Source organism: Melanerpes formicivorus, unplaced genomic scaffold (genome assembly GCF_026170545.1).
Source record: "Melanerpes formicivorus ecotype bairdi unplaced genomic scaffold, bMelFor1.0.p_v2 SCAF_546, whole genome shotgun sequence".
Classification (NCBI taxonomy): domain Eukaryota; kingdom Metazoa; phylum Chordata; class Aves; order Piciformes; family Picidae; genus Melanerpes; species Melanerpes formicivorus.
The window spans coordinates 1-118,701 of NW_027142898.1; the positions used below are offsets into that span (position 1 = coordinate 1).

The following is a 118,701-nucleotide window of genomic DNA, read 5'->3' on the forward strand; positions in this document are numbered from 1 at the left end:
GTCTGCTGACCCGGCTTTAAATACCCCCCCGGGGTGGGCCCCCCCCAGGGGGACGGGGGAGGGATGGAGGGGGCCATCCCCTGGGGCGTGGAGATGTGGGGGGGTATGGAGGGTGCGGGACTGGCAGCCCTGGGGTTGAGGGGGGACCCGGGGAGTTTGGGGGGGGGGATCTATGGGGCTGTGATGATTGGAGGGCTCGGGGGGGGGGCAGCTATAGGCGCTGGGGGCTTTGGAGGGCTGGGTGGATTGGGGCGGGGGGGGGCTGTGAGGCTGTGGTTGGTGGAGGGCGTGGGGTTGGGGGGACCTGTGGGGAGGAAATGGAGGTGGGGGAAGGGGGGCTGTGTGGTTGGGGAGATTGGGGGGGGGGCCTGCTCTATGGGGCTGTGGAATTTGAGGGGGGGAGCTGTAGGTGCCGGTGGCCTGGGGGAGGCTGCGAGGGGCTGCGGCTGTTTGCCAGGTTGAGGCTGGGGGCTCAGGGGGAAGGAAATCAGGGGGGCGGAGAGGGGGGGGTGTCTGGTAATGGTGGGGGGTCTGGGAGGGGATGCTTGGGGAGTCTGGGGGCGCTGCGGGGCTGGGGCCATGGGAGGGGAACCCGCGCCCGGCGCGGAACCTGCGGGGGAGCCCTCTCCAAGCCACGCCCCCTCTCCAGGCCACGCCCCCTCACCAAAGCCGCGCCCCACCTCGGCTCCGCCCATTCGCAATCCCCACCCTGCCGCCAAGCCCCGCCCACCGCGGACCCGCGCGCGCTGACGTCACCCACGAGCGCAGCGCGGCCCCGGCCCGTTCCGCCCCGCCCCTCCCTCCCCACGTGGGAGCTCACGCGCCCGCCCGCCTCTATTATGTAAGGGTACCGGGGAGGGGCAGCCCTCCCATTGGTTCTCCAGGGGGGTGACGTGCAGCAGGACGCCGTAGCCCATTGGCGCCTCCTGAGGGGGCGTGGCCTGCGGGAGGCGTGTTCCGGCACCCCCCCTCATCGCGGGCCTCGTGACCCCGCCGAGAGCCACCGCCCACCAGGGGAGCGCTGTCCCGCTCCGCCTCAGCGCTGTCGCCACATGGGGGGGCGTGGCCCCAGCCCCCACCCTCCCGGCCAATGAGAGCGGAGCTGCGCCCTCATTGGGTAGCGCCGCCGGCAACGTCGGCCAACGGGAGCGAGGGAGGCGTGGCGAGGCGCGAAGCCACCGCCCCCCTGCCGGGGAGCCTCCACCAATAGGCGCCCGAGGGGGGCGGAGCCCAGCGGGAGGCACGTGCGGCCGCGCACGTGTCCGCGTGGGGCCGCCGCAGCTGGGGCGGAACCGGCGCCGGGACGGGAACGGGGACGGCGGGCACCGGGACAGAGACACCGGCACCGGGACAGCGACACCGAGACCCTGACCGAGGCACGGGGACAGGGATCGTGAGATCGCCACGGAGACGGGAACAGCGGCACCGGCACTGAGGCACCGGCACCGGGACAGGAGCAGCGGCACCGGGGAGCAGCGGCACCGGCATCAGGTCAGGAGCACCGGTACCGGGACGGAGGCACCGGGACCCGGACAGCGGAACCGGCACCGCCGCGGGCGCGGCCGGGAGGAGGTGGGGACCCGAGGGGCTGGTGGGACCCGAGGGGCTGCCGCGGTGTTGTGGGGGTCTCGGTCCTGGGTGGGGGTGTCCCCGGTTCCCAGCTCGGGGGGGGGGGGGAGGAGGGAGGGGGGCTCCTGGTCCTAGTTCTGGGGGTCCCAATGCTGGGGATGGGACTTCACCATCTCGTGGGGAGGGGCCCCAGGTGTCAGCTCGGGGGTCCCAGCTCTGGGGGGGGGGGACCCCCAAGGGGGGCAGGCCAACGGTGCTGCAAGTGAGGAGTCCCGGGGTGGGGTCCCCGTGCCAGGGTGGGTGTGTCCTAGCACTGGGCCGGGGGAGGGTCTGAGCGCTGAAGGGATGCCTGCACCCCAAAGGAGGAGGGCAGGGGGGGACACACACACACAACACAAGAGGGAACGCAGCAATTGCCTTATTTTCGTTACTGCCGATTTTTGCCCAATTTCCCCACATTTTCCCTCTTTCCCCTCCCAGGCAACTTCATCCAGGCAGCACCCCGGGAGCTGAACCCAAGGGAGAGGCCTTCCCCCCCCCCCCGACACACACACCCCCCGCCATGGAAGCCCCTACTCACTCCTGCGCCTGTGGCTCCCCTGCCTCCAGCCTGGGGGGTCCCTCCCCCAGCGAAGCTGAGGCCGCTGGACCCCTCCCAGCTCCTCCCAAACCTGGGCGGAGCCACAAGCGGCCAGGGGGCCCGGAGCAAGCAGCCCCCCCCGGTGGCCTCCTCACCCTATGGGGGCAAACGGCCTCGGAAGGGAGAAGGGGGGGACGCCCCCCCCCAGCGACGGCGATCATCTCTTTGCCCAAAAAGTGAGTTTCTGGCAGCAAAACTGGGGAGCACCTCCAATTCTGGGAGGGATGAAGGGAGGGGGGCAGCGTTTGGCTCCCTAAAAACGCCTCTCTGCCTCAGTTTCCCTTCCTGAAACGGGGTTGGATGAGGTAAAAAGGGGGCGGGGGGGGGAGGGAGCGCACCCAAGGCCCCCTTCCCATCACCATCCTCCTCTTCCTCTTCAGTGCCAGGAGCTGAGGGTCTTCATCCATCCCCTGGCCGAGCTGCTGGAGGGGCTGAAGCGGGGGCGGTATGACAGAGGTGGGTTCCCCCCATCCCCTCCCCAACCCTTCCTCTTTTCCCTCTCCCCCTTCCCCTCCCCAAATTCTGCCACCTGTACCCTCCTCCCGCTCCCCCCCACCCCCCCCCCCCCAAGATGGACTCAGAGGTTTTGGGGTCCCCCAGGGCTGAGCAGCTTCCAGCAGAGCGTGGCCATGGACCGGATCCAGCGGATCATCGGGGTCCTGCAGAAACCCGAAATGGGGTGAGTGACCCCCCCAGAAGTTCCCGGGGGGCGGGGGAGGAGGGGGGCAGCAAAAGGACACCCCCACACCACCACCACCACTGTGGGGGGCTGCTCCCCACCCAGCCGTGGGGGTGACAGGTCCCTTTGTGTCTCTCCCCTCCCTTCCCACAGCGCCCGGTACCTGGGGACGCTGCTGCAGGTGGAAGGGATGCTGAGGGTTTGGTTCCCCCACGTCAACCCCAACCCCGCCCGGGACGCGGCTCCCCTCTCCGCCCTCCGCCGCCGGCCCCCCGCCGGCCCCCCCCGGCGCCCCCCGCTGCCGCCGCCCGCCGGAGGACCCTCCCAGCTCCACCCCGCAAGGGGCAGCGCCGGAGGCATCGGGGACATCGCGGCCCGGGTGCCAGCGGCCTGCCCAAAGTGGGACCCCCGCCTCGCCCCCCCCGCCGGATGTGTGACGCCCCCCCCCGACCCGGGGGGGGGGGCGGCGGGGAGGTCTCTCCTGGATTTCTTCAGTTTTGCCTTTTGATTTGGTGTTTTTTTGCCGTGGATTTGGGGTTTTTTTAATGATGGACAGTGAGACCTGCAGGCAGGGCCCCCCTGGAGGGGGGGAGGGGGTATATCCCGAGACCCCCCCGCCCCAAAGAGCCCGAAAATCCCGCTGGGGGCGACGTGCCTTTGCCAGAGCAGAGCCTCCTCCCCGTGGGGGGAGGGGAGGTGTGTGGGGGGGGGTCGCGCCTTGGTGCACTGTTGGAGCAGGAAGGCAGGGAGGGTAGGGGGCTGCCCTCCCTCCACACACGCCGGGCTTGTGCCTTCCCCCTGCGTGGTGTATTTTGGTGGGTCAGGGTCGTTTGTGCGCCCCCACCTCTGTGCCCCCCCCCCCCCCGAGCTGGGGCTGCGCCATGGTTTGGCCCTGCTGGAAGCAATAAACGCCGCGGGAGCGGCCGGGGGCCACCCGTTACCGATGTCCTCTCTCTTCCAGGGGGTGAGGGATGGGGGTGGGGTGGGGATCTCGGCCCTTGGGAAGGGGGAGGGGGCGGTCAGAGCCGCCTCACCCTGTACCTGGCACCACTCTCCACATCAGGACCCCTGTGTGCCCCCTCCCCGGGGTCTCCTGTCGTGTCCCCCCCCGCTATGGGATGGGTTGATTTGGGGTGGGGGTAACCCCAGCACGTTCCCCTGCCCTACCCTGCCACGTTCCATCCTTAATCTTTGACCCCTGGCCCCCATCCTCGCCTTGACCTTTGACTCCTTGACCTGACCCCTGCCCCTGTACCCCACATCCCAGCCCTGCCCCGTGCTCCAGAGGTCACTCCCCACCTCCTGGCCCGCAGCCCAGCCCTGCCCCCCCCCCCCCGCCCCCCCTACACCCTGTGACCTCCACCCAAACCCCGCCCCCCCGAGCCCCTAAACCCCGCCCCCTGCCCCACATCCCCGCTCGGACCCCACGCCCGGTGACCTCTCCCCGAAACGCCGATCCCGGAGCTCTGTCCCCGGCTCCCCCAACCCCGCCCCCGGGGTGGCTAAGCCCCGCCCCGCGCCCCTAGCCCCGCCCCCGGGAGCGCTCAGCCCCGCCCCCCACGCCGCCGGCACTCACGTCCGGTTCCGGGGCGGTGAGAGCAGCAGCGCCCACCGCCACCGGGACGGGGAGACCGGGACCGGCTTTGCTGGGGGCTCCGGGGTCTCTCTGGGGGTCCGTGAGGAGCAGGAGGGGTGAGGCCGTACCGGGTCCGGTGATGAGGGAGGGGCGGGGGAGGCCCGGGAGGGGAGGGTTGAAAGGATCCTACTGGGACCCTCGGTGGGCTTGGGGAGGTTGGGGGGTCCCGTGGGATAGAGGGAACGAATCGGTCACAGCGGGGACGCGGGGCCCGGAGAGCTATCCCGCCCCAACCGCCCCGGTCCTGTCCGGCAGCCATGGCGAAACACCTCCGGTTCGTGGGCCGCACCGTCATGGTGCAGAACGGCAACGTGGAGGCAGCCTACAGCGCGCTCAACAGGTGAGGGGGTCCGGGAGGGGCTTGGGGTGGGCTCAGCACCCCGCAGTGATGAGGATCGGGCCCCACGGATTGCGGTCAGGGGGTCGCTGAAGTGGGGTCAAACCCCCACCCCCCACCCCGGAGCTGGGGTCAGACCCTGGCAGCTGGGGGTGAGAGCTTCACAGAGTGGGTTTGGAACCTCCTGAACCGGGATCAGAACTCTGTTGGTCAGGCTGAGGACCCTGAGGATTGGGGTCAGAATGCCCTGAATTGGGGGGGGGGGGGTCAAAGGGCCTGAAGAGTTGTGTTTGGGAGACTGAAGTGGGGTCAGACCCACACCAACTGGGGTCAAGATGCACGTTTTGAGTCACAGCCTCCCAGGCTGGATCCCAGTTCCCCTCAGCTGCTCCTCACCAACCCAGCTCTCCAGACCCTTCATCAGCTTTGCTGCCCTTCCCTGGACCTGATCCAGCCCTTCAGTGTCCTTGGGAGTGAGGAGCCCAAAGCTTGAACTTAAGATCCAAAGTGTGTCCTTACCAGTGTCCAGTCCAGGAGGACAATCCCTGCCCTTGTCTTGCCTGGTGGCTGATCCAGGCCAGGATGCTGGTGGCCTTCTTGGCCATCTGGGCACATCCTGGCTCATTCTTCAGCCACCATTCACCAACCCTCGGGTCCTTCCCCAGTGGGCAACTTCGAGCCTGGAGCCTTCATGGGGTCGTTGTGAGGATATTAAGCACTCCCAAGAAACGCCAGCAGGCAACACCCCGAGCTGGTGGTGCTGTCAGAGGCCACGGGAGTCGGTCAAGCTCCATTGTGAGGGCTTGCTTCACACCTGCAGCCTCTAAAGTGGGTGCCAGGGCTCTCGGGGGGGGGGCACTTCTCTCCTCAGTTCTCCCTGATGGATTTAGTTCAGCAGAAAGCCAGGCAGAAGCACGGGGAGGAACAACGTGGGCAGGGGTGTGAGTGGGGAGCTGGAGGGTTGGTGGGTGATGATGGCTCCTTGCAGAGGAGATGACATCCCTGTGCTGTGGCCTGCTGAAACCACCTTTATTCCACCTTAACACATCCCTTTGAGGGCACTCAACGCGAGAAACTTCTTGACTGTGAGGCTGCTTGAGCCCTGGCACAGGCTCCCCCAGAGAGGCTGCGGAGTCTCCACCTCTGGGGGCTTTCAAGACCCATCCGGAGGTGTTGCTGGGGGGAAGTCGGGGCGCAGTAGCTGATCCTGGCATGCACCGAGTTGTGTCTGGGGGGTGGGGGTGGAGCTCAGTCTACAGGTGAAGGTGAGGTCTGGAGCTTCTCACCCTGCCTCTTCTCCCTCCTTCAGGATCCTGACTCACGACGGGCTGGTGGACACCGTGCGCCGGGGCCGCTACTACGAGAAGCCCTGCCGGCGGCGCCAGCGCTTAGCCTACGAAGCCTGCCGGCGCGTCTACAACAGCGAGATGGCCCGGAAGATCAACTTCCTGGCGCGCTGCTCCCGCCCGGACCCTTGGCTGGGCTGCTAGGCGGGGAAGGGAAGGGAAGGTCCCCTCAATAAAGGCCCCGATCTCATCGGACTGCGTTGTGGTTACTCGGGGCCCGGCAGGCGGGCGGGCGGGCGGGGAGCGGCCCCGCGGCGGCGGGCGCGGGAAAGCGGGCAGGGGGCGTGGCTTGCCCGGCGTCCTTGCGGCAGGCGGATGGCCCGGCCCCGCCCCCCCACCCAATCCCCTTCCTTCCCGGCATCCCCCGCGCGGCGCGCGCGCGTGCGCCCCGCCGGCGGTTTCCGCTTCCGCCCCGACGTGCCGTCGCCGTCAGGGCCGCTGCAGCCGCCGGGGGTCGGGGCCTGCCGGGGCCGCGCCCCTGTTCCGGTGAGGGTTGCGGGGTGTTAGCGGGCGGAGCAAGAGGGCTGGTGTGGGGGGGCAGCCGGGATGCGGCCGAAGGCAGAGGTTCGGGGGTGGGGGGGGAAGGCTTAACGGGAAGGCCGCGGCTGAGGCGACCCTGAGCGTCACGGTGCGTCCGCGGCCAGGCCTCGCCGAGGCGGGCCGCGCCGGGGCTCTGCCCGTAGCTGTGGGGCTGGCAGAGATGAAGCGGGCCGGATGGAGCCGGCACCTCCGGTGTAGCGATGTGGAGCTGGGGGCCGCAGGGGAGGCGAGCGGGCTGTGCCGGGTACCGAGGCTCGCTCTCCCTTCGGCGGCGGCGGCGGCCGCGTCCTTGCGCTGCGCTCTGGCCTCTTGCCGGAGCCGGCGCCTCCGTGAGGGTCCTGCCTTCAGGACCGGGCTTGTTTTACGCGGGGGAGCTTGAACTTCTAGGGTTGGTTTGCATCCCCGAGGGAAGCGCTTCGGCGCCGCGGCAGCATCGCCCTCGGGTCCTCCCCCTGTGGGCAAGTCACGGAGCGACGACGGTTAGCGCCCGTGGCCAGGGAGGTAAAAACCTCCAGCGGGTTTTATTACCTCACCGCCTTCCCTGCTGATGCCTCGGGGGTGCTGCTGGGAGCCCGTTCCCTCCGGACACTGGCTCCCGTTAGCCCGGGCGGTGAAACTGTCCTGCTCCTCAGTCAGCCCTGGGAGAGGTTAGAGAAGCTGAAGAGAAGTAGGGTGGAAACCGAGGGTTAATTAGGCAAGTTGGGGTGGTTAATTGTGCCCAAATATTGATGCCTAACCGGAGTAATTAATTATTCCTCTTACCCTGGCTTTGTCCTGAAGTGTTTATGCTGCAAAGTCAGAGCTCGGGGGGGGGAAATTCTGTAAGGTTCACAGCTCAGGGGGTGAAGTTTTGTAAGGTTCACAGCTCAGGGGGTGAAGTTCTGTAAGGTTCACAGCTCGGGGGGTGAAGTTCTGTAAGGTTCACAGCTCAGGGGGTGAAGTTCTGTAAGGTTCACAGCTCGGGGGGTGAAGTTCTGTAAGGTTCACAGCTCGGGGGGTGAAGTTCTGTAAGGTTCACAGCTCGGGGGGGGGAATTCTGTAAGGTTCACAGCTCAGGGGGTGAAGTTCTGTAAGGTTCACAGCTCAGGAGGTGAAATTCTGTAAGGTTCACAGCTCAGGGGGTGAAGTTCTGTAAGGTTCACAGCTCAGGGGGTGAAGTTCTGTAAGGTTCACAGCTCAGGAGGTGAAGTTCTGTAAGGTTCACAGCTCAGGAGGTGAAGTTCTGTAAGGTTCACAGCTCAGGGGGTGAAGTTCTGTAAGGTTCACAGCTCGGGGGGGAATTCTGTAAGGTTCACAGCTCGGGGGGGGAAATTCTGTAAGGTTCACAGCTCAGGGGGTGAAGTTCTGTAAGGTTCACAGCTCAGGGGGTGAAGTTCTGTAAGGTTCACAGCTCAGGGGGTGAAGTTCTGTAAGGTTCACAGCTCAGGGGGGGAAGTTCTGTAAGGTTCACAGCTCAGGGGGGGAAGTTCTGTAAGGTTCACAGCTCAGGGGGGAGATTCTGTAAGGTTCACAGCTCGGGGGGGGAAATTCTGTAAGGTTCACAGCTCAGGGGGTGAAGTTCTGTAAGGTTCACAGCTCGGGGGGGGGGAATTCTGTAAGGTTCACAGCTCGGGGGGGGAAATTCTGTAAGGTTCACAGCTCAGGGGGTGAAGTTCTGTAAGGTTCACAGCTCAGGGGGGGAAGTTCTGTAAGGTTCACAGCTCAGGGGGGGAAGTTCTGTAAGGTTCACAGCTCAGGGGGGGAAATTCTGTAAGGTTCAGGCTGTATTTGGGACTCAATTTGAACAGACCTCGAGGAGAACTGCTGTAAGGAGTCGAAACTTGTGGAGATTTTGGGCTGCAGAGAAGAGGCAAGCTCTGCAAAGGAAGCCTGAGCTGCTTGTTGAGGCTTTTAACCTGTGGGTTTACCTCTTCTGACTGCTTTTTGGAGCTCACATGGCCTCCTGCTTGTTTTGAAGCAGCCCCATGCCACCACCCCCCGGTGGGGAAGTGGTGCTGGGGTCAAACATGTTGCCTTAAGAAGATTTTTTTCCTCCCTCTTCCCAGCTCAAGGAGCTTTCCAAAGGAGATTAAGAACCTGGCCATGTGATTGAACCTTGCTGCTCCTTGCATCCTGTGGCTGGTGGTGCAAGAGCCGCTCAGGATGAGCAGCCAGGAGGATTTGCCTGGGCAAGTGAAGCCTTTGGGGTTCACCTCTGCTGCTTGGTGGATTGGTTTCAGCAGGGAAAAGAGAGGCAGCTGGGTGAAGCAGAAGTGTGCTCAAAGCAGTTTGTGACCCTCAGAGGAAGGAGATGAAGGCTGAGGGAGGTTTTTTGGGGGGGGTGAAGGGTTGTTAATGCTGTGCTGCCAGGACTGAACCCATCGAGCTCAGGCTTGGGGATCTCGAGGTGAGTTGGCCTTGGGTTGGCCCAAACAGCCCCAAAAGGGACTGAGAGGAGTTCTGGGAGGAGTTGAAGCTCCAAGTGACACCCTGAGGCCTGAAGGAGTCCCCCAAGGCATGAAAGGACACCCTGAGACCAAAGCTTCTTGCCCCATTCGTGGTGTGAGAGCGGAGCCTGCTGGGGAGCTCCCCGAACGGTGCTCACTGGGTGGATCCTTCCCTTCCCCACCAGGGAATGCTGCTGGGATGTAGGAAGTTCAGGGTTTCCTTCCACAGGGATGCTGCTGCTGAGGCCCTGGAATTGTAGATTGGCCACAGCAACTCCAGGCAGTGCTACAGGCTGGGGGCAGAGTGGCTGGAGAGCAGCCAGGCAGAAAGGGAACTGGGGGGAGTGGTTGAGAGTAGGCTGAACAGGAGCCAGGAGGGGGCCAAGGAGGTCTGCATCAGGCAGAGTGTGGCCAGCAGGAGCAGGGAGCTCATCCTGCCCTGTGCTCAGCACTGCTGAGGCCACACCTGGAGTCCTGTGTCCAGCTCTGGGCTCCTCAGTTTAAGAAGGACATTGAGAGAGTTGAAGGTGTCCAGAGAAGGGCAACAGAGCTGGGGAGGGGTCTGGGGCACAGCCCTGTGAGGAGAGGCTGAGGGAGCTGGGGTTGCTTAGCCTGGAGAGGAGGAGGCTCAGGGGAGACCTTCTTGCTCTCTGCAACTCCCTGCAGGGAGGTTGCAGCCAGGGGGGGGTTGGGCTCTTCTCCCAGGCACCAGAACAAGAGGACACAACCTCAAGCTGTGGCAGGGGAGGTTTAGGCTGGAGGTGAGGAGAAAGTTCTTCCCAGCAAGAAGAATTGGCCCTTGGGCTGTGCTGCCCAGGGGGGTGGTGGAGTCCCTGTGCCTGGAGGGGTTCAGAGAAGGCTTGGATGTGGCCCTTGGAGCCAGGGTTTGGCTGGCAGGAGGTGCTGGGTGCTAGGTTGGACTTGATGATCTCTGAGGTCTTTTCCATCCTGGTTGGACTTGATGGTCCCTGAAGTCTTTTCCAGCCTGGTTGGACTGGATGATCCCTGAGCTCTTTTCCAGCCTGGTTGGTTCTGTGATGGTTGTGGCTTTACAACCAGAGAGCAAAAGCCACTTCCAGCAGCCGGCTTCGGAAGGAGAGCGGCGTGACGCCGAGCTGGGGGTCGTCTCCTGCTCGATTTTTATCAGCTTGTGGCTTTCTTTTCTGGCTTTTTTTGGTTTTGCAGGTACCAAGGCCCAGCCACACTTTGAGCTCAGCTCCTGGCAAAGATGTCCCTCTCCAAGAGGGAGCTGGATGAGCTGAAGCCATGGATCGAGAAGACGGTGAAGCGAGTCCTGGGCTTCTCGGAGCCCACCGTGGTCACCGCCGCCCTGAACTGCGTGGGGAAGGGCATGGACAAGAAGAAAGCAGCTGGTAGGTTCCACAGAGAAGGGGCTCAGAGCCCTTGGGGGAACAAATTATTGCCCAGAAATCCCCTCCAAGGCTGTTGGAATGGTTGATGGCAGGCTGAACAAAGCCAGCGGTGTGCCCGGGGCGGGGCTGAGAAAGGCCAAGGGCAGTCTGGCCTGCAGCAGGCAGAGTGTGGCCAGCAGGAGCAGGGAGCTCATCCTGCCCTGTGCTCAGCACTGCTGAGGCCACAGCTTGAGTGCTGTGGCCAGTTCTGGGCTCCTCAGTTTAAGAAGGACATTGAGAGAGTTGAAGGTGTCCAGAGAAGGGCAACAAAGCTGGGGAGGGGTCTGGAGCACAGCCCTGGGAGGAGAGGCTGAGGGAGCTGGGGTTGCTTAGCCTGGAGAGGAGGAGGCTCAGGGGAGACCTTCTTGCTCTCTGCAACTCCCTGCAGGGAGGTTGTAGCCAGGTGGGGGTTGGTCTTTTCTCTCAGGCACCCAGCACCAGAACAAGAGGCCACAGCCTCAAGCTGTGCCAGGGGAGGTTTAGGCTGGAGGTGAGGAGAAAGTTCTTCCCAGCAAGAGAGATTGGCCCTGGGGATGTGCTGCCCAGGGAGGTGGTGGAGTCCCCATCACTGGAAGTGTTTAAGAAGAGCCTGGATGAGGCCCTTCGTGCCATGGTTGAGTTGATTGGGTGGTGCTGGAGGGGGAGAGGTTGGGCTTGATGATCTCTGAGGTCTTTTCCAGCCTGGTTCATTCTATTCCAAACCAGGTTTCAACTCACTCCCTCTGTTGCTGGTTGTGGTTTGGTTGCTGCTGGGGGTGGAAGGGGGGAAAGGGAAGGGGGCAAATGTCACCCTGGGAGCTGTGCCATGTGGTTTGTGTTGAGGTGGTTTGATAAAGAGCAAACCAAACCTCCCCCAAGCTGGAAGCTCTGGAGCTTGCATGCAGGGGGCACACACACACCCCCCACCCAGAGGTGACTTGGGGAGTCCAGGCAAGTCCACAATCAGAAGCTTTGGGATGTGTTACAGAACCTGAGGAGGTAAAAATGACTTCCAGGCTCCTTTTTCTGAGGTGATCATTTATCCCCTGGCTGCTTTTGTTTGGTTGGGGTTTTTTTCTGTGGGTCACCACTGATGTCCAGAGTCTGGGCTCCATCCAGGGTTTAAAGCTCCCAGCAGAGGGATCTGCACATCCTGCACTATGGCTCAGAGGGTTGTGAGCAGCAGTTCAGGGTCTAGTTGGAGGCCTGGTGCCTGTGGTGTTCCCCAGGGCTGAGGACTGAGTCCAGTCTCTCCCAGCAATGGTTTGGCTAAAGGGACAGAGTCATTGTGTGGCTGTGCTGCCATCCAGCCAAGGCCTGGCCAGGCTGGAGAGCTGGGGAGGGGAACCTCAAGAGGTTCAACCAGGGTGAGTTGAGGGTCCTGCCTTTGAGGGAAGCAACCTCCTGCAGGGGAGGAAGTGACCTGCTGGGAAGCAGCTCCTCAGAGAAGGGCCTGGGGGTGCTGGGGGATAGCAAGGTGCCCAGGAGCCAGCAAGGTGCCCTCATGGCCAGGGAGGCCTCAAAGGTCTGCTGGGGGCAGTCAGAAGAATGTGGAGGATCTTCTGCCCTTCTGTTCTGCCCTGGAAAAGCCACCTCAGGAGTGCTGGGGCCAGGGCTGGGTTTCCCAGTTGTAAAGACACTGGGAGCTACTGGAGAGGGTCCAGGGGAGGCTGGGAAGCTGCTGAGGGGCCTGGAGCAGCTCTGTGAGGAGCAAAGGCTGAGAGCCTGGAGAGGAGCAGCCCTCCAGGGGGGATCTGATCAATGCTCAGCAAGAGCTAAAGGGGCTGTGGGGAGCAAGAGGATAGGGCTGGGATCTTCTTAGTGGTGCTCAGGGATGGGACAAGGGGCATGGGGCACAAACAACCCCAGGAGGTTCCATCTGAGCATGAGGAGAGAGCTGTTTGGTGTGAGGCTGCTGGAGGCCTGGAGCAGGCTGCCCAGAGAGGTTGTGGAGTCTCCTTGTGTGGAGAGCTTCCAACCCTCTCTGGGCAAGCTGCTGTGGATGCCCTGCTGGAGCAGGGGGCTTTGGGGGGAGGTGCTCTCCAGAGCTCCCATCTCACCTCACCATGCTGGGATCCCAGAAGCCTCCAGAGCCCAGGTTGCAGCCCCTGCTGTGTTGGCAAGGTTGAATCCACTCAGAGTCAGGGTGCTGGAGCTTTGCAGGGGTGTCTCTGAATTAACTCTGCTCTTCAGCATGAGCCAGCAGTGTGCACTTGGCAGCCCTGAGAGCCAATCCCATCCTGGGCTGCAGCAAGAGAAGCAGAGCCAGCAGGGAGAGGGAGGAGATTCTGCCCCTCTGCTCCACCCTGGTGAGGTCTGGAGCCTCTGTTCCAGGAAGGATCTGGAGGTGCTGGAAGGTGTCCAGAGCAGGGCTAGGAGGAGGAGCAGAGGGCTGGAGCTGCTCTGCTGTGAGGACAGCCTGAGAGAGTTGGGGTGGTGCAGGCTGGAGAGGAGAAGGCTCCAGGGAGAGCTCATTGTGGCCTCCCAGGATCTGCAGGGGGCTGCAAGGAAGCTGGGGAGGGCAGGAGCAGGGAAGTCCTTGTGCCCTGGACTCTGCACTGGTTGAGTCCTGTGTTCAGTTCTGGGCTCCTCAGTTTAGGAAGGACATTGAGAGACTTGAAGGTGTCCAGAGAAGGGCAACAAAGCTGGGGAGAGGCCTTAAGCACAGCCCTATGAGGAGAGGCTGAGGGAGCTGGGGTTGCTTAGCCTGGAGAAGAGGAGGCTCAGGGGAGACCTCATTGCTCTCTCCAACTCCCTGCAGGGAGGTTGTAGCCAGGTGGGGGTTGGGCTCTTCTCCCAGGCACCCAGCACCAGACCAAGAGGACACAGTCTCAAGCTGTGCCAGGGGAAGTTTAGGCTGGAGGTGAGGAGAAAGTTCTTCCCAGAGAGAGTTGTTAGCCCTTGGGATGTGCTGCCCAGGGAGGTGGTGGAGGAGGTGTTCAAGAGGGGATTGGATGTGGCCCTTGGTGCCATGGTCTGGCCCTGAGGTCTGTGGTGCCAGCTTGGACTCGATGATCCTCGAGGTCTCTTCCAACCTTAGTGATGCTGTGAGACTGTGACTGGGGGAGAATGGAGCCAAACCAGAAGTGGGGAGTTTCAGCTTGGGTGTGAGGAAGAAGTTCTTCCCCATGAGGGTGGTGAGAGCCTGGCCCAGGCTGCCCAGGGGGGGTGGTGGAAGCTTCATCCCTGGCGGTGTTGAAGGCCAGGCGGGAGGTGGCTGTGAGCAACCCGCTCCGGTGTGAGGGGTGGGTTGGAGCTGTCTGAGCCTTCCCACCCTGACAGCTGCCTGATTGTGTGATCCCCCCAGACCACCTCAAGCCCTTCCTGGACGACTCCACGCTGCGCTTCGTGGACAAGCTCTTCGAGGCGGTGGAGGAAGGCCGCAGCTCCAGGCACTCCAAATCCAACAGCGACCGCAGCCGCAAGCGAGAGCTCAAGGTGATTATTGAGCATTCCTTGCTTTTGCTCTCTTTGGTTTGCTTTGCTTTTGCTCTGCTTTGGTGTTTTGGTTTGTTTTGGTGTTTGTTTCAACCCCCTCCCCCCCAACCCCGTGGTTTGGTGGCCCTGGAGGCAGCACTGGAGGCTCTGCCACACTTTCCTCTTCCGGAGAGGTGCATCTCCTACCGCCTTCAAGTTCAAGAGAAAAGACTTCTCTCCATGATGAAGTGTGTGAGCCTTGGGCTTTTCTGCTTCCCTCCCCTTTAAGGCAGTGTCCTGTTTGCTGGAAACTTGGGCTTTTGATTTCCTTCATGATCTTGCCAGCAGAGTCACCTCACAGGGCTCCATCTCTCCTCGTACAGCAGCCCAGCTCCTGCCAGCTTCTCATCGCTCTTCCTCGCCCGGTCACAGCACGTCTCGCTCTGCCAGCCCACTGCTCTGGGCTCTGTGCTGGGTGATCCACTGGGGCTTCATCCTCTTTTTTTTAATCCCCATCCTCACTCAGCAGAGGCTGGGTTTTGACACCTCCTCTTGTAGCAGGAGGTTAGTTACCTCATGGCCTCTCTTCATCCTGCTCCCCCTTCACGCAGGGAGTTCCCTTTCGCTCCTGAGGTTCCTGGTCCGTCTCAGTCTGGGTCAGTTTTAGTCAGCTCTCAACCTCAGTGAGCCAGAATGATCCTGGTCAGGGTTTGGATCACTTCCAGTGTGTTGGGAGCCAGCTGCCTCCATGATTTTCTGTGGAGAAACTCAGTGTCTTCCTGAAGCTTTACCCAGAGCCACAGAGAGTCTCCTGTAGGTCTGGCGTGACCCAGAGTGCTGCACTTGAAACAGCTTCCTGCAGAGCTGGCACAGCCACAGCCTGGCTGAGCTGCCACTGGGCTGGTAGAGAGTGAGGGTTTGGTGAGGGCTGGGGCATCCTCACTGCTGCCTTCAGCTCCTATTGCTTCTGAGCTCTTTGAGGAGGTGACAGAGAGGAAGGGACATCCTCAGTCCCTTGGTGGTGGCAGGATTGCAGGGGGCAGGGTGACTCTTGCAGCCCCAGCAGCGTGCATGGATCCCACCTCTTGCCCAAGTGGAGTTCAGTTCGTGCCCTCTTTGTGCCTCATCCTCTGCTCTTCCTCTTGGCCATGGCTGCAGGACAGTGGGAGGGGAGGGAGCAGAGGGGACCCCTGGCAGGGCAGAGCAGGGATGGGGCTGGCTCTGCCCTCGGTGGTTGTTCTCCAGCGAAGCATCCTCTGGGGCATCTCACGTGGCTGCAGATGGCTGATGGTCTTAACCCAACAGTAGGAAGGGGAAGCAGCAAAGCAGATGATCCTCTTCTCATCCTCCTAGCCATGGGGGCAGGCATCCTGTCTGCCCAACCAGCAGGCTCTTCTCTCCAGAGTTACCTTTCTTGGAGGCCTCATCAAGATCTAGACCTGTCCTGACCCTGCTGTGACCCGAGCCGCTCTAGCGAGGCTGTCACATCCCAGTTATCCTCACAGCCAGCCAGCCAGACCCACCCCCTGCCCCCCCAGTGCAGGTGCTTGAGGTGATTCTCTACTTCCCCACCTAGCACCCAGCAGTGGGTTAGCCCCCCAGCTGCCTCTTGCTGCTGGTGTGGGCCGCCTGCAGCACCCTGCCTGGGCCTCCGGCTTCTCTCCTCGGTTGACTCTCGTGGGGTAGGTCGTTGCTTGGGAAGTTTCAGGAGGTGAAACGGAATGGTTTGCACACTTTATACTATGGGCAAGTCCTTTCTCTTGAACTTGTAGGTTTTCCAAGGAGTACCTGTGGATGAGGAAGTGTCCTTGTAGGATATGAGCCCGGTATAGTGAAGAAGGGATTGCAACTAACGCTTACGACCGGTGTGTATCGTTTTCTTTTCCAATAACACCTTGACACACTCACACTCAACACAAGAGTGGCATGGACAGACTCAGCTGACCACCCCCTCCTCCCCCCCCCCCCCCAAAAAAAAAAACACCCAACACACCCCCAGGTGAAATCCACAACCTCACAAGATGGATCAGAGCTCCACATAAAAGCCCCACCTCGTCTTCGCTCTTCCTGACCCTCCTGCTGCGCGGGGTCCGTCGGCGCGGTTGGTGCTGGGCTGAGCTGAGCTGAGCTGAGCAGCTTGGTTTGAGAGCAGTCTTTGGATCCCAGCTGGAGGGCTGAGGCAGTGCTTGCTGCAGGGCTGTCCTGACCCCCACCCCCTTAGGTCTGGGATATGGTAGGGCCAGCGCAGCTCAGCATCATAGAACCGTGGAGTGGTTTGGGTTGGATCCTGGGGTCCAACCCCTGCCCCAGCACTGCCAGGGCACCACCAAAGCCTGGCACTCCAGCACCGCATCTCCACAACTTTCAGACCCCTCTAGGGGTGGAGGCTCCACCACTGCCCAGGCCAGGCCTTGACAACCCTCAAGGGGCAGAAATTGTTCCTCCTGTCCAACACAAACCTCCCCTGGGGCAGCTCGTGGCCGTTTCCTCTTGTCTTATCGTTTGTTCCTGGGGAGAAGAGACCAGCCCCAACCTGGCTCCAGCCTCCTCTCAGGGAGTTGCAGACAGCCAGAAGACTTCCCCTTGGCCTCCTTTTCTCCAGGCTGAACACCCCCAGCTCTCTCAGCTGTTCCTCCTAGGGCTTGTTCTCCAGCTTACTTTGCCACACTCTCTGAGCTTGGTGGAAGACCTGGAAGCCATTGTGGCCCAGTCAGGCCAGCTCGGGGCAGGCTTTCTCCATCTCTCCAGCTTAGGCTTAGGGAGACCTTAAACCACCTCAGTGCCAAAAAAAAAAACCCACCTGTGGGAGCTGTGGTGGCTTTCACACAGGCATGTCCCTGTGGTGTCTCCTGTCTTTCACCCTCTTGGCTGATCAGCAGCGATGCTTCTCTGGTGGGCATGGGTTTCATGTGGGATTGGCAGGGAAGGAGCCTGCAAGTGCTGCTCTGCAACCTCTTGGAAGCCACCAAACCTGATGGTTTGTTGTTTTTTCACCTAAACCCCATGGGCTGTGGAGGAGAGCACTGTGGTTTTAACCCACATTTTCTCTCTCTCTCTCTCTCTTTTCCACCAGGATGTGTTTGGGGATGACTCTGAGGTGTCCAAGGAGTCCTCCGGCGTCAAGAAGCGGCGGATACCGCGGTTTGAGGAGGTGGAGGATGAGCCAGAGGTCATTCCAGGCCCCCCTTCAGAGAGCCCTGGGATGCTCACCAAGCTGCAGGTCAGTCTAAGCAGGCTGGGCCCCAGACATCTGGATCCCAGCACGTGTCACAAGCTGAGCAGGCAAATGGCTGAGGTGCTCCTGAGACTCTCCTGCCCGCTGCAGCCGTTGCCTGTGTTGCTTTCCCTGCTGTTTGTGCCCTGGGCTGGTGATGGTGCAAGGGGTTTGAGTGGGAGGGGTTTGGAGCTTTGCTTGGAGTGGACTTCAAGGTCTTGGTGGAGGGTGGCTGTGCTGTGAGGTTCCCTCTCTGCAGCTGGAGGTTGTTGTTTAAGGGTGGTTGCACACAACTCTCTTCTCAGTAAGCCTGCTCAGGTGCACTTGCAGCTGTAAAAAGGCTGCTGAGGGACCCCTTCAGCAGAAGGGAAGCAAAATTCACTGGCCAGGGAATAACACTTGGCTGTCCTCTCCTCTTCCCTTCCCACAGATCAAGCAGATGATGGAAGCAGCCACCCGGCAGATTGAGGAGAGGAAAAAGCAGCTCAGCTTCATCAGTCCCCCAGCACCACAGGTACCTGCTGGCAGCAGTGGGGCAGAGTCTCTGCTCCCTGCTTACAGAATCCTCCAATCCCAGCATGGGGAGGGTGGGAAGAGGGACTTCTGGAGATCATCTCCTCCAAACCCTCCTGCTCCAGCAGGGCACCCCCAGCAGCTTGCCCAGGAGCGCAATGGCCAGGGCGGGTTAGAAGCTCTGCAGAGGAGGAGACTCCACAACCTCTCTGGGCAGCCTGCTCCAGGCCTCCAGAGCTCTCACACCAAACAACTTTCTCCTCATGCTCAGATGGAACCTCCTGGGGTCATTTGTGCCCCTTGCCCTGTCCCTGGGCACCACTGAGCAGAGTCTGGCCCCAGCTTCTTGCCCCCTTTAGCTCTTGCTGAGCTTTAATCAGATCCCCACTGGGGCTGCTCTGCCCTAGAGCTCTCAGCCTGTGCTCCTCACAGAGCTGCTCCAGGCCCCTCAGCAGCTTCCCAGCCTCCCCTGGATTCTCTCCAGTAGCTCCCAGGCCCTCTGCACCTGAGAAACCCAGCCCTGGCCCCAGCTCTCCAGATGAGGCCTCCCCAGAGCAGAGCAGCGGGGCAGCAAATCCTCCCTCGCCCTACTGCCTGCCTCCAGCAGCCCCCTGGGGCATTCCTTGGCCAGAAGGGCACATTCTGGCTGCAGGGCACCTCGCTGTCCCCCCTGTGCCACTTCTGGGGGTGCTGGGAGAGAAAGGTAACACACCTCCTGCTCTGCCCACAGCCCAAGATCTCCTCCTCCTCGCAGTCGGAGCGGCTGCCCATCGGCAACACCATCCAGCCCTCGCAGGCGGCCACCTTCATGAACGACGCCATCGAGAAGGCCAGGAAGGCCGCGGAGCTGCAGGCCCGCATCCAGGCCCAGCTGGCCCTCAAGCCAGGGCTGATTGGCAATGCCAACATGGTGGGGCTGGCCAACCTGCACGCCATGGGCATCGCGCCGCCGTGAGTACCCAAAGCACAGCTCCCACACTGAGAGGGACCTGGGGGTGCTGATTGACGGCCGCCCGAACAGGAGCCAGCGGTGCGCCCAGGGGGCCAAGAAGGCCAAGGGTGTCCTGGCCTGAGTTAGGAAGAGTGTGGCCAGCAGGAGCAGGGAAGTCATTGTGCCCCTGGACTCTGCATTGGTTAGGCCACACCTTGAGTCCTGTGTCCAGGTCTGGGCTCCTCAGTTTAAGAAGGACATCGAGAGACTTGAAGGTGTCCAGAGAAGGGCAACAAGGCTGGGGAGGGGTCTGGAGCACAGCCCTGGGAGGAGAGGCTGAGGGGAGCTGGGGTTGCTTAGCCTGGAAAAGAGGAGGCTCAGGGGAGACCTCATTGCTCTCTCCAACTCCCTGAAGGGAGTTTGTAGCCAGATGGGGGTTGGGCTCTTCTCCCAGGCACCCAGCACCAGAACAAGAGGACACAGCCTCAAGCTGTGCCAGGGGAGGGTTAGACTCAAGGTGAGGAGAAAGTTCTTCCCAGAGAGAGTTGTTAGCCCTTGGGATGTGCTGCCCAGGGAGGTGGTGGAGTTGCCGTCCTTGGAGGGGTTCAAGAGGGGATTGGTTGTGGCACTTGGTGCCATGGTCTAGTCCTGAGGTCTGTGGTGACAGCTTGGACTCGATGATCTTTGAGGTCTCTTCCAACCTTAGTGATACTGTGACACTTGAAGGTGTCCAGAGAAGGGCAACAAAGCTGGGGAGGGGTCTGGGGCACAGCCCTGGGAGGAGAGGCTGAGGGAGCTGGGGTTGCTTAGCCTGGAAAAGAGGAGGCTCAGGGGTGACCTCATTGCTCTCTCCAACTCCCTGCAGGGAGGTTGTAGCCAGGTGGGGGTTGGGCTCTTCTCCCAGACAAGCATCATCAGGACAAGAGGATGCAGTCTCAAGCTGTGCCAGGGGAAGTTTAGGTTGGAGGTGAGGAGAAAGTTCTTCCCAGAGAGAGTTGTTGGCCATTGGGATGTGCTGCCCAGGGAGGTGGTGGAGTCCCCATCCCTGGAGGGGTTCAGGAGGGGATTGGTTGTGGCACTTGGTGCTATGGTCTAGTCCTGAGGTCTGTGGTGACAGCTTGGACTCAATGATCTTTGAGGTCTCTTCCAGCCTTAGTGATACTGTGACACTTGAAGGTGTCCAGAGAAGGGCAACAAAGCTGGGGAGGGGTCTGGGGCACAGGGCTGTGAGGAGAGGCTGAGGGAGCTGGGGTTTCTTAGCCTGGAAAAGAGGAGGTTCAGGGGTGACCTCATTGCTCTCTCCAACTCCCTGCAGGGAGGTTGTAGCCAGGTGGGGGTTGGGATCTTCTCCCAGGCAAGCAGCACCAGAACAAGAGGACACAGCCTCAAGCTGTGCCAGGGGAAGTTTAGGCTGGAGGTGAGGAGAAAGTTCTTCCCAGAGAGAGTCATTCATCATTGGGATGTGCTGCCCAGGGAGGTGGTGGAGTCCCCATCCCTGGAGGTGTTCAAGAGGGGATTGGATGTGGCACTTGGTGCCATGGTCTGGTCATGAGGTCTGTGGTGACAGCTTGGACTCTATGACCTTTGAGGTCTCTTCCAACCTTGGTGATGCTGTGAGACTGTGATACTGCTGCTGGCTCCCCAGCCCTCCAGAGCTGACAGCCAGATGCCAGTGGAAGGTCTGACCAAAGGCTTCTCCCCCATGCACAAGGAGGATGTGGAGCTGCAGGAGAGGGTCCAGGGGAGGCCACAAAGATGAGCAGAGGCTGAAGAGCCAACCCTGTAGGGACAGGCTGGGAGAGTTGGGGCTGTTCAGTGTGGTGAACCAGAGAAACCTCAGAGCAGCCTTATGGTAGCTGAAAGGGGGCCCAGGAGAGCTGGGGAGGGACTTGGAGTGACAGGGTGAGGGACAATGACTTGGAGCTGGGAGAGAGGAGATGGAGAGTGGAGGAAGAAATTCTTGAGAGCTGAGGAAGGACTTCTGAGAAGGGCTTGGAGTGACAGGGTGAGGGACAATGACTTGGAGATGGGAGAGAGGAGGAAGAAATTCTTGAGAGCTGAGGAGGGACTGCTGAGAAGGGCTTGGAGTGACAGGGTGAGGGACAATGGCTTGGAGATGGAGAGTGGAGAAAGAAATTCTTGAGAGCTGAGGAAGGACTTCTGAGAAGGGCTTGGAGTGACAGGGTGAGGGACAATGACTTGGAGATGGAGAGTGGAGGAAGAAATTCATGACAGTGGGGATGGGGGAGAGCCTGGAACAGGTTGCCCAGGGACGTTGTGGATGCCTCCTCCCTGGAGGTGTTCAGGGCCAGGCTGCTTGAGGCCTTGAGCAGCCTGGGCTGGTGGGAAGTGTCCCTGCCCATGGCAGGGGGCTTGGAACCAGCTGAGCTTTGAGCTCCCTTCCAACCCAACCCATTCTAGGGTGTAACGTTCAGAGGAGGCCTTTGCAGGTCACGGGCTGGTTGGGTGCTTACCCAACCTCAACTGGCCTTTGGGTGAATGCATGAAAAGCTGAGCAGAGCAACCATCTCCTCTCTGCTTTTGTTTCTTCTGCCCCAGGAAAGTGGAGCTGAAGGATCAGACAAAACCCACCCCCCTGATCCTGGACGAGCAAGGCCGAACCGTCGACGCCACCGGCAAGGAGATCGAGCTGACTCACCGCATGCCAACCTTGAAAGCCAACATCAGAGCTGTGAAGAGAGAGCAGTTCAAGCAGCAGCTGAAAGAGAAGCCCTCAGAGGACATGGAGTCCAACACCTACTTTGACCCCCGGGTCTCCATCAGCCCAGCCCAGCGGCAGAAGCGAACCTTCAAGTTCCACGAGAAAGGCAAATTCGAGAAGATTGCCCAGAGGCTGAGGACGAAGGTACCTGAGGCCTGGCCCTGCTGACTTGAGACAAGCCCTGTGAGGAGAGGCTGAGGGAGCTGGGGGTGCTTAGCCTGGAGAGGAGGAGGCTCAGGGGAGACCTTGCTCTCTGCAACTCCCTGCAGGGAGGTTGTAGCCAGGTGGGGGTTGGTCTCTTCTCCCAGGCACCCAGCACCAACAGACAGAGAGGACACAGTCTCAAGCTGTGCCAGGGGAGGTTTAGGCTGGAGGTGAGGAAGAAGTTCTTCCCAGCAAGAGAGATTGGCCCTTGGGATGTGCTGCCCAGGGAGGTGGTGGAGTCAGCATCGCTGGAGGTGTTTAGGAGGAGCCTGGATGAGGCCTTTGGTGCCATGGTTGAGTTGATCAGATGGTGCTGGGTGACAGGTTGGACTCCGTGATCTCTGAGGTCTTTTCCAACCTGGTCCTTTTCTATTCCTCTTCCACTCCTCTCCCTCTTCCACTCCTCTCCCTCTTCCACTCCTCTCCCTCTTCCACTCCTCTCCCTCTTCCACTCCTCTCCCTCTTCCACTCCTCTCCCTCTTCCACTCCTCTCCCTCTTCCACTCCTCTCCCTCTTCCACTCCTCTCCCTCTTCCACTCCTCTCCCTCTTCCACTCCTCTCCCTCTTCCACTCCTCTCCCTCTTCCACTCCTCTCCCTCTTCCACTCCTCTCCCTCTTCCACTCCTCTCCCTCTTCCACTCCTCTCCCTCTTCCACTCCTCTCCCTCTTCCACTCCTCTCCCTCTTCCACTCCTCTCCCTCTTCCACTCCTCTCCCTCTTCCACTCCTCTCCCTCTTCCACTCCTCTCCCTCTTCCACTCCTCTCCCTCTTCCACTCCTCTCCCTCTTCCACTCCTCTCCCTCTTCCACTCCTCTCCCTCTTCCACTCCTCTCCCTCTTCCACTCCTCTCCCTCTTCCACTCCTCTCCCTCTTCCACTCCTCTCCCTCTTCCACTCCTCTCCCTCTTCCACTCCTCTCCCTCTTCCACTCCTCTCCCTCTTCCACTCCTCTCCCTCTTCCACTCCTCTCCCTCTTCCACTCCTCTCCCTCTTCCACTCCTCTCCCTCTTCCACTCCTCTCCCTCTTCCACTCCTCTCCCTCTTCCACTCCTCTCCCTCTTCCACTCCTCTCCCTCTTCCACTCCTCTCCCTCTTCCACTCCTCTCCCTCTTCCACTCCTCTCCCTCTTCCACTCCTCTCCCTCTTCCACTCCTCTCCCTCTTCCACTCCTCTCCCTCTTCCACTCCTCTCCCTCTTCCACTCCTCTCCCTCTTCCACTCCTCTCCCTCTTCCACTCCTCTCCCTCTTCCACTCCTCTCCCTCTTCCACTCCTCTCCCTCTTCCACTCCTCTCCCTCTTCCACTCCTCTCCCTCTTCCACTCCTCTCCCTCTTCCACTCCTCTCCCTCTTCCACTCCTCTCCCTCTTCCACTCCTCTCCCTCTTCCACTCCTCTCCCTCTTCCACTCCTCTCCCTCTTCCACTCCTCTCCCTCTTCCACTCCTCTCCCTCTTCCACTCCTCTCCCTCTTCCACTCCTCTCCCTCTTCCACTCCTCTCCCTCTTCCACTCCTCTCCCTCTTCCACTCCTCTCCCTCTTCCACTCCTCTCCCTCTTCCACTCCTCTCCCTCTTCCACTCCTCTCCCTCTTCCACTCCTCTCCCTCTTCCACTCCTCTCCCTCTTCCACTCCTCTCCCTCTTCCACTCCTCTCCCTCTTCCACTCCTCTCCCTCGGGGTTGGGGCTTGGCTCTGCTCTCCTGGGCTGGTGAAGGGAGCTGTGAGCAAGAAGCTCTTCAGTAAGGACACCTCGGTTACTTGGTTTTGTGTCAGGGAGGTGCCCAAATCAGAACAGAAAGCATTTCCTGGCAGCTGTTGTCACTTTGAGAGGCAAAAATGTTGGCCAGTGGTAAATAATCTCCCCAAGAGCAGAGCCAGCTGGGGGTGCTCCCTGCAGAAGTGCTTGCTCCAGAGGAGGAGGTTTAAGGGAACTGTGGATAAAATGCCCAAATTCTTGGGGGGGGGAAGGGGAAGAGAAGAGAAGAGCATTGTTAGACAGTAAGGTCCAGGGATATGATGGCCAGGGAGCCATTCCTTGGGGGTTGTTCCATGCTCCTAGAAAGCTCAGTGATGTAGGATGAGATCTGGGGCAGGTTTCAGGGCTGCCATCAGCTCTGTGTGGTTCCTTCTGTGGCCTGCTTCAGAGGCGTGGCGGTGGCGACGGAGCTCTGCTGCTTCCGGGGGGTCGTCCTGTCTTGGAACGACCTTTCCATGGCATTTTTCCTCTCTCATGTTCTCAGGCTCAACTAGAAAAGCTGCAGGCTGAGATCTCCCAGGCTGCCAGGAAGACAGGGATCCACACCTCCACCAAGTTGGCTCTTATCACCCCCAAAAAAGAGCTGAAAGAGGGAGAGATCCCCGAGATCGAGTGGTGGGACTCCTACATCATCCCAAACGGCCTCGACCTGTAAGTAGTTTACTGCCAGGAGCTCAGGGAGCTTCTTGGGGCTGCAGGTGAGCCAGGGGGTGCCCAGGTGGCCAAGCTTGAGTGTTCTGCTCAAGTCTTGTTCCTGGTGGAGTTGTGGGAAGCCAGGAAGCACGGGGGGGACACTTCGTGGGGGGAGACGCCTCGGTCAGCACAGCAGCACTCTGTGCTTTGAGTAGGGGTTTGTGCGCGGTGTCACTCCTGCCCTCAGGGCAGCCTTGGGTTTTCTCCAGGGCTTGTGTTTAAGGGAGCACAGGAAGTGGAGCTGGGAGGTTTGCAGTGACACCCAGCTGTCTCCTTTCTAGGAAAGGTGGAACATCCTCCAAGAGGGACGAGTACTTTGGGATCACAAACCTCGTGGAGCACCCGGCACAGCTCAGCCCACCAGGTACCCTCCCGGGGTTTGGGTGACTTTGGTGTGAAACTGAATCCTTCAGGCAGCTGGGGTTTGGAGTGGAGAACCAGAATGTGGCTTTCCAGTCAAGGAACAGCCCTGACTTGGTCCTCCTGCTGCTTCAGTGTTTGGTGCAAAGAGCCTGCAAGCACCACGTCCACGGTGGGAACCGTGGACCCCAAGTACCATGGCCCCGAGTGGGGAACAAAATGGTTGTGGTGGGGTTCTCTCTCTTGCTTCCTAAAAGCAGGTGTGTCTTGATCTTGCCTCCTTTCTCTTCCCAGTGGACAGTGACACACCAGTGACCCTGGGTGTTTATTTAACCAAGAAAGAGCAGAAGAAATTACGGCGACAGACTCGGAGAGAAGCCCAGAAGGAGCTGCAAGAGAAAGTCAGGCTGGGCCTGATGCCACCACCAGAGCCCAAAGGTAAGGTGAGGCCTGCTGCAGGCCAACATGGGGCTTGTAGCCATCAAACCAGGAGGCTGGGGCTGGGAATGCTGGCTGGGAATGCTGCAGGCAGCTCAGCCTTGAGGGCATTGCACAGATCACTGTGTCGCTGCCATCCAATACCTACTCACACAGTTGGTTAACGAGGCTGCCAGCCTGCCCCAGTGGTCCTGTGCTCTACCACTGTGACCATTAGGTGTGCTAGCTAGGCCACTCTCCATCATTTTCCTCCAGTCCTGGCTCACAGGTGAGGTCCCAGATGACTGGAAACTGGCCAATGTGGTCCCCATCCCCAAGAAGGGTCGGATGGAGGAACCTGGAAACTCCAGGCCGGTCAGCCTGACCTCAGTGCCAGTGATGGAGCAGATTATCCTGGCGGCAATCACTGCGCACCTGAAGGATGGCCAAGGGCTCAGGTCCAGCCAGCATGGATTTAGGAAGGGCAGGTCCTGCCTCTCCAACCTGATCTCTTTCTATGATCAGGTGACTGCCTGGTGGATGTGGGGAGGCCTGTGGACGTGGTCTGCCTGCACTTCAGCAAGGCCTTTGACACCGTCCCCCACAGCAAACTGCTGGCTAAGCTGTCAGCCCGTGGATTGGACCATTACACTCTGTGCTGGGTTAGGAACTGGCTGGAGGGTCGAGCCCAGAGAGTGGTGGTGAACGGTGCCACAGCCAGCTGGCGGCCAGGCACCAGTGGTGTCCCCCAGGGATCAGTGCTGGGCCCTGTCCTCCTCAACATCTTCATCGATGATCTGGATGAGGGGGTAGAGTCAGTCAGCAGCAAGTTTGCAGATGACACCAAGTTAGGGGCAGATGTTGGTCAGTTAGAGGGTAGAAAGGCTCTGCAGAGGGACCTCGACCGACTGCACAGATGGGCAGAGTCCAATGGGATGGCATTCAACAAGTCCAAGTGCCAGGGGCTGCACTTTGGCTACGGCAATCCCATGCAGAGCTACAGGCTGGGGGCAGAGTGGCTGAGAGCTCCCAAACAGAGAGGGACCTGGGTGTGCTGATCGACAGCCACCTGAATATGAGCCAACAGTGTGCCCGGGGGGCAAGAAAGCCAATGGCATCCTGGCCTGCATTAGGAATAGTGTGGCCAGCAGGAGCAGGGAGGTCATAGTGCCCCTGGACTCTCCTTTGGTTAGGCCACACCTTGAGTCCTGTGTCCAGTTCTGGGCCCCTCAGTTTAAGAAGGACATTGAGAGACTTGAAGGTGTCCAGAGAAGGGCAACAAGGCTGGGGAGGGGTCTGGAGCACAGCCCTGTGAGGAGAGGCTGAGGGAGCTGGGGTTGTTTAGCCTGGAGAAGAGGAGGCTCAGGGGTGACCTCATTGCCCTCTATAACTATCTGAAGGGTGGTTGTAGCCAGGAAGGGGTTGGCCTCTTCTCCCAGGCAACCAGCACCAGAACAAGGGGACACAGTCTCAAGCTGCGCCAGGGGAGGTTTAGACTGGAGGTGAGGAGGAAGTTCTTCACCGAGCGAGTCATTCGGCATTGGAACGGGTTGCCCAGGGAGGTGGTGGAGTCATCGACCCTGGAGGAGATTGGACGTGGCACTTGGTGCCGTGGTCTAGGCATGGGGTCTGTGTTGATAGGTTGGACTCAATGATCCTCGAGGTCCTTTCCAACCTAGTTTCATAGTTTCATTCAGGGTTGGAAGGGACCACAAGGATCATCTAGTTCCAACCCCCCTGCAGGGGGTTGCAGGGGCAGGGACACCCCACACTAGATCAGGCTGGACAGAGCCTCATCCAGCCTGCTCTTAAACACCCCCAGGGACGGGGCCTCGACCACCTCCCTGGACAACCCATTCCAGGGTCTCACCACTCTCATGGTGAAGAACCTCCTCCTCACATCTAGCCTGAATCTCCCCACCTCCAGCTTCATTCCATTCCCCCTAGTCCTATCACTACCTGAGATCCTGAGCAGTCCTTCCCCAGCCTTCCTGTAGGCCCCCCTCAGATACTGGAAAGCTAAGTGATACTGTGATACTGTGACCTCTGGAGGTCCCTTCCAAGCAGTGGCCAAAGGCAGCCTCCCATGGCTTCTCCTCCACTTTTCCTTGCAGTAAGAATCTCCAACTTGATGAGAGTGCTGGGCACAGAAGCTGTTCAAGACCCAACCAAGGTGGAAGCTCACGTCAGAGCACAGATGGCGAAGAGACAGAAGTAGGTGGCACATTGGTACCACTTGGGGGGGGGGGAAGGGGGCTGGGTTTAGGTGGATTTGTTGTTGAAGTGGATTGTTTAGCTTTTATGAAGTTACAGGGCTTGAATTTACTCTCCCTGCCAGGAGGGGAAGGATTAATCCTGCTGCACAAGTTGCCTCACTGCTGTTGGCCTCCAAGTCACTCAGCAGTGGGAGACAGAGGCTGAACTTAAAACTGGCTTAAAACCAAACCCTACTTGCTTTTAATTCAGGCAGAAGTCTGGGCAGGAATTGCAGCTCCTTTAGGGTGATGGAACATGGGAGAGGAGGATCCCTTTCAGTGTCATGCCAGGTATGTTGCAGGCTGCATTTTGCTTACTGGCTGCCTCTCCTTTGCACGCAGAGCTCACGAGGAGGCAAACGCTGCCAGGAAGCTCACAGCAGAACAGCGAAAAGCCAAGAAGGTTAAAAAGCTGAAAGAAGATGTTTCACAGGGGGTTCACATAGCTGTGTACAGGTGAGGGCTGGCTCCTCTCAGGCATGGCTCATCCTGCAGCCATGCATAGGTGGGCTGAAGAGAACCTTAGGAGGTTCAAGAAGTCAAAGTGCAAGGTCCTGTGCCTGGGTTGGGGCGATCCCGGATCTCAGTCCAGGCTGGGGGGATAATGAGAGCAGCCCTGCAGGGAAGGGCTTGGGGGGTGCTGGTGGGGGAGAAGCTGGACAGGCACTTGCAGCCCAGAAGGCTGAGAGCAGCCTGGGCTGCATCAGAAGCAGAGTGGCCAAAGATGGCTAGAAGGGGATCCTGCCCCCTCTGCCCTGGGGAGACCTCACCTGCAGGGCTGTGTCCGGCTCTAGCGTAGTGGGAGGTGTCCTTGCCCATGGCATGGCGTTGGAACTGGATCTTCTTTAAGGTCCCTTGGAATCCAAACCATTCTGGGATTTTCTGAACCTATCACCAAGATGGGAAGGGACAGACACAACCTCCCTGAGCAGTCCAAAGTGCCACCTTGAGATGTGATTAAAGCCCTGAGGTGCTGGGGGAGGAAATGCCAAACCCAGTCGAGGCCTGGCTCGGTGAGAACAGTTTGGGTTTCCCCCAAGCATTTGGGGGTGGCTTAGTTAGTTTTGCTCTGTTCTGTGTTCTTCAGGGTCAGAAACTTGAGCAATCCAGCCAAAAAGTTCAAAATTGAGGCAAATGCTGGCCAGCTCTACCTGACAGGCGTGGTGGTGCTGCACAAAGACGTCAACGTGGTGGTGGTAGAAGGAGGTGAGCGCTTCACGGGCAGGGCTTTGGGGAACAGGTCAGCCTCCAACAGCTTGCCTCTGGCAAAACTCACCGTGCAAATGGTTGGCTGAGGGTGGTGGAAAGACAAGGAAGTGAGAAAGCTCCCTTAATTGTGGCTCTAATGAGGTTGGAGCTTGTTGTAATCCAGTGAGAAAGCCCGGCGCGGTCCACGTCGAAGGGAAAAAGCTCTTTGGCTTGAATCCTCGGAGCGAGGAGGGCCTTGGTTATCAGTCTGCCACAGTTCCTCCTGAAGTTTTGGAAGGTGCTGAAAGAGCCTGTTTGGCAGGAGGAAATGCTGAGGTGCCCCAGAGCTGAGTGTCTTGTGCCAAAGGATGTGGGAAAGGCTCGGCCACCCTAGGGGTGTTAGCGCTGGATTAGCTTGGCCACGCTCCGCTCGCCATGCCCAGGCGTGCTGGGAGGTGCCTGTGGGCATCACTTGGCTCTGCTGCTCCTCCAGACCTGAAAATGGGAGGTGGAGGGAGTTCTTCTCAACCTGCAGTCTCCCTTCTTCCCCAGGCCCCAAAGCACAGAAGAAATTCAAACGTCTCATGCTTCACCGAATAAAATGGGACGAGCAAACATCGAACACAAAGGGAGAGGGTAAGTGGGAGCTGGGGGCCAGGGGCCAAGCAGCCCTGAGCCTGCTGGCTCTGCTTTGGGGTCTGAAGTGATTTCATAGCATCAACCAGGTTGGAAAAGACCTCAGAGATCATCAAGTCCAACCTAAGGCCTAACACCTCCTAACTAAACCATGGCTCCAAGTGCCAGGTCCAAGCCTCCTTTGAACACCTCCAGGGATGGGGACTCCACCACCTCCCTGGGCAGCACATCCCCAGGGCCAGTCTCTCTTGCTGGGAAGAACTTTCTCCTCACCTCCAGCCTAAACTTCCCCTGGCACAGCTTGAGGCTGTGTCCTCTTGTTCTGGTGCTGCTTGCCTGGGAGAAGAGCCCAACCCCCACCTGGCTACAACCTCCCTTCAGGGAGTTGGAGAGAGCAATGAGGTCACCCCTGAGCCTCCTCCTCTCCAGGCTAAGCAACCCCAGCTCCCTCAGCCTCTCCTCACAGGGCTGTGCCCCAGACCCCTCCCCAGCTTTGTTGCCCTTCTCTGGACACCTTCCAGCAGCTCAACCTCTTTCCTAACCTCTAAACTTCCCCTGGCACAGCTTGAGACTCTGTCCTCCTGTCCTGGTGCTGCTTGCCTGGGGGAAGAGCCCAACCCCCACCTGGCTACAACCTCCCTTCAGGGAGTTGTGGAGAGCAATAAGGGCTGCCCTGAGCCTCCCTCTTCTCCAGCTCGTTGTTCTTCTTTCAGATGATGATGAGTCTGACGAGGAGTCCGTTAAGAAAACAAATAAATGCTCTCTGGTTTGGGAGGTGAGTTGTGGGTTGCAGCTCAGTAGTGAGGGGGTTTAGGCAGGGAAGAAGCCAGCCCCATCTGACAGCAGGTTCCAAACGGTGCTTTGGGTCAGAGAGAGACCTGCTGCTCTGGCTCTTCTCCAGAGCGTTTCTTGGGCTTGCAGCAGCTTCAGCTGGGGGGGGGGGGATAAAAAGGTTTATTCCCAGTTTCCCTGAGCCTTCCCTGGGAGCTGGGTGGGGGAAAAAACCCTCCCTTGGCTTTCTCCCAGGGCACAGCCAAGGACCGCAGCTTCGGCGAGATGAAATTCAAGCAGTGCCCCACGGAGAACATGGCACGGGAGCACTTTAAAAAGCACGGTGCAGAGCACTACTGGGACCTGGCCCTCAGCGAGTCCGTGCTGGAGTCCACAGACTGAGGCGAGAGGGGGCTGCGACGCCCCCTCCCCATACCCCCCACACCCCCCCACTCCCCGCGCCCCCTCCCCGCCGGAACTCGGACAGTCCCCTCCCCTCTTTGCTCTCCTCAGCACACCCATTAAAGACATATTTTTTAAGTCAAACCCCCCGGCGAAGGCGTGTTTGTGCTGGGGGGGGGAGCGGCGGCGGAAGTGATGGAAGGGAGGGAGGGGGGAAGCCGCCGGCGGTGGTCGCGGCGGGGTGGGGGGGGCGCCTCGGGGTAGGGGGGGGGGGGGAGGAGGCGGCGCTGCCCCTTCCTTTATCGGCGCCACAAAGCGCTTTGCGTTGGGACCCGCAGTTCTTTTGTCAGCGCCGCGCTCGGCTCCACGCCCCCAACTTTCCCCTCCCCCTTCCCCACCTCCCCGCCCGGGGCCGGACGCCGCTCCGCCGGCCGGGAGCACAGCCCGGCACGGCACTACCCGCCCGCCATCTTGCGGGGCGCGTGCGCGGGAGGGGCGGCGCGGCGCGCGTGCGCGGGCGGGGCGGCGCAGGCGCGCTGGGGGCCCGGCGCAGGCGCGGCCGCGGGGAGAGGGAGGGGAGGGGGGGAGGGGGGGGGAAGAGGCTGGCTCCGCCGCGTCCCGTGTGAGGGGGAGCCCGGCACAAAATGGCGGCGGGGGGGGCGGGCGCTGCGCGCGGGGGGGGGCCGGCCGGTGACCGCGCGCCGTCAGCAGCCGCCGCCGCCGCCGCCGCCTCTCTCCCGAGCCTAGCGGGACGGGGCCCTACGCGTTTCGGGGCGGCGAAAGGTGTGGCGCTTGACGGCGGGCGCCGCTTCCCGCCGTCTCTCTCCTCGGCCCGGCGGAGCGCGGCCGCCGCTTCCCCGCCCCGACGCAGCGGAGGGCCCGCTCGCCGCCGCCGCTTCCTCCTCCTCCTCCTCCTCCTTCTTCTCCTGAGGACCCGCCCGCGTAGGCCCCCGCCGGGCTGAGAGCCGAGCGGGGAAGCGTCGCGCCGCCGCCGTCGTCGCCGCCGCCGCCGTCCGTGCGGCCCGGCTGGGCGAGCAGGGCGGGAAGATGGCGGCGGGCGGCGGAGGCGGCGGCCGGGCCTCCTCCTCCTCCTCTTCCTCGGCCGCCGCCGCCTCCTCCTCCTCGTCGTCTTCGGCCGGCGCGCTGGAGGCCTCGCTCGACAGGAAGCTGCAGGCGGTGACCAACACGATGGAGTCCATCCAGGGCCTCTCCTCCTGGTGCCTGGAGAACAAGCGGCACCACAACACCATCGTCTACCACTGGATGAAGTGGCTGCGTCGCTGTGAGTGCGGGGCCCGGGCGGGCGGGCGGGGAGGTGCGGAGCGGGGGGGGGGGGGGGAGGCGGGACGGGACACCGGGACCCGAGGGTCCTGGAGCCAGAGAAGAGAACCGGCAGCCGAGACCGTGGAGTCAGAGTGGGGGACGACACGGGAGGGACAGCCGGGCACCCTCCTTCCCTCCCGCTCGGGCAGGTGCTCGTCCGTGTGTGTGTGTGTGTGTCCTCCCCCACCCCCCGACCCCTCGTCCCGCTTCCACCTCCTCGCCTGTCACGGCCGGAGCCCAGGCTGCCGGCCGCCGCCTGGTTGCGGTTAGGGGTTGGTTGGTAGCCCGGGGTTAGTTGGTTGGATTGGTTGATGGGTTGGACAGGGATGATCTTGAAGGTCTCTTCCGACCTGGTTTGGTTTATTCTGAATAATAAGGGTTTGTTCTAAATAAGAGTTTGTTCTAAATAAGAGTTTATTCTAAAAAGTAAGGGTTTATTCTAAATAATAAGAGTTTATTCTAAATAATAAGGGATTATTCTAAATAATAAGGGTTTATTCTAAATAATAAGAGTTTATTCTAAATAATAAGAGTTTATTCCAAATAATAAGAGTTTATTCCAAATAATAAGAGTTTATTCTAAATAATAAGAGTTTATTCCAAATAATAAGAGTTTATTCTAAATAATAAGGGATTATTCTAAATAATTAGAGTTTATTCTGAGTAATAAGAGTTTATTCTAAAAAATTAGGGTTTATTCTAAATAATAAGGGTTTATTCTAAATAAGAGTTTATTCTAAATAAAGGTTTATTCCAGAGTGGCTGAGAGCAGCCAGGCAGAGAGGGACCTGGGGGTACTGGTTGATGGCAGGCTGAACATGAGCCTGCAGTGTGCCCAGGCAGCCAAGAGGGCCAATGGCATCCCGGCCTGCAGCAGGAAGAGTGTGGCCAGCAGGAGCAGGGAGGTCATTCTGCCCCTGGACACTGCACTGCTCAGGCCACACCTGGAGTCCTGTGTCCAGTTCTGGGCTCCTCAGTTTAGGAAGGAGGTTGACTTGCTGGAAGGAGTCCAGAGAAGGGCAACAAAGTTGGTGAGGGGTTTGGAGCACAGCCCTGGGAGGAGAGGCTGAGGGAGCTGGGGTTGCTTAGCCTGGAGAAGAGGAGGCTCAGGGGTGACCTTATCACTCTCTACAACTACCTGAAGGGAGGTTGTAGCCAGGCAGAGGTTGGTCTCTTCTCCCAGGCACCCAGCACCAGAACAAGAGGACACAGTCTCAGGCTGTGCCAGGGGAGGTTCAGGTTGGATGTTAGGAGGAAGTTCTATACAGAGAGAGTGATTGCCCTTTGGGATGGGCTGCCTGGGGAGGTGGTGGAGTCCCCATCCCTGGAGGTGTTCAGGAGGAGACTTGCTGGGGTGCTTGGTGCCATGGGTTAGCTGTTTGGGTGGGCTGGATTGGTTGATGGGTTGGACAGGGATGATCTTGAAGGTCTCTTCCAACCTGGTTTGGTTTATTCTAATTCTAATATTCTAAATACAGGTTTATTGTAATTAAAGGAATGTGCTGCCCAGGGAGGTGGTGGAGTCCCCATCCCTGGAGGGGTTCAAGAGGGCATTGGATGTGGCACTGGGTGCCATGGTCTGGTCATGAGGTCTGTGGTGACAGCTTGGACTCGATGATCCTCGAGGTCTCTTCCAACCTTGGTGATGCTGTGAGACTTGAGGGTGTCCAGAGAAGGGCAACAAAGCTGGGGAGGGGTCTGGGGCACAGGGCTGTGAGGAGAGGCTGAGGGAGCTGGGGTTGCTTAGCCTGGAGAAGAGGAGGCTCAGGGGAGACCTCATTGCCCTCCACAACTACCTGGAAGGTGATTGTAGCCAGGAAGGGATTGGTCTCTTCTCCCAGGCAGCCAGCACCAGAACAAGAGGACACAGCCTCAAGCTGTGCCAGGGGAAGTTTACGCTGGAGGTGAGGAGAAAGTTCACAGAGAGTCATTCGTCATTGGGATGTGCTGCCCAGGGAGGTGGTGGAGTCCCCATCCCTGGAGGGGTTCAGGAGGGCACTTGGAGCCGTGGTTTAGTCAGTCACGGGTGACAGCTTGGACTTGATGATCTCTGAGGTCTTTTCCAGCCTTACTGATTGATTCTGTGATGGGTCTGCGGTGGGGAGGGGAGATGGGGGGGCCGTGCTGGAGGGGTTGGACCCGACGTCGAGCAGGGAGCTGAAACCTGCTGCCCTCCCGAGCGCTCCGGGGGGGATCTGTCAGCCCCTGCGCCGTCCCCGGGGGGTTTGCTGCTCGGCATCGCCTCGTCGCGCTTAGCCGACCCCGAGCTGCGCGTCTGCACCTTCATCCCCCTCGGGTTCTGCTTTGTGGTCCTCTGGGCTCTCCCTGAAGGCTGCTTTGAGACCCTGGGGGAGAGGGCGGCAGGGGTGAGCGGTGCTGGCGGGGCAGGGGTGAGCGGTGCTGGCGGGGCAGGGGTGAGCGGTGCTGGCGGGGCAGGGGTCTGCGGTGCTGCCGGGGCAGGGGTCTGCGGTGCTGCCGGGGCAGGGGTCTGCGGTGCTGCCGGGGCAGGGGTCTGCGGTGCTCCCTGCCCTGGGCACGGCAGCCTGGTGTGAGCGTTCAGAAGCGCTGCTGGGTGCCCAGGGCTTTGGTGACGCTGCGGTGAGCCAGGGGTGGGACACCTCGGGGGCTTTTTGCGTGTAAACACAGCGGTGTTCCCTCTGTTGTTGTCGGTGGGAGCTTTGCAGGCAGGCCGAGGTGCTTGAGCCTGGCTTTGTGCTTAGCCTTTTGTGAACTTTGGGCTAGTTGCTGTTCTCTGTCGGGGTCCTTCTTGCAGAGAGCCCTTTCCCCCATCCCCCCCTCCCCCCAAAGATTCTGATCACTGTTTTCTCCTGTCCATGCACTGCATGGTTGGAGTAAGGTAAGAGCTGCTCTCTGGTCCATACCCACCTGCTGGTGGGGAGAAGCTGGCCCTGGTCCATCCTGCCTTGCCCTTGTTTTCCACCTCAGCTGGAAGCCCTCTGGCAGCCCTCAGCACCAGGAGGGTTCTGTGGGGGCTGTTCTCCCTCCTCTCCTCCCTCTCGCCTCGCACACTCCCCCTCCAAACTAAATCCAGCTCCTGCCTGGCCTTGGGAGGTGAGAACGCCTCTGGACTTTGTGTCCCTTGTCACAGTTGCCATTGTGGCAACTCTGTAGGTCAGGCTCAGCCCAGGGCAGCTGCTCCATCCCTGCCTGTGCTTCGGAACAGGTCCTCACTTTGCCTGGCCCCTGGCTCCTAGAGCAGGGACTCTTCTTCCCTGCCCTCCTGCCCCTCCTCCATGGCTGACACTCAGCTCTTGGCCAAGGCAGCTGAGCTTCCAGAGAGGTTGCTTTAGTACTGCCCTGCTTCCCTCCTTCCCTCCTTCCCAGGAGTTGTTTAGTTGTTCCCACCTGATGCTTTGCCCCTTCCTTGGCTTGCCTGTGTCCACTCCTGGGCTGTCAGCTCCTGTGCCTGAGCTCTTGGTGCCAGCCTGCACCTCTGGGTTTGTTTTGTCATGAGCTCTTCAGGGCTTTCCTTGTGCAGCCCTCACAGAGCTCCCCTCTCAATGCATAAGTTCCTCCTTGCACATCTTCCCCAAGGTCCCACCTGCCCCAGCCCCTGACAGTGGCCACGATGCTGCTGTACCCCAGCCCCTGCTGGGTTCATGACTTCCCACTTGAGTGGTGTTGGGTTGTTTCCCCTCCCTGCTTTTCCCTTCCTTTCCCCATTCTTTGCCTCCAAGACCTCACAGCTTCCTCACACAGGTGCTGGTGTGGCCACATGTGAGGTGAAGTTGGACTTGTTGTGCACAGGCTGGTGGTGGTCCTGGGGCTGAGCAAAAGGCTGGGCTGGGTTCAGCTGTGAATCCTTGTGCCTTGTGGATGTTTTCTCTCTGGTTTAAAGCCTAGGACAGGCCCAAGAGCAGTGGAGAGGTTGTTCAGCCCTCAGGCAGGAGCAGCTGCATGCTGTGGTTAGAATCCCTTGCCCAAAGTGGATCTTGGACCCAAAGGTGTTTGATTTGGATTGTTTGGGGGGGGGGTTTGCTTTTTTAATAGAACCATGGAGTTGTTTGGGTTGGAAAAGAACCCCCCCCCCAGGGTCACCTGAGCCCAGCCACTGACCCAGGGCCACCAAAGTGACTTTGTGCAAAGGACAGGCTGAGGGGAGATGGCTTCAGCCTGGCAGGAAGCTCGGGGTGAGGTGAAACAGGAGGAAATTCTTCCCTCTGAGGGGGGTGAGGTGAAACAGGAGGAAATTCTTCCCTCTGAGGGTGGGGAGACACTGGAGCAGGCTGCTCAGGGAAGCTTTGGTGGCTCCCAAGCTGGCAGTCAGGGTTGGATGGGGCCTGGGCTGGTGGAAGGTGTCCCTGCCCTCACCCCAGGGCAAGGTGCTTGGCAGGAGGTGATCTTGAGGCTCCCTTCCCAGCTCCCCTCTGGGGTTTGTTGTGCCTGACAAAAAGTGGGTCTGGAGTCACACATTGGGGGGTGGACCATCCAGGCAGCTGAGTCTGAGGAGCTGCCAGCACTTAGCAGAGATGTTGATGACCCTTGGCTAACGAGCAGGAGGTGTCTGGAGGGCTGTGGAGGTCTCTCTCCTACCTGCAGCCGATGTGGGCTGCTCCCCGGTAGCGCTGCCTGTCCCAGAGACCGTTTTAAGCCCTCACAGCTCAGGCAAAGGGTCAGCTCTGGGTGGTGGCTTTTAGGAAGTGTGAGTAAGTGGCCCCCTAAATCGTTGAGTGAGTGATGGAAGCCAAGAGGTGATGCTGGAGCTTGGGGCAAGCAGAGCAGATCCACGCTGTGGAGCTGCTCCCCGTCAGAAGCTGCTGTCTGAGCTCCTGCTGGGGGCGATGCCGATCGCTCTGGCTGTGAGCTGCCCTTGCAGAGTGCAGGCACAGTGGCTTTTTGGGGTCCTTTCTGTGCCCAGGGGCTCGATGCTACCAAACCCTTTTGCTTTGGGGAGGCCTGGAGACATTTCCCAAGCAGATTTCCTCTCGAGCCTGCGCTCTTCGGCCTCGCCTCGGGGCGCTCCGTTGACGGAGGTGCCGCAGACCCTCCCGAGCCAGGCCCTTCAGACGTGGTTCCCAAGAGCTGGCTGGTGGGGCTGCTTCTGCCTGGGGAGTCTTGACCTTCCTCTCTGTCTTTAGCTGCCTTTCCTCATCGGCTGAACCTCTTCTACCTGGCCAACGACGTGATACAGAACTGCAAGAGGAAGAACGCCATCGTCTTCCGCGACACCTTCGCCGAGGTGCTCCCGGAGGCAGCCTCGCTGGTGAAGTAAGTGACAGAGCAGGGAGAGGGCCTGGGTGGCCCTCCAGGGTGGGGATTCACCTTCTGACAGCTCCAGGCTCTGCAGAAACCTCAGCAGAACTTAGGTTAGAATAGAATAGGATAGACCAGACCAGGCTGGAAGAGACCTTCAAGATCACAGAGTCCAACCTCTCATCCAACACCACCCAACCAACTAACCCATGGCACCAAGCACCACATCGAGTGCACCCTCAGCAGGTTTGCTGATGACACCAAGCTGTGTGGTGCAGCAGACATGCTGGAGGGAAGGGATCCAGCCAGAGGGACCTGGACAGGCTGGAGAGGTGGGCACAGGCCAGCCTCATGAGGTTCAATAAGAGCAAGTGCAGGGTCCTGCAGCTGGCTGGAGGCAACCCCAGGCACAAATCCAGCCAGTCACTGCCCAGCCTGGAAAGCAGCCCTGAGGAGAGAGCCTTGGGGGTGCTGGGGGAGGAGAAGCTCACCAGGAGCTCTCAGTCTGCACTTGCAGCCCAGAAAGCCAATCAGATCCTGGGCTGCAGCAGCAGAAGTGTGGCCAGCAGGTCGAGGGAGGTGATTCTCCCCCTCTGCTCAGCTCTGGGCAGACCCCACCTGGAGTCCTGCCTCCAGGTCTGGAGCCCCTAGGACAAGAGGGATGTGGAGGTGCTGGAAGGTGTCCAGAGCAGGGCCAGGAGGATGAGCAGAGGGCTGGAGCTGCTCTGCTGTGAGGACAGCCTGAGGGAGCTGGGGCTGTTCAGTCTGGAGAAGAGAAGGCTCCCAGGTGACCTCATTGTGGCCTTCCAGGATCTGAAGGGGGCCTACAGGAAGGCTGGGGAGGGACTGCTCAGGATCCCAGGCAGTGATAGGACTGGGGGGGAATGGAATGAAGCTGGAGGTGAGGAGATTCAGGCTGGAGGTGAGGAGGAAGTTCTTCCCCATGAGAGTGGTGAAACCCTGGAATGGGTTGTGCAGGGAGGTGGTTGGGGCCCCAGCCCTGGAGGTGTGTAAGCCCAGGCTGGATGAGGCTCTGGCCAGCCTGATGTAGTGTGGGGTGTCCCTGCCCATGGCAGGGGGGTTGGAACTGGCTGAGCCTTGTGGTCCCTTCCAACCCTGACTGATGCTATGATACTATGATAGAGTCTCCTCCTGAACACCTCCAGGGATGGTGACTCCATCACCTCCCTGGGCAGCCCATTCCAATGGGCAATCACTCTCTCTGTGTAAAACTTCCTTCTAACTTCCAGCCTAAAACCTCCCCTGGCACAGCTTGAGACTGTGTCCTCTTGTTCTGGTGCTGCTTGCCTGGGAGAAGAGACCAACCCCCAGCTGGCTACAGCCTCCCTTCAGGTAGTTGGAGAGAGCAAGGTCTCCCCTGAGCCTTCTCTTCTCCAGGCTAAGCAACCCCAGCTCCCTCAGCCTCTCCTCACAGGGCTGTGTTCCAAGCCCCTCACCAACTTTGTTGCCCTTCTCTGGAGACCTTCCAGCAGCTCAACCTCCTTCCTGACCTGAGGGGCCCAGAACTGGACACAGGACTCAAGGTGTGGCCTAACCAGTGCAGTGTAACCTCCCTGCTCCTGCTGGCCACACTGTTCCTGATGCAGGCCAGGCTGCCCTTGGCCTTCTTGGCCCCCTGGGCACACTGCAGGCTCATGTTCAGCCTACCATCAACCAGCACCCCCAGGTCCCTTTCTGCCTGGCTGCTCTCAGCCACTCTGCCCCCAGCCTGTAGCACTGCCTGGGCTTGGACCACTGGGTTTGAGCTTCCCCACGAGGGCTGTGCCTGGGGCTGGTGTGGAGAGGCTTCATTCACAGTGGGGTGGGGGGAGGTCATCCTGGGAAGAGGGGAAGGGGCAGAGCTTGTGGTGTGCAGGCACCAGAGGCTTGTGCTGCTGCTGGGAGGGGACAGGGGGAGACTCAGGGACACCCTCACAGCAGAGAGGGGTGTAAACAAGGAGGACATCTTTGTGGCCCACCATGAGGATGAGCGTTGGCAGATGCCAGGCTGATCCCTCTCTGAGCTGCTGGCTGCCTGCAGTGCTGCCAAAATAGTTCTGCTGAAGGGAGCCAGCTCTCACAGGGCAGCCTCTTCCAGTGTCTCCCCACCCTCACTGTGCAGAGCTTCCTTCTGATGTCCAACCTAAACCTCCCCTGCTCCAGTTTCAACCCCTTGCCCTATCACTCCAAGCCCTTCTGAACAGCCTCTGCTGTAGGTCTCCTCCTGATACTGAAATGTAGCTCTAGAGGTTCTCCCTGGAGCCTCCTCTTCTCCAGGCTGAACAGCCTGTCTTTGTATGAGAGCTTCTCCAGCCCTCTGATCACCTTTGTGACCCTCCTCTGGACCTGCTCCAGCTGGTCCAAAGGTTGGGGTGGTCTTGGTGAAGGTCCCTCCTGACCCAAATGGTTCTGTGAAGCACCCTCCCTGCAAGGTGCTGCTGAAGGTTGTGGTGCAGCTGCTTTGCTCTGGGGGTTTGAGCTTGGCCATGGTGCCAGCTGCCACCCAGATCCCACAGGGAGCAGCTCTGCTTTCCAGTTAAGAGTTTGTGATCCTGAGCTGGAGTCCTCTGAGCAGTCATAGGTCAACAGAATGGTTGAGGTTGGAAGGAACCATGAAGTTCCTCTGGTTCCAACCCCCCTGCCATGGACAGGGACACCTCCCACCAGCCCAGGCTGCTCAAGGCCTCATCCAGCCTGGCCTTGAACACCTCCAGGGAGGGGGCAGCCACAGCCTCCCTGGGCAGCCTGTGCCAGGCTCTCCCCACTCTCACTCTCCAGAATGTCTTCCTGATATCCAGTCTAAATCTACCCTCCTTGAGCTTCAATCCATTCCAGCCTAAATCTACCCTCCTTCAGCTTCAATCCATTCCAGCCTAAATCTACCCTCCTTGAGCTTCAATCCATTCCAACCTAAATCTACCCTCCTTGAGCTTCAATCCATTCCAGCCTAAATCTACCCTCCTTCAGCTTCAATCCATTCCAGTCTAAACCTACCCTCCTTCAGCTTCAATCCATTCCAGCCTAAATCTGCCCTCCTTGAGCTTCAATCCATTCCAGTCTAAATCTACCCTCCTTCAGCTTCAATCCATTCCAGCCTAAACCTACCCTCCTTGAGCTTCAATCCATTCCAGCCTAAATCTACCCTCCTTGAGCTTCAATCCATTCCAGCCTAAATCTACCCTCCTTGAGCTTCAATCCATTCCAGCCTAAACCTACCCTCCTTGAGCTTCAATCCATTCCAGCCTAAACCTACCCTCCTTGAGCTTCAATCCATTCCAGCCTAAATCTACCCTCCTTGAGCTTCAATCCATTCCAGCCTAAATCTACCCTCCTTGAGCTTCAATCCATTCCAGTCTAAATCTACCCTCCTTGAGCTTCAATCCATTCCAGCCTAAACCTACCCTCCTTGAGCTTCAATCCATTCCAGCCTAAATCTACCCTCCTTGAGCTTCAATCCATTCCAGCCTAAATCTACCCTCCTTCAGCTTCAATCCATTCCAGCCTAAATCTGCCCTCCTTGAGCTTCAATCCATTCCAGCCTAAATCTACCCTCCTTGAGCTTCAATCCATTCCAGCCTAAATCTACCCTCCTTGAGCTTCAATCCATTCCAGCCTAAATCTACCCTCCTTGAGCTTCAATCCATTCCAGTCTAAATCTACCCTCCTTGAGCTTCAATCCATTCCAGCCTAAACCTACCCTCCTTGAGCTTCAATCCATTCCAGCCTAAATCTACCCTCCTTGAGCTTCAATCCATTCCAGCCTAAATCTACCCTCCTTCAGCTTCAATCCATTCCAGCCTAAATCTGCCCTCCTTGAGCTTCAATCCATTCCAGCCTAAATCTACCCTCCTTGAGCTTCAATCCATTCCAGCCTAAACCTACCCTCCTTCAGCTTCAATCCATTCCAGCCTAAATCTACCCTCCTTGAGCTTCAATCCATTCCAGCCTAAATCTACCCTCCTTCAGCTTCAACCCATTCCAGCCTAAATCTACCCTCCTTGAGCTTCAATCCATTCCAGTCTAAACCTACCCTCCTTGAGCTTGAATCCATTCCAGCCTAAACCTACCCTCCTTGAGCTTCAGTCCATTCCAGCCTAAACCTACCCTCCTTGAGCTTCAATCCATTCCAGTCTAAATCTACCCTCCTTGGGCTTCAATCCATTCCAGCCTAAACCTACCCTCCTTGAGCTTCAGTCCATTCCCTCTGGGGTTATCCATTCCAGAATCCCAAGCAGGGGCAAAAGAAAAACCCCACCAGCTGTGCTCTTCTCGTTGTAGGGATCCATCTGTTTCCAAGTCTATTGAAAGGATCTTCAAAATCTGGGAGGACAGAAATGTGTACCCTGAGGAGACCATTTTGGCCCTGAAAGAAGCTCTGAGTAAGTTGCTGACCCTTTGCCTTCCTCCCCTTGCAAACCAACCTGGCTGGTGCCACGAAATGCCCCTGGAGTCGCTGAGTGAGAGGGGTTTCACCTGCTTGTCTGTGCTTCCTGCCCTCACAGCCAGCCCAGGCTTTTGAAGCAGTGAGTTGCTTTTACCTGATCCATCTGCATTCACAGCTTCTGTGCCTCTCCAAAGCCAGCTCTGCCTCCTTTCACAGGAGCTGGAGTAGTTCCAGCTGAGAGTCAACAGAACACGAGGGGGAAAAGTGCTCCCACAGGTCCCTGAACAAGGTGGCCTGGCTCAAGGCCTTGTGTCCCTGCCTCTTGGGGTCCCTGGCTCTCTGCTTTTGAGTTCCACTTCAGCAATCAGTTGGTTGTGGAGTAGGAAAGAGGCTGGAAGGAAAACTGGAGGGGGGGGGAGAGGGTCCTTGAGTACCTTCTGAACTCTGCTTCAAAGCCCAAGCGGCCTGGGAGCAGCCAGGGGGAGCCCAGCCCAGCATGGGAGCCGATACTCAAATACTTGAAGGGAAGGAGTCCAGGGTTTTGGCTTCACTTGCTCACACCCCTGGGAGCTGAAGGTGCTTCAGGAGGTCCTCACAGGTGGCTCTTGAGAGGCAGGAGAGAGGCAAGGTCTGAGCTCCAGGCTGTGGCAGGTGGAAAGGCTTCAGCTGGGTGTTGCATGTGGAGCAGTTGAGGTTGAGGGGTGTGTGTGTCCTGAAAATGCCTGATTTGTGTCACTTGGAAACCAACCCACTCCTTCCACTCCCTCCTCAAGCAGGTGCTGTGAAAGGCTTGGCCTGGGGGAGCCCTGCTGCAAGAGCTGAGTGGTGTGGGGTTCATTTCTGTTGTTGGCTTTGTGGGGTTTCATTTATTTCCCCCCCCACCCATCCCCATCCCCTTTTGTCTTATTCTCCTCCTGCCTGTGCTTTGCTTTCAACTGTCCCAGCGCTGAGGGCAAACAGAAACTTGATTTAAAACTGGAAGACCAGCCAGCAGGTTGCTGCATTCCTGAGTAAACTGTCAGGTTCTCTTGGGCATCCAGCAAGCTCTCCAGAGGAAGTTGGTCAAGGCATTTTAAAGCAAATTTCTGTTCACTCTGACTGTCTGGCACCCCAAATAAAGGGGCAAAATAAAACCCAACCCCAAGCACACAAACCCAGAGATTCCTTAATAGGAATTCTCCCTTCTCCCCCCCCTCTTCCCCCTTAATGCCAGACTGCCAAACCCTTCCCATGAAATGTTTTCCAGGTACCACTTTCAAAACTCAGAAGCAGCTGAAAGAAACTCTGAACAAACAACCGAATAAGCCGTGGAAGAAAGCACAAAGTAAGGAACCAAGGATGGGAACTCTCTGACCTGGTGTGGAAAGGGCAGGAGAGAGGCTGGCCCAGGCTGGCCACAGTGCCTGGAGAAAGCAGCAGCCAGCAGCACACACCTTCCAGGCTTGGCAAAAGTCCTTCCAGGCTGGATTAGCAAGGCCTTCCCAGCTTTCTAGAGCCCCTTCCAGGCTGGCTTGCAGAGCCCTTTCCATGCTGGATTAGGAAGGCCTTTCCAGCCTTCTAGAGCCCCTTCCAGGCTGGATTAGGAAGGCCTTCCCAGCCTTATAGAGCCCCTTCCAGACTGGCTTGCAGAGCCCTTCCCAGGCTGGATTAGCAAGGCCTTTCCAGCCATGTAGAGCCCCTTCCAGGCTGGATTAGCAAGGCCTTTCCAGCCTTCTAGAGCCCCTTCCAGGCTGGCTTGCAGAACCCTTCCCAGGCTGGATTAGCAAGGCCTTCCCAGCCTTATAGAGCCCCTTCCAGGCTGGATTGCAGAGCCCCTTCCCAGGCTGGCTTGGCAAGGCCTTTCCACCCTTATAGAGCCCCTTCCAAGCTGGATTAGCAAGGCCTTTCCAGCCTTCTAGAGCCCCTTCCAGGCTGGATTAGCAAGGCCTTTCTCACCCTTATAGAGCCCCTTCCAGGCTGGCTTGCAGAGCCCCTTCCAGGCTGGCTTGGCAAGGCCTTTCCACCCTTATAGAGCCCCTTCCAAGCTGGATTAGCAAGGCCTTTCCAGCCTTCTAGAGCCCCTTCCAGGCTGGCTTGGCAAGGCCTTTCCACCCTTATAGAGCCCCTTCCATACTGGATTAGCAAGGCCTTTCCAGCCATGTAGAGCCCCTTTCAGGCTGGATTGGCAAGGCCTTTCCAGCCATGTAGAGCCCCTTCCAGGCTGGCTTGGCAAGGTCTTTCCACCCTTATAGAGCCCCTTCCAGGCTGGATTAGCAAGGCCTTTCCACCCTTCTAGAGCCCCTTCCAGGCTGGCTTGCAGAGCCCCTTCCATGCTGGATTAGCAAGGCCTTGCCACCCTTCTAGAGCCCCTTCCAGGCTGGCTTGCAGAGCCCCTTCCATGCTGGATTAGCAAGGCCTTGCCACCCTTCTAGAGCCCCTTCCAGGCTGGCTTGCAGAGCCCCTTCCATGCTGGATTAGCAAGGCCTTGCCACCCTTCTAGAGCCCCTTCCAGGATGGCTTGCAGAGCCCCTTCCCAGGCTGGCTCGGCAAGGCCTTTCCACCCTTATAGAGCCCCTTCCAGGCTGGCTTGCAGAGCCCATTCCATGCTGGATAGGCAAGGCCTTGCCACCCTTCTAGAGCCCCTTCCAGTCATGCCAAAGCCCTTCCAGGCTGGCTTGGCAAGACCTTTCCAGCTTTGCAGAGCCCCTTCCAGGCATGTCAAAGGCCTTCCAGGCTGGATTAGCAAGGCCTTTCCACCCTTATAGAGCCCCTTCCAGGCTGACTTGCAGAGCCCCTTCCAGGCTGGCTTGGCAAGGCCTTTCCACCCTTCTAGAGCCCCTTCCAGTCATGCCAAAGCCCTTCCAGGCTGGCTTGGCAAGACCTTTCCAGCCTTACAGAGCCCCTTCCAGGCTGGCTTGGCAAGGCCTTTCCAGCCATGTAGAGCCCCTTCCAGGCACGTCAAAGGCCTTCCAGGCTGGATTAGCAAGGCCTTTCCACCCTTCTAGAGCCCTTTCCAGGCTGGCTTGCAGAGCCCCTTCCCAGGCTGGCTTGGCAAGGCCTTTCCAGCCTTGTAGAGCCCCTTCCAGGCTTGTCAAAGTCTTTCCAGACTGGCTTGGCAAGGCCTTTCCAGCTTTGCAGAGCCCCTTCCAGGCTTGGCAAAGCCTTTCCAGCCTTGCAGAGCCCCTTCCAGGCTTGGCAAAGCCTTTCCAGCCTTGCAGAGCCCCTTCCAGGCTTGCCAAAGCCCTTCCAGGCTAAAACTGTAAAGCACCAAGGAGTTGTGGCTCAAGAGCCACTCTTTAAAGGAATGAAGTGGGAACAAAAAAACCCAAACAACTAAATATGAACAAGGAGGTTGTGGACAGCAGAGGAAAGAGCTTGGAATTGGCCTTAGGCTGGTGAGAGCTGGAGAGAAGACAAACGCAGGTGCTGTGGCAGCACCTTTGTGCTCAGGAACACAGCAGCAGCAGCAAACTAGGTGCTAAGAGCAAAGCCAACTGGAAGCTGGCAGTGCAGATAAAGCACTCTGGCCTCTGAGAGCAGAGACTTAGCAGGAAGCACCTTTGTCATGTCCAGATCTGCCTGATGTCCTCACACCCTAAAGGCCTTGAGTGGTCTGTAGAGCCAGGTGGTGGAAAACCTTAGGTGTGAGATGAGTTCAGGTGATGGACAAAAGGGTTTGGAGGCTTTTGTGGCTTGGCTTAGCAGCAGGAGCTGCTCTCCCAAACACAAAGAGGTTGTGCTCAGCATGGCTGAAGGGGCTTGGGAGGTTCACTTAGCAAATGCTCTCCTAGAAGGGGTTGGCTTGGTTTGGAGAAGCCCTTTTAAGCTCATCCAGCCCAACTCTTCTCTGACCTCACCAAGGCTGGGGCTCAGCCATGGCCCTCAGCAGCACAGCTCTCTGGCTTTGAAACCCCTCCAGGGGTGGGGACTCCACCACCTCCCTGGGTAGCCTGTTCCAGGCTTTGAGAACCCTTTCAGTCAAGAAGTTTCTTCTCATGTCCAACCTCAACCTCCCCTGGGGCAACATGAGGCTATTCCTCTCCTCCTGTCCCTCTCCTGGGGAAGAGCCCAACCCCGGCTGGCTCCAGCCTCATTTCAGGGAGCTGTAGAGAGCCAGAAGGTCTCCCCTCAGGCTTCTTTGCTCCTGCCCTGTCCCCAGCCCAGTGGATTTAGTGCCTCTTGACAGTGGAATCCATTCCTCCACCTCTCTGAGCTGCCTAGCAGAGCAGATGTGTGAGAGTTTAAGGCTGAGAGCGTGGTTAAGCCTGGGAAGGGACCAGAAGGAGACCCCATCCAAAGGAAGCTGTGGGCTGGGTCAGGAAGTCTCCTCCTAGAGAGGTGTTAGCTGCTGGGGTAAAGCTGTTAGATGGAGCCTTGCAGGGCCTTGCCTGCCCTGTGGAGCACAGCACATTCCTGCAGCCCTCACTGAAAGCAGGAAGATCATTTGAGGGGGGTCTGTGTGTGACCACCTCCCACCCAGCTAAGACCAGAGCACTGAGGCACAGCTCTGTGGAGGGGGAAGTGCCAGGAGTGACAGCAGCCCTGCAGGTCTTCTGTTGGGTTAGGCTAAAGAGTGGGTGCCAGAAATGTTCTTCTGTGACTTCTCTGCACTCAGGGTTGGGTCCCTCAGGGTCCTGATCATTTGTCTTCTGTCTTCATTCCAACAGCATCCACGAACCCAAAAGCTGCTCTGAAGTCCAAGATTGTTGCTGAATTCAGAGTAAGTCCTGGAGCCCCTAGAGGCTTGGAAGGGCCCTCAGAGATCACCTGCTCCAACCTCCCCACCCCACCATGGGCAAGGGACACCTCTCAACTAGACTCAGCTGCTCAAGGCCTCATCCAACCTGGCCTTGCACAGCCCCAGGGAGGAGGCAGCCAACCTGCCTGGGCAGCTTGTGCCAGAGTCTCACCACCCTGGCACTGAAGAACTTCTCCCTCAGCTCCACTCTAACCCTGCTCTGCCTCAGCTTCAAACCATTCCCCCTTGGCCTGGCTCTAGACCCCCTCCTGAAAAGTCCCTCTGCAGCCTTCCTGTAGGATCCCTTCAGGGATTGGAAGCAGCTCTAAGGTCCCCCCCAGAGTCTTCCTTTCTCCAGAGTGACCAACCCCAGCTCCCTCAGCCTGACCTCAGCAGAGGTGCTGCAGCCCTTGGCTCACCCTTGTAGTTTCCCCTGGCCTTGCTCCAAGTCTGCAAGTGGAAGCATCCAACCTTCTACCCAGTACCTCCATGACCACTAAACTGTGTCCCCAGGTGCCACCTCTCCTTTGTTTCACTCAGTAGAAGACATTTGTTACTCTGAGGGTGGTGAGAGCCTGTCCCAGGCTGCCCAGGGAGGTGGTAGAAGCCCCATCCCTGGAACCATTGCAGGTCAGGATGTGTGGGGCTCTGAGCAGCCTGCTCTGGCTGGGGATGTCCCTGCTGACTGCAGGGGCTTGGGCTGGCTGAGCTCTGAAGGTCCCTTCAACCCCAACCCTGATTCCTGCCAACTGCAGCCCTGCCCTTGCCTGAGCCCACTGCTCTGTTCACCTTGAGGGGTTAAAAACCATCCACAGGGCTTCCCTTCTGCTGTCCTCTCCCCCTCAGCTTGCTTTTGGCCATTACCTCTTCCAGGGAATGTGCTGAGGATGCTTTTCCTGTGTGGTTTGTTTTGCAGCCCCAGTCTCTGATTGATGAGTTGCTGTTGTATAAACGCTCAGAGGATCAGATTGAGCTGAAAGAGAAGCAGCTCTCCACCATGAGGGTGGATGTGTGCAGCACAGAAACACTGAAATGCCTCAAAGGTAAAGACATCCCAAGCCCAACCTGCTCAAAGGAGGTGGGAGGGTAGGGAGTTTCAGGAGCTCCTGGGTCTGGTGAGCCTTAGCCTGGAATCAGAGGCTCTGCCTGGGAAAGCCAACTGTGTCAGCAGTGTGGTTAAGAACCACCAAGCAGGAGCCTGGAAGCTCCAAATGTTCATCTGAATCTCAAAGCTCCAAATGTTGATTTGAACCTCTTCCTGGAGGTCAGCCCCTCCAGCCCCCCCTGCTCCAGCAGGGCACCCACACCAGCTTGCCCAGGAGCACAATAGCCAGGGAGGGGCTGGAAGCTCTCTAGACACCAGGAGACTCCACAGCCTCTCTGGGCAGCCTGCTCCAGGCCTCCAGCACCCTCACACCAAACAACTTTCTCCTCCTGCTCAGCTCCAACCTCCTGGGGTGCAGTTTGTGCTCCTTGCCCTGTCCCTGGGCATCACTGAGCAGAGTCTGGCCCCAGCCTCTTGCCCCCCACAGCCCCTTTAGCTCTTGCTGAGCTTTGATCAGATCCCCTCTGGGGCTGCTCTTCTCCAGCCTCTCAGCCCCAGGGCTCTCAGCCTTTGCTCCTCCCAGAGCTGCTCCAGGCCCCTCAGCAGCTTCCCAGCCTCCCCTGGACTCGCTCGAGTAGCTCCCAGGCCCTCTGCAACTGAGAAGGCTCAGAACTGGCCCCAGCACTCCAGATGAGGCCTCCCCAGGGCAGAGCAGAGAGGGGCAGGAGAACCTCCCTTGGCCTCCCTGTATGCCTCCAGCAGACCATTGAGGCCTTCTTGGCCTCAGTAGCCACAATCCCATCTGAAGAGGAAGTGGAATTGTGCTGAGGGATCCAGGAGTGCAGCCTTGGGAAATGGCTGTTGGCAGTGAGGGTAACTCACAGGTGGCAACCCCCAAGGTCTTAGGAGCTCTTGGGACATGGAACTTGCCCCTTGGTGCTGGATGGGGGTTTTCTGCTGGAGCTGGTTTCCCATTGGGCAGCTTCCTGACCTGTGCTGTTTAAAATCTCCTTGCAGACAAAACAGGAGGGAAGAAGTTCTCCAAGGAGTTCGAGGAAGCCAGTTCAAAGCTGGAGGAGTTTGTGAATGGCTTGGACAAGCAAGTGAAGAATGGCCCCTCCCTCACAGAGGCTCTGGAGAATGCTGGCATCTTCTATGAGGCACAGTACAAGGAGGTCAAGGTGGTAGCAAATGTGAGTAACCTTGTCCTAGGTGGATGTGAACTGGAGGTGGAGTTAGGAACTGGCTGGAGGGCCGAGCCCAGAGAGTGGTGGTGAATGGTGCCACAGCCAGCTGGCAGCCAGGCACCTAGTGGTGTGCCCCAGGGAGCAGTGCTGGGCCCTGTGCTCTTTAACATCTTCATTGATGATCTGGAGGAAGGGGTTGAGTCAGTCAGCAGCAGGTTTGCAGATCACACCAAGTTAGGGGCAGATGTTGGTCAGTGAGAGGGCAGCAGAGCTCTGCAGAGGGACCTCGACCCACTGGACAGATGGGCAGAGTCCAATGGAATGTCATTCAACAAGTCCAAGTGCCAGGGGCTGCACTTTGGCCACAGCAACCCCAAGCAGAGCTACAGGCTGGGGGCAGAGTGGCTGAGAGCTGCCAAACAGAGAGGGACCTGGGGGTGCTGACTGACAGCTGCCTGAACAGGAGCCAGCAGTGTGCCCAGGGGGCCAAGAAGGCCAAGGGCAGCCTGGCCTGCAGCAGGAACAGTGTGGCCAGCAGGAGCAGGGAAGTCATTGTGCCCCTGGACTCTGCATTGGTTAGGCCACACCTTGAGTCCTGTGTCCAGTTCTGGGCTCCTCAGTTTAAGAAGGACATTGAGAGACTTGAAGGTGTCCAGAGAAGGGCAACAAAGCTGGGGAGGGGTCTGGGGCACAGCCCTGTGAGGAGAGGCTGAGGGAGCTGGGGTTGCTTAGCCTGGAGAAGAGGAGGCTCAGGGGAGACCTCATTGCCCTCTACAACTACCTGAAAGGTGGTTGTAGGCAGGTGGGGGTTGGGCTCTTCTCCCAGGCACCCAGCACCAGAACAAGAGGACACAGTCTCAAGCTGTGCCAGGGGAGGTTTAGAGTGGAGGTGAGGAGAAAGTTCTTCCCAGAGAGAGTTGTTGGCCATTGGGATGTGCTGCCCAGGGAGGTGGTGGAGTCCCCATCCCTGGAGGGGTTCAGGAGGGGATTGGATGTGGCAGGTGGTGCCATGGTTTAGTCATGAGGTCTGTGGTGACAGCTTGGACTTGGTGATCTTTGAGGTCTCTTCCAACCTTGGTGATACTGTGAGACTGAAAGAAAGCTTTCAGCCCAGCACCCGAGAAAGTCCAGGCCCCAAAGCTGCAGCAGCAGCCTGCCTGTCAGAGAGCGGAGTGAGAACAGTTTGGAATCCCTGGGAGAAGGTTTAGCTTCCCCTCCCTTTGTGTGCAAGTCACCCTGGAAAGCTGAGCTCCTAACTGCAGAGGCCTCACAGGGAGCAAACGATTGGGAGTGCAGAGGAAGCTTCTCCAGGGAGGTGCCTGAGGCAGCCTCCGCTCCTGGCAGAGCCGCTCAGCCCCACGCCTTTGCCTTCCAGGCCTATAAGACGTTTGCTAACCGAGTGAGCAACCTGAAGAAGAAGCTGGACCAGCTGAAGGCCACCCTTCCTGACCCAGAGGAGTCTCCTGTCCCCTCTCCCAGCATGGATGCCCCATCCCCAACGGGCTCCGAGTCCCCGTTCCAGGGGATGGGGGAGGAGGAGGCCTCGCGGTCTCCGGCGGGGGCAGGCCGCAAGCCAGGCTCTCCGGAGGCCGTGACGGACAACCGGGATGTGGAGGACATGGAGCTCTCTGATGTGGAGGATGATAGCTCCAAAATCATTGGTAGGTGCTGTGGGGGGCAGCAGGGGGGTGGGGTGGAAGGGACATGGAGGGGACACAGCCCCTTCCAGCCATGCTTGGGCTGCGGTCTTGTCGGGCTGGGACTCGGTGCTGCTGTTGGGCTTCCACACACTCAGGGAATGGGTTGGGTTGGGAGGGGCTTCGAAGATGATCCAGTTCCAGCCCCCTGCCATGGGCAGGGACACCTCCCACCAGCCCAGGCTGCTCAAGGCCTCAAACACCTCCAGGGGAGGGGGCAGCCACGGCCTCCCTGAGCAGCCTGTTTCAGGACCTCCCCACCCTCACCACCAAGAATTTCTTTCCCCTCTCCAGTCTCAGTCGCCTCTCTCCCAGCTCAAAGCCATTGTCCCTCATCCTGTCACTCCCAGCCCTTGTCAAAAGTCCCTCCACAGCTCTGCTGTAGCTCCTTCAGGCACTGGAAGGCTGCTCTGAGCTCTCCCTGGAGCCTTCTCCAGGCTGAACAGCCCCAGCCCCTTCAGCCTGTCCCCATAGGGGAAGTTCTTCAGCCTCTGATCATCTTTGTGGCCTCCTCTGGACCCTCCCCAACAGTTCCATGTCTTTGGGGGGGTCAGGCAGCAGAACTGGAAGCAGTGCTGCAGGTGTGGTCTCAGCAGAGCCCAGGGGCAGAATCTCCCCTCCCTGGTCATAGTATCATAGTATCAGTCAGGGTTGGAAGGGACCACAAGGATCATCTAGTTCCAACCCCCCTTGCCATGGACAGGGACACCCCACACTAGATGAGGCTGCCCAGAGCCTTGTCCAGCCTGGTCTTAAATACCTCCAGGGACAGGGCCCCAACCACCTCCCTGGCCAACCCATTCCAGGGCTTCACCACTCTCATGGGGAAGAACTTCCTCCTCACCTCCAGCCTGAATCTCCCCACCTCCAGCTTCATTCCATTCCCCCTGCTTTCGAAGCAGCCCAGGACATGGTTGCCTTCTGGGCTGCACACAACCATTGCCAGCTCCTCTTTTGGTCTTCTGCCCTGAAAAAAGCAGGAACATCCCAGTGTGACCATGGTGGTTCCCATCTGCCAGAGTGCTGCTCAGGCTGTGGGGATCAGACAGGCCAGGTGATGAGGATCCTGCCGAGATCCTGCACCCACAGCCATTCTTGACTGACAGTTCTGCTCTTGTTCTCTCTTGATGCAGTGGAAGAGAGGAAGGAGAAGCAGACAGCACCAGCTGCAGTGCCCACCAAGGCTGAAAGTGTCCCCAAAGTGGTTCCTTCAAGCACAGCAGCTGGCACCACCTCAGTGACAGTGACAATGCCTGCCCCGACCCCTGCAACCCCTCCGGCTCCGAAGGCAGCAGGCACGGTGCCCATCCCTCCCTCACCAGCACTGGCCTTGCCCAACCTGGCCAATGTGGACCTGGCCAAGATCAGTTCCATCCTCAGCAGTTTGACTTCTGTAATGAAGAACACAGGTGAGTGCTGAGGCTCTCCCCAGCCCTGGGGCTAACAACTTCAGTTCTGGTTTGTAACCTCTTAAAGCTTGGATTGTCTCAGAATAAAGATGTTTGAGTTCATGCTTAAGTCCTCGAATCCCAGCATGGTGGGGTGGGAAGGGGGACCCCTGCACATCATCTCCCCCAGCCCCCCTGCTCCAGCAGGGCACCCACAGCAGCTTGCCCAGCAGCACAATGGCCAGGGAGGGGCTGGAAGCTCTCTAGACAAGGAGGCTCCACAGCCTGTCTGGGCAGCCTGCTCCAGGCTTCCAGCACCCTCACACCAAACAACTTTCTCCTCCTGCTCAGCTCCAACCTCCTGGGGTGCAGTTTGTGCCCCTTGCCCTTTGTCTTGTCCCTGGGCACCACTGAGTGGATTCTGGCCCCAGCCTCTTGCCCCCCAGCCTTTAGCTCTTGCTGAGCATTGCTCAGATCCCCTCTGGGGCTGCTCTTCTCCAGCCTCTCAGCCCCAGGGCTTCTCAGCCTTTGCTCCTCCCAGAGCTGCTCCAGGCCCCTCAGCAGCTTCCCAGCCTCCCCTGGACTCGCTCCAGTAGCTCCCAGTCTCTCTACAACTGGGGAGCCCAGCGCTGGCCCCAGCACTCCAGATGAGGCCTCCCCATGGCAGAGCAGAGGGGCAGAAGATCCTTGCCCTGCTGGCCACAATCTTCTGAATGCCTCTTGGTCACCAGGGCACCTTGCTGGCTCGTGGGCAGCTTGTTGTCCCCCTGCACTCCCAGGTCCTCTGCAGAGCTGCTTCCCAGACAGTCACCCCCTCACCTGTCCTCCTGGGGAGGTTGTTCCTCCCTAGGAGCAGGACCCTCCACTTGCCCTGGTTGATCTTCATGAAGTTCCTCACCCTTAGCTCTCAGCCTAGCCAGGCCTCTGCATGGATAAGTTGCTGCTTCAGAGATGTGGCTCAGTCCAGTTGGCTTCATGAGCCTCTCCTCTCCCACCCTCTGGAGCTCTGCCTGTGTTGTGTCTGGAGCCTGATGACACAACCTAGGTGAGTGGTGTCTGCTTCCATCCTAGGTGTCAGCCCTGCCTCCAGGCCTTCTCCAGGAACCCCAACAAGTCCCACAGCTCTTACAAGTGGCCTGAAGACTCCCATCATGGGGACTCCATCTGCTCCTTCAAATCCCTTGGCAAATATTCTCTCCAAGGTGGAGATAACTCCTGAGAGTATTTTGTCTGCGCTCTCCAAAACCCAGACTCAGACTGCACCAGCACTGCAAGGTACTGGGGTGGGCTTTGAGGCAACCCTTGTCCAGTTCTGTGTCCAGGTCTGGGCTCCTCAGCTTAAGAAGGACATGGAGAGACTTGAAGGTGTCCAGAGAAGGGCAACAAAGCTGGGGAGGGGTCTGGAGCACAGCCCTGTGAGGAGAGGCTGAGGGAGCTGGGGTTGCTTAGCCTGGAGAAGAGGAGGCTCAGGGGAGACCTTCTTGCTCTCCACAACTCCTTAAAGGGAGGTTGTAGCCAGGTGGGGGTTGGTCTCTTCTCCCAGGCAGCCAGCACCAGAACAAGAGGACACAGCCTCAAGCTGCACCAGGGGAAGTTTAGTCTGGGGGTGAGGAGAAAGTTCTTCCCAGAAGGAGTAATTGGCCCTTGGGCTGTGCTGCCCAGGGAGGTGGTGGAGTCACCATCCCTGGAGGTGTTCAAAACAGGCTTGGATGTGGCCCTTGGAGCCATGGTTTGGCTGGCAGGAGGTGTTGGGTGTGAGGTTGGACTTGATGATCTCTGAGGTCTTTTCCAGCCTGGTTGATTCTGTGATGATTTAACTGGGGATTGGGTGGCAGTGGCCACGCTGAGACCTGCTGCTGAGCTTATCCTGATCCCCAAAGGAAGGGAGAAAAACTCATGTGGAGTTTCTTTCACCTCTGGCAAGAAGATTGAGATGGTTAGGAAGAAATTCTTTCGAGTGAGGGTGGGAAGACCCTGGAGTAGGCTGCCCAGGGAGGTTGAGGATGCCTCCTCCCTGGAGGTGTTGTAGGCCAGGTTGGGTGAGACCTTGAGCAGCCTGGGATGGTGGGAGGTGTCCCTGCCCATGGCAGGGGGTTGGAGCTGGTAAGGTGCCTTCCAACCCAACCCATTTGAGGACTCTGTAGCCAGCTGGAGCCTCTGGTGAAAGCTTGCAGCGGGCTGGGTGCTGACCTCAACCTTCATCCTGCCAAACCCAATTGTTGTCCCGGGTGAAACGCCACGTAAGGAGCAAAACCTGCGGGGCAGCGACCCACAGGAGATGCCTCCTGCCCCCCTTGGGTTGCCTCTTCTCTTACCTGAGTGCCTGAGCCCAGCATTGTTTGTTCCAGGTCTGTCATCCCTGCTGCAGAGCGTGGCTGGAAACAGCGTTCAGTCGAGCGACGCCGCGCCGCAGAGCACTTCGGCCTCGCCAGCCAACACGACCGTCCCTTGCCTGAAGGGCAGGAGTGTTCCTCCCAATCCTCAGTCCTTCATTTCCAAAGGTTTTGGTTACTCTCCAAACTCATCTACTGCTGAGGTCTCCTCCACTTCAGTCAATAAGGCTTCTGTTGGACACGCCCCGGGGCTGCCGAGCTCGGGTTTTAAGCCTCCGGCCAACTCCCTGGGCTTCCCCAGCTCCCACCCTCCCAGCCCTTCGTCCCTGCTGCCAACGGAAACCTCCTTGGCTCAGTCCTCTGAGATTTCAAAAGCAAAGCTGGAATCTGAACCCCCTTCTCCCAGCCTGGAGATGAAGATCCACAACTTCCTGAAGGGAAACCCCGGGTTCAGCGGCCTGAACCTCAATATCCCCATTCTCAGCAGCTTAGGGTCCAGCATCACAACGGAGAGTCACTCCTCTGACTTCCAGCGTGCTCCCACCAGCACTTCCCTGGACAACGTGGACGGGACGCCGGTGCGGGACGAGCGGAGCGGGACGCCCACCCAGGACGAGATGATGGACAAGCCCTCCTCCAGCAACGTCGACACCATCTCCCTGCTCTCCAAAATCATGAGCCCTGGCTCCTCCACCCCCAGCAGCACCAGGTCGCCCCTGCAGAGCCGGGACGACGGATATGCCCAAGAGCTTCCCAACTCCGTGCACGCCTACCGGCCCTTCGGCCTGGGCAGAGAGTCTCCGGCTGGCCTCTACAAGCAGCCTGCAGACAGCATGGAGATGCCCTCGTCGCTGGGGATGGACTCCTCCCAGGAGAAGTTTTACCCTGACACCTCCTTCCAGGAGGACGAGGACTACCGCGACTTCGATTACTCCGGCCCGCCGCCCTCGGCCATGCTGAACCTGGAGAAGAAGCCAGCCAAGTCCATCCTGAAACCCAGCAAGCTCTCCGACGCCGCCGAGTACCAGCCGGTGCTGTCCAGCTACGGCCAGAGGTCGCAGGAGTTCGGGGTGAAGTCCTCCTTCCCCCAGGCCATGAGGTCCATCCTGGATCAGAGCGAGAGCTGCGACCCGCTGGCGGCGTCCCCTGGCCTGTACGGCAGCTACGGCCTGAGGGGCAGCGACTCCACCTCGGACGGCTCCCCCTCGCCCAGCAAGAGCGAGGTGTTCTTCGCCCCAGACTCCAACCACAACAACCTGAGCAAGTCAGGGGTGCACTCTGGCCTCTCGCAGAAGCAGTACCCAGACTCCCCCCACGCGCTCCCCCACCGCTCGCTTTTCTCTTCGCAGAATGCCCTCTCCAGCCCCGCCAGCCGAGCGCCGCCGGCGGCCGGCGTGGAGAAGTCCTTGGCTTCCTCCATCTCTGCCACCTCCACCATCGAGTTCAAGAACATGCTCAAAAACGCCTCCCGGAAGCCCTCTGAGGAGAAACATTTCGGCCCCCTGTCCAAGAGCGGCTCTGGAGACGGGGTGAGCTTGCCCGGGGCTTCCAAGGGCGAGCCGGAGGAGCACTACCGCATCGAGACCCGCGTCTCCTCCTCCTGCCTGGACCTGCCCGACAGCACGGAGGAGAAGGGGGCTCCCATCGAGACCCTGGGCTACCACAACGCCTCCAGCCGCGGGATGCCCGGGGAGCCCATCCAGACTGTGGAGTCCATCCGGGTGCTGGGCAAAGGGAACAGAGGACACGGGCGAGAGGCGAGCCGCGCGGCCACGGGCTGGTTCGAGATGGGCAGCGGGGGAGGTGCCTTCGACAACGGCCCCGCGGCCACGGCGGAGCTGCCGGGCATGGGGGGGTTCCCGGCGCCCTACAAGGAGCACGTGGCCCCCTTCCAGGAGAGCGTCAACAACTTCCGCACCAACAGCTTCAGCCCCGCCTTCGAGCACCACCTGCCGCCGCCCCTCGCGCCGCCCCCCATCGAGCACGCCGCCCCCTTCCCCCGGGAGCCGGTGGGGCCTCCCGCCGGGCCTCCCCCTCCCCCCGCCAAGGACCACGGCAGCCTCTTCCCGAGGGATCACTCGGTGCCCCCTCCCCGCATGCCGTCGGTGGATCACACCAACCCTTTCTCGAAGGAAACCTCTGCTCCCCTCTCCCTGCCCCTCGGCGTCCCCCCTCCTCCTTCGGTGGAGCACGCCGGGGTCCCCTTCCCCACGCCCCCGCCGCCCCCTGTCCCTGGGGAGCACGCCGGGGTCCCCTTCCCCGCCCAACCGCCGCCAACCGGGGACCACAGCGCCGGTGGCCCCCCCTTTCCCGCGGCCCCCCCCCATGGCGGTGGACCACCAAGGGACGATGAAAGAGCATTTCCCTGTGCACCCCGCACCCCGGGAGCCCTCGGCGCAGCCCCAGCAGCGGGACCACGCCGCGGCCCCCCCTGTCCCGCTCCCGCGAGACCGTGGGGCTCACTCCCCTCCCCAGGGAGCAGCTGGGGGCTGCCCATTCCATGGGGCCCCCGGCCCACAGGGACGGCCGCGGGGGTGGGGCGGTGCTGGTCAGGACCCCCCGGGCTGACTTCAGGCCGCGGGAGCCTTTTGTTAGCAGAGACCCCTTCCATAGCCTGAAGCGGCCCCGGCCACCCTTTGGCAGAGGCGGGGCTCCTTTCTTTGCCCCCAAACGCCCCTTCTTCCCCCCCAGGTACTGAAGCTCCTGAGCTAACGCAGCTGGAGCAGCAGAGTTGCTTTTTTTTTTTCACTTGGATTTCCCCTGATTTCTTTTTCTCCTTTTTTTTCTTGCCCTCCAGTGCCCCCTCTCCCCCCTCCCCCCCCCAAAATAACCTGCTCCTAAATTAAACATTTCTCTCTCTTTTTTTCTCCATTTTTTTTCTTCTCCTTTTTTTTCTCCTTTTTTCTCCTTCCTTTTTTTTTCTCCTTTTTTTCTCCTTTTTTTCTCCTTTTTTTTCTCCTTTTTTTCTCCTTTTTTTCTCCTTTTTTTCTCCTTTTTTTTTCTCCTTTTTTTCTCCTTTTTTTCTCCTTTTTTTCTCCTTTTTTTTCTCCTTTTTTTCTCCTTTTTTTCTCCTTTTTTTTCTCCTTTTTTCTTCCTTTTTTTTCTCCTTTTTTTCTCCTTTTTTTCTCCTTTTTTTTCTCCTTTTTTTCTCCTTTTTTCTCCTTTTTTTCTCCTTTTTTCTCCTTTTTTTCTCCTTTTTTTTCTCCTTTTTTTCTCCTTTTTTTCTCCTTTTTTCTCCTTTTTTTCTCCTTTTTTTCTCCTTTTTTTTCTCCTTTTTTTCTCCTTTTTTTTCTCCCTTTTTTTCTCCTTTTTTTTTTCTCCTTTTTTTTTCTCCCTTTTTTTCTCCCTTTTCTTTCTCCCTTTTTTCTCCTTTTTTTCTCCTTTTTTCCTCCTTTTTTTCCCACCTTTTTCCCCTCCTTTTTTCCTCCTTTTTTTTCCTCCTTTTTTTTCCTCCTTTTTTTTTTCCTCCTTTTTTTTTCCTCTTTTTTTTTTTTCTCCTTTTTTCCTCCTTTTTTTCCCACCTTTTTCCCCTCCTTTTTTCCTCCTTTTTTTTCCTCCTTTTTTTTCCTCCTTTTTTTTTCCTCCTTTTTTTTTCCTCTTTTTTTTCCTCCTTTTTTTTTTCCTCCTTTTTTTTTCCTCCTTTTTTTTTTCCTCCCTTTTTTTTTTCCTCCTTTTTTTTTCCTCCTTTTTTTTTTCCTCCTTTTTTTTTCCTCCTTTTTTTTTCTCCTCCTTTTTTTTTTCCTCCTTTTTTTTTTCCTCCTTTTTTTTTTCCTCCTTTTTTTTTTCCTCCTTTTTTTTTCCTCCTTTTTTTTCCTCCTTTTTTTTTCCTCCTTTTTTTTTCCTCCTTTTTTTTTCCTCCTTTTTTTTTTTCCTCCTTTTTTTTCCCTCCTTTTTTTTTCCCTCCTTTTTTTTTCTCCTTTTTTTTTTCCCTTTTCTGTTGTTTCCCTCCCCCCCCCCTCCAAGAGAATAGAAACAAAACAAAGCAAAACCGACAAGGAGAAATTACAAAGCAAGAACTGCAAACGACCCAAACGTTTTAACTCTCAAAAGAAGAAAGAATTCCCCAACGCCACCACCCCGCCTCGGAAAGCTAAAGCCCCCCCTCCTCTCCCCCCTCCCCCCCAGGACGATCATTTTTAAGTCCCATCCCCAACAGGCCTGCTTTAGGGAGGGGCGAAGGGGCCAGAAGTGGCAGAGACATCCCCTCCTCCGCCCCCCTCCCCCTCCCCGTGCCTTCCTCAATGCTTTTTCCCCCCCTTCCAGGTGGCCAAAAAAAAAAGCCTCCCCAAACAGAGACACAAAGGATCCAAAACCGCCACCCTTTGCCGACGATCCCTTCGGACTGTTTGGCTCCCCAGGAGCTCAGGGGGGGGACCCCTCAGACTGTGTGCGTCCCCCCCCCTTACAACTTCCCCCCGCCCCGTTGTCCGTTGGTTGGTTCATTTGGGTTTGTTTTGGGTTTTGGTTGGGGTTTGGGGTGTTTGGTTTTTTTTTTGTCCCTGGGAACGCTGTTGACTTTCTACGTGTGTGTATATAACAATAATTAACGATCACTTTTTAATTCCATCTCAGATCGTTCAACCAGAGCCTGAGGGAGGTGGTTAGGGGGGAGCCTCCCCCCCCCCTCCTCCCCTTGCCTCACCCAGAGCTGCCCCGGCAGCTTTTATATGAAGTTGGAATTTGACTTGATTTTCACTTTTTTCTTTGGGTTTTTTTTTTCTCCTCCCTCCTTTCTTTTTTTGTTGGTTTTGGTTTATTTTGTTTTGCCTTTCTTTTTTTTCTGGTTTTGTTTGATTTTTTTTTCCCGTTGTTGTTGGATTTTTTTTTTAGTTGCTAGACTCCATCAGCTATGTTTGATAAAGGTGTAGGGTTCGATATCCACATAAACATCACCAAAACAAAAAAAACCAAACCCGAGCAGCTGCTGGCTCTTTTCTTTCTGCGGTCGGGTCCCAAACGGGGTGGGGTGGTAGAACTCCTGCGACCCTCACCCCCCGGGGCAGCGGGATGGGGGCGCCTCAGTTCTCCTTCTGCCCCTCATTATCCGTGCTTCACCCCGGCGGAGCACTCATTATCCGTGCTTCACCCCGGCGGAGCAAGGACCTCTGCGAGTCCAAGGCGCCCTCAACGTGGGGATGGAGCCATGCGCAATGGCCCGGGTTTGAGCCCCCAGGCCCCGCCCCGAGGGAGAGCTCATTGGTTAGTCACCCCCTGGTCACGCCCCACGGGGCGGGGCGGGGGCTGTCGGCCGTTCACCATTGGCTGCCTGCCGCTCTGCGCGGGGGTTGCTTGTCTGGTCCCTCCCCTAGCTGGAGGCTCCGCCCCTGAGGACCCCAACTTCCCGTCCGCGCCGGAAGGGGCGTGGCCTATCGCCATGCCTGTCCCCCGTGCCCCGGCCCGGCTGCTCTTCGCGGGAGTTCCGCGGCGACACCGGGTGCGCTCAGACCCTCCCGAACCCCACCCCAACCCTGGGCCCACCCCTCCCGAGTCCTCCCCACCCTCCTGCACTCTCTCCGGGAGGTCCTGACCCGCCCTGTTCACCTCCCGCCCTCAGGTCTCAGGTCCCGACTCCCGCCTCACCGAGAGCCTCCGCCTCTTCCAGCAGCTGCGGGCGGAGCAAGAGCAGCGGAATGCAGGCCGGTAACGGGACCGGTCCCCCCGCCGGGGACTCCTATCCGCATCACCCTGCCCGGGGGCAGCAGCCTGCCCGGCCGGGCCCTGCAGGACTACCCCTTTCCAGGTGGCCACGGAGCTGGGGTAGGCGCAGAGCCGGCCGGGGGCAGCCAGGGGCAGCAGCAGGGTACCCACAAAGGTCACCCCAAGTCAGCAGAATCCCCACGGTGGTCCACAGCATCCCCACAGCGTCACCCCTGTTGTCCCCACCCGAGTCCCCAGGGTCCTCACACTGTCCCCCACAAGGTCCACAGGATCCCCATTGCCTGGTTATACCCAGGGTTCCCCACAGGGTTCCCACAGCCTGTGGTCCTTATGGAGTCCCCCCAGTACCTGAGGCCTCCCCCACTGTGTCCCTGTGATGTCCCCACAAGGACATCAGGATGCGTCGGAGGTCCTGTCACATTCCCTGTAACCTTGCAGTGTCCCCGAGGGTCCTCACGAGGTCCCCATTGTTCTTACAGTGTTGTCATGGCGGGGGGGGGGGCGCCCATGTCTTTTAAGGTGTCCTCAGCATCCCCCTAGCGCCCCTGCGATCCTCCCCAGTGCCCCTGCAAGGTCCCCCCACTGCCCCGCGTGGTGTCCCCACAGCGGTGGCCTGGCAGAGGCAGCTCTGGTGGCCAGGGTGAATGGGACCCTCCAGGACCTCGACCAGCCCTTGGCGAGCGACGCCAGCCTGGAGCTCCTCGACTTCAACACGCCGGAGGGGCGGGGCGGTGAGTCCCCCGGGAGCGCAGGAGGGACACCACAGCCCCCTCCCCTCACAGCCTGTCCCCCCCCAACCCGTGCCCTCCCTTGTCCCCTTCTCAGGCTTTCTGGCGGTCGGGCGCCTGCGTGCTGGGCGCGGTGGCCGAGCAGTTCTTCAGGGCCACCTTCTGCAGCGCCCAGGCCACCGAGGATGGCTTCTTCTGTGACCTCCACATGGGGGACAGGTAAGAGGGGAGGGGAAGGAGGGGAGGGGGCCACAGAGGGCGTGCCCCGCGGGGCACAGCCTCCCCAGCCCCTGGCCGTGCCCGCAGGACGGTGCAGCGCGGCGAGCTGCCGGCGCTGGAGGACGCCTGCGCCGCCTTCGCCCGCGACCGGGCACCGCTTCGAGCGTCTGGAGGCCACCCGCCGGCAGCTGCGGGAGCTCTTCCAGGTGACACCCTAAGGGCATGTCCCCTCCCTGTCCCAGCGTGGGGCAGAGACCCTCAGCCTGGGGGCATCAGGACCCCTCCTGCTTGGGGTTGTGGGCTAGGGGGATGTTAACGGGGGACCGGAGTCGCCTTCTGGGGCTGCCACCCGTGCTGCTGCCACCCTCCTTGCTGTGCCCCTGCCTCAGTCCTGCCCTCCCCACCCTCCCCAACCCCAGCTCAGTGTCACCTTCCCTTGGTGTGACCCACACCGCTGTCACCTCCCTTTGGTGTCACCTGTGCCTCTGTCACCCACCTCAGTGTCCTGTTGCCCCCAGCACAACAGCTTCCAGCTGCAGCAGATTGAGGAGGATGGTGACGTCCCCAACAGCCACAGTCTACAGGTGAGTGGTGGGCAGGGGGCAGGGACAGGGCCTGTGGTGTCCCCATGGTCTGTCCAGCTGTCCCCCTGTCCCCCCCACAGGTGTGGCCCCCTGCTCCACATCTGCCCAGGCCCCCTGCTCCGGCACACAGGGCTCATCTCCGCGCTCCGCGTCCTGACGGTGGGTGCCGCCCGCCGGGGTGTCGCAGGGGGGGGATGTCACCCGGGGTGGGTGTCACCCACGGGGTGTCCCTTGGGGTGGGTGTCACCCAGGGTGGGTGTCACTTGGGGTCAGTGTCACCCACGGGGTGTTACTTGGGGTGGGTGTCACCCTGGGGTGGGTGTCACTTGGGGTCAGTGTCACCCACTGGGTGCCACCAGGGGGTGGGTGTCCCTCAGGGTGGGTGTCACTTGGGGTCAGTGTCACCCACTGGGTGTCACCAGGGGTGGGTGTCCCCTCAGGGTGGGTGTCACTTGGGGTCAGTGTCACCCACTGGGTGTCACCAGGGGTGGGTGTCCCTCAGGGTGGGGTCCCTCGGGGTGGGTGTCACCTGGGGTCAGTGTCACCCACTGGGTGTCACCAGGGGTGGGTGTCCCTCAGGGTGGGGTCCCTCGGGGGTGGGTGTCACCTGGGGTCAGTGTCACCCACTGGGTGTCACCAGGGGTGGGTGTCCCTCAGGGTGGGGTCCCTCAGGGCGGGTGTCACCCAGGGGCAGAGCCAGGGCTGTGGTGGGGGAGGATGGCCCCCCAGGAGACCCCAGCTAACACTTCCCCCTCCTCCCCCCCAGAGCTCGGCGGCACAGCGGCAGGAGCCAGGGACACTGCGGCAGGGGCCGGGGGTGCAGCAGCAGGGGTCGGGGGGCAGTGCAGCAGGGGGTCGGGTGGGGCAGCTGCAGCAGGGGCCGGGGGCAGTGCAGCAGGGGCGGGGGCAGTGCAGCAGGGGGTCGGGGGGCGCTGCAGCAGGGGCTGGGGGCGCAGCAGCAGGGGTTGGGGGCGCTGCAGCAGGGGCCGGGTGCACAGCAGCAGGGGCCGGGGGCGCTGCAGCAGGGGCCGGGGGCAGTGCAGCAGGGGCTGGGGCGCTGCAGCAGGGGCCAGGGGTGCAGCAGCAGGGGGTCGAGGGCACAGCAGCAGGGGTCGGGGGCACTGCAGCAGGGGTCGGGGGGCGCAGCAGCAGGGGTCGGGGGTGCTGCAGCAGGGGTCGGGGGGTGCTGCAGCAGGGGTCCGGGGGCGCTGCAGCAGGGGCTGGGGGGCGCAGCAGCAGGGGTTTGGGGGCGCTGCAGCAGGGGCCGGGGGCACAGCAGCAGGGGTCGGGGGCGCAGCAGCAGGGGCCGGGGGGCAGTGCAGCAGGGGCCGGGGGTGCTGCAGCAGGGGTCGGGGGCAGTGCAGCAGGGGTCGGGGGCACAGCAGCAGGGGTTTGGGGGCACAGCAGCAGGGGTCGGGGGGCACTGCAGCAGGGGCCGGGGGCACAGCAGCAGGGGCCGGGGGCACAGCAGCAGGGGCCGGGGGCAGTGCAGCAGGGGCTGGGGGTGCAGCAGCAGGGGTCGGGGGCGCTGCAGCAGGGGTCGGGGGCACTGCAGCAGGGGTCAGGGGCGCAGCAGCAGGGGTCGGGGGCAGTGCAGCAGGGGCCGGGGGCAGTGCAGCAGGGGTCGGGGGCACTGCTGCAGGGGTCAGGGGCGCAGCAGCAGGGGTCGGGGGGCAGTGCAGCAGGGGTCGGGGGCACAGCAGCAGGGGTTCGGGGGGCACAGCAGCAGGGGCCGGGGCAGTGCAGCAGGGGCTGGGGGCGCTGCAGCAGGGGTCGGGGGCAGTGCAGCAGGGGCCGGGGGCAGTGCAGCAGGGGTTGGGGGCAGTGCAGCAGGGGTCAGGGGCAGTGCAGCAGGGGTCGGGGGGCGCTGCAGCAGGGGCCAGGGGCAGTGCAGCAGGGGTCGGGGGCGCTGCAGCAGGGGCCGGGGGCAGTGCAGCAGGGGTCGGGGGCAGTGCAGCAGGGGCCGGGGGCACAGCAGCAGGGGCCGGGGGCAGTGCAGCAGGGGCTGGGGGCACAGCAGCAGGGGTCGGGGGCACAGCAGTGGCTGCAGCGGGTGGCTGCCGTCGCCTTCCCCCAGCGCCCAGCTGCTGGCAGCCTGGCAGCAGGCGCAGGACGAGGCCGCGCTGCGGGACCACCGGGCGCATCGGGCGGGTGAGCCCCAGGCTTCAGGGGGGTGGGGGGGGCACCAGCAGCCCCCCCAGTAACGTCACACCCTCACCCCCCCCCTCCCCTGCAGGAGCAGGAGCTTTTCTTCTTCCACAAGCTCAGCCCTGGCAGCTGCTTCTTCCTGCCCCGCGGTGCCCACATCTACAACACCCTGGTTGAGTTCATCAGGGTACGGCCCCCCAAAGCCCCCCAAGACCCCCATGGCCTCCCAATAACATCACTGTTACCATGGTGGGGTGGGGAGATATTGGGGTCTGCTTTTGCCCCTCCATGCTCTGCACCCTGCCCTTACCTTGTGCTGTGGCCTCATGTCTGCCTCACCCCACTGTGCCCAGACCCTCTTGCCCCCTGTTCCTGCCGTGCCCCCACTGCACCCCCAACCCTGTCCACGCTCCCCCCCCAGTAGAGACCCTCTTGTACCACCCATTCCTGCCCCACCTTTGGCTGCAGCTGCCCTGTCCCTGTGGGCACCTGCAGGCCCCCCCTACCCCCTCCAGGCTGGTCAATGTCCCTGTCCCTGTCCCTGCAGAGCGAGTACCGGGCCAGGGGCTTCTCGGAGGTGGTGACCCCCAACCTCTTCAAGCCCCGAGCTGTGGGAGCAGTCAGGGCACTGGCAGCACTACAGCTCCAACATGTTCACCTTCACCGCCGGCACCGAGACCCTCTCCCTCAAACCCATGAACTGCCCAGCCCACTGGTGAGTGCTGCAGGGCACAGGTTGAGGAGGGGGTTGGCTTCAATCCCCCCTCCCCTCCTCCACCCCTGGCTGTCCCTCCCCCCCCCCCCGCAGCCTGATGTTTGCCCACCGGCCGCGGTCCTGGCGGGAGCTGCCCCTCTGCGCCTGGCCGACTTCGGCGTCCTGCACCGCCACGAGCCCCCAGGCAGCCTGGCAGGGCTCACCCGGGTCCGGCGCTTCCAGCAGGACGATGCCCACATCTTCTGCACCATGGAGCAGGTGAGGGGCCCCCCTCCCCGGCCCTCCTGGCTGATGCCATCAGGGGCACCGGCAGCGGGGCGCCGAGCTGAGCAGGGCCGGGACCTGCCCGAGGGATGGATCCGTCCAGGGCGACCTCGTGAACCTCCTGCCCCCCTCTTGCTGAGACCTCCCTGCGGGGCTGGGGGCAGCTCTGGAGCCCTCAGCACGGGCAGGGAGGTGCTGGAGCAGGGCCAGAGGAGGCCACAGCAATGCTGGGGCAGGGCTGGAAGCGCTCTGCCTTGAGGGGAGTTCAGCCTGGAGAGGAGAAGGCTCCAGGGAGACCTTCTGGGAGACCTCCCAGTGCTGAGCAGAGGAGCTGGGGACAGAGTTTGGAGCAGGGCCTGTGGTGGCAGGACAAGGGGTGGGGGGGATGGTTTGGAAGTGCAAGAGGGAGATGGAGAGTGGAGAGGAGGAGCAATTGGTGCTGCTGAGGGTGGGCAGAGCCTGGCCCAGGCTGCCCAGAGGGGTGGGAGATGCCCCCAGGGCTGGCACCAGCCCAGCTGAGGTTGGTTGGGGCTGTGAGCAGCCTGCTCTGGTCGGGGGTGACCCTGCTGACTTCTTCAACCCAAACCACTCTGGGATTCTGTCCCCCCCACCCCTGTGTCACCCCTGCCTGCCCCCTGCTCCCCAGCTGGAGGCCGAGATCGATGCCTGCCTGGACTTCATCCGCTCTGTCTACTCCGTCCTGGGCTTCTCCTTCCGCCTGGCGCTGGCCACTCGCCCCCCCTGGCTTCCTGGGGGGACCCCCGAGGCCTGGGACCGTGCTGAGCAGGTGGGACAGGGACAGGGGGTGGCCCTGCCACTGCCACTGCCCCCAGCATCACATCCTGCCTTCCCCCTTGTGTCCCCTGCAGCGTGCCCCACGTGTCATCCCCTGCCTTGCCTGCGTCCCCCGCGGTGTCCCCTGCGGCCCACCCCACTTTTGTCCCTGTGTGCCACACTTTGGCCTCGTCCCTGTGTCCCAGCTTTGTCCCCATGTCTCATGCACCAAGGCACAGCTTTCCCTCTGTGTCCCTTCTGCTGCCTCAAGCTTTGTCCCTGTGTCTCAGCCTGGCCACAGTGTGCCCTGTGCCATGCCCGTGCCATGCTGCCCCAGCTCTGCTGCCAACGCTCACCACGCCGGGTCCCCAAGTCCTGGACATCCTGCCCTGGCTGCCCCCCTGTGCTGTCCCTCGTGTGCCAGCCTTGCCCCCATCTCCTGCACAGCACCTTGCAGTGCCTCCCACGTTGTCCCTTGTCACCTGCACTGCCCTGGCTGCCGCCTCCCCTCTCTGCCATCACAGCCCACGTTCCGTGTGGCACCTCCCAGTCTTGCTGTCACATCCCTGCGGTGTGGTCCTGTGTCACACCTGGATGCTGTGCCTGTGCCACATCCCTGTGTCCTCTGATGGTGTCCCCTTCACTCTCCCCTGTGTCCCATCCCTTCCACCCTGTCCCCTTCTCTGTCCCCTGTGTCCCATCCCTTCCACCCTGTCCCCTCTGTCCCATCCTTTTCACCCTGTCCCCTTCACTGTCCCCTGTGTCCCATCCCTTCCACTCTGTCCCCTCTGTCCCATCCCTTCCATCTTGTCCCCTGTGTTCCATCCTTTTCACCCTGTCCCTTCACTGTCCCTTGTGTCCCATTCCTTCCACCCTGTCCCCTGTGTCCCATCCCTTCCACCCTGTCCCCTTCACTGTCCCCTGTGTCCCATCCCTTCCACCCTGTCCCCCTGTGTCCCATCCTTTCCACCCTGTCCCTTCTCTGTCCCCTGTGTCCCATCCCTTCCCATCCTGTCCCCTGTGTCCCATCCCTTCCACCCTGTCCCTTCACTCTCCCCTGTGTCCCATCCCTTCCACCCTGCCCCCTGTGTCCCATCCCTTACACCCTGTCCCCTGTGTCACATCCCTTACACCCTGTCCCCCTCACTGTCCCCTGTGTCCCATCCTTTCTAGCCTGTCCCATGTCCCATCCCTTCCACCCTGTCCCCTCTGTCCCATCCCTTCCACCCTGTCCCCTTCACTCTCCCCTGTGTCCCATCCTTTTCAGCCTGTTCCTTCACTGTCCCTTGTGTCCCATCCCTTCCACCCTGTCCCCTGTGTCCCATCCCTTCCACCCTGTCCCCTGTGTCCCATCCTTTTCACCCTGTCCCCTTCACTGTCCCCTGTGTCCCATCCCTTACAACCCTGTCCCCTGTGTCCCATCCCTTCCATCCTGTCCCTTGTGTCCCATCCCTTCCACCCTGTCCCCTTCTCTGTCCCCTGTGTCCCATCCCTTACACCCTGTCCCCTGTGTCCCATCCCTTCCACCCTGTCCCCCTCACTGTCCCCTGTGTCCCATCCCTTCCACCCTGTCCCCCTGTGTCCCATCCCTTCCACCTGTCCCCCTCACTGTCCCCTGTGTCCCATCCCTTCCACCCTGTCCCCTGTGTCCCATCCTTTTCCACCTGTCCCCCTTCACTGTCCCCTGTGTCCCATCCCTTACACCCTGTCCCCTCTGTCCCATCCCTTCCATCTTGTCCCCTGTGTTCCATCCTTTTCACCCTGTCCCTTCACTGTCCCTTGTGTCCCATCCCTTCCACCCTGTCCCCTGTGTCCCATCCCTTCCACCCTGTCCCCCTCACTGTCCCCTGTGTCCCATCCCTTCCACCCTGTCCCCTTCACTCTCCTCTGTGTCCCATCCCTTACACCCTGTCCCCTGTGTCCCATCCCTTCCATCCTGTCCCCTGTGTCCCATCCCTTCCACCCTGTCCCTTTTCTGTCCCCTGTGTCCCATCCCTTCCACCCTGTCCCCCTCACTGTCCCCTGTGTCCCATCCCTTCCACCCTGTCCCCTTCACTCTCCTCTGTGTCCCATCCCTTACACCCTGTCCCCTGTGTCCCATCCCTTCCATCCTGTCCCCTGTGTCCATCCCTTCCACCCTGTCCCCCTCACTGTCCCCTGTGTCCCATCCCTTCCACCCTGTCCCCTTCACTCTCCTCTGTGTCCCATCCCTTACACCCTGTCCCCTGTGTCCCATCCCTTCCATCCTGTCCCCTGTGTCCCATCCCTTCCACCCTGTCCCTTCTCTGTCCCCTGTGTCCCATCCCTTCCATCCTGTCCCCTGTGTCCCCATCCCTTCCACCCTGTCCCTTCTCTGTCCCCTGTGTCCCATCCCTTCCATCTTGTCCCCTGTGTCCCATCCCTTCCACCCTCTCCCCCTCACTCTCCCCTCTGTCCCCACAGCAGCTGGAACGAAGCCTTCGCACCTTTGGCCAGCCCTGGGAGCTGGCTCCAGCTGATGGAGCCTTTTATGGCCCCAAGGTGAGAAACCTGGAGGCAAGGGGTGGGTCCCAAAGGGCCTTTGGGGCAAACTGGGACCCTCTGGGGACACCTCCTCCCTCCTCCCTCCTTCCCCCCCCCCCGAAATTTGCTCCCACCAGATCGACATCCGGATCCGGGACGCGCTGGGCAGGCAGCACCAGTGCGGCACCATCCAGCTGGACTTCCAGATGCCAGAGAGGTTTGAGCTGGAGTATGCCAGGTATGGGCTGGGGGGGGGCCAGGGGCTGGGGTTGGGGGTTGGGGGTGAGGTGGAGGAAAGAAGGGATTTGGGGGTTGGGGGGTGCAGAATGTGAGGGGGAGGGGGGGCAGGATTGGGCTGAGCGGTGGGGTAGGATTGGGGCTGGGTGGGGGGAGAACAGGGGCTGGGGTGAGGATTGGGGCTGGAGGGGGGCAGAGTTTGGGCTGGGGGGGCAGAACAGGGTCAGGGGTGAGGATTGGGGCTGGGAGGGGGCAAAGTTTGGGCTGGGGGGGGCAGGACTGAGTCAGGGATGAGGATTGGGGCTGGGAGGGCAGAGTTTGGTCTGGGGCGGGGCAGGACTGGGGCTGAGGGGTCAGGACTGAGTCAGGGGTGAGGATTTGGGCTAGGGAAGGGCATAGTTTGGGCTGGGGGGGGCAGAACAGGGTCAGGGGCGAGGATTGGGGCTGGGAGGGGGGGCAGAATTTGGGCTGGGGGGGGCAGGACTGGGGCTGAGGGGGCAGAATAGGGTCAGGGGTGAGGATTGGGGCGGGGGGGGACAGAACAGGGTCAGGGGTGAGGATTTGGGCTGGGGTGGGGGGCAGAGTTTGAGCTGGGGGTGCAGGACTGGGGGCTGAGGGGGCAGAACAGTGTCAGGGGTGAGGATTGGGGCTGGGGGGGCAGAGTTTGGTCTGGGGGCAGGGCAGGACTGGGGCTGAGGGGTCAGGACTGAGTCAAGGGTGAGGATTGGGGCTGGGGTGGGGGGCAGAATTTGGACTGGGGGGGGGGCAAGACTGGGGCTGAGGGGGCAGAACAGGGTCAGGGGTGAGGATTGGGGCCGGGGGGGCAGAGTTTGAGCGGGGGGGGGGACAGGACTGGGGCTGAGGGGGCAGAACAGGGTCAGGGGTGAGGATTGGGGCTGGGAGGGGGGGCAGAATTTGGGCTGGGGGGGACAGGACTGGGGCTGAGGGGGCAGAGTTTGAGCTGGGGGGGCAGGACTGGGGGCTGAGGGGGCAGAATTTGGGCTGGGGGAGCAGGACTGGGGCTGAGGGGACAGAATTTGGGCTGGGGGAGCAGGACTGGGGCTGAGGGGACAGAATTTGGGCTGGGGGAGCAGGACTGGGGCTGAGGGGACAGAATTTGGGCTGGGGGGAGAGAACTGGGGCTGAGGGGACAGAACAGGATCAGGGGTGAGGATTGGGACCGGGGCTGGGGGCACAGTTTGGTCGCGGGGGGGTGGGGGAGTGGGGGCAGGATCGGCGCCGAGGACGCGTCGGGATGGGGCCAACGGGTTGCAAATCAGGAGGGGCAGGGGATGAGGATTGGGGCTTGGCGGGGGAGGTGGGGGTCAGGATTGGGGCTTGGCTGGGGGGTGGGGGTCAAGATTGGTCTGAGGGGCGGGGGTGGGGGTCAGGATTGGTCTGAGGGGCGGGGGTGGAGCTCCCGTGACCCCCTCCCGGTGCGCGGCAGCGCGGGCAGGGGCGGCGGCGCGGCCGGTGCTGATCCACCGCGCGGTGCTGGGCTCCGTCGAGCGCATGGTCGCGGTGCTGGCCGAGAGCTGCGGCGGCCGCTGGTAAGTTAGGGGGTGGAGTGTCCTGGGGGGTGTTTCCCCCTCCCCCCAAGGGAAGAAACCTCCCCCTCTGGGCCCCCCCCACCTGCCCCCCGGGGCTGTGTGTCCAGCGCCCTTTGTGTCCCCCCCAGGCCCTTCTGGCTGTCCCCGCTGCAGGCTGTGGTCATCCCCCAGGCACCGGAGGTGGAGGATTATGCTCGGGAGGTGAGCAGCCCCCTCCCCAAAATGCCCCCTGCCATATCCCCCTCCCCCCTTTCCCCCTCCTCAAAATGTTCTCTGCCATATCCCCCTCCCCCCTTTCCCCCTCTTCCCCCCTCCCCAAAATGTTCCCTGCCATATCCCCCTCCCCCTTTCCCCCTTTCCCCCTCCCCAAAATGTTCTCTGCCATATCCCCCTCCCCCCCTTTCCACCCCTTCCCTCTCCCCAAAATGTCCCCTGCCATATCCCCCCTCCCCCCTTTCCCCCTCCCCAAAATGCCCCCTGCCATATCCCCCTCCCCCCTTTCCCCTCCTCAAAATGTTCTCTGCCATATCCCCCTCCCCCCTTTCCCCCTCTTCCCCCTCCCCAAAATGTTCCCTGCCATATCCCCCTCCCCCCTTTCCCCCTTTTCCCCCTCCCCAAAATGTTCTCTGCCATATCCCCCTCCCCCCTTTCCACCCCTTCCCTCTCCCCAAAATGCCCCCTGCCATATCCCCCTCCCCCCTTTCCCCCTTTCCCCCTCCCCAAAATATCCCCTGCCATATCCCCCTCCCCCCCTTTCCCCCCTTTCCCCCTCCCCAAAATGCCCCCTGCCATATCCCCCTCCCCCTTTTTTCCCCCTTCCCTTCCCCCTCCCATCTCCCTGACCCCTCCCCGATCCCTTCCTGTCGCCTGCTCCCTGTCCCTCTGTGTCCCCTCATCCCCCTCTCCTCCCCCAGTCCTCCCTCGCCCCCCACCTCTCCATGCCCCCCTCACTTTGTCCCCCAACACCCCCTCCGTGCCCCCCTCCCCAATGCTGACTCCCTGGGGCAGGTGCAGGCTGTGCTGCAGGGGGAGGGCATCCTGGCAGAGCTGGATGGGGACCTGGGAGCCACCCTGGCCAGGAAGATCCGCAGGGCACAGCTCGCCCACTACAACTTCCAGCTGGGTAAGGGCTGGGGGGGGGAGACAAGGACGCCCACAGACACCCCCCACCCCCTCCCCAGGACCCCCTCCCTGTGCTGAGCCAGCAGCACCCCCACACTGCAGCTGGGAGCTGCTGGGGAGGGGCACTGGGACCTTCTGGGGCCTCCCCTTCCACTCTGGGAATCACCTGGGACCCCCCTCCCACCAGCATCCCCCCTGGACTCCCTCCCACCAACATCCCCCCCCTGGGACCCCCCTCCCACCAGCACCCCCTGGACTCCCTCCCACCAACATCCCCCCCCTGGGACCCCCTCCCACCAGCACCCCCCCTGGACCCTCTCCCACCAACACCCCCCCTGGGACCCCTCTCCCACCACCACCACCCCCTGGACCCCCTCCCACCAACACCCCCCCTGGGACCCCCTCCCACCAACACTCCCCCCCGGGACCCCCTCCCACCAACACCCCCCTGGGACTCCCCCTCCCACCAACACCCCCCTGGGCTCCCATCAACACCCCCCTGGGACCCCCTCCCACCAATACCCCCCTGGGACCCTCTCCCACCAACACCCCCCCTGGACCCCCTCCCACCAACACCCCCCTGGGACCCCCTCCCACCAACACCCCCCCCCGGGACCCCCTCCCACCAACACCCCCCTGGGACTCCCTCTCCCACCAACACCCCCCTGGGACTCCTGTGGGACCCCTCCTGAGACCCCCTTGGGCCTCCCCTTGGAGACCCCCCCCAGACCCTCCTGGCACCCACTTCGACCCCCTGGGAGAGTTCTGGAAGCCTCCTGGGGCTCTTCCCTGAGACCCCTCCCATCCTTGGCACCCCACCTTGGCACCCCACCTTGGCACCCCACCTTGGCACCCCACCTTGGCACCCCCTGTCCCCCCGGGTGCTGGCTGCTGGTCTCAGCTGCAGGGAGGGGACACCCAGCAGCCGTGGGTGTGTGGGGGCACCCTTGGGGCTGTGTGGGTTCACCCTTGGGCCTGTGTGGGGGCACCCCTTGGGGTGTGTGGGTTCACCCCTGGGGGCTGTGTGGGGGCACCCTTGGGGCTGTGTGGGGGCACCCCTGGGGCTCTGTGGGTTCACCCTTGGGGTGTGTGGGGTTCACCCTTGGGGCTGTGTGGGTTCACCCCTTGGGGTGTGTGGGGGCACCCTTGGGGTGTGTGGGGGCACCCCTGGGGCTCTGTGGGATCACCCTTGGGGTGTGTGGGGGCACCCCTAGGGCTGTGTGGGGGCACCCTTGAGGCTGTGTGGGTTCACCCCTGGGGCTGTGTGGGTTCACCCCTGGGGGCTGTGTGGGTTCACCCTAGGGGCTGTGTGGGGGCACCCCTGGGGGCTGTGTGGGTTCACCCTTGGGGCTGTGTGGGTTCACCCCTGGGGCTCTGGGGGTTCACCCTTGGGGTGTGTGGGTTCACCCCTGGGGCTGTGTGGGTTCACCCTTGGGGCTCTGTGGGTTCACCCTTGGGGCTGTGTGGGGGCGCCCTTGGGGCTCTGGGGGTTCACACTTGGGGTGTGTGGGGGCACCCCTGGGGCTGTGTGGGTTCACCCTTGGGGCTGTGTGGGGGCACCCCTGGGGCTGTGTGGGTTCACCCTTGGGGCTGTGTGGGTTCACCCTTGGGGTGTGTGGGGGGCACCCCTGGGGCTCTGTGGGTTCACCCTTGGGGTGTGTGGGGGCACCCTTGGGGCTGTGTGGGTTCACCCTTGGGGCTGTGTGGGGGCACCCCTTGGGGTGTGTGGGGGGCACCCCTGGGGCTCTGTAGGTTCACCCTTGGGGCTCTGTGGGTTCACCCTTGGGGTGTGTGGGGGGCACCCCTGGGGCTGTGTGGGTTCACCCTTGGGGCTCTGGGGTTCACCCTTGGGGTGTGTGGGGGGCACCCCTGGGGCTCTGTAGGTTCACCCTTGGGGCTGTGTGGGTTCACCCTTGGGGTGTGTGGGGGGCACCCCTGGGGCTCTGTAGGTTCACCCTTGGGGCTCTGTAGGTTCACCCCTTGGGGTGTGTGGGGGCACCCTTGGGGCTGTGTGGGTTCACCCCTGGGGCTGTGTGGGTTCACCCTTGGGGTGTGTGGGGGGCACCCTTGGGGCTGTGTGGGTTCACCCCTTGGGGTGTGTGGGGGCACCCCTGAGGCTCTGTGGGTTCACCCCTGGGGCTCTGTGGGTTCACCCTTGGGGCTCTGGGGGTTCACCCTTGGGGCTCTGGGGGTTCACCCTTGGGGTGTGTGGGTTCACCCGTGGGTGTGGGTGCCCGGCAGCAGGGTGGGTGCTGGGGACGAGACGTGTATGGGGTAAATGGAAGCCCGGGGGGGTGCCCCGGCTCCTCACCTCCCCTACCCCCCCCCCGCCGGTGCCGCGCAGTGGTGGGGCCGCGGGAGCGCGCGCGCGGCACCGTCAGCGTGCGCACGAGGCAGAACCGGCGGCTGGGGGAGGTGGAGCTGCGGAGGCTGCTGCGGAGGCTGCGGGAGCTGCGCGACGGCCGCGTCCCCGACGCCGAGGAGAGCTTCTGACCCCCACCACCCCCCTCCCCGGACGCCCCTCGCCCACTACCTCCCCGGGAGAGAGGGTGGCGGGGGGGGGGGGGTGGTCCTGCGTGTGCCCCCCCCCCCCCAAGCCCTCAACCCCCCCCCATTAAAGTGCTGGGCACGGCAGGAGCTGAGCGCCGGGCGGCTGCCTCTGCCCCGGGGCTGGCAGCACCCCGGGGTGCGCCGGGGGAGGGGGGCAGCGGACAACCCCCAGGGGATTTCCGGGTGTCGTTTTCCCCCCCCCGACCCTCGGGTGTGCCCCCCTCCCAGATATCTGAGTGCCCCCCAGCCCCTCCTCCCCCCACAACCTGCTCTCTTGGGGTCCCCTATTCCAGCTGCTTAGGTCCCCCCCAGCCTGGGGCATCTCCTCCAGCCCATACCCCCCCCAGGACATATCTCTGGGTCCTCTCCCCCAGGCACTTCACTTTCCCCCAGCTCAGGGCTTTCGGTTCCCCCCCCCCAGACGTTTGGGTGTCTTCCCCCCCCCGTGTGGGTCCCTGGGATTTCCCCCCCGGCCTTGCGCAAGCTCCTGGTCACGTCCCGGCGGCGTTGGGCAATCTGGGGGGGCCAGGGGCTGTCCCCCCCTCACTTGCCGGCACCTGCCCAAGACTTTGGGCTCAGCACCAAGCAGGATGTGGCTGGGGTATTGGGGGGGGGAGGAACACACACGACGTGCCCCCCTCCCCCCGTTCCCCCCCCAGCTCCGCGGTCCTGGGGTGAAGGGAGGCGACTGAGGCTGTGCCACCCTCCTGCCACCGCTGCCCCGCCGGGGGAGGGGGGGGTTCCCCGATGTGGGGGTGCGGGATGCCAGCTGAGCTTCCCCCCCCCCGAACAAGCGCACGGGCGGGGACGGGACGGGACGGGGGGATTCCCCGTGGGTGGGTTGTGTGTCCCCCCCTCCTTTTGCCCCCTTCCCGGTCCCTGGGGTGAGTCACTGGGCGCGGCCGCCCCCGAAAGGGGGCAAAAACCACAAAAGCCACCAAGCTCCGACCGCTTCCCCCTGCCGTGACGCAGGGGTCCCGGGGGGGGGGGGCCTCCGGGGCCACCCAAGGGGGCGGGGGGGCTCAGGGCCACCAAAAGGAAGGGATAAGACCACCGGGGTGGGGGCCAGGACTGCTGTAGTGCCTTCGAGCTGGTCGGGGTCGTGGTGGTGGTCGTCACCCTCTGCGGGGGTGCAGCCCAGCAGCCCCAGTGCCCCCCACCCCAAGCTGCACCCCTACACCACCACCACCCCCCCCCGGGCCCCGTCGCGACGTCAGGGCAGTGACTCAGCCCCGCAGGATTCGTCCCGGTGCCCGCCCCGGCCCTTCATAAGGCGGCGGAGCCGGCGGTGGCCACACAGCTCCCGACGCCATGGCGGCCATCGGCCTCCTCCTCCTCCTCCTGCTCGGCCCCGCCGGTGAGTCCCCGGTGCCCCCCACCCCCCGGACTGCTGGGTCCCAGCTGGGTCCCTCTCAGGACCCCTGGGTGTCTCCCGGGACAGCTCCTGGATCCCCTCCCCGGACACCTCAGTCCCAAATGGGACATCTCAGTCCCCTCCCCAGACATTGGGGTCCCCTCCCTAGACATTGGGGTCCCCTCCCCAGCCACTTGGGTCCCCTGGGCAGATGGCTCTGTCCCCTTTCTGGGCATCTGGGTCCCCTCTTTATCACCGAGGTTCCTCCCCCAGACATCGGGGTCCCTCTCGGGGCAGCTGGGGCCCGACTGGGACACCTGTGTCCCCTCCCTCGATGTCTGTGCCTCTCCCCCGGCCCCCCTGGGTCCCACTCAGGACACCTGGGTCCCCTCGCTGGACACTTGGGTCCCCTCCCTGGGAAGCTGATTCCCCTTCCCAGCCGTCTGGGTCCCCTTCCTCAACACCTGGCTCCCATCTCTGCCACCTGGGTCCCCTTCCTGGCCACTTGGGTCCCCTCCCTGGAAACCCAGGTCCCAGCTTTGGCCACCTGGGTCCCTGCCCACACCTTTGGGTCCCCTCCCCGGACATCTGGGACCCCACCCTCGTGCCTGGGGTGCCCTCCCCGGATGTCTGGGTGCCTGCCCACACGTCTGGGTCCCCTCCCTGGCCACCTGTGTCCCCATCCCAAACAGCTGGGTCCCTCACCCTGGGCCACCCAGGTCCTTCTGAGCACGCTGGGGTCCCCTCCCCATTGTGAGGCTCTAAGCCCCCACTGGTGGGGAGTCCCCACTTGCTCTGCCCATCCCTCCAGGCAGGGGAGGGTGGTGTGGGTGCTCCTGCTGACCCCTTGTGTCCCCTGTTGGTGACAGTGGTGGCCCCAGAGAAGTTCGTGGCACAGGAGACCGTGGACCTGCAGCTCCCCCGCATTGAGCAGCATGAGGGTAGGGACAGCGTGAGGGATGGGGTGGCACAGGGGGGGACATCCAGGGGGACATCGAGGGGTGCAGATGGGGGACCACTCAGGTGGATGGAGGGGACAGAGGAGGTTGGGGATGGTGGGACAGGGGGGCACGGAGCAGGGCTGGGGGTGAGTGTGCTCCTGCTGACCCCTTGTGTCCCCTGTTGGTGACAGTGGTGGCCCCAGAGAAGTTCGTGGCACAGGAGACCGTGGACCTGCAGCCCCCCCACATCGAGCAGCATGAGGGTAGGGACAGTGTGAGGGATGGGGTGGCACAGGGGGGGACATCCAGGGGCGCAGATGGGGGAACACTCAGGTGGATGGAGGGGACAGAGGGGGTTGGGGATGGTGGGACAGGGGGGCACGGAGCAGGGCTGGGGGTGAGTGTGCTCCTGCTGACCCTTTGTGTCCCCTGTTGGTGACAGTGGTGGCCCCAGAGAAGTTCGTGGCACAGGAGACCGTGGACCTGCAGCCCCCCCACATCGAGCAGCATGAGGGTAGGGACAGCGTGAGGACAGCCAGGGATGGGGTGGCACAGAGGGGGACATCCAGGGGTGCAGATGGGGGAACACTCAGGTGGATGGAGGGGACAGAGGGGGTTGGGGATGGTGGGACAGGGGGGCACAGAGGCGGGGGGGGGTGGGGGGGGATGAGGGTTCTCCTGCTGACCCCTTGTGTCCCCTGTTGGTGACAGTGGTGGACCCAAAGCAGCAGCAGGTCGTGGCACAGGTGAGCGTGGACCTGCATCACGCTGGCGCAGAGCAGCAGGAGGGTAAGGACGTGAGGGGACACCCGGGGTGGGGACAAGGACTGGGGACACGTGGAGGGAGGGCGTGGGGACAAGGAGGGCTGGGGGGTGGAGGGGCGCCGCGATGGGGCAGGGGTGGACACGGTGACCGAGATGGGATGCAGGGACAAGAGGCCACGCAGGGCCATGTGTCACGCACCTCCCCCCTCCCCTTTCAGTGTGGCAGAAGGAGCAGGACCCCTCGCTGCCCCCGACATCCAGGTAGCAGGAGCCACGGTGGCCCCGCGCCCCGCCTGGCCTGCGGTGCTGGTGGACTTCCCCCCGGCCTGGCCGGAGGCCGCCGCGGTCACCTCGCACTGCCGCCAGCCCCCCCGGCACCCCTCCATCCCGCCTCTGCCGGGCAGCGGCTTCGCTCACCTGCGGCGGCAGGCGGCAGCCCTGGAAGCCTTCCGGCCCCGCCTGGACGCCTGCTGCAGCCACCGCGGGCCCCTGAGCTGCGCCCGCCGCGCCGTGAGTCACCTGCGGACGGGGACGGAGGAGACGTGGGGCTGGCCAAGCCTGGGGGCAGGGGTGGAGGGGAGGTGGGGATGGGTGGGAGCTTTGGGACATGGGGAGGGGGATATGAGAGGGACATCCAGGGATAAGGACGTGGGGGATGGGGAGATGTGGGGACGTGGAGGGGGAGACACGGCGGGGGGGACACACACCTTGGGATGGGGACATGGATGGGAGGGACACGGGGACAGGAGGACACCCAGAGGGGGACACACGGATGGAGACGTACCAGGGGGACATAGAGGGATAGGGACACGGAGGGAGGGAGCAGGGGCATGGCCAAGGCTGGGGGACCACGGGGACAGAGGTGGGGAGACAGACGGGGCGAACCCAGGGATGGGGACACAGAGAGGGAGGCCATGGGGACAGCCGGGGCTGGGGGCAGGATAAGTGACACCGAGGGGGGGTGTTCTGTTGTCCCGCAGTGGACGGAGGTGCTGGACGCGTTCTGCGCCGACGAGTACGGGGTCAAGACTCGGCAGTTCCACTGCTGCCGGCGCCTGGGGGACGCCCGGCGCCGCTGCTTCGCCAGGAGCTCGGCCGCCGTCGCCGTGGCGGCCACCGCGGCCGCGGCCACCAAGGCTGTCGCCCCGGTGGCTCCCAGCTGGGAGGTGACCAAGAGGCTGCCGTTCCCCCCCGGGGAGCCCACGGCCTCCAACATGGGCAACATCTGCAAGCTGCGGGGGCTGCGCCCCGGCCCCGGCGGCGCCCGCGGCTCCTCGGGACCCCGCGACCGCATGCGGCTGCGCCTGGAGCGGGAGTTCGGCCGCTGCTGCCGCAACCAGAGCCTGGCCTGCGCCCAGGAGGCTGTGAGTGGCGGGGGGACGCGGGGGGACGCGGGGTCCGGGAGGGCTCCAGGGGTTGGGGAGGGACTCGGGCACCCGGCGCCTTGGGGGCAGCCAAGGTGACAGCGATCCAAGGGCTCAGGGGATGGGGAGACCCAGGTGACATGGAAGGATGCAGGCGTCTGGGGACATGGGGGAGGGACGTGGCTGTCCAGGGTGAGGCCCCCTGTACACGCGTGGGTGCAAGAGGCAGGGGTCTGAGGGGGACCCAGGTGACAGGAAGGAAGGTGTCCGGGAAGGGATTCCAGGAGCTTAGCCATCAGGGAGGGGACCGAGGTGTCGCATCCGGGGAGGGGACCAGGGTGTCAAGGAGGGACACAGGCATCCGGGGGGAGCCAGGTCCGAGGGGACTCAGCTGTCCGGCAGTGACCCAGGAATCCAAGGGGACCTAGGTGACAAGGAAGGACCCAGCGGTCTGGGGAGGGGACCCAGGGATCCAGATCCAGGAAGGGATCCAAGCATTTAGAAACAGGGAGGGGACCCAGGCATGGCATCCGGGGAGGGGACCCGGCTGGCCCCGGCGTGACCCAGGTGCCCGGAGAGTGACCCAGGCGTCCGGGGAGGGCAGATCCAAGCAGCCAGGCTGGGATCCAGGTGTGTGCAGGGGACTCGGGGTGGGACACGACGCACGCAGGTGTCTGGGGAGGGGTCCCGGCTGACAAGGAGGGGACTCCGGGGAACACCCAGGGCGGAGCTTCGGGGGTGGACGGGGGGTGGACTCAGGGGTCCAGGGGACAAACAGGGTTGCCAGTCCGTGTCTGACGCCCCCCTCCCCGCGCCGGCAGTGGCGGAAGGGGCTGGAGCGGTTCTGCCGGGAGGAGTCGTCGGTGAAGACTGGGCAGCACCAGTGCTGCCAGCGCGGGGGGGGGCCGCGCCCGGAGCCGCTGCTTCGCCGACGCCGCCCCCTACCCCGGCTACGACCGGGAGCTGCACAACGTCAGCCTGGCCCGGCCCGGCCCCGCCATGCTGCGCACCCTCTGCGGCCCCACCGTCCTCATCAGCAAGAGGTGGGTGCCCCCCAGCCAGCGCCCAGCGCCCCCCACCCCCCCCACCCCCGAGCAGCCTCAGTCTCGGAGGGCTTCCACATAATCTGAGAGCCACCACCCCTCAGGACCCCCCCCCCAGGCAGGGAGGGGTCGCCCCATTTGATGGGGCACCCTTGTGACCCAGCACCCCCTGACTTCGTGACAACCCCCCCCACTGGTCCAGAGGGCACTCTGGGCACCCCCACTTCCTTGCGACCCCCTTGCCCCCCTCTCACCTGGGACCCAGGGACACTAAGAGGCTCCACATCAAGGAGGGGATCCCCACAATCTGGGGGGAGCTCCATGCACCTGACCCCCCCCTGCTCTCCCCTGGGACTCTCCCATCTCAAGGGGGGGGCCCCCACTACAGCCCAGACCCCCTTCACTCAGGGGGAAGACCCCCCCCCTCTCAGAGGAGACCCAAGTGTCTGCCCTGCCCCATCTCAGAGGGGAACCCCCCCAGTGGTGACCCCCCCCGTGTTGGTGTCCTGCAGGAAGCCAGTGCCAGAGCTGCTGGGGGCCCTAACGACCTCATGCTGCTCACTGCCCCCCGAGGAACAAAGCAACTGCGCCAAGGACCAGGTGAGCGTTGGGGGTGGGGTCGTTCAGGAGGGGTGCAGGAGCTCAGGGGACCTCCCCCCACCCCCCCCCCCCCAGGCATTCTGACACCCCCATGTTGTGTCCCCCCCCAGCTGTCCCAGGGCATTGCCACTCTCTGTGCCAGCGTGGGGAAGGGCTGGCGGGACCCCGAGGGCTGCTGCTCGCGGGGGGAGCCTGAGCGACGTCGCTGCTTCGAGATCACCTACCTGGCCCAGGTGACTCTGGGGGCTGCTGTGGATCCTCCACACCCTGACCACGAGGAGTAACTCCCCCCCCCCACCCCCCTCCTTCCCCACCCTCTCAATCCTGGGCCAAGGGGGGCAATAAAGGTGCTGTGCTGTCACTTCAAGCGTCCCCCCCCGTCGTCTCCGTGCCTCAGTTTCCCCACGGTGTGGGGGTTCACCAGGGCCTCGTTTCCCACTGCCCCAGCGGAGCCTGGGGTGTGTCGGGGTGTGGGGCCGGGAGTTGGGGTGTTTGCAGTGTTGGGGTGTGCCAGGCTGTGACCAGCTCTGTTTGTGTTCTGGGGTGCGCCCCAGGCGCCGCCGGGGCCCAGGTGGCCCTTGCCTGGCACTGACCTCCCCCCCCCCCGCCCCCATACCCAGTGCAGGGTCAGGAAGGGGGCAAGAGGCCACATGTGGCTGTCCCCTGGGGGTGCCTCGATGCCCCCCACGTATCCCCACAGTGGCACTGTCACCTGCGGTGTCCCCCCCCCATTGCAGTGACCCCAGAGCCCTTCAGAGCTCATCCAGCCCAGAGCCCTGCAGCCAGCAGGGACAGCCCCACCCAGAGCAGGCTGCCCCCCAGCCCCAACCACCCTGAGCTGGGCTGGTGCCAGCCCTGGGGGCATCTCCCTCCCCGCTGGGCAGCCTGGGCCAGGCTCTCCCCAGCCTCAGCAGCACCAATTTCCTCCTCCTCTCCACGCTCCTTCTCCCTCTTGCACTTCCAAACCATCCCTCCCACCACCTTGTCCTGCCAGCGCGGATCCTGCTCCAAACTCTGTCCCCAGCTTTCTGCTCAGCCCTGGAAGCTCTCCCTGGAGCCTCTTCTCCTCCAGGCTGAACACCCCCAACCCTCCCAGCCTGGAGCCTCCCAGCGGAGGGCTTCCAGCCCTGCCCCAGCGCTGCTGTAGCTTCCCCTGGCGCCGCTCCCGCAGCTCCCTGCCCGTACCGAGGGCTGCGCAGCTGCTCCCAGCCACGCGGGGAGGTCTCAGCAGGGGGCGCAGCAGAGTCTCCCTCTCCGGCGCGGGGCCGCGGACTGCCTTTCCCGCCAGCCCGCGCGCGGCCGCCGCGCCCCGGCAGCCCCCGCGCGGCGCGAAGATGGCGGCGGGCGGCGGCGGCGGCGGCCCCGCGGCCCGGGAGCTGTTCGCCGAGGGGCTGCTGCAGTTCCTGCGGCCCGCCGTGCGCCAGCTCGACGGACACGTCCACGCCGTCAGGTGCGGGGAGCGGGGGAGGGGCCGCGGGGAGGAGCGGGGCCGCGGGAAGCCTCCCGCAGCGCCTCGTGGCTCCGTGCGGGCAGGAAGGGAAGCTGCAGCCCAGCCCTAAGCCCCAGGGCACCACCGAGCCCTGGCCCTCGGCAGCGCGGCGCCAGGGCTCTGAAAAGCCTTCGGGGATTGGGGGACTCGGCAGACTCTGCCCCCGGGGATGGGGAGACTCGGCCCCCGGGGATGGGAGACTCTGCCCCCGGGGATGGGGGACTCTGCCCCCGAGGAGTGGGAGACTCTGCCCCCGGGGATGGGGAGACTCTGCCCCCGGGGATGGGGGAGACTCAGCCCCCGAGGAGGGAGGCTCTGCCCCCGGGGATGGGAGACTCGGCCCCCGGGGATGGGAGACTCTGCCCCCGGGGATGGGAGACTCTGCCCCCGGGGATGGGAGACTCTGCCCCCGGGGATGGGAGACTCGGCCCCCGGGGATGGGAGACTCTGCCCCCGGGGATGGGGAGACTCTGCCCCGGGGAGTGGGAGACTCGGCCCCCGGGGATGGGAGACTCTGCCCCCGGGGATGGGAGACTCTGCCCCCGAGGAGTGGGAGACTCGGCCCCCGGGGATGGGGGGACTCGGCCCCCGGGGAGTGGGAGACTCTGCCCCCGGGGATGGGAGACTCTGCCCCCGGGGATGGGGAGACTCTGCCCCCGGGGATGGGAGACTCTGCCCCCGGGGATGGGGAGACTCTGCCCCCGGGGATGGGAGACTCTGCCCCCGGGGAGTGGGAGACTCTGCCCCCGGGGAGTGGGAGACTCTGCCCCCGGGGAGTGGGGGAGACTCTGCCCCTGGGGATGGGGAGACTCTGCCCCCGGGGATGGGGAGACTCTGCCCCCGGGGATGGGGAGACTCTGCCCCCGGGGATGGGAGACTCTGCCCCCGGGGATGGGGGACTCTGCCCCCGGGGATGGGAGACTTTGCCCCCGGGGATGGGGGACTCTGCCCCCGGGGATGGGGGACTCTGCTCTCGGGGAGTGGGAGACTCTGCCCCCGGGGATGGGGAGACTCTGCCCCCGGGGATGGGGGGGACTCGGCCCCCGGGGAGTGGGGGGACTCGGCCCCCGGGGATGGGAGGACTCTGCCCCCGGGGATGGGGGAGACTCGGCCCCCCAGGCAGCCTGGGCCAGGCCTTGACAGCCCTCGAGGGGCAGAAATTGTTCCTCAGGGCCAAGCTGAACCTCCCCTGCCCAGGGGAGAATGCAGAGTGGCTGAGGGTGGACGCGGGCGAGCAGGGGGGCAGGAAGTTGAGGACAACGGGGGGGGGGGGTGGGGGTGCAGGTTCGGTGTCAGAGGGGCAGTAGAGGGGGTGAGGGGAGGGGGTTGAGGGCTGTGCCCTGGTCCCCAAGCTGTCCCCTCGCAGGGAGAGCCAGGTGGAGCTGCGGGAGCACATCGACAGCCTGGCCACAGGTGAGAGGGGAAGGGTCGGTGGGGGTGGGGCCCCGCAGCTCCTGGAGGGGATGGGGGGGGGGGTCTGTTGGGGGCCCGTTCCCAGCCCCTGGCTCTTTCCCAGAGCTCTGCCGCATCAACGAGGACCAGAAGGTGGCCCTGGACCTCGACCCCTACGTGAAGAAGCTGCTGAACGCGCGGCGCAGGGTGGTGCTGGTCAACAACATCCTGCAGAACGCTCAGGTCAGCGCCGGCAGCCCCGCGGCTGGGGGCGGCCCTTGGGGCCGGGGGGAGGGAGGGGTCCGGTCCCCAGCCCCTCCCTGATGCCGACGGCTGCTCCTCCCCCCGCCCCAGGAGCGGCTGCGGAGGCTGAACCACAGCGTGGCCAAGGAGACCCTGCGCAGGAAGGCCCTGCTGGAGGCAGCTGGGGGCTACCCCCAGGGCCTGCCTGGCAAGTGAAGCCTCCGGGGGGGGGGGCACCGGCCCCGATCCCTCTGGCACTGTGGCACTGCCAGCAGCCCCCAGGAGCTGGGCTGGGGGACAAGGAGCACCTGAAGGAGAGCAGAGTGAGCTGCTGGCAAAGGGGAGCAGCTGGTCCCTGGCTGTGTCCACAGCACAGGACAGGGGGAGAGAAGTCCTGCAGGGGGAGGCTGCAGCTGAAGGAGCTGGGGGGGTGGGGGTGGGGAGGGGACCTCAAATTGTCTTGCAGCAAAATAAAAGTGACTGCTGGGGGGGCTGCTGCCCCTCTTCCACCCTTCATAGTGTCATAGCATCACTCAGGGGTGGAAGGGACCACAAGGATCATCCAGTTCCAACACCTCAGTCCATGATTTAAATCCTCCCCCTCCCCTCTCAGCCCTTGTCCAGCTGCCCCTCTCTGTGCCCCCTTCTACCTCCCCCTCCCCTCTCTCAGCCCTTGTCCAGCTGCCCCTCTCTGTGCCCCCTTCTACCTCCCCCTCCCCTCCCAGCCCTTGTCCAGCTGCCCCTCTCTGTGCCCCCTTCTACCTCCCCCTCCCCTCCCAGCCCTTGTCCAGCTGCCCCTCTCTGTGCCCCCTTCTACCTTCCCCTCCCCTCTCAGCCCTTGTCCAGCTGCCCCTCTCTCTGTGCCCCTTCTACCTCCCCCTCCCTGCTCTCAGCCCTTGTCCAGCTGCCCCTCTCTGTGCCCCCTTCTACCTTCCCCTCCCCTCTCAGCCCTTGTCCAGCTGCCCCTCTCTCTGTGCCCCTTCTACCTCCCCCTCCCTGCTCTCAGACCTTGTCCAGCTGCCCCTCTCTGTGCCCCTTCTACCTTCCCCTCCCCTCTCAGCCCTTGTCCAGCTGCCCCTCTCTGTGCCCCTCCTACCTCCCCCTCCCCTCTCAGCCCTTGTCCAGCTGCCCCTCTCTGTGCCCCTCCTACCTCCCCCTCCCCTCTCAGCCCTTGTCCAGCTGCCCCTCTCTGTGCCCCTCCTACCTTCCCCTCCCCTCTCAGCCCTTGTCCAGCTGCCCCTCTCTGTGCCCCTCCTACCTCCCCCTCCCCTCTCAGCCCTTGTCCAGCTGCCCCTCTCTGTGCCCCTCCTACCTCCCCCTCCCCTCTCAGCCCTTGTCCAGCTGCCCCTCTCTGTGCCCCCTTCTACCTTCCCCTCCCCTCTCAGCCCTTGTCCAGCTGCCCCTTCTACCTCCCCCTCCTACCTCCCCCTCCCCTCTCAGCCCTTGTCCAGCTGCCCCTCTCTCTGTGCCCCTTCTACCTCCCCCTCCCTGCTCTCAGCCCTTGTCCAGCTGCCCCTCTCTGTGCCCCCTTCTACCTCCCCCTCCCCTCTCAGCCCTTGTCCAGCTGCCCCTCTCTGTGCCCCTCCTACCTCCCCCTCCCCTCTCAGCCCTTGTCCAGCTGCCCCTCTCTGTGCCCCCTTCTACCTTCCCCTCCCCTCTCAGCCTTTGTCCAGCTGCCCCTCTCTGTGCCCCCTTCTACCTCCCCCTCCCCTCTCAGCCCTTGTCCAGCTGCCCCTTCTACCTCCCCCTCCTACCTCCCCCTCCCCTCTCAGCCCTTGTCCAGCTGCCCCTCTCTGTGTCCCTTCTACCTCCCCCTCCCCTCTCAGCCCTTGTCCAGCTGCCCCTCTCTCTGTGCCCCTTCTACCTCCCCCTCCCCTCTCAGCCCTTGTCCAGCTGCCCCTCTCTCTGTGCCCCTTCTACCTCCCCCTCCCCTCTCAGCCCTTGTCCAGCTGCCCCTCTCTGTGTCCCTTCTACCTCCCCCTCCCCTCTCAGCCCTTGTCCAGCTGCCCCTCTCTCTGTGCCCCTTCTACCTCCCCCTCCCCTCTCAGCCCTTGTCCAGCTGCCCCTCTCTGTGCCCCTTCTACCTCCCCCTCCCCTCTCAGCCCTTGTCCAGCTGCCCCTCTCTGTGCCCCTTCTACCTCCCCCTCCCCTCCCAGCCCCAGCAGGACACACTCCAAACAGGGCAACGTTTTTATGTGCAACTTATAAAAACACAGACAGGGGCCAGGGGTTGCCAGGGGAGGGCTTCAAGTCCTCTGCTTAGCTCCTGCTGTCCCTTCAAGCAGCAGCACCCAGCAAGGGGAGGTCCTGCTGCAGAGGAGGGACAAGCACTGAAGAGGAGACACAGGTACCTGGACCATTCCTGCCCTGGCTGGAGCTGTCCTGTCCCAGGCTCTGCTGCCAGGTGGGGCCTGGCTGAGTCACTCCTGGGTCTCCATGCTCTCCTCCTCCTCCCCTGTAGCAGGTTCCTCCTGGTTCTCCTCTTCCTCTTCTCCTTCCTTCTTCTCTGGAGGTTTCTCATAAGCCTTCTCTGAGGGGGTCACTATGACTCCATCCCAGGTGGACATTTCAGAAGCCAGGTCTGCAAGGAGAGAGAGGCTCAGGGGGGGCCTCAAGCAGCACAGACAAGCCCCAGGGCATGCAGTGGGGGAAGCATCACAACCCTCCTCACCAGCTCTGGGGCTTCATCCAGTCCCAGAGGAGCTTGGCTTCAAGCCCAGCCAGTTCCAAAGCAGCTCCTCCTACAGCAGCTTGCTCAAGGCCCCCATCAAGGCCTTGAAGCCTCCACAACTGCTCTAGGGACCCTGATCCACTGTCTCACCACCCTCCTGGGGAAGAGTTTCCTCCTAATATCTCAAGCCAGCTTCTTCCAGGCCAACAGAAATGAGCCACTTGGCCCTGGAGACCCCAGCCCAGGGAGATGGAACTGCTGGAGAGGGTCCAGAGGAGGCCATGAAGATAATCAGGGGCTGGAGAACCTCCCCTGTGGGGACAGTGTGGGAGACTTGGGGCCTGCTCAGCCTGGAGAAGGCTCCAGGGAGACCTCAGAGTGCATGAAGGAGCTGCAGGAGAGCTGGGGAGGGACTTTGGACAGGGGCTGGGGGTGCCAGAATGAAGGACAATGGCTTTGAGAGGGCAGATTGAGACTGGAAAAGGGGAAGAAATTCTTGAGAGTGAGGATGGAGAGACCCTGGCACAGGCTGCCCAGGGAGGCTGTGGCTGCCCCCTCCCTGGAGGTGTTCAAGGCCAGGCTGGAGGAGGCCCTGGAGCAAGCTGGGCTGGTGGGAGGTGTCCCTGGGCAGGGCAGGGGGTGGGAACTGGATGGTGTTGAAGGTCCCTTCCAACCCACCCACCCCCTCCCTCCCTCCATCCCTGCTGACATCCACCCTCACTGCCCCCTCCCACTCACAGCTGGCATCTCCTTCCTGGCCCAGGATCTTCCTGTAGCCTCCGTGGGAGAGGATCCTGACGAGGGTCTGTGCGGTGTAGCAGACCATGTCCTGCAGGGGGCGGGGGGCAGGGTCAGAGCGGGGCAGCGCAGCCCCCGGGGCGGGGCCGGGGCGGGGCCGGGGCGGGGCCGGGGCGGGGCCGGGGCCGGCAGGGCCTCACCTGCTGCTCCAGGGTCATGACAGTGTGCACTCGGAAGTTGCCGCTCTCGCAGGGGTCGGTGATGCCCACGGAGCCAGGCAGGAAGAGCCCCGCGGCCAGGATCTGCAGGCAGCGTCTGCAGGGCGAGAGCTGGGGGGGTTGGAAATGGAACCACCCAGCACAGAAAGGCAGCCAGGGAGGCCCCAGGCAGCACACCCTGAGGGTGCTGAGGCATTGAGTCCACTCTAGAGGCCTCCCTGCCCACGGTGGAGGACAATGGCTTGGAGTTGAGAGGGCAGACTGAGACTGGAGACGAGGTGGGAGGTGACCCCTGAGGTCCCTTCCAGCCTGAGCCCTCCCTGCCTCTATGAGCTACAGGAGGAAGCTGCTTTGTCTCCACTGTGAGCCCCTCCCAGCCCCCAAGGGGCTGCTGCTACCATTAGGCACAGCCAAGCCCGAGGCAGTGGCAGGGATCTGGAGGAGGGGAGCAGGAGCTGACAGACCTGTAGGCGATGTTGAGGGCCAGGGGCTGCCTGGTGGGGTTGTTCATCACGGCGTAGTGCCCCTGGAGAGGCGAGGAAAGGAAGAGCTGGGGTGAGAGGGGCTTCCTGCACGGAAAGAACCCCAGCTCCCCCGTGCTGCAGGGGCTCAGGGACCTGCAGGCAGCCAGCCCTCAGCTCTGGAGCACCACCAGCATCCCAGCACTCACCAGCAGGTCCAGGATCCAGGGCGTGAGAGGCTCGAAGCCAGGGAAGCGAATCCGCAGGTCCTTCAGCAGCCGGATCAGGACCTTCACCCTGCAGCAGATGGCAGCAGAGAGGGGGGGAGGGAGTTCCCCACAGGCCCAACACCTCCCAGGACCTGCTCTCCCCTTGCTCACCCCCCTGCCCACCCCCCTCCAGGCTGCTCACGTGGACTGGGAGGCGTTCTCCTCGAACCAGCGGGCGTGCCGGATGGCGGCCAGGGCGCTCTGCAGCACTTTGATGTCCACTGCAAAGCACAGCAGACACGTTCCTGGGGGTCTGACCCAAAAGGGGAGGGGGATGGGGGATGGCTGGCCGGCTCCATCCCACACCAGCAAGGCAGGGGGGCAGGGCTGAGCCCTTACAGTGCAGCTCGGGGTCCAGCTTGCGCAGGTTGGGCGGCACGGTGGTGATCAGGATCTTCACCGTGGCGTCGGCAGAGCTGATCTCGAAGCCGGTCTCGTTGGTCAGCATGCTCAGCACTTGGGGGGGAAAGAAGAGCCACAAGCCCTCATGGAAAGGGCTGGAAGGTGTCACCAAGCAGGAGAGGCCCCAGCTCCAGGCACCTCCCAGGGCTTTGGAGCCGTGTCCCCAGCCCCCCCTCGCCCCGGGCGGCGCGGGAGCTCCTCTCACCCTCGCTGGGGTCCTGCGCCCGCAGGCTTTCCACCACTTTGTTTCCCAAGGCTGCCACAGCTTCCACTGGGGAGGAGGAGCAGAGGGAGAGGTGATGAGAGCAGGGCTCAGCACCGTGGTGGGCTCAGCACCTGCCCTGGGGGGGGCACTCACGGGTGGGCAGGATCTTGAGGATCACCACCAGGTCGGCCACGTTGTGCCCGGTGGTCATGGTGCCCTTCTTGTAGGAGCCCACCTGGCGAACCTCCTCGATTTGCTGGGGGAGGGAAGAGGCAAAGGCAAAACCAGGGGTGGGAGGGAAGCTCAGGGATCAGCTCCTCCAACCCCCTGCCATGCCCAGGGACACCTCATCCAGCCTGGGCTTCAACACCCCCCCAAGCAGGAGGCAGCCTGTGCCAGAGTCTCACCACCCTCCTACCGAGGAACTTCCGCCTCAGCTCCACTCTAACCCTGCTCTGCCTCAGCTCCACTCTAACCCTGCTCTGCCTCAGCTCCACTCTAACCCTGCTCTGCCTCAGCTCCACTCTAACCCTGCTCTGCCTCAGCTCCACTCTAACCCTGCTCTGCCTCAGCTCCACTCTAACCCTGCTCTGCCTCAGCTCCACTCTAACCCTGCTCTGCCTCAGCTCCACTCTAACCCTGCTCTGCCTCAGCTCCACTCTAACCCTGCTCTGCCTCAGCTCCACTCTAACCCTGCTCTGCCTCAGCTCCACTCTAACCCTGCTCTGCCTCAGCTCCACTCTAACCCTGCTCTGCCTCAGCTCCACTCTAACCCTGCTCTGCCTCAGCTCCACTCTAACCCTGCTCTGCCTCAGCTCCACTCTAACCCTGCTCTGCCTCAGCTCCACTCTAACCCTGCTCTGCCTCAGCTCCACTCTAACCCTGCTCTGCCTCAGCTCCACTCTAACCCTGCTCTGCCTCAGCTCCACTCTAACCCTGCTCTGCCTCAGCTCCACTCTAACCCTGCTCTGCCTCAGCTCCACTCTAACCCTGCTCTGCCTCAGCTCCACTCTAACCCTGCTCTGCCTCAGCTCCACTCTAACCCTGCTCTGCCTCAGCTCCACTCTAACCCTGCTCTGCCTCAGCTCCACTCTAACCCTGCTCTGCCTCAGCTCCACTCTAACCCTGCTCTGCCTCAGCTCCACTCTAACCCTGCTCTGCCTCAGCTCCACTCTAACCCTGCTCTGCCTCAGCTCCACTCTAACCCTGCTCTGCCTCAGCTCCACTCTAACCCTGCTCTGCCTCAGCTCCACTCTAACCCTGCTCTGCCTCAGCTCCACTCTAACCCTGCTCTGCCTCAGCTCCACTCTAACCCTGCTCTGCCTCAGCTCCACTCTAACCCTGCTCTGCCTCAGCTCCACTCTAACCCTGCTCTGCCTCAGCTCCACTCTAACCCTGCTCTGCCTCAGCTCCACTCTAACCCTGCTCTGCCTCAGCTCCAAACCCTTCCCCTGGAGCTGTCTCTCAGATCCCCTCATGCAAAGTCCCTCTGCAGCCTTCCTGCAGGATCCCTTCAGGCAGCTCTGAGGTCCCCCTGGAGCCTTCTCCTCTGCAGGCTGCACACCCCCAGCTCCCTCAGCCTCCCAGCAGAGCTGCTCCAGCCCTTGAGTCATCCTTGTGGCCTCCTCTGGCCTCTCCCCAGCAGCTCTGTGGCCTTCCTCTTGCTGGGGCCACCAGAACTGCAGGCAGTCAGTGGATGACTTTAAGGCACTTGCTGGACTTTTTGGAGAGTCACCAGGAGCTTTTAGCCTCCTTGCTGGCTGGACACCATCACCCCTTGTGCCAAAGCATCTCCCCCCCCCCCCCCAGCAGCTCCCCTCCCCTTTGCCACTCACCACTTCAAAGGTCCCAGGTGCCACAATCAGGTTGTCAATCACGTTGTTTATTTTGGTCACCAGGGAGAGGATGGAGGCCTGGGAAGGGAAGGGAAGGCAGAGGAGTGGTGGTACCACCTGTCTGGCCTGACTGGAAGAGCCCTAACCCTGCACAGCCCTGATGCAAGGCAGATAAGAGGAGATCAAAGAGCAGACCTCACAGTCGTTAGCCAAGGAGCCCCACAGCAGAGCTTTGCTCAAGAGTGAAGTCCTTCATCTGCCCAGGCTGCTCCTGGCTCTGCCTCTGTGCTCTTCCAAGCCCACAGGCCAGGAATGTGAGGGAACTTTGGGCACAAAACCTGTTCAGCAGCAGTGGGAGCAAGGTCCTGGTTTCTCTTCAGCAGGGCTTCACTGAAGGCTGTCTCATCAGCAGCGGGCTTGACCCGGGGAAAAGCCATCTCACACTGCAAGGGGATGAGAAATCAGACTGCAGTGCCCCAGGCAGGCAGCAGCTGGGCTGAAGCCACCCAGCAGCAGCATTTACTCCACTTCCTGGTGCTCCCCAGCACCTCTTTCCATGCTAGCCTAAGGGAGGGAGGCCCAGCCCTGCCCACAGCAAGCCTCCAGCAGTGGAGCTGCTGCCATGCACCAGCAGGGGGTGAGGTGGGGGCCAGACCTAACCCAAAGGGGTGGTCCATCAGGAGGGGGTTTTGCTGTCTGTCTGCAGGTGGCTGCAGCTTTCCCCTTGCCATGAGGGGATCTGCAGGGACTGGAAATGAGAATTCAACCTGCTTGCTCTGCAAGCTCTCCCACAGGCTGCAGCTGCACAGCAGCTTCTTCCCCTCCTTGACCTTGGCACACCACTGGGACAAGCTCAGCAGGCTCCAGCTGAGCAAGAGGAGGAACTTCTTTGGTGTGAGGCTGCTGGAGCCCTGGGGGATGCCTCCTCCCTGGAGGTGTTCAAGGCCAGGCTGGATGAGGCCTTGAGCAACCTGGGCTGGTGGGAGGTGTCCCTGCCCGTGGCAGGGAGGGGTTGGGGCTGGATGAACCTCAAGGTCCCTTCCAACCTCATTCCACAAACCTATGAAACCATTTCCTCCTGTAAAAAGGCAGAAAATGTGTTGCTGGTGGTCCTGGGGAGGGCCAATGTGTTGAAAAGAGCCTGGAGAGCACCTGACAGCTGGCTGAGAGCCACCAGAGTGTCAGAGGGAGCTGCCAGAACAGCCACCACAGAACCCCCAACCCAGGCACTGGTGGCTTGGCACTGGGCTCCATCCTGCTCACGCTGTTTGGACACAAGGACTCCAAACCAGAGCCAGGAAGAGCTTTCCTCAGGGTTAGCTACTGAGCAAAAGAGGATTTTCAGCGAGCTTCTTTCCCTCCACCACCACTAAAAGGAGTCAAAACACCAAGCTCTGCAAACAAGGACTCGAAGGGGCAGCTTTAAACCAGGCAAAAGGAAATCTCCCCCCAGCTGGTGCCTGTGGAGAGCTCTGGAGGAGAGAGTTACTCACGACATAGAAGTCAAAGGGGATGTGGGGCACAAAGGGCCGGAACCTAAAGGGGGGAGGAAAAGAGGAGAGCAGATTCTATTCCCTGCAGAGCTGTCCCCAGCCCCCAGCCCCTCCCCCAGCCCCCAGCCCATCACCACTCCGCCGAGATTCGCGCTGAAGAGGCAAGAAAGGCCCTGCAGAAAGGGACAGATCGCTTTCTAACCACCCTCCCCTGACGGTAACTAACCCCCCCATCCCCCCCGCCCCGGTGTCATCGAGGCCAGCAGCGCAGCGCCCCCCCCCCCGCCCGCCCCCCAGCTCTACACCTCAGCTCTAACCCTGCGCTACACTGCGAGCTGAAGCCCCGGGTTCTGTGCCCCCGCTCCCCCGGCAGCTCGCCCCGCCGGGGCGGCCGCAGCCCACCCCCCTAAACCTGGCACTCTAAAGAGCCACCCTCGCTACAGCAGAAGCCGGACTCGCCCACTGCCAGGGCCTCCCCTGGAACCAAAGCGTCCGCCACGGCCTCTGCCTCGATCGCCCCTGCGGGAGAGAGAAGGGAAGCACCGTTAGCGGAGCGGGAACGAAGCCCGAGAGGAGGTTCTGCGAGCTCCCTGAGGCGCCCTTCCCCGGGGGACCCTTCCCCGAGGTGCCCTGCCCCGAGGGACCCTTCCCCGGGGGACCTCTCCCCGAGGGCTCCCCCAGCTCCTGCCCGCCCAAAGCCTGAGTCGCCCACGAGAGTCCCCCCCCGGGGCTCCAGCGCCGCCCCGGAGCTGCCCGCCCGCACGCCCCCATCCCCTCCCGCGGAGCAGGGACCCCCGGCCCGGCCCGCTCAGCCCCCCACTCACCTCATGGTTCCGCCGCTCCGAAACAATGAAGGCTACCGCCGCGCAGACCCCGCCAGGCTTCGCTTCCCGCACTTCGCAACAACCTGCCCGCCCATTGGCTTCCGACCGCCGCGGGTCTGCCCACTCACGGAGCATCCCTGCAAATCATTGGCTGGGCCAGGCATCAATCTGGGGCGGAGAGGCGGGGCGCGGGGGAAAGCCGCCACTCACGGCGCGGGCCGCACATGAACGAGGCGGCCGCTGGAGGGGGCACGGCATTCATGAATGGAATACACACTCCGAGCGCATGCGCACGGCTGAATAGCTTCACATAGTGCTGGGAGGAGGTGTTTAACAAGCAGCAGAGTGGCGCAGCGGAAGCGTGCTGGGCCCATAACCCAGAGGTCGATGGATCGAAACCATCCTCTGCTAGCGGCGATCTCTTTTTCTCCCACCGCACCAGGGATGCTTCAGTACAAAATCTCATTAGCGTCTTCATTAAAACCTCATTAACTATCGCCACGGTCTCAGCCGCTCCCTTGCGCTCCTCTCCAGCGCGATTGACTCTTCGCAGCTCATTCTGCTCGAGCGCGTCCCGGGACACCGCCATCCCAGCACCGTGGGCGTCCGCGGGACCCAAGCTTGTCCCTGGAGGCTTGTGCGTGTCCCCGATCCACGCGTGCCTCCAAGTTCTTTGAGTGCTCCCAGAGTCACTCGTGTCCCCCAGTACTGTGAGTGTCTCTGGAGCCACACGTGTCTCCGTGGCTCTGGAGCCACACGTGTCCCCATGTCCCACTACCTCCCAGGGCTGTGCGTGTCCACGCAGCCACACGTCCTCGTGTCCCCAAGCTCTGTGCCCGACCCCGAGCCACGCCTGTCCTCAAGCTCTTTGCGTGTTCCTAGAGCCGCTCCTGATCCCTGTTCCGTGCGCGTCGCCGGGAACCGCACAGCCCCCGCAGCGGCATCTGTCCGGTGTAGCCTCCCCGTTCTCCCGGTACTACCGAGACCGGGACCCTCCGCCGGAAGCAGGAGGCTCGGAGGAGCCTTCGTGGGGCCGAGGACCGGCGCTGCGGGGCAGCTCCCTGCTCGTTTGTCCAGCCTCAGCTTCCCTTTTCCCCACTCCCCGGGTGGGGATCTCGGCACCCGCCACCGGGCGGCCCCATCCTACCTCCCTCCCGGTTCTGGGCGGCTGGCAAGGCGGCGCGGGGGGGGCGGGCAGGAAGGAGTTAAGCTCGGTGTGGATGATAACGGCCTTTGTGTCACCGGGGAGGGGGGGGGGGGGAAGGAAGGGCTCAGCCCCGAGGTGGTGGCGGCGTGGGGGGTGGGGGGTGGGAAAAAGCCACTCTCCGTGGGCGATGCTGGCGGTGCTGGCCGTGCTCTGCGGCGCGGTGACGGTGGCGGCGACAACCGGGACGACCGCCTTGACTCTTGCGGTGGTGCTGCCGGAACGTAACCTCACCTACCCGTGGGCTTGGCCACGCGTGGGGCCGGCGGTGCGGCTGGCAGCCGCCGCCGTTAACGCCCGGCCCGATCTGTTGCCCGGCTTCACCCTGCGCTGGGTTTTCGGGAGCAGCGAGGACCGGCACGGGGTCTGCTCCGAAATGGCCGCGCCGCTGGCCGCCGTTGACCTCCGGCTCGCTCATCACCCGGCCGCCTTCCTGGGACCCGGCTGCGTCTACACGGCGGCACCGGTCGCCCGGTTCACCACCCACTGGCGACTTCCACTGGTGACGGCGGGCGCCGAAGCCCACGGCTTCGACGACAAGCAGGAGCAGTTCGGGCTGACCACCCGCGCCGGCCCCAGCCACCGCAAACTGGGCGAGCTGGGGGTGCAGCTGCACCGCCGCTTCAACTGGACTCGCCGGGCGCTGCTGGTGTACTGGGACGAGGTGATGGACGACCGCCCCTGCTTCTTTGCCGCCGAGGGGCTCTACGTCCAGCTGCCCACCCTGCGCAACCTCACCGTCATGGACGTCGTGTTCCGCGACGGCGGCAACTTTTCCTTCGTCATCCAGGAGATCAAGCAGAAGGGGCGCAGTGAGTGGTGCTGGGGGGGGGGGACACGCACCCGGGGGGGAGGGGGCTGTCTGTCCGGGCACCGGCACGGGGCGAGGGGACGGAGCGGTGGGAGCAGGGTGACGGCAAGGATGAGCTTGGTGGTTCTGCATAGAGTGGTCGTCCGTGGCTCGGAGTGGCTGTGCCCAGCCCCACGCGGGTGTGCCCGGCTCTGCCCGGGTGGTCACGGCAGCACGGCTGGGACAGGTTGGGAACAGCTCTACACGGCTCCACGCGGGCGAGCAGGGCTGTGCCCGGCTGTGGGTGGCAGTGCCTGGGTGCTCAGGTCTGTGCCGGGGTGTTGTTGGTGTCAGCACATGGGTGAACGCAGCCGTGCCCGGGTGTGGGTGGCAGTACCCAAGTGCTGGTGACAGTAGCCAGGTGTACAGGACCGTGCCCGAGTGTTCCTGGCAGCACAGCTCTGCGCCTGGCTGTCGGTGGCAGCACACAGGTGACAGCAGCTGTGCCAGGTCCGCACACTCCTGGCCGGACCCCCGCTGCACCTCCACCCCGCGTCGTGCCCACCAGAAGCAGCTGAGCATGGCCGCCTGCCCGGCTCCCCTCCGCCCCAGGCTGGCTCTGTCCCCATCCCCGCGGCTGCTCCACTTGGAGCCATGCTGGGTGGCACCGGGGAAGCGGGTGCCAGCAGGGCTGGCACTGGGTGGGTGGCATCCGGCTGTCCCCAGCCTCGCTGTCTTCCCGCTCAGCCTTGGAGGGTGCTATTCTGGGGTCCTGGGGGGTGCCAGGGCTGTGCCTCTGTGACGGGCAGCACCCTGGGGGTGCGCTGGCACCACGACCCTGTGCCAAGGGGGACCGTGGAAGTGGGGCAGGCGGCACCCACCAGGGCCACCGCGCCACCAGGAATCAATCTCTGCTGGGATCTGGGCCACAGGGAGGAGGAAACGGAGTCGGGAAAACAGGAAACCTCGGCCTGGCGCCCGCGGCAAAGGGCACAGACGGGCAGGGCACGGGGCTGGGGTGGGCAGGCAGTGGGGTTCAGGGGCTGCTGCTCCCCACATTCCTGCCAGCATGAGCCGCCACGCGGCCCTCCTGCATCGCAGGTTGACTGGGGGTGCTGGCTTGGGGTCTTGGGGTGCCCTGGGGATGAGGGCGTGGTTCTCAGGTGCCACCTCCCCCCCGGGCAGTTGTCTACGTGTGCTGCGCCCCGGAGACGCTGCGGGAGCTGATGCTGCAGGCGAGGCGAGAGGGGCTGACCCGCGGGGACTTCGCCTTCTTCTACATCGACACCTTCGGGGCCAGCCTGCAGGGCAGCCACTTCCCCGAGCCCCAGCGGCCCTGGAAGCGAGGGGACCGCCACGATGCCAGTGCCCGGCAAGCCTTCGAGGTGAGCCCTGGGCACCGAGCTCGGACGTGTGGGCACAGGCGGCCCCCCCCCCCCTCCAAGTGCCCGTGGGCACCCAGCAGCTGCGTCCATGGGCACTTGCCACACGCGTGTGCACGGCCACGGGCACCCACCCACACGTGCTCACCCCATGATGGGGAGCAGGCAGGGTCCCTGTCCCCGGGGGGGGTTCCAGTTGGCCCTGCTGCCAGCCATTCTCCCCCACCCCAGGCTGTCACCATCATCACCTACAAGGAGCCCGAGAACCCTGAGTACCGACCCTTCCTGGCACGGCTGAAGGAGGAGGCACTCACCCACTTCAACTTCTCCATGAAGGACGGCTTGGTGGGACACAGGGCATGGAGCTGGGGAGGCTGGGGGGGTGGGCACAGGAGGGAGCTGGGGCTGCTGGGGGACGGGAGGTGGAGCTGGGGGTAAGAGCAGGTGGGGTGGAGCTGGAGCTGCTGGGGGAGACACAAGAGCTGGGGACATGGAACGGAGCTGGAGCTGCTGGGGCTCACAGCCTGGAGCTGGGGCAAGGGGACACCGCCTGGAGCCGAAGCTGCTGGGGATGAGGACCTGCAGGATGGCCTGGAGCTGCTGGAGGTGAGGGACCCCTGGCTGCACCCCGTCCCTGAGCCCTCTCCGTGGCCCCCAGATGAATTTCATCGCCGCTGCCTTCCACGACGGGGTCCTGCTCTACGCCCAGGCTGTCAACGAGACGCTGGAGCAGGGAGGCTCTGCCACCAACGCCTCGGCTGTCACACGCCAGATGTGGAACCGAACCTTCTACGGTCAGCTGCAGCCTGCCCCTGCCCCCGTTCCTGCCCTCGTCCGTGCCCCTGCCCCTGCCCCCGCCCCTGCCCCCGTTCCTGCCCTCGTCTGTGCCCCTGCCCCTGCTCCCGTCCCTGCCCCCGTCCCGCCCTCGTTCCTGTCCCCGCCCTCGTCCCTGTCCCTTCCCCTGTCCCCGCCCTTGCTCCCGCCCCTGTCCTCAGCCCCACGGGGTGCTGCCTGCCCGGCGTCTGCCTGCCCCTCTCCCAGGACGCTGCTTTGGGATCCAAGCCTCCACCCGTGGGCTGGGGTCCTTGGTGTCCCCTCCAGACCTCCCCCATCTGTCCCCCAGGTGTCACCGGCTTCCTGAAGATCGACGAGAATGGGGACCGGGAGAGCGACTACTCCCTGTGGGACATGGACCCCACCCGGGGGGACTTCCAGGTGAGCCCTGGGGCGGGGGCAGCTGGAGCCGCGGGGTGGCCGGGGGTCTCCTCCCGCCCCTTTCTGATCTCCTTCCCCCAAGATCGTGGCCAACTACAACGGCACCACCAAGAAGATCGAGATGGTGCCGGGCCGTGAGATCCACTGGCCGGGGAACGTGGTCCCCTCCGACGTCCCCCCCTGCGGCTTCGAAAGCAGCGACCCCCTGTGCCACAAAGGTGAGCGGTGCCGGCAGGGGCCGCGACGTGGGACCCCCCCCAGCCCGGGCGCCCCCCAGCCCCTCACCGCCCTCCTCTCTGTGCAGCCAGCCTGTCCCCCCTGGAGGTCCTGTCCCTCGTGGTCAGCCTGTTCCTCCTGGCCATCACCATCGCCTCCTTCTTCATCTACAGGTGGGGTGCCGGGGTCGGGGAGGGTGACCCTGAGGCTGTGCCGCTGTCCCCGGAGGTGGGGGGGGGGGACACAGGCTGGGGGTCTCACCCTGCCCTCCCGGCGCAGGAAGCTGCAGCTGGAGAAGGAGCTGGCGGCCGAGCTGTGGCGCGTCCGCTGGGAGGATGTGCAGATGAGCACCTTGGAGAAGCACCTCCGGAGCGCTGGCAGCAAACTCACCCTGTCCCTGGTCAGCACCCACCCTGCCCCCAGCCCTGCTGCCCTGCCAGGGACCCGGGGCCAGCCTCACTCCGTGTCCCTTCCCCCCAGAGGGGCTCCAACTACGGCTCGCTGATGACCACGGAGGGGCAGTTCCAGGTCTATGCCAAGACTGCGTATTACAAGGTACAGGGGAGCAGTGCTGGGCATCCACCACCCCACCAGGCTTCACAGGGCCTGGCAACCCGTGGCAGGGCTTCATGGGGCCCATCACCTGGCACTGGGGCTTCATGGAGCCCATCAACCTACATCAGGGCTTCAGGGTGCCCCTCACCCAGTGCTGGGTCTGTGTTGTGACCATCAACCCCAAGCTGGGCCTCTTGACTCACCTCAGGGCTCCATAGAGCCCATCACATAACATCAGGGCTGCATGGTGCCCTTCACCCAGTGCTGGGGCTTCACCCAACACCACGCTGCTGGGCACCATCCCCCTCCCTGTGTCTCCCCAGGGCAACCTGGTGGCCGTGAAGCACCTCAGCCACAAGCGCATCGAGCTGACCCGCAAGGTCCTGTTCGAGCTGAAGCACGTAGGTGGACCCCGGCCCGGCGGGAGGGGGGTGCCCAGCCTGCGGTGCCCGGGGTGAGGGGGGGCCACAGCCCGAGCCTGGGGCCCTGCTCTGCTCCACTTCAGATGCGGGACGTCCAAAATGAGCACCTGACTCGCTTCATCGGGGCCTGCACCGACCCCCCCAACATCTGCATCCTGACCGAGTACTGCCCGCGGGGCAGCCTGCAGGTACTCAGCTGCAGCTTCTGCCTCCAGTGCTGGGGCTCCGCGGTGCCCAGCACCCAGGAACAGGGCTTCATAGTGCCCAGCACCCCCAAACAGGGCTTCACAGTGCCCATCACCCAGTGCTGCAGCTTCACAGTGCCCAGCACCCAGTGCTGGGGCTTCATGGTGCCCATCACCCAGTGCTGCAGCTCCATGGTGCCATCACCCAGTGCTGGGGCTCCACGGTGCCCATCACCCAGTGCTGGGGCTTCACAGTGCCCTTCACCCAGTGCTGCAGCTTCACAGTGCCCAGCACCCACAAACAGGGCTTCACAGTGCCCATCACCCAGTGCTGCAGCTTCACAGTGCCCAGCACCCAGGAACAGGGCTTCACAGTGCCCAGCACCAGTGCTGGGGCTCCACAGTGCCCAGCACCCACAAACAGGGCTTCACAGTGCCCATCACCAGTGCTGGGGCTTCAGAGTGCCCATCACCCACAAACAGGGCTTCACAGTGCCCATCACCAGTGCTGGGGCTTCAGAGTGCCCAGCACCCAGAAACAGGGCTTCACAGTGCCCATCACCAGTGCTGGGGCTCCACAGTGCCCATCACCCAGAAACAGGGCTTCTCAGTGCCCATCATCCAGTACTGCAGCTTCACAGTGCCCATCACTCAGTGCTGGGGCTCCACAGTGCCCATCACCCAGTGCTGGGGCTCCACAGTGCCCACCACCCAGAAACAGGGCTCCACAGTGCCCATCACCCAGTGCTGGGGCTCCACAGTGCCCATCACCCAGAAACAGGGCTTCACAGTGCCCATCACCCAGTGCTGGGGCCTCACAGTGCCCATCACCCAGTGCTGCAGCTTCATAGTGCCCAGAACCCAGTGCTGGGGCTCCATGGTACCTATCACCCAGCACTGGGGCTGCCCAGAGCTGCTCTGCCGGTGGCCAGGGTGGCAGGGAGGTGGCTGCAGCAGGCAGGGGGATTGCTGCAGCCCATCCTGGCACCCTCCATGGTGATGAAGCCTCCCTGTGTGCCCAGGACATCTTGGAGAACGAGAGCATCACGCTGGACTGGATGTTCCGCTACTCCCTCACCTACGACATCGTCAAGGTAATGAGCTGGCTCCCGCCAGGCACCCAGGTCCCGTGGGGCTCCCCCGTGCCCAGAGTGGGTGAACAACTCAACCAGGTCATAAAATCACAGCGTGGCTCAGGTCGTGAGGGACCTCAGAGCTCATCTCCTCCAACCCCGCCCTGCCCAGGGGCACCTCTCAGCCACACTCGGCTGCTCAGGGCCTCCTCCAGCCTGGCCCCGAACACCCCCCAGGCAGGAGGCATCCGCAGCCCCCCTGGGCAGCCTGTGCCAGAGCCTCCCCGCCCTGGCGCTGAAGAGCTTCTTCCCAAGGTCCAGTCTAACCCTGTGCTCCCCCACCCCCGGCAGGGGATGCAGTTCCTGCACAACGGCGTCATCGTGTCCCACGGCAACCTCAAGTCCTCCAACTGCGTGGTCGACAGCCGCTTCGTGCTGAAGATCACCGACTACGGGCTGGAGAGCTTCCGCCTGGCCCCCGACGGCGACGACATCCACGCTCTCTTCGCCAGTGAGCAGCACCCTGCCCGTGCCCAGCCCCCCCGCCCCCCCCGAGGGATGGCCCTACCGGGGCCCCTGCCTGGCCTGAGCCCCTCCTCGGTGCCACGCAGAGAAGCTGTGGACGGCGCCGGAGCTGCTGCGGATGGAGTCGCCGCCGGCCCGCGGCACGCAGAAGGGAGACGTCTACAGCTTCGGCATCATCCTGCAGGAGATCGCCCTGCGCAGCGGCGTCTTCTACCTGGAGGGCATGGACCTGAGTCCCAAAGGTGAGGCAGGAGGGCTGGGGTGACGGTGCCAGGGGGCTGTAGGCGGGGGGGGTGGGGTGGTGCCCGGCCCCTCTGATGAGCGCTCGGCCCCGCAGAGATCATCGAGCGGGTGAAGGGTGGGGAGCGCCCCAGCTTCCGCCCCTCGGCCAACGTCGGCGTCCACATGGAGGAGCTGGGGCAGCTGATGCAGCACTGCTGGGCGGAGGACGTCCTGGAGCGCCCTGACTTCAACCAGATCAAGGTCCAGCTCCGCAAGTTCAACAGGTACCTCCCCCTCTCGCAAGCCCGCGGGTGAGGGGTGACCCCAGGAGGGGTCCCTGGGCGGGTGCTCACCCCCTGCCCGCAGGGAGAGCAGCAGCAACATCCTGGACAACCTCCTGTCGCGCATGGAGCAGTACGCCAACAACCTGGAGGAGCTGGTGGAGGAGCGCACCCAGGCCTACCTGGAGGAGAAGCGCAAGGCTGAGGCTCTGCTCTACCAGATCCTGCCCCAGTGAGCACTGAAGGGGAACCTCTGGGTGCCCTGATGCTGCTGGGGACCCCCAGGCATCACCCCAGCATGCCCTGCCCGACCCGGGCATGGGTCCCCCATGGGTGCCCTGCATGGCTTGGGATGCTTGAAGGAGCTGGAGGCACCAAGGACCTCTACGTGGCTTGGGGCTGGGGGTGTTTGGAGGGGCTGGGGACACCAAGGACCTGTGCATGGCTTGGGGTGTTCAGAGGGTCTGGGGACAGCAAGGACCTCTACATGGCTTGGGGCTGGGGGCGTTTGGAGGGGCTGGGGACACCAAGGACCTCTGCATGGCTTGGGGCTGGGGGTGTTTGGAGGGGCTGGGGGTGTTTGGAGGGGCTGGGGACACCAAGGCCCTCTACATGGCTTGGGTCTGGGGACACCAAGGACCTGTGCATGGCTTGGGGTGTTCAGTGGGTCTGGGGACACCAAGGACCTCTGCATGGCTTGGGGCTGGGGGTGTTTGGAGGGGCTGGGGACACCAAGGACCTCTACATGGCTTGGGGCTGGGGGTGTTTGGAGGGGTTGGGGGTGTTCAGAGTGGCTGGGGACACCAAGGACCTCTACATGGCTTGGGGCTAGGGGTGTTTGGAGGGGCTGGGTGTGTTTGGAGGGGCTGGGGACACCAAGGACCTCTGCATGGCTTGGGGCTGGGTGTGTTTGGAGGGGCTGGGTGTGTTTGGAGGGGCTGGGGACACCAAGGCCCTCTACATGTCTTGGGGCTGGGGGTGTTTGGAGGGACTGGGGGTGTTTGGAGGGGCTGGGGACACCAAGGACCTCTACATGGCTTGGGGCTGGGGGTGTTTGGAGGGGCTGGGGACACCAAGGACCTCTACATGGCTTGGGGTGTTTGGAGGGGCTGGGGACACCAAGGCCCTCTACATGGCTTGGGGTGTTTGGAGGGGCTGGGGACACCAAGGCCCTCTACATGGCTTGGGGCTGGGGGTGTTTGGAGGGGTTGGGGGTGTTCAGAGTGGCTGGGGACACCAAGGACCTCTACATGGCTTGGGGCTAGGGGTGTTTGGAGGGGCTGGGTGTGTTTGGAGGGGCTGGGGACACCAAGGACCTCTGCATGGCTTGGGGCTGGGTGTGTTTGGAGGGGCTGGGTGTGTTTGGAGGGGCTGGGGACACCAAGGCCCTCTACATGTCTTGGGGCTGGGGGTGTTTGGAGGGACTGGGGGTGTTTGGAGGGGCTGGGGACACCAAGGACCTCTACATGGCTTGGGGCTGGGGGTGTTTGGAGGGGCTGGGGACACCAAGGACCTCTACATGGCTTGGGGTGTTTGGAGGGGCTGGGGACACCAAGGCCCTCTACATGGCTTGGGGTGTTTGGAGGGGCTGGGGACACCAAGGCCCTCTACATGGCTTGGGGCTGGGGGTGTTTGGAGGGGTTGGGGGTGTTCAGAGTGGCTGGGGACACCAAGGACCTCTACATGTCTTGGGGCTGGGGGTGTTTGGAGGGGCTGGGGACACCAAGGACCTCTGCATGGCTTGGGGCTGAGGACCCCCAGACTGCTGCATGGCTCAGGCCGCCTGAAGAGCCCAGGGAGCCCAAGGACCACCCTTTGATGTGATTTGGGGGTGGGAATGCATGAAGGGCTGGAGGCATCAAGGACCCTTGGGGGTGGCTCTCTGGGACTTGGGGCACCTAAAGGAGCCAGGGATGACCCCGGATCCCTATTACGGCTCAGGGCTGGGTGTCCTCAGAGGGCTACAGACCCCCCAGGACCACCTGGGTATAGCTGGAACCTGGGGACACCATGGCCCTGGGGAGGGTGAGGGGAGCTTCGTCCCCCCACCTCACCCAGCCCCTGCACCCCTCCCCCCTTCCCCCCAGCTCGGTGGCGGAGCAGCTGAAGAGGGGGGAGACAGTGCAGGCCGAGGCCTTCGACAGTGTCACCATTTACTTCAGCGACATCGTCGGCTTCACCGCCCTGTCGGCACAGAGCACTCCCATGCAGGTGGTGACGCTGCTCAACGACCTCTACACCTGCTTCGACGCCATCATCGACAACTTCGACGTCTACAAGGTGAGCGCAGCACCCGCGGGCGGACGGGGGCGCGGACAGACGCGCGGACAGAGCGTGGACAGGGGCGCGGACAGGGGCATGGACAGAGCGTGGATAGGGGCGTGGACAGACACACGGACAGAGCATGGACAGGGGCGTGGACAGACGCGCGGACAGAGCGTGGACAGGGGCATGGACAGACGCGCGGACAGACACACGGACAGAGCATGGACAGGCGCGTGGACAGACACATGGACAGAGGTGCGGACAGAGGCGTGGACAGGGCACAGACAGACACATGGACAGACACACGGACAGAGCGTGGACAGGGGCGTGGACAGACACACGGACAGTGCGTGGACAGGGGCATGGACAGGGGCGCGGACAGACACACGGACAGAGGTGCGGACAGAGGCGTGGACAGGGCACAGACAGACACACGGACAGACACACGGACAGAGCGTGGACAGGGGCGCGGACAGACACACGGACAGAGGTGCGGACAGAGGTGCAGATGGGCGCAGACAGACACACGGACAGACACACGGACAGAGGCATGGACAGGGGCGTGGAGAGACACAGGGACAGACAGACAGAGCGTGGACAGGGGCATGGACAGACACATGGACAGAGGCACGGACAGAGGCGTGGACAGGGGCGCGGAGAGGGGTGTGGACAGACACACGGACAGAGTGTGGACAGAGCGTGGACAGGGGCGTGGACAGACACATGGACAGAGGTGCGGACAGGGGTGCAGAGAGACACACGGACAGACACACGGACAGAGCGTGGACAGGGGCATGGACAGACACATGGACAGAGGCGTGGACAGGGGCGCGGACAGACACACAGACAGAGTATGGACAGGGGCGTGGACAGACACACGGACAGAGGCACGGACAGGGGTCACGGACAGAGGCGGGCAGGGATGGACACATGGATATGGGCATGGATGGACACATGGACAGATGCAGCCACATGGACAGACACATGGACAGATGTGGGCAGGGGCGTGGACAGACACATGGACAGAGGCGTGGACAGGGGCGCAGACAGACACACGGACAGATGTGGGCAGGGGTGGACACAGGGACGTGGGCATGGATGGACACACAGACAGGCATGGACACACAGACAGGCATGGACACATGGACAGATGCGGGCAGGGGTGGACACAGTGATGTAGGCATGCAGGGTCACACGGACAGACACACGGACAGACGCGGGCAGGGGTGGACACAGCAAGGTGGGCATTCAGGGACACACGGACAGGCATGGACGCGTGGACAGACATGGGCATGGATGGACACATGGACGTGAGCATGCAGGGCCACACAGACAGGCATGGACACATGGACAGACCTGGACACACAGACAGATGTGGGCAGGGATGGACACACAGACATGAGCAGAGATGGACACAGGGATGCGGGCATGCAGGGACACATGGACAGAGCTGGACACATGGACAGACCTAGGCATGGATGGACAGACACACGTGGGCATGGATGGACACAGGGACATGGATGGACACAGGGATGTGGGCATGCAGGGACACATGGACAGACCTGGACACATGGACAGACCTAGGCATGGATGGACAGACACACGTGGGCATGGATGGACACAAGGACATGGATGGACACAGGGACAGGAGCATGCAGGGACACATGGACAGACACAGGCATGGATGGACAGACACACGTGGGCATGGATGGACACAGGGACATGGATGGACACAGGGATGTGGGCATGCAGGGACACGTGGACAGACCTGGACACATGGACAGACCTAGGCATGGATGGACAGACACATGTGGGCATGGATGGACACAGGGACATGGATGGACACAGGGACAGGAGCATGCAGGGACACATGGACAGAGCTGGACACATGGACAGACACAGGCGTGGATGGACAGACACATGTGGGCATGGACGGACACACAGACGTGAGCATGGATGGGCACAGGGACATGAGCATGCAGGGACACACACAGGCACGGGGGGACACAGCTGGAAGCACGGACCCGAGCGGACACACGGACACCGTGGGTCAGGCCGGGCACCCCGGAGCCGGCGTCCCGGCCCCCCTGGCGCCTCCCCACTGCCGCCCTCCCCGCAGGTGGAGACCATCGGCGACGCCTACATGGTGGTCTCCGGGCTGCCGGTGCGCAACGGGAAGCTGCACGCCAGGGAGGTCGCTCGCATGGCCCTGGCGCTGCTGGACGCCGTCCGCTCCTTCCGCATCCGCCACCGCCCGCAGCAGCAGCTCAAGCTGCGCATCGGCATCCACACGGGTGGGTGGGGAGGGGGCGTGAGTGACCCCCCCCCCTCCAGGGGGCAAGCGGGGAAGGGGGGCACGGCATCCACAGGGGGACAATGGGGAAGGGGACGCCTGGCACGCAGGCGGCCAGGGCAGCCAGGGACCCCAAGGACGGGGGAGGGGACACCGGGCAGGCGGCCAAGGCACCCAGGGACCCCAAGGGCAGGGGAGGGGACACCGGCGCGCAGAGGGAGCCCCCCCCAGCACCGGGGACCTGGGTCGGGACTTGCGGCCATCAGGGGTGGGGGCTCTCCGGGTGTCCCACAGGACCTGTGTGCGCCGGCGTCGTGGGTCTCAAGATGCCAAGGTACTGCCTCTTCGGGGACACGGTGAACACGGCCTCGCGCATGGAGTCCCACGGGGAAGGTGAGGGGGGGCTGGGCACCCAGGGGTGCTGCTGGGGCTGGGAATTGACACCTAGGGGTGCTGCTGGGGCTGGGAAGTGACACCTAGGGGTGCTGCTGGGGCTGGGAATTGACATCCATGGGTGCTGCTGGGACTGGATACCTATGGGTGCTGCTGGGGCTGGACACCCATGGGTGCTCCTGGGGCTGGACGCCCATGGGTGCTACTGGGGCTGGACGCCCATGGGTGCTACTGGGGCTGGGACTTGACATCCATGGGTGCTGCTGGGACTGGGTTGGACACCCATGGGTGCTGCTGGGGCTGGGACTTGACATCCATGGGTGCTGCTGGGACTGGGTTGGACACCCGTGGGTACTACTGGGGATGGACACCCATGGGTGCTGCTGGGCTTGACATCCATGGGTGCTGCTGGGGCTGGGACTGGACACTCATGGGTGCTGCTGGGACTGGATACCCATGGGTGCTGCTGGGACTGCAACTGGACACTCATGGGTGCTGCTGAGGCTGGGTTGGACACCCATGGGTGCTGCTGGGACTGCAACTGGACACTCATGGGTGCTGCTGAGGCTGGGTTGGACACCCATGGGTGCTGCTGGGGCTGGGACTGGACACTCATGAGTGCTGCCGAGGCTGGGTTGGACACCCATGGGTGGGTGCTGCTGGGGCTGGACACCCATGGGTGCCATCTGGGCTGGGCACCTCCCGCAGCGCTGAAGATCCACATCTCGGCGGTGACCAAGGCTGTGCTGGAGGAGTTTGGCTGCTTCGAGCTGGAGCTGCGAGGTGATGTGGAGATGAAGGTGAGGCACCAGACCCCCCCCACCCCCCCCCGCCCCGAGCAACCACCTCCATGGCTGCCCCATTGGGGACCACCCACCTCTGCATCCCCCTCCCCTGCATCCTACCCCTGGGACAATGAGGTGTGTGTACCCCCCCCGCAGGGGGCAGTGCCCCCCCTGACGCCCCCTTTTTCTCCCCAGGGCAAGGGCAAGCTCAGGACTTATTGGTTGCTGGGGGAGCGTGGAAGCAGCACCCGGGGCTGACCCCCTCCCGGCAGCCCCCAGCAGCACCCAGGACCCCCCGGGGCTATTCCGGGCGCCACCGCCAAGGGCTCCCCCCCCCCCAAAAGCCCAGACCGGGGCTGACTGTGAAGGGGGGGCACCAGCAGCAGACAGGGGCAGGATGTGCCCCCCCCCGACCCGCACCAAACTGAACCCCGACTCCTCCCGGGGTGGGGCACACCCCCCGAGGGTGACCCTGGCGGAGGAGCGGGGCCGAGGCCGGGGAGGGGGGGGACGCGGGGTGCAGTGGACACCCCCCGGCCCCGGGGGGGGGGGGGGGGGGGAGGTCACGAGAGCTCTAATTTTTGTAATAAACCGGAATTGTGTGCACTCGCCGCGCGCCTCTGTGGGGTCCCCTGCGCGCCCCCCCCCCCCCCGGGCCGTCGGGGCAGTGGGGGGGGGGAGCCTTGAGGGGTAGGGGGCATGGGAGGGTCTCTCCCCTAAGCGGCAGCCACGGCCAAAAACCGGGAGTGGAGGTTTGGGGGGTGCGGGAGCGGAGCTGTGGAGGAAGGGGGCACCCCGGGGGGGGGGGGGTGGGGTGGGTCTGCAGGGCTGGAGGAACCGGGAGGGGGTGGCAGAGCGGGGGAGGTGCGGAGGGGTTCCGGTGGTGCACAGCCCGGGCGGGAGGAGACGCGACTGGGGACCGGGAGACCCCCCCGGGTGCCCAAACATGCGAGGTCCCGAGGATGTCCCCGGGGGTCCGGGGAGGTCCTGGACGCCATGTTCCGGGGACGGGGGCACAAAATTCCCGGGGGCTGCCGGGAGGGCTCGGGCTGAGTGCCGGCTGTGCACGTCCCGGGGCTGTCCCGAGGGGTCTGGGGGGGGTCGCAGCCCTGCTCGTCCCGGAAGGGTCTCAGGGAGTTCCGGGGGATCCCGGCCGCGCGCGGAACCCAAGCGCGCGGAGGGCGGAGCGTCCGCGCAGGCAGGCCCCACCCTCTTCCCCCTATTGGTCGAGCAGCAGGCGGCGACCCCGCCCCTCCAGCCGCGCCGTCACTCCGAGCCTCATCTCGGTCGCCATTGGTCAAGACGCGGGAGGGGTGGGCACTTCCGGCCGCCGGCTGCTTCCTCTTCCCGCCGGGCCCTCCCGTCCCTCTTCCAGTGACTTCCGGTCGAGGCGCTGGGCGGGGGGTGTGGAGTCGCCGCTGCTCCCCTCCCCCCGGCACCGAGACCCCCGCCACGCCCCGGCGGAGCCCCCCCTACCCCTGGCGGCAGCCGCTGCGCCAGCCCCGCCCTGTCCCGCACCGCGCCGGGGGACCTGTCACCCCCCCCGGCCACCCCCGCCTCGGCGGGGTGCCTCCGGGACCCCCCTCCCGACAGACCTCCCCCTGGGGGGGGTCTCTTCCCTCAGGCTTCCTCTGGCACGGCCGGGGACCTGCACCACTGCCTCCCTACAGCCCCCCCGGGATCCCTCCACGGCCCCCTCCTGATCCCCAGCGCCCTCCCCTGGGGCCTGTCCTGCCCGGGGCAGCCCCGGTGCGGCCGCAGGCCCCAGGCCTGCCCTAGTCAAAGAGCAGCCCCTTCACCCCTGCTGGGGGGGCAGCCCTGCGACCTCCCCGCCGTGTCCCCTGGGGTGAAGCTCCTGAGCAGGACACAGGGGTGCCCCTGTCCCCTCCACCCTGCTGCAGGACTGGGGGCGCTCCAGAGCGGGGGCACTTCCGATTGCGCCCCCTCCTCGTCGTCCCACGAGGAAGAGCTGGGTGGGGGGGCATCGCCAAGCAAAAAGGGGGGGGGGGCTTCTCTCAGGCCGAGCCCCCTAGATAGGGGCTGCCTTCCCCCCTTTTTTCCCCCCCTGCCCCAGCCATGGAGATGCAGAAGGGGAAGGGGGGAACAGCAGGAGGAGGAGGAGGAGGAGGGAAGTTGCTGGTCTCCACTCTTCTGGATGCCAAGGATGAGATGGAGGAGGTAGGTGCCTGGGGCTTGGGGCAGGGGGGCTGCAGGGGGTGGGTTAAGGGCTCAGGCTGCTCCCCTTGCCCATCCCTGTGCCAGGAGGGGGCTCACTCACAGCAGAAGCCACTTCCCAGGTGGGGTCTCCATGGCCACCTGGCCCCAGGCTCCTTTGGGCAGGGTGGCCACAGGTGGTGGGGCAGAGCTTAGGCTGGAGAGCTGGGCAGTGAGTGAGCTCCTGAGGTGCAAGCAGGAGGAACAACCTCCTGCCCCAGTGCCGGGGAGGGAGTGACCTGCTGGGGAGCAGCTCTGTGGAGAAGGACCTGGGGGTGCTGCTGCCCTCTCTTCACCAGGCCCCAGGTGGCACAGTGCTGTCCTGCTTCCCCTGGAGCTTTTCTTCCTGCTCTGGGAAGAGAGACCTGATTTACAGGTGGGGATGGCTTGGGCTCTCCCCAGGACAGCTGGGATCTGCTCCTGATGTGGAGGAGCCAGGGGGAGAGCTGGACCTGGCTGAGCTGGATGCATTGCCCAGGCCCTGGGTTGCATCTGGCTTGTAGGCTCTGCTCAGGGAGTGTTCAGGGGCTCTCCCCCAAGCTGGGTTTTTGTGGTGTGGGGTGTTTGGGGCTCATGGAATGGTCCAGACAAAACCCCCAAACCACTCTGCTGCCTTCCAGCTCCAGGATTCAAACAGGGTGGCAGCAGGAATAGCAAGGTCTCAAGGTCTGGGAGCTGTCCTTTGCCATGGGCAGGGTATTTATGTCCCTTCAAAGCACTCCTTGGTCCCCATGTGTGTTTTGGGTCCTGTCCAGGTCTGGACAGAATGTTCCCAGCTTTGGACCCCATGGCAGCTCTGTGAGCCCAGCATAGCTGAGAGCTTCAGCTGGGCTTGGAAATCACAGGGCTGGAAGGGACCTCAAGGACCATCTAGGTCCAAACCCCTCCCCCTGCCATGGGCAGGGACACCTCACACCAAGTTGCTCAGAGCCACCTCCAGCCTGGCCTTGAAAACCTCCAGGCAGGAGGCTGCCACAACCTCCCTGGGCAGCCTGTGCCAGGCTCTCACCACCCTCCTGGGCAGGAACCTCTCCAACCTGATCTGTGATCAGCTGACTGCCTGGTGGCTGTGGGGCAGGCTGGGGATGAGCTCTGCCTGGACCTCAGCAAGGCCTTTGCCACCATCCTCCACAGCAAGCTCCTGGCTGTCAGCCCCTGGCTGGGACAGCAGCAACTCTGAGCTGGGTTAGGAACTGGCTGGAGGCTGAGCCCAGAGAGTGGTGGTGAATGGTGCCACAGCCAGCTGGCAGCCAGGCACCAGTGCTGTGCCCCAGGGAGCAGAGCTGGGCCCCAGCCTCTCTAACATCTCCATTGATGATCTGGAGCAGGGGATGGAGGCAGTCAGCAGCAAATGTGCAGCTGACACCAAGCTGGGAGCAGAGGTTGGTCAGGCAGAGGGCAGAAGGGCTCTGCAGAGGGCCCTGGCCAGGCTGGGCAGAGGGGCAGAGCCCAACAGGATGGCATTCAACAAGTCCCAGTGCCAGGGGCTGCACTTTGGCCACAGCAACCCCAGGCAGAGCTACAGGCTGGGGGCAGAGTGGCTGAGAGCAGCCAGGCAGAGAGGGACCTGGGGGAAGTGGTTGATGGTAGGCTGAACAGGAGGCAGCAGTGTGCCCAGGGGGCCAGGAAGGCCAAGGGCAGCCTGGCCTGCAGCAGGCAGAGTGTGGCCAGCAGGAGCAGGGAGCTCATCCTGCCCTGTGCTCAGCACTGCTGAGGCCACTCCTGGAGTCCTGTGTCCAGCTCTGGGCTCCTCAGTTCAGGAAGGACATTGAGAGACTTGAAGGTGTCCAGAGAAGGGCAACAAGGCTGGGGAGGGGTCTGGGGCACAGCCCTGTGAGGAGAGGCTGAGGGAGCTGGGGTTGCTTAGCCTGGAGGAGAGGAGGCTCAGGGGAGACCTTCTTGCTCTCTCCAACTCCCTGCAGGGAGGTTGGAGCCAGGTGGGGGTTGGGCTCTTCTCCCAGGCAAGCAGCACCAGAACAAGAGGACACAGTCTCAAGCTGTGCCAGGGGAAGTTTAGGCTGGAGGTGAGGAGGAAGTTCTTCCCAGAGAGAGTTGTTAGCCCTTGGGAGGTGCTGCCCAGGGAGGTGGTGGAGTCCCCATCCCTGGAGGGGTTCAGGAGGGGATTGGATGTGGCCCTTGGAGCCATGGTCTGGCCATGAGGTCTGTGGTGACAGCTTGGACTCGATGATCCCTGAGGTCACTTCCAACCTTGGTGATGCTGTGGGACTGTGAACATCTTCCTCACATCCAATCTACTCACCTCTGTTGTTTTCCCATCCCCCCTCAGTCCTCTCCCTCCCTGACACCCTGGCAGATCAGCTCCAGGCATCCAGGGTGGATCTCTCGGGATCCAGGCTGCTCCCACCTGGCTCTTTCCCTAAGATCCTCAGGTCTGGGCAGGAGGCACTGTGAGGGGGGTGGGGGGAAGCTCATGGAGCTTGGGGCTGCTGGTGCCAGAGCCTGGCAAGCAGCAGAGGGAGAGCTTTGCAGGGAGCTCCACCAGCAAACCTTCCTCCTGGAGCTCTTTAAAGCACCACTGGACAGCAGGATTTGCCCCTCCAAGCCCAGGCAGGGAGGGACAAGCTTTGGGCACTGATCACATTTCCTGAGGGGTGATGGATTTGCTGGCCACCACTTTGGGAGGTCCTAAAGGCTCCAACGAGCAGGAAGCAGCAGAGAGGGCCCAGGGAAAAGCCCTGAGCCAGCAAACAGGCTGCAGTGTGTGGGGAGGACAGGGCAAGGGAGATGTGGAGCTGCTGGGCTGGGGCCAGGGGAGGCCACAAAGCTGATCAGGGGCTGGAGAAGGCAGGCTGGGAGAGCCAGGAGGAGAGAGGGCTCCAGGCAGACCTCAGAGCAGCCTGAAGGGGCTGCAGGAGAGCTGGGGGAGGGAGTTGGGACGAGGGCTGGGGGTGCCAGGATGAGGGGAGATGGAGGCTGGAGGTGAGGAAGAAATTCTTTGGAGTGAGGGTGAGGAGAGCCTGGCACAGGCTGCCCAGGGAGGCTGTGGCTGCCTCCTGCCTGGAGGTGCTGAGGGCCAGGCTGGATGAGGCCTGGAGCAGCCTGGGCTGGGGGGAGGGGTCCCTGGGCATGGGCAGGGGGGCTTGGAGCTGGCTGATCCTGAGGTGTCCCTGGTTGGAGGTGGATGAGCTTTGAGGTCCCTTCCAAGCCAACCCATTCCAGGCTTCTGTGGCCCCTAAAGGCCTTCTCCAGCCAGAACAGTTCAGGGATTCTCTCCCAGCTTCAGCCCAGGGCCCAGCTCTGCTCCCTGGGGGAGCCCTGCCCCAAACCCAACCTTTGCAGCGTGGCCTTCCTGTCGAAGCTGTGGGGCTGGAGGAGCCACACAGCCGCTCTGTGGCCCTTCAGGGGGTGCCAGCAGAGGATTCAGCCCAGGACCTGTGAGTGGAGGCTGATGGAGAAGCTTCTGCAGCTGGCAGGGGGCTCAGAGCCTTGAGAGGGGCCCAGAAGGGCTCTGGCCTCGCTGGCTGCTGCTCTGCCTGCTCAGGCCTGGGCAGCTCCTGCGGCAGCTCCTGGGGCAGCTCCTGCTGCAGCTCCTGGTGCTGAGGAGGGGCTGCACTGTTGCTGTCCTTCCCTGCTTGCCCCATGTGGCTCTCTTCTTTCAGAGGCTGGAGAGGTGTGTGGGCATCGTGACGTCGCTGACCGGCGGCCTGTCGGAGCGGGAGGCCAACGATGCCCTCAATGCCCACGTGAGTGGCACCTGGGGAGGGGGGAGGGAGGGGAGAGAGGGGCACCCTGCCTGCCTGGAAGCAGTGGTATCCCCTGGAGGGGGGAGAGGGAAGGGAGAGAGTGGCACCCTGCCTGCCTGGAGGCAGTGGCATCCCCTGGGGAGGGGATAGGGAGGGGAGAGAGGGGCACCCTGCCTGTCTGGATGCAGTGGCAACCCCTGGGGAGGGGAGAGGGAAGGGAGAGAGGGGCACTCTGCCTGCCTGGAGGCAGTGGCATCCCCTGGAGAGGAGAGAGGGAAGGGAGAGAGGGGCACCCTGCCTGCCTGGAAGCAGGGTGTGCTGTACCCCCAGCAGCAAGGCTTGGGCAGGGACTCGTAGGCCAGGGAGGGGCTCGGAGCCCAGGCAGGGGCTTGGCAGCCGGGCAGGGACTCGGAGCTCGGGCAGGGGCTCGGAGCTCGGGCAGGGGCTTGGGGGCCGGGAAGGGACTCGGGCAGGGGCTCGGAGCTCGGGCAGGGGCTCACGGCCCAGGGAGGGACTCGGAGCCCGGGGAGGGACTCAGGGCTCGGGCAGGGGCTCGGCGCCCGGGCAGGGACTCGGAGCTCGGGCAGGGACTCAGGGCTCGGGCAGGGGCTTGGAGCCCGGGCAGGGGCTCGGAGCTCGGGCAGGGACTCAGGGCTCGGGCAGGGGCTTGGAGCCCGGGCAGGGGCTCGGAGCTCGGGCAGGGACTCGGAGCTTGGGCAGGGGCTTGGAGCTCGGGCAGGGACTCAGGGCTCGGGCAGGGGCTTGGAGCCCGGGCAGGGACTTAGGGCTCGGGCAGGGGCTCGGAGCTCGGGCAGGGACTCAGGGCTCGGGCAGGGGCTTGGAGCCCGGGCAGGGGCTCGGAGCTCGGGCAGGGACTCGGAGCTTGGGCAGGGGCTTGGAGCTCGGGCAGGGACTCAGGGCTCGGGCAGGGGCTTGGAGCCCGGGCAGGGACTTAGGGCTCGGGCAGGGGCTCGGAGCTCGGGCAGGGACTCAGGGCTCGGGCAGGGGCTTGGAGCCCGGGCAGGGACTTAGGGCTCGGGCAGGGGCTCGGAGCTCGGGCAGGGACTCGGAGCTCGGGCAGGGACTCAGGGCCCGGGCAGGGGCTCGGAGCTCGGGCAGGGACTCGGAGCTCGGGCAGGGACTCGGAGCTTGGGCAGGGGCTTGGAGCTTGGGCAGGGACTCAGGGCTCGGGCAGGGGCTCGGAGCCTGGGCAGGGACTTGGGGCTCGGGTAGGGGCTCAGGGCTTGGGCGGGGGCTCGGAGCTCGGGCAGGGGCTCAGGGCTTGGGCGGGGGCTCGGAGCTCGGGCAGGGGCTCAGGGCTCGGGCAGGGGCTCAGGGCTCGGGCAGGGGCTCGGAGCTCGGGCAGGGACTCAGGGCCCAGGCAGGGGCTTGGAGCTCGGGCAGGGACTCGGAGCCCGGGCAGGGACTTGGAGCTCGGGCAGGGACTCGGGGCTCGGGCAGGGACTCGGGGCTCGGGTAGGGGCTCAGGGCTCGGGCAGGGGCTCAGGGCTCGGGCAGGGGCTCAGGGCTCGGGCAGGGGCTCGGAGCTCGGGCAGGGACTCAGGGCCCAGGCAGGGGCTCGGGGCCCAGGCAGGGGCTCGGAGCCCGGGCAGGGGCTCGGAGGCCGGGCAGGGGCTCGGAGCTCGGGCGGGGGCTCGGAGCTCGGGCAGGGGCTCGGAGCTCGGGCAGGGGCTCGGGGCTCGGGCAGGGGCTCGGAGGCTGGGCAGGGGCTCAGGTCTCGGGCAGGGGCTCAGGTCTCGGGCAGGGGCTCGGAGCTCGGGCAGGGGCTCAGGTCTTGGGCGGGGGCTCGGAGCTCGGGCCGGGGCTCGGACCTTGAGCGGGGACTCGGAGGCCAGGCAGGGACTCAGAGGCCGGGTCAGGGACTCGGGCAGGGGCCTCGGAGCCTAGGGAGGGGCTCACGGCCCGGACTGGGGCTCGGTGCCCAGGGAGGGACTCAGAGCTCGGGCAGGGGCTTGGTGGCAGGGCAGGGACTTGGGCAGGGGCTCGCAGCCCGGCCAGGGACTCAGAGCCTTGCAGCTCTCAAGGACTCCCAGAGCTGTTAACCCCAAGCTCCGTGGCCCTGCTCCTTGTCTCCTCCCTGGCCACCTGCAGAGCAGCTTCTTGCTGCAGCCCAGCTGAGAGCCTCTCTCCACACTCAGCCTGAGGCTCTCCCTCTGCTGCTGCTGTTTATCTTTCTTGGGTATTTTTGCCCTCCTGCCCTGCTGGGATCAGCTTTTTCCTGGCCTCCACACAGCCAGGCCACTGGAAAAAGGGCAGGTTCAGCTTTTCTGTCTGGGGCTGGAGCATTTCTTTCCAAGCCTGCAGAGCCTGAGAGTGCTCCCAAGGGAGCTGCAGATGTTACCCTATAAGGGCAGCTGTGCCCCAGCCAGGGGCTTGCAGGGAGGTTGGTTGGTTGCCTTTCTTGTTCCCCTCCCCAGAACACCTTGGAGTCAGCTGTGCTGAGCTGCCTTCCTTTAATGGGAAAGGCTCAGCAGACCTGGATTGCAGGGCACTGAAGCTCAGGGGATTCCCTTCCCCACTTGCCTGAGCAGGTTGTGGAAGGGCCTGGAGGGAAGGAGAGCCTGGGGCAGGGCCCCAGCTGCAGGACAGGGGCCAGGGACCTGCTGCTGCTCTTTGTGCCCAGGGCTTGCTTGTCCCTTGGGGAAGGAGGTTATCCTGAAGTGGTGCCCACTAGGACCCCCTGGGAAGCTTCCAGTGCCAAGGGGTTTGCCCAGCACAAACTTCCCAGCAGGCTGCACAGCTTGGGGAGCCCCTGGCTGTGCTTTTCAGTCCCTTGGGATCCTGCTGGGAGCTCCTCACAGGCTGCTGGCTGCTCCCTTGCCTTGCTTCGAGCGGTCTTGGGTGGGTGGGGGGCTGCTGGTGCTTCCTCCAAGCCTCCCTCTGGGCTGCTCACCACCAGCTCTTGCATTTTCCTCTCTCAGATCTGCAAAGGGACCCCCCAGCACGAGGAGATCTGCCTGGGTCTCTTCACCCTGGTGCTGACTGAACCTGCCCAGGCCCAGAAGGTAAGAACCTGGCAGCTGCTGCGAGCCCCTGTGGGAGGCTGAGGTCCCAGAGGTGGTTCTGTGCCTTCCCTTCCAGGCAGCCAGGAGCTGTGGAAGCTTTGGGTCTCCTGCAGGCCTCAGGAGGCTCCTGGCTGGAGCCCTCAGTGTTTACTGCAGCAGGGCAGTGGCTTGGCTTGGCTCCAGGGCTGGAGCTTCTGCCACCTCTCTGGGCAACCTGTTGGCAGCATTCCACCACCCTCAGCCTGGTGTGCTCCAGAGTGGCTTCCCTGCTGCAAGCCAGGGGGGGAGGCCTCCAGCAGCAATCACAGCATCACCAAGGCTGGAAGAGACCTCAAGGGTCATCGAGTCCAAGCTGTCACCAGAGACCTCATGGCCAGAGCATGGCACCAAGTGCCACATCCAATCCCCTCCTGAACCCCTCCAGGGATGGGGACTCCACCACCTCCCTGGGCAGCACATCCCAAGGGCTAACAACTCTCTCTGGGAAGAACTTTCTCCTCACCTCCAGCCTAAACTTTCCCTGGCACATCTTGAGGCTGTGTCCTCTTGTTCTGGTGCTGCTTGCCTGGGAGAAGAGACCAACCCCTTCCTGGCTACAACCTTCCTTCAGGGAGTTGGAGAGAGCAAGAAGGTCTCCCCTGAGCCTCCTCCTCTCCAGGCTAAGCAACCCCAGCTCCCTCAGCCTTTCCTCACAGCCCTGTGCCCCAGACCTCTCCCCAGCCTTGTTGCCCTTCTCTGGACACCTTCAAGTCTCTCAATATCCTTTTTGAACCTGAGGGCCCCAGAACTGGACACAGGACTCCAGGTGTGGCCTCAGCAGTGCTGAGCACAGGGCAGGATGAGCTCCCTGCTCCTGCTGGCCACACTCTGCCTGCTGCAGGCCAGGCTGCCCTTGGCCTTCTTGGCCCCCTGGGCACACTGCTGCCTCCTGTTCAGGCAGCTGTCAATCCCCAGAGCAGCTTTTCCAGCAGCTGAACACATTCCTCCCCTAGAGCCCAGGGAGCAAACCTCAGGCAGAGCTACAGGCTGGGGGCAGAGTGGCTGAGAGCAGCCAGGCAGGAAAGGACCTGGGGGTGCTGGTTGGCAGCCCAGCCCTGCCTGCAGTGCAGGATCAGCTGAAGCCCACAGGGTCTCCCCCAGCCCCTTGGCTGCCAGCTGTGCTGAAGTTGTCCAGCTGAGGGGAGGGACACTTGGCCACCTTCAAACAGCCAAGGGACAGCAGCTGGCCATCAGCTCTCCTTCCCCCCACCCTTAATTAAGGTTCTGCCCCGGGGTCAGGGGGCACCGAGCCCTCCCCCTGCCCTCCCTGCCCCCTGGCGCTGCCCTCCCCTCTCCTCTGCCAGCTGCCCATCGAGTCTCTCCTCTGCCCTGCTTCTGGGGCCTCTCTCCTCCACTCCTTGGCTGTTTGCTTTTGCTTCCCCCCCCCTTGGTTTCAGGCAGCCATTTGTCATTTGTCCCTTCCTGTTAATTAAGTGGCCTGGGTGAGCGGCTCCAGGCTGCCGGCAGCGGGGAGGGGACGCTGGATCCTCCCAGCCTTGGCAGGAGTTATGCCACTCAGGTTCTCCCTCCAACCCCTCCATGAGCCCTGAAAGCCTTCTCCAGTCCTTTGGATCACTGCTGCCATCCTTGGGAGCTACTGGAGAGAGTCCAGGGGAGGCTGGGAAGCTGCTGAGGGGCCTGGAGCAGCTCTGGGAGGAGGAAAGGCTGAGAGCTGCCTGGGGTTGGAGGCTGGAGGAGAGCAGCCCCAGAGGGAATCTCCTCAGTGCTTAGGAAAGCTTTGAAGCTGGCCAAATGTTCCTCTTGTTGGTGCTCCTAGGGGTGCAGGAAGCACCTGCCTGGGTGCCAGGGGTGTGCCAAGGTGGGGGTGGAGTGGTGATCCCATCATCATTACAGGTTGGACTCAATGATCCTTGAGGTCTCTTCCAACCTTAGTGATACTGTGATCAAGCAGGGGAGGAGGGATCCAGGCAGGGTGAGGACCAGGAGTTGGTGTTTGGTCATTTTCCTTCACAGTCTCACAGCATCACCAAGGTTGGAAGAGACCTCAAAGCTCATCAGGTCCAAGCTGTCACCACAGAGCTCATGACCAGCCCATGGCACCAAGGGCCACATCCAATCCCCTCTTGAACCCCTCCAGGGATGGGGACTCCACCACCTCCCTGGGCAGCACATCCCAAGGGCTAACAACTCTCTCTGGGAAGAACTTTCTCCTCACCTCCAGCCTAAACTTCCCCTGGCACAGCTTGAGGCTGTGTCCTCTTGTTCTGATGCTGGGTGCCTGGGAGAAGAGCCCAACCCCCACCTGGCTGCGACCTCCCTGCGGGGAGTTGCAGAGAGCAAGAAGGTCTCCCCTGAACCTCCTCCAGGCTAAGCAACCCCAGCTCCCTCAGCCTCTCCTCACAGGGCTGTGCCCCAGACCCCTCCCCAGCTTTGTTGCCCTTCTCTGGACACCTTCAAGTCTCTCAATGTCCTTCTTGAACCTGAGGAGCCCAGAACTGGCCACAGGACTCAAGGTGTGGCCTAACCAGTGCAGAGTCCAGGGGCACAAGGACTTCCCTGCTCCTGCTGGCCACACTCTGCCTGCTGCAGGCCAGGCTGCCCTTGGCCTTCCTGGCCCCCTGGGCACACTGCTGCCTCCTGTTCAGGCAGCTGTCAATCAGCACCCCCAGGTCCCTCTCTGTTTTTCAGCTCTCAGCCACTCTGCCCCCAGCCTGTAGCTCTGCCTGGGGTTGCTGTGGCTAAAGTGCAGCCCCTGGCACTTGGACTTGTTGAATGCCATCCTGTTGGGCTCTGCCCCTCTGCCCAGCCTGGCAAGGTCCCTCTGCAGAGCCCTTCTGCCCTCTGCCTGACCAACCTCTGCTCCCAGCTTGGTGTCAGCTGCACATTTGCTGCTGACTGCCTCCATCCCCTCCTCCAGATCATCAATGGAGATGTTAGAGAGGCTGGGGCCCAGCACTGCTCCCTGGGGCACACCACTGGTGCCCGGCTGCCAGCTGGCTGTGGCACCATTCACCACCACTCTCTGGGCTCAGCCTCCAGCCAGTTCCTAACCCAGCTCAGAGAGCTGCTGTCCCAGCCTGGGGCTGACAGCTTGGCCAGGAGCTTGCTGTGGGGGATGGTGGCAAAGGCCTTGCTGAGGTCCAGGCAGAGCTCATCCCCAGCCTGCCCCACAGCCACCAGGCAGTCAGCTGATCACAGATCAGGTTGGAGAGGTTCCTGCCCAGGAGGGTGGTGAGAGCCTGGCACAGGCTGCCCAGGGAGGTTGTGGCAGCCTCCTGCCTGGAGGTTTTCAAGGCCAGGCTGGAGGTGGCTCTGAGCAACTTGGTGTGAGGTGTCCAAGCCCATGGCAGAGGGTGGGGTTTGGACCTAGATGGTCCTTGAGGTCCCTTCCAACCCTGTGATTTCCAAGCCCCAGCCTGCCCCACATCCACCAGGCAGTCAGCTGGGCATGGAAGGAGATCAGGTTGGAGAGGCAGGACCTGCCCCAAAACAGAAGCTTTGCTTAGAGCACCTAGAATCCTCCCCCAGGGCACCTGGCAGCCCAGCAGGTGGTGGTTGTGTTTCTCTCCCAGAGGTGCTGCAGCCCAGGGAGCTGTTGTGACTCCCTTGGCCAGGTTGTCCTCTGCGTGGAGCCTTTGGGTCTGGCTCTGCTTTGCTGGGTGCTCATTTAAGCCTTTCCAGAGCAATTCCTGGCCCCAGATTGTCTCCACCCCTGGGCTCTGGGCCTTTGCCTGGGATGTTTTGGTAGGGAGTTGTGGGGGTTGGCTTATTTTTTTTGGTGCACAGTGCTGGGTGAGAAAGGGAGGAGGAAGCCAGAGCAGCATCAGGGAGTCTCATCAAAGAGATCTTCTGAGGCCTCATTATCTCTCTGGCAGAGGATGCAGGGACCAGACCCCTGCTCTCTGCAGTATCCTGACATTCTCTGGCTCAAATTAACCTTGCTGCAGCACCAATTAGCAAATTGCTTCCTAATCATCCCCTCCACCCCCTGCTGTCCTGAGCAGAGGGCAAGGTTGGGGGGGGGGGCGGGGAGCTGCCCCCTTTTGCTCTGTGGCCACTGCTTTGCCTGGCTGCTGGAGGCACAGAATCACAGCCTCACAGGTGGCAGAGGCTTGGAAGGGACCCTCCAAGGTCACCTTCTCAGTTGGAAGTGTCCCTGCTGCCTGCAGGGGGGCTTGGAGATTAGGCCACCCAGGACCACATCAGGTGGTCTGTGCTCTTTAACATCTTTATTGATGATCTGGATGAGGGCATTGAGTCCATCAGCAGTAAATTTGCTGATGACACCAAGCTGGGGGCAGGAGTTGAGCTGCTGGAGGGCAGAGAGGCTCTGCAGAGGGACCTGGGCAGGCTGGGCAGATGGGCAGAGGCCAAGGGCAGGAGGTTGAACACATCCAAGTGCCAGGGGCTGCACATTGGCCACAACAACCCCAGGCAGTGCCACAGGCTGGGGGCAGAGTGGCTGAGAGCAGCCAGGCAGAGAGGGACCTGGGGGTGCTGGTTGATGGCAGGCTGAACATGAGCCTGCAGTGTGCCCAGGCAGCCAGGAGGGCCAATGGCATCCTGGCCTGCATCAGGAAGAGTGTGGCCAGCAGGAGCAGGGAGGTCATTCTGCCCCTGGACACTGCACTGGTTAGGCCACACCTCGAGTCCTGTGTCCAGTTCTGGGCCCCTCAGGTTAGGAAGGAGGTTGAGCTGCTGGAAGGTGTCCAGAGAAGAGCAACAAGGCTGGGGAGGGGTTTGGAACACAGCCCTGTGAGGAGAGACTGAGGGAGCTGGGGTTGCTCAGCCTGGAGAAGAGGAGACTCAGGGGTGACCTTATCACTCTCTACAACTACCTGAAGGGAGGTTGCAGCCAGGTGGGGGTTGGTCTCTTCTCCCAGGCAGCCAGTACCAGAACAAGAGGCCACAGTCTCAGGCTGCGCCAGGGGAGGTTCAGGTTGGATGTTAGGAAGAAGTTCTACACAGAGAGAGTGATTGCCCATTGGGATGGGCTGCCCGGGGAGGTGGTGGAGTCCCCATCCCTGGAGGTGTTCAGGAGGAGACTTGCTGGGGTGCTTGGTGCCAGGGGTTAGCTGTTTGGGTGGGCTGGATTGGTTGATGGGTTGGACAGGGATGATCTTGAAGGTCTCTTCCAACCTGGTTTGGTTTAGTTTAGTCTAATAAAGGTTTGACCTTGGATGGTCCCCAGGGACCTCAGGCACCTGTGGCAGCAGCTGGTGGCCTGGGGATGCTCTCCCTCAGCTCCTGCATCTCTGTGGAGCTGA

At 62.7% G+C, this 118,701-nt stretch overlaps 11 protein-coding genes and 1 non-coding gene across 14 annotated transcripts; 10 read left to right on the top strand and 2 right to left on the bottom strand.

Moving 5' to 3' along the window:
• Positions 1–649: 649 nt before the first annotated feature.
• CIART (circadian associated repressor of transcription) lies at positions 650–3,828 on the top strand (the record flags this gene model as incomplete). Its single annotated transcript, XM_068170723.1, is given in 10 exon segments — positions 650–847; positions 1,122–1,300; positions 1,335–1,486; positions 1,488–1,572; positions 2,050–2,281; positions 2,283–2,348; positions 2,350–2,385; positions 2,590–2,665; positions 2,810–2,888; positions 3,042–3,828. Coding segments are annotated over 10 exon segments (1,458 nt in total), but the record flags the coding sequence as incomplete, so codon positions are not given.
• A 618-nt stretch (positions 3,829–4,446) lies between these two features.
• On the top strand, positions 4,447–6,397 carry MRPS21 (mitochondrial ribosomal protein S21). 2 transcript variants are annotated; one of them, XM_068170717.1, is made up of 3 exons: positions 4,447–4,560; positions 4,780–4,864; positions 6,171–6,397. In XM_068170717.1, the coding sequence occupies exons 2-3, from the start codon at positions 4,782–4,784 to the stop codon at positions 6,349–6,351; spliced, it is 264 nt and encodes an 87-aa protein (XP_068026818.1). In that variant the 5' UTR covers positions 4,447–4,560; positions 4,780–4,781; the 3' UTR covers positions 6,352–6,397. The 2 variants fall into 2 exon arrangements, with proteins under 2 accessions (XP_068026818.1, XP_068026817.1); XM_068170716.1 differs by having other exon boundaries at positions 4,448–4,580.
• Positions 6,398–6,598: 201 nt separating this feature from the next.
• Positions 6,599–30,182, top strand: PRPF3 (pre-mRNA processing factor 3). The gene is made up of 16 exons (XM_068170728.1): positions 6,599–6,693; positions 10,359–10,546; positions 13,872–14,002; positions 17,055–17,201; positions 17,626–17,709; positions 18,439–18,659; positions 21,199–21,505; positions 23,801–23,967; positions 24,291–24,373; positions 24,664–24,807; positions 26,901–27,000; positions 27,384–27,497; positions 28,129–28,247; positions 28,782–28,865; positions 29,579–29,640; positions 29,892–30,182. The coding sequence occupies exons 2-16, from the start codon at positions 10,402–10,404 to the stop codon at positions 30,036–30,038; spliced, it is 2,055 nt and encodes a 684-aa protein (XP_068026829.1). The 5' UTR covers positions 6,599–6,693; positions 10,359–10,401; the 3' UTR covers positions 30,039–30,182.
• Positions 30,183–31,070: 888 nt separating this feature from the next.
• Positions 31,071–81,989, top strand: SNAPIN (SNAP associated protein). Of its 2 annotated transcripts, XM_068170727.1 has the most exons (5): positions 31,071–31,094; positions 79,791–79,894; positions 81,300–81,346; positions 81,450–81,568; positions 81,680–81,989. In XM_068170727.1, the coding sequence occupies exons 1-5, from the start codon at positions 31,086–31,088 to the stop codon at positions 81,782–81,784; spliced, it is 384 nt and encodes a 127-aa protein (XP_068026828.1). In that variant the 5' UTR covers positions 31,071–31,085; the 3' UTR covers positions 81,785–81,989. The 2 variants fall into 2 exon arrangements, with proteins under 2 accessions (XP_068026828.1, XP_068026827.1); XM_068170726.1 differs by lacking the exon at positions 31,071–31,094 and having other exon boundaries at positions 79,763–79,894.
• On the top strand, positions 31,086–56,215 carry RPRD2 (regulation of nuclear pre-mRNA domain containing 2). Its single transcript, XM_068170725.1, is given in 13 exon segments — positions 31,086–31,320; positions 36,461–36,590; positions 40,854–40,954; positions 42,206–42,283; positions 45,606–45,658; positions 46,593–46,719; positions 47,739–47,914; positions 49,284–49,569; positions 50,739–51,014; positions 52,065–52,268; positions 53,342–55,655; positions 55,657–55,741; positions 55,743–56,215. Coding segments are annotated over 13 exon segments (4,347 nt in total). The 3' UTR covers positions 56,025–56,215.
• Positions 58,683–72,815, top strand: TARS2 (threonyl-tRNA synthetase 2, mitochondrial). The gene is given in 24 exon segments (XM_068170718.1): positions 58,683–58,760; positions 58,881–58,967; positions 58,970–59,087; positions 59,605–59,713; positions 59,809–59,931; positions 60,019–60,082; positions 60,084–60,137; positions 60,450–60,485; positions 60,487–60,515; positions 60,596–60,674; positions 62,518–62,586; positions 62,588–62,677; positions 62,758–62,850; positions 63,211–63,270; positions 63,272–63,378; positions 63,472–63,511; positions 63,514–63,636; positions 64,289–64,429; positions 66,859–66,936; positions 67,056–67,156; positions 68,547–68,705; positions 68,834–68,906; positions 69,714–69,828; positions 72,172–72,815. Coding segments are annotated over 24 exon segments (2,157 nt in total). The 5' UTR covers positions 58,683–58,700; the 3' UTR covers positions 72,321–72,815.
• Positions 73,395–78,805, top strand: ECM1 (extracellular matrix protein 1). The gene is given in 9 exon segments (XM_068170729.1): positions 73,395–73,734; positions 74,601–74,672; positions 75,656–75,688; positions 75,691–75,947; positions 76,418–76,801; positions 77,623–77,706; positions 77,708–77,844; positions 78,357–78,444; positions 78,555–78,805. Coding segments are annotated over 9 exon segments (1,275 nt in total). The 5' UTR covers positions 73,395–73,688; the 3' UTR covers positions 78,729–78,805.
• A 1,903-nt stretch (positions 81,990–83,892) lies between the features above and the next one.
• ILF2 (interleukin enhancer binding factor 2) lies at positions 83,893–90,773 on the bottom strand. The gene is made up of 14 exons (XM_068170721.1): positions 90,685–90,773; positions 90,337–90,379; positions 89,861–89,902; positions 88,706–88,810; positions 88,368–88,445; positions 86,686–86,788; positions 86,533–86,598; positions 86,265–86,381; positions 86,068–86,146; positions 85,866–85,953; positions 85,660–85,721; positions 85,178–85,292; positions 84,978–85,068; positions 83,893–84,149 (listed from the first exon to the last, which is right to left on the bottom strand). The coding sequence occupies exons 1-14, from the start codon at positions 90,687–90,689 to the stop codon at positions 83,989–83,991; spliced, it is 1,155 nt and encodes a 384-aa protein (XP_068026822.1). The 5' UTR covers positions 90,690–90,773; the 3' UTR covers positions 83,893–83,988.
• Positions 90,774–91,023: 250 nt separating this feature from the next.
• TRNAM-CAU (transfer RNA methionine (anticodon CAU)) lies at positions 91,024–91,095 on the top strand. Its single transcript has one exon. It is a non-coding gene; the product is annotated as a tRNA-Met (tRNA).
• Positions 91,096–92,010: 915 nt separating this feature from the next.
• NPR1 (natriuretic peptide receptor 1) lies at positions 92,011–105,044 on the top strand. The gene is made up of 21 exons (XM_068170720.1): positions 92,011–92,700; positions 93,864–94,063; positions 94,292–94,405; positions 94,719–94,854; positions 95,184–95,275; positions 95,358–95,493; positions 95,580–95,664; positions 95,771–95,891; positions 95,972–96,046; positions 96,370–96,447; positions 96,552–96,656; positions 97,676–97,747; positions 98,078–98,237; positions 98,338–98,493; positions 98,589–98,757; positions 98,840–98,986; positions 100,842–101,034; positions 103,139–103,313; positions 103,607–103,705; positions 104,414–104,505; positions 104,686–105,044. Exons 1-21 carry the CDS (start codon positions 92,019–92,021, stop codon positions 104,746–104,748), a joined length of 3,150 nt encoding a protein of 1,049 aa, XP_068026821.1. The 5' UTR covers positions 92,011–92,018; the 3' UTR covers positions 104,749–105,044.
• LOC137460279 (keratin-associated protein 16-1-like) lies at positions 101,056–102,927 on the bottom strand (the record flags this gene model as incomplete). Its single annotated transcript, XM_068170722.1, is given in 4 exon segments — positions 101,056–101,829; positions 102,512–102,622; positions 102,625–102,705; positions 102,708–102,927. Coding segments are annotated over 4 exon segments (1,056 nt in total), but the record flags the coding sequence as incomplete, so codon positions are not given.
• Positions 105,045–105,834: 790 nt separating the features above from the next.
• INTS3 (integrator complex subunit 3) lies at positions 105,835–113,434 on the top strand (the record flags this gene model as incomplete). The annotated part of the gene is made up of 3 exons (XM_068170724.1): positions 105,835–106,668; positions 110,325–110,408; positions 113,351–113,434. Coding segments are annotated over exons 1-3 (270 nt in total), but the record flags the coding sequence as incomplete, so codon positions are not given.
• Positions 113,435–118,701: the final 5,267 nt, after the last annotated feature.

Excerpts from the sequence above, each read along its gene's own strand:
- ILF2 (XM_068170721.1), bottom strand. Across the intron at positions 86,789-88,367 it reads CACCTGGGACCTTTGAAGTG|CAAATCGAGGAGGTTCGCCA; the intron begins GTGAGTGGCAAA and ends TCCCTCCCCCAG. Across the intron at positions 85,293-85,659 it reads GCCCTCAACATCGCCTACAG|ACGCTGCCTGCAGATCCTGG; the intron begins GTCTGTCAGCTC and ends CTCGCCCTGCAG.
- NPR1 (XM_068170720.1), top strand. The coding sequence starts at position 92,019 with ATGCTGGCGGTGCTGGCCGTGCTCTGCGGCGCGGTGACGGTGGCGGCG. Across the intron at positions 95,665-95,770 it reads GCCTCCTTCTTCATCTACAG|GAAGCTGCAGCTGGAGAAGG; the intron begins GTGGGGTGCCGG and ends CTCCCGGCGCAG. Across the intron at positions 95,892-95,971 it reads GCAAACTCACCCTGTCCCTG|AGGGGCTCCAACTACGGCTC; the intron begins GTCAGCACCCAC and ends CCTTCCCCCCAG.
- SNAPIN (XM_068170726.1), top strand. The coding sequence starts at position 79,779 with ATGGCGGCGGGCGGCGGCGGCGGCGGCCCCGCGGCCCGGGAGCTGTTC. Across the intron at positions 81,347-81,449 it reads CATCGACAGCCTGGCCACAG|AGCTCTGCCGCATCAACGAG; the intron begins GTGAGAGGGGAA and ends GCTCTTTCCCAG. Across the intron at positions 81,569-81,679 it reads ACATCCTGCAGAACGCTCAG|GAGCGGCTGCGGAGGCTGAA; the intron begins GTCAGCGCCGGC and ends CCCCCGCCCCAG.
- PRPF3 (XM_068170728.1), top strand. The coding sequence starts at position 10,402 with ATGTCCCTCTCCAAGAGGGAGCTGGATGAGCTGAAGCCATGGATCGAG. Across the intron at positions 14,003-17,054 it reads GCCGCAAGCGAGAGCTCAAG|GATGTGTTTGGGGATGACTC; the intron begins GTGATTATTGAG and ends CTTTTCCACCAG. Across the intron at positions 23,968-24,290 it reads ATCCCAAACGGCCTCGACCT|GAAAGGTGGAACATCCTCCA; the intron begins GTAAGTAGTTTA and ends TCTCCTTTCTAG.
- MRPS21 (XM_068170717.1), top strand. The coding sequence starts at position 4,782 with ATGGCGAAACACCTCCGGTTCGTGGGCCGCACCGTCATGGTGCAGAAC. Across the intron at positions 4,865-6,170 it reads GCCTACAGCGCGCTCAACAG|GATCCTGACTCACGACGGGC; the intron begins GTGAGGGGGTCC and ends TCCCTCCTTCAG.